At 39.3% G+C, this 144,179-nt stretch overlaps 5 protein-coding genes across 32 annotated transcripts in view; 2 read left to right on the plus strand and 3 right to left on the minus strand.

The window, feature by feature from the left end:
- The window catches only part of LOC148374134 (uncharacterized), a 17,237-nt gene extending 12,596 nt beyond the window's left edge, over positions 1-4,641 (minus strand). Inside the window, exons 1-11 of the mRNA XM_088320737.1 lie at positions 4,611-4,641; positions 3,139-3,177; positions 2,700-3,068; positions 2,490-2,621; positions 2,276-2,422; positions 2,079-2,204; positions 850-993; positions 624-770; positions 415-561; positions 290-327; positions 135-215 (exon numbers count right to left, since the gene is read on the minus strand). Of these exons, the coding sequence (XP_088176863.1) occupies positions 135-215; positions 290-327; positions 415-561; positions 624-770; positions 850-993; positions 2,079-2,204; positions 2,276-2,422; positions 2,490-2,621; positions 2,700-3,068; positions 3,139-3,177; positions 4,611-4,641 (1,401 nt within the window). The remainder of the gene's footprint in view (positions 1-134; positions 216-289; positions 328-414; positions 562-623; positions 771-849; positions 994-2,078; positions 2,205-2,275; positions 2,423-2,489; positions 2,622-2,699; positions 3,069-3,138; positions 3,178-4,610) is intronic.
- A 2,194-nt stretch (positions 4,642-6,835) lies between these two features.
- Positions 6,836-26,210, plus strand: gtf2f1 (general transcription factor IIF, polypeptide 1). Of its 12 annotated transcripts, none has more exons than XR_015850145.1 (16): positions 6,836-7,022; positions 7,141-7,288; positions 7,404-7,467; positions 8,255-8,499; positions 9,940-9,997; positions 10,137-10,336; positions 12,148-12,279; positions 13,255-13,378; positions 13,463-13,614; positions 13,842-13,944; positions 14,039-14,115; positions 14,258-14,366; positions 14,433-14,493; positions 15,224-15,569; positions 18,372-18,416; positions 18,523-18,569. XR_015850145.1 is itself a non-coding variant. In XM_088333016.1 (15 exons), the coding sequence occupies exons 3-15, from the start codon at positions 18,405-18,407 to the stop codon at positions 25,907-25,909; spliced, it is 1,596 nt and encodes a 531-aa protein (XP_088189142.1). In that variant the 5' UTR covers positions 15,395-15,569; positions 16,301-16,347; positions 18,372-18,404; the 3' UTR covers positions 25,910-26,210. The 12 variants fall into 12 exon arrangements, 8 of the variants coding, with proteins under 8 accessions (XP_088189142.1, XP_088189090.1, XP_088189109.1 ...); XR_015850143.1 differs by having other exon boundaries at positions 6,836-6,987; positions 7,093-7,288; XR_015850150.1 differs by having other exon boundaries at positions 6,836-6,987.
- A 2,324-nt stretch (positions 26,211-28,534) lies between these two features.
- Positions 28,535-31,782, minus strand: alkbh7 (alkB homolog 7, RNA demethylase). Its single transcript, XM_088354475.1, has 4 exons — positions 31,415-31,782; positions 29,439-29,612; positions 29,233-29,357; positions 28,535-29,167 (listed from the first exon to the last, which is right to left on the minus strand). Exons 1-4 carry the CDS (start codon positions 31,685-31,687, stop codon positions 29,047-29,049), a joined length of 693 nt encoding a protein of 230 aa, XP_088210601.1. The 5' UTR covers positions 31,688-31,782; the 3' UTR covers positions 28,535-29,046.
- Positions 31,783-40,308: 8,526 nt separating this feature from the next.
- Positions 40,309-118,802, plus strand: cacna1aa (calcium voltage-gated channel subunit alpha1 Aa). 17 transcript variants are annotated; one of them, XM_088333057.1, is made up of 50 exons: positions 40,310-40,877; positions 41,331-41,874; positions 60,687-60,793; positions 60,877-61,016; positions 64,736-64,827; positions 65,169-65,321; positions 65,503-65,690; positions 67,292-67,395; positions 67,496-67,611; positions 68,254-68,298; positions 68,677-68,760; positions 69,894-70,100; positions 70,588-70,700; positions 70,813-70,925; positions 71,026-71,157; positions 71,271-71,343; positions 72,914-73,031; positions 73,942-74,009; positions 74,124-74,230; positions 76,441-76,491; positions 77,000-77,168; positions 77,533-78,134; positions 78,326-78,660; positions 78,743-78,878; positions 79,201-79,330; positions 79,605-79,664; positions 79,746-79,852; positions 84,248-84,347; positions 84,454-84,614; positions 84,777-84,917; positions 84,999-85,200; positions 85,266-85,430; positions 85,608-85,718; positions 87,513-87,596; positions 89,964-90,080; positions 90,234-90,299; positions 91,231-91,328; positions 91,399-91,549; positions 91,643-91,770; positions 93,976-94,072; positions 98,632-98,746; positions 99,663-99,770; positions 100,676-100,779; positions 102,092-102,207; positions 102,282-102,402; positions 103,715-103,828; positions 104,812-104,850; positions 108,837-109,053; positions 110,105-110,352; positions 113,679-118,802. In XM_088333057.1, the coding sequence occupies exons 2-50, from the start codon at positions 41,526-41,528 to the stop codon at positions 114,429-114,431; spliced, it is 7,455 nt and encodes a 2,484-aa protein (XP_088189183.1). In that variant the 5' UTR covers positions 40,310-40,877; positions 41,331-41,525; the 3' UTR covers positions 114,432-118,802. The 17 variants fall into 17 exon arrangements, with proteins under 17 accessions (XP_088189191.1, XP_088189193.1, XP_088189183.1 ...); XM_088333065.1 differs by lacking the exon at positions 93,976-94,072 and adding an exon at positions 95,381-95,477 and having other exon boundaries at positions 40,309-41,874; XM_088333067.1 differs by lacking the exon at positions 93,976-94,072 and adding an exon at positions 95,381-95,477 and having other exon boundaries at positions 40,309-41,874; positions 100,679-100,779.
- Positions 118,803-123,985: 5,183 nt separating this feature from the next.
- Positions 123,986-144,179, minus strand: part of nacc1a (nucleus accumbens associated 1, BEN and BTB (POZ) domain containing a) — a 23,133-nt gene continuing 2,939 nt past the window's right edge. Inside the window, exons 2-8 of the mRNA XM_088333081.1 lie at positions 139,314-139,469; positions 137,623-137,892; positions 134,352-134,973; positions 134,118-134,288; positions 133,228-133,333; positions 133,036-133,133; positions 123,986-132,418 (exon numbers count right to left, since the gene is read on the minus strand). Of these exons, the coding sequence (XP_088189207.1) occupies positions 132,108-132,418; positions 133,036-133,133; positions 133,228-133,333; positions 134,118-134,288; positions 134,352-134,973; positions 137,623-137,892; positions 139,314-139,439 (1,704 nt within the window). The 5' untranslated portion in view covers positions 139,440-139,469 and the 3' untranslated portion in view covers positions 123,986-132,107. The remainder of the gene's footprint in view (positions 132,419-133,035; positions 133,134-133,227; positions 133,334-134,117; positions 134,289-134,351; positions 134,974-137,622; positions 137,893-139,313; positions 139,470-144,179) is intronic.

Consider the following 144,179-nt stretch of genomic DNA (forward strand, 5'->3'; position numbering starts at 1 on the left):
TCTAGTGAATTGTGGCGGTTTTCTGGAGTTTTTTGTTTGTTTTTTTGGGGGGCAGTCCGTCACCAAGTTTAATAAACCTCCAAAAAGATGACGACTCATTTCATAGTAATTGTAAAGATGCAAAAAACACTTACCGGTATTGGTAAAATGATATTTGTGTTGTTTAAGAGTTGTTGGTCCATGTCGTCGAGAAACGCTCTCTCTTTTGTCTGACCCTGCAGCAAACACAAGCATCTCATACAGAATATATGACCTACCCGTATTCAGAATATGTTTTAATCTCACTTACCTTTCGAGGTGTTATCTCATTTAGAATATCCTTTAGACCTGTGAAATCATATACAGTAAATCACTGGAATTCCAATCCTTTGACGCACATGTCATCATGAGACCGTAATGTCATTTTAAACATACTTCTGCAGAAGGAGACTCCAACTATCCATATAATCCCAGTTGAAGGGTAAAAGCTGTCAGGACAGGAACAATAGAATGTGCCCGGTGCATTACTACACAAAGTCTGTTTACCGCATATGTCAGTCATTTCTCTGCATTCGTCTATATCTATTCAAAGAAACAGGATTATTAGGTGTTTGCCAAGCACGGGCACATTTAACAAGTACTACCTGTGCAAGGATTGGCATTGCTGGCGATCACATCCGGGCTGTTCAGCCTGTAACCATGAAAACAGGTGCAAACATATGAGCCCACTGAGTTTGTGCAGTTAGCATCCGGACCGCAGATTGTGGCCTCTTCCTCACACTCGTCAAGATCTGCCATGCAGAAGTCAAAGTAAGATATGTTCCCAAATTGAAAATGTGAAATTGTGGATCCCACTTGCAATGAGTTTACCAATACAGATGTTCTTTTCACTTGGTGGCTGCACCTCTTCTGTTGCAGAGAAGCCCACTTGACACACGCAGGTATAGAGGCCAGGTGTGTTGATACATTCAGAATTCGGACCACAGAGTGCAGAGTCCAAGCATTCATCAATATCTGACAATTAATTAGGAATAAAAATAAACTGTGAGGAAGGAATAGTCTATTGCCACTCAATAGACCTTAAAACATTTTTCTATGTATTAGTTTTATTTTGTTTTGAATGTTGGACACCTGCAAAGAAGATGGCACAGGATGACAGTTTGTTATTTTGACTATTATACCTCAGTGTTGTCAATTGTTTTAACTAAGATGCGAATTTTACATCGTTGTCTACCCTTTAAAGTAGATCTGCTTTTGTAACCTATGAGATTTAATAACAAATATTTGGCTCAGATAAAGGCTTTTAGAATAGGTTGAAATTAATTTTGTGCGGTTTGGGTTAGTCTCCCTGCAAGTTCAAAATCCAATTATTCTTCTTTCCCTATTTTGAATGTCTTCTAAACTTATTTTATCACTCTGAGAAAAATGAAATGTTGAATTACTACTGCTATGGGTGTCTAAAATTTACAATTGCATACTACAGTATATTGTAGTATTACAGGGATAATTTACTGTTTATCATTAAAGTATTGTTATTATTACTATTGTGACTATTTGTATCTTTGTTTTGTATCATTACCATATTATGTCAAATTATGATTAAAATACCTTCAAGTTAATTGTATTTATCTATTTTTACATGTGATGCAGAAAAAATATAAACATGTTATCTAACAGTCCTTTAAAATATAGCAGTATATGGTTGTTTTTGCTCATTTTTGTCTAAAATGTGAAAAAATAATAGCTAATAGATGTAAATATAAATGTAAATGGTCTGCATTTATATAGCGCTTTTCAAGTCAATGAGACCTCCCAACGCGCTTTACAATGTGCGCCACACTATTTCCTTTTACACACTAACTGATAACAGTTTCAGCCATGCAAGGCAACGACCTGCTATCGGGGGCATTAGGGATTCAGTGTCTTGCCCAAGAACACTTCTACATATAACACGGAGGAGCCAGGAATCGCTAACCAGTGGGTCAAACATCATTTTAATCGGTTACCCATGCTAAATATATTTGGAGCTAAAAAAGGCAGTCTGACAAGGAGAAAAATTGTGAATATAAAACTAAATGGGGAAATGAATACAATTTTACCTTGGCAAATAGGAGTGGCATTTCTTATATCTTGGTAACCTTCGTTGCATTGACATTGAAAAGTTCCTGCCTCATTCGAACATGTCCCATCAGCACCACAAACGTCTTCAAGACACTCATCAATATCTTGCAGAGAGGGAGGAGACCATGGAGCACTTCTCACCGGAGTATGTCAATAAATCATTTGCAATTTTTACCTATACACGCATTTTGTATTCCAGGTGGTTGGTTTGGATTTGTCCCATTGTAACCATCTTGGCAGGTACAAGTGTATGATCCAATTGTGTTATTACAATCAGCATTATATCCACAAACACTTAGACTCGCTGCGCACTCATCAATATCTGTTCAAAGATATATATACACATCCCATGTATATGTGAACACAAATTTTACCAGTGAAGAACTTACCAGTGCATCCATAGGAATCGCCTGTGGGCAGATGGCTGGGCGGTATTTCATACCCTCTTACACAAATGCATCCTCCATTACTGTTGCAGTTGGAAAGTGGTCCACAAGAATTGTTTCTACAAATGGTATGGTCTGGAAATACAAATATGCAAAGGCTCAGATTAACCCAATTTCCAAAATAATGAACTCATTCCTACTTTACTGTCTTACAAGTTGTATAGCCTGACGGGTAGAGTGCGTGACTGGTTGGCCTATATATGTAGAATTCTCCTGGACAGAGTATCACCTCTATTACAATGCTATGAGTCTCACACCCTCTTTCATTAACGTATGCGGATCCCGTGGATGCCGTTGCGGATTCCTCGGACGGATATGTAAAGGGGAAATGGATAGTGCTTTGGAAGCCACCTGCATGTCCTGTGATGCAGTAATCTGTTATTCTGTCACCACCGATCCCAGTAAAGCGTGACCACTGACTAGTAAGGTGACCATCATCAAATGAGTAGCCACTGAAGGAAGTAGACACGAAGGCGAAGTTGCGAGATGGTTCCGTAATGTTGATGTAGCTATCACATGAACCTGTGAAAGAACGTAAGACATTAAGATGGCAACGTTTATTGTGGAAAATGCAACATGTTTTTTGACCTACCAGGAGGGAAAACACAATGTCCAAGGACAAAGTACGATCCTTGGAGAAAGAAAAACTGATTATTTAAGAGCTTTGGTGTCATAAGAAGAACAAAAAACATTTCTTTATAAATGCTCAATGAACAAAAACATTGATGTCTAATTTTAAACACATTAAAATCCAAATGTGGTAGACCACCTTAGTTCTCCATACTTGCTGCTGTTTAGTTCATACTGTTTGTAGTTTTACAGAGTAATATGATTATAAGAAAGTTATTTTGTATTTTTAGATTTGTTTCTTCAAATCTAAAAGGTTTTCAATTTTGCACTTCAAAACACAAATTATTTTTTTCTCATTTCAATTTATTTTGATGATTTAATCACCAAGACCAGGAATGGTCTTGGGTGGTAGGGCGCTTGCTCAAGGTTTGGAATTGGGGGGTTTGGTCACCTAATGACTCCCAACACAGCAGTTCGGTCTAAAATGGCGGCGCCCTGTTTGGCTGCGGCTGCATCGGCTCGCTACAGTTTAACGGTACGGGTCAGGTGTATCGACATTTCGTTCTGTGTGCATTGTTAAAAAAAATGACAATAAAAAATTAAATTCTATTCCCAAAAAAAAATTCTATTTGTTTACTCCCAACACCAGAGGTCTCAAAGTCAAATGGATTGAAGGGCTGAATAAAATGTTAAGCTCCAAGCCGAGGCTGAAATGTTGATACCAATTAAAATGTGTGTGTATATATATATATATATATATATATATATATATATATATATATATATATATATATATATATACCTGTAGTCTAGTGAGCCTGAGTGAACCTGCTAAAAAGCAAACAAACGTATACCAATATGATCAGATAAATGAAGTAGTAATTTTCAATATTTATCAGGCACAAAAGACCAGTTCCCTTTAAAAGTGGGCTAAAATCACTTCTAAGAAAAAAAAATAATAGCAATTTTCTATCATTCACCAAATAACAATAAAATAAAGTACAAAGAGACACAACAACCACACGACGATTCCTGGTGTATGAAACAATAATAAGATCTTCTCAGGAGATGAAGAAAACCTTCTCAAGGGGCCACATTTGTCCCGCGGGCCTTGACTTTGACGTTTATGCCCAACCCTCTTTTAAGGCATCAATATTATATTAAATGTAAGTGAATACAATATTTTTAAATGTATGTCAAATTGTATTAAACTACTTGATTTGAATTTGAATTGATTCAATAAATCGTTACCAAGCTCAAATTGTGTTTTCTGTTTGTGGATACTTAAGTTTTTTAACACAAACTGACTGAAATGATCCTATTTTTAAACTTTTTGTCCTCCGTTTTCATAGCAAAACCCTCACAAATGTCATAAAACAGTGCAGCGTGCTGCCTTCATTCACTTTGGGTGCCCTTAAGCAATATGCGAATAAAACGATATGTAAACCGGAACAAATATTAGTAACATCAGCAATTGCACCTTAATGAACTCACCTAAGAGACACATCAAAGTGAGGTTTTTCATGATGATCGAAAGGTTTCGGACAGCTCTGAAGCTCAAAAGTGCAAGATATATTATCTTAGCTGTCAACGGCTGTGTTCTCGGTATCTTGTCCTGATGCAAAAAGCAATGCAAATAACTGCTTGTGATTCAAGACAGAGAAGTAAGAGGCAAAAGAAGTATTGGTTTTGGTCATGATTGAGGTTTATTTCTATTCAGTTTAATTTGGGAGGGTCAAAAAGTCAAAATTCAGGGAGGTAGGATGGCAAAGCGGCAGTGTCATAATATTTTTAAAGAAATTAACTATTTTAAAAAAAAGAGGTGGCTAGATTTCAAGTGGGAATCTGAAACAAAAGAGAAAAACAAACACATGCAAACTCCTGGGACATTGAGGAATACCTGAATGAGACACGGACAGCTTGAAGGAGCCGGTTGACACATGACAAAAGACATATTGTAAATTTCAACTTTGGCAGACTTTGACCAATTCTTAAACTTGGCCCCGAGAAGTTTCATTTGACAGGAAATGGTTGCTTCTTATCTGTACACGAGGGAAAAGATCTCTGCGATGTTTTTGTCAATAGAAAACCTTATTTCTTGTAAATAAAAATAAGTGAATAGAGACTTTAATTTTGAATGGCAAAAAATAGTTTTTAGTTGCTGTTTGTCGTAGATAATAATAATAATAATAATAATAATTTCCTTTGTATTGTCATTCTTTGTAAGAACGAAATGTCGATACACCTGACCCGTTGTAGCGAGCCGATGCAGCCGCAGCCAACAGAGGGCGCCGCCATTTTACCAATGTTATAAGTCTTAGGTATGACTCGGCCGAGGCGCGAACCAGCGACCTCCCAGTCTCAAAGCGGGCGCCCTACCATCTAGGCATAAATGCATCTGTATAAGCTCATTTCTAATACGCTGTCCTCATTCAGTTAACATAAGAATAAATAATCATTCAAATCCTGCATTGGATTTGTGTAGTTTTAATTAAGTGCAGGCTGATCGGTCCAAATATTGATATTATCGATACTGAGCAATTACTTGGATGGGATTGATACTTGTGTCTTAAGACCGATACTGTCTTTCCATTTTGTGTTGTAAGATAGTATGCATTGTTACTTACAAATCGAGTCTAATTGTGTTATCTCGGGAGGTAAGGCACTTGACTTGGGATCAAGAGGTCGCAGGTTTGAATCCTGTGTTATATGTCGAAGTGACACTGAATCCCTAATGCTCCCGACAGCAGGTAGCATTAGGGATTCAGTACATTGTAAAGCGCTTTGGGTGCTCTTCATGGACTTGAAAAGAGCTATATAAATGCAGACCATTTGCATTACAACCTTTGTTTTTCAAGCTGTTGTGCAATGGAACATATTTCAGTTGGCCTGATGACTTCTTATGCAAAATTTGTAATTTCATTACATTGCTGCTTTGTTTTTTTTTGGTTTGTGCCCCTTAATTATTTCTCTAAAACACTTGTTGTTGTAAATGTACTTTATTTTTTAAACAGTTAAAATGTTTTCACATTTTGTTGTGTACAGTATTTGCACATTCTGATGTTTCATTTTTTTTTTTAAAAAGCATGTAATACATTTGTCATGTTGACATGTTATATTTGTATTTTTGTTCCTTTGAGGCTTTTTTTAAGGTCCGACTCTTTTGACTTTTGTTCTGAAACAGTTGTAATAAAGATAGGTATCTTTTCCATACTGTTAAAGTTTGCCTTATAGTCATTTATAAAAGATTTAACAAATTTGTTGTCTGCAGTATTTGTGCTGTGTTTGTGGTAAATATAAACTAGCGCATTCATTCATCATTACAATTCCAAGGCATTGGTATCAGAACGCAATTGATGGATTCTACACTGCATTTACGTGGATCGGATCGATACCAAAATTACAAGTATTGTCCACCCCTAGTTTTATTCAGTGTTGTGCTAAAATTTACAGGATCAAGTAAAATAAGTAGTTAGTAGTGATCCTGTATAGATAATTACATGCATTTAAATTAAATTCCAAAAACTGCATTCACACGTGATGCATTGCAAGCATAGTTAGATCATTTGCCCTTTTTTGCACAGGAGAATGTTTTGCAGCCTAGTGATGAATCATTCCCACTGATGCTAATGATGTAATAGCTCTTATGTCTTACAAATAATACGATGTCATCAATGACTATATAGGTATTACCACACTGAAAGGATGGTGTATTTTTTTCAAATGCAGTCAGGGTCCCTAACATGTCTTGACAATTGCTCACATGAAGGTGACTGTGCATGCAACCATGATTTACAGAGATTTTTCTCAGCGACATGACTGCTGCGCATATGAAGGCACATGACAGCAAATGAATGACACTATCTAGGAGGTGATCTTGCCCTTTCATGATGAAGGCTCTGATTTGTAAGGTTCAGATTGATGGAAGTGAATGATTCAATTCTTTGGTGTTCGTTTGTTTTGGATCAATTTTTAGGATTGTAGAAGAAAGAAAATTAACCAATGTTTATCTTGGTTAACATAGTTGTCAACCAAGTTGATCTGGCTGCCTCAAAGGAGGAAACCAAATCATGGCGGAATCGTTTGCTGGCATGGGGAACCATAAAGCGACTTTTTCAACTTGTAAAACCAAATAACAAATGTTTCCCTCCCTCTAAAATTCAGCCCCCTAGGTAAGCATAAAACAACTAATGTTTTCTTATTTGTTTACTTATTTATCGAATTACAAACATGCATTTGAATCCCATGGTAAAAAATGCACGTCTTTTGCTCGAATTGCTCCCACAGTTCCAACGGCTCAGAGTTCGAATGTTGTGACTGCAAAAAGTTTTGGTGGTGGGTGTTTTGCAGGGTAAGTGACAAAACGCGCACGGTGCAAAAAGCAAATTTTGGACCAATGGTCAACAAACCGTGTTCGGTTCCAAATATATACTTAAAGTGAGCCAAATTGCTTTATCGAGCTTGTTGTTAATTTTTTTCTAATTTTAGAGCACTTTTCTTAATATGTGCAAAATTACCTTATAGCTGAAAATGAATACTTAGGCTTGGTTTAAAAGTTATTTCCCTATTTTATTTGAGGATCCAGAAAAGATAGATAGATAGATAGATAGATAGATAGATAGATAGATAGATAGATAGATAGATAGATAGATAGATAGATAGATAGATAGATAGATAGATAGATAGATAGATAGATAGATAGATAGATAGATAGATAGATAGATAGATAGATAGATAGATAGATAGATAGATAGATAGATAGATACTTTGTTCATCCCCGAAGGGAAATTCACATTTCCAGCAGCATCCCTGAGCTGAGAACAATCGAGAACAATCGAAAATAACACGGGAGCTGCTGGAGTGGCTGCCATTCGTGACGGCGCCGGAAGAAACGATTCAATTTGAATCATGTACAAACAAACAAACAATTGAATCATGTACAAACAAACAAACAAACAAAATATTTATGTTTCAATAAGTGGATACACTACAATGAGAAAAAAATATGACTAAAATGAGCTAAATAGTGCGCCAATAGGCTAAGAATTTCTTTTTCCAACATTTACTCAATGCTAAATTGTTCTTCACTTATTATACTAACTAATGTGATCTGATAATATCTTTTATTGTTCCAAAAGCGATGCAGTGTTTTTCCTGAAAAACGAAACCCTGAACAACAAATTACCTCCAGCACTGCCCCAGCCATGGCCAAAGTGTGTCCAAGCCTGCACGTAAAAAAGAAAGTACGCCGGGTGTCTTTTATAGAAGACAATCAAACCACAATTACCAAATGTCAGGCAGAGCTGACTGGGAAGGAGGCCACTTTCAGCCCAAAAGAGAATGCAGACATTTTTCAAAACTTTATAAATGAAGAAAAAGACAGGTGAGTTACACGTACCATGTCAAACACCCAGAATTGTGTAAGAATGTTCCATAATCAAACAAGTAACTATGGTTTGATTCTTAAAATGTACCATGATATTATGCCAAAGCTCTAGTTTAGTAGGAGCAGTGTGGTTTTCTTACAGGCTGTGGAACAATGGTCCAGTTCTAGACCCTCTGCAGAGTCCTTGAGGGTGCATTGGAGTTTGCTCATCCAGTCTACATGTGTTTTGTGGGCTTGGAGAAGGCATTTGTGTTATTCGGGAGCCCTGTGGGGGGTGCTTCGGAAGTATGGTGTACGGGATAGTTTAATCTGGCTGTACTGTCCATGTATGACCGGTGCCGGAGTTTGGTCAACAGTAAGTCAAATTTGTTTACAGTGGAGTTGGATTGCAACAAGGCTGGCCTTTGTTCCTGATTGTTTCATAGTTTGTATGGACATCATTTCTAGGTTCAGCCTAGGCATTGAAGGGGTCTGGTTTGGGGGGCTCAGCATTTTATATTTAATTTTGCATATGAGGTGGTCCTGTTAGCTTCCTCAGTCTATCCTTTTAAGGTTTCACTGGAACAGTTCACAAGTGAGTATGAAACGGCCGGGATTGAAATCATCACCATGGTTCTCAGTCAGAAAAGGGTGGCATGCCATTTCAAGGGTCTTGCCGTAAGTAGGTCCAGGGGTCTTGTTCACAAGCGAGGGTAGGATGGAACGGGAGATCAACAGATTGATAGGTACAGCGTCTGTCGTCATGCGGACCGTGTACCGTTCTGCCGCGGTGAAGAAGGAGCTAAGCCAAAAGGCAAAACTGTGCATTTACCGGTCGATCTACATTCCTACCCTCACCTATGGTCACAAATTGTGGGTCGTGACAGAAAAAACAAAATCCTGGATACAAGTGGCTTAAAGGACTTTCCTCCGCTCGGTTGCTATGCTCTACCTTAGAGAAATCTCGGTCATCCGTCCCATTCTTCTCACTTTCCCTCTCTAGTCACTTGTTTTTGCGCGTGCAAGTGTAATGTGTCCAAATTCTCTCAAGACCAGGGGAGAAGTGATCGAGGGTCTGTGTAGAGCCACTTTTCCTCCGCAATGAGAGAAGCCATCTGAGGTGGCTCAGGCATCTAATAAGGATGCTTCTTGGACGCCTCCCCTGGAATGTGGCTGAGGATGGGGAATTCTTGGCTTCCCTGCTGAGGCTGCTGCCCCTTGCGACCCCCGATCCTGGATACGCTGAAGATAAAAGATGGATGGATATGCAACATTTGTTCGCATATTTTTGAAAAATCTGGATATTTTCAAAGATTTAGAATTATAAGTTCACGAGTCGACGTTGATAATACTGTACTGTACCTTTGAAGCATACAACATATGCTAGATAAGGTGTGTCAAAGAAAAATATCTTTTGAATATGGAATAACATTAACAAAATCTCTTCATGTTCAACAGGAATATCATTCAAACCGATATTGCTCCGAAAAAAGGCAGGTTTTGGTGGTGGCGGAAGGTGAGTATAACCCTTAATGCAGCGCTTCATGCTGCATCTGTACAAAAACCTTTTACGTGTAAACAGCATGGCACCAACCACCAAGCTAGGTGGTAGATTGACCTTGCACGAACTTATTAAGGCTTATTTTGAATGACAGAATCATCAAGTGGCGCCCAATCCTATGGAACAGTGCCATGGCAAGCAGAGCAGCAATTCTTCTCACCAGGATAAAGGTGTGGTGTTGGGGGGCCTTGCGGATCTCAAACCCTTTTGGGAGATGAGAAACAACAGATGCAATAAGACAGAGGGCACATCCATAAGGTCAACTTTAAGACTTCAACAGTTAAAATTACGTGGGTGAGTCATAAAATCTGTCCACACCAAATCAATTTAGCCTGAGGTTTTTGTTTTGTTTTGTGGTAAATTGTCAAACTGCAGTTATCTAGTCCAGTGATTTTCAACCACTGTGCCACGACACACAAGTGTGCAGTGAGAGATCGTCAGGTGTGCCTTGAGAAATTATCTAATTGTCACTTTTCAAAATTCAAATTCAAATTATATAAAACATTTATGAATCATTTTCTGCAAATATTGTCATTGTCAAGTGTCTGTGCTGTAAAAACTGGGGGCATTATAAATTATATTGTAATTAAACATAATGTTCAGTGTCATTTTATAACATTTTTGGTAAGTGGTGTGTCGCAAATTTTTTCCAATGTAAAAAACATGCCCTGGCTCAAAAAAGGTTGAAAAACACTGATCTAGTCCATCTGGGGTCCATTTCACTAAGTAGGTTCAACAACTGTTGAATATACACATGATGGATGGAAGGAAGGCAGGCAGGCAGGCAGGCAGGCAGGCAGGCAGGCAGGCGGGCGGGCGGGCGGGCGGGCGGGCAGGCGGGAAGGAAGGAAGGAAGGAAGGAAGGAAGGAAGGAAGGAAGGAAGGAAGGAAGGAAGGAAGGAAATAAGGAAGGGAGGAAGGAAGGAACGAACAAAGGAACGAACAAAGGAACGATCGAAGGACTAATGCACACCAAACATCATGCTGAAAAGATTGTCAATCATGATAGTCTTCCCCTGCTAATCACTTGTAGTACATTAAATTTGTAAGAAAATGTTTTTGCTATTATTGATGGCACTTCCCAGCACACAGGAACTTGCCACACTTGCACATGTCTCATCTAACCCGTGCACAGGGTTGGGTAGGGTAACTTTAACTTGATTACTTTCAATTACTTTTGGATTACTCCAATTCCAAATATGCCAATAAAAGACAAAAGAAACTAAATATGAATAAAATGATGACTCACAACACGTGATAAGCTTTCTCTACTGGCTTTGATCTCTTTGATCTCCGGCAAAACTAACATAAAATGCGACAGAAACAAAATGAAAATAAATCCAAACAGCTTGCCAACATCATTTTTGCCATTCCATATATCCCAAGCCTGCACAAAATTTTGTAATTTTATTCATATTTATTTTCTTTTGTCTTTTATTAGCATATTTGGTATTGGAGTAATCCAAAAGTAATTGAAAGTAATCAAGTTAAAGTGACCCTACCCAACCCTGCCCGTGCACCCATTTGGTGGTAATGAAAAATGTAAGAAAAGATTGTGAAACCATCACAACGCGCTCAAAGCACCTACTACCTACTTGTTTTTTTTAAATAAAAGAAAGGAAAAATATATGCCGCACCAAAAAAATCTCACCAGCTGACTGCATGATTGAGGAAATCAAATCTCCTGTGTGGGTGGATGGGGCAGAGACAGAGTAAAGCTTGAGTTTCAGTGATGGAAAACCTTATACCTAGCGGTTTAGTTTCAAAGACCCTGTTACTGGCTTACTAAAGTTGAGATCTCAGGTGACCTCTCTTTGTGAAAGTTATAGTTTCCAGTCCATTTGTTAAAACATTGACTTTCATGTTGTTTTTCGAATGTCTACATTTAGCCGGTTTTAGATTTGTGTTGACCCAGTATAATTTTAGCCAGGATGCCATGACTGATATGCAAGTCATTAAGGACTTTATTCTAGTGTGTATTGTTATGTTGCAGCTTGTTGAATGTATGCCAATCGTTGGTGCTTACATTCAAATGAATGGGACCTCCCAAGAAATTGAATGGAGAGAAAAAGAGTGGATTAATTTTGCCTTCTTTTGCTCATCAGGCTTCCCAACCCAGCACAGATCTGCTACATGAACGCCAGCCTGCAAAGCCTTCTTACCCTGAAAGATTTTGTTGAAGACATCAAATTTCAGAAGCCAGTCTGGAGTTTAAGTCCTGAGGCTGCACTAATAAGGTGATGTTCTGAACTGGTCTCAATCAAGGACCGCCCTGAATTACAAGCAGCAACCCAAATAAAAAATACAATCCACTTCTTAAATGTATTGAATGAAAAGATTTTGCAGTTCCAACCAAAGATACCAGAATATATTCAAGTTTAAAAAAACAATATATAACATAATCAGCGAAACCAAAAACAACTTCGAGAAATAGTATTACTTTCAAAGGGACAGTGTGTCTTATTTGGTGACTCCTAATGGTTAGACAAATCATTAAAAAAACATTCCTAATTTAAAATAAAAAGCAAAGGTACATTTAAAACATACATTTTTAAGATACTCACAGATTGACAAAATATGTATTTATTTGACATAACTTGTGCCTCACCATAATTGTCAGCCATCTTGCTGCTAAGGGTTCCCAAACACAACAGAAAGCTCGAGAAAGGCTTGGCAAAAAAATGAAAAGAACAATGCTGCTGTTTGGTTACTTTTGAGTCTCCGGAATTTGTATTTTTAGCACTCGTTTATGGTTGCACTACACAATACAGCGACCTATAGCGGTCAAATCATTGACATTATATCTTTAAATTCTCAATGTCTATTTACATTTTTAATTAGCTGTATTGTTAATGAAATTCTAAACGCTTCACTTCAGTAGCTTTGTCTTCAATATAACGATATCCATATCTCATACTTCCCAATGTATCTGCATTTTGCCATGCTAAACAGATGCAAACAAAATTTGACAGTCTTTTTCTTTGGTGTGAAATGGAGGGTGTCAACTCGCATTCGCTGTGCATTATTGCCATCTACTGTTGAGAAGTGTAAGTGACCCCAAGTTTTCCCCCCTTTTTTTAGCAATATTTTGCCAAGACAAAGGCCAGCAATACACAAAAATTGGGACCTACCTTTTGAGAAACAATGCTTAAAAGCATTTGTCTATTTACTTATAGCACTCTATTAATGCACACTGATTGTTTATTTCACAGATCCTTCATGGAAATCAGCGCATGTCACACTTCGAGTAATATTGATCATAAAATTAGTACCCTTTATTCGTTCAAAAACATTGTCTCCCTCATGGCACCAGAGTTTAAGGACCTCCGCCAAAAAGTAAAAACATTTATAGTTTTGACACCATTTGTACTTGGATTTTTTTTCTCCTTTTTTTAGACATACATCTGTGCATGTTTACAGGACGCCCACGAGTTTCTGACTTCGGTACTGGATCAAATAAGAAACCTAAATGCTGTACAGCAGAAGTTTGCCAGAAAAATAGGAGAAGCCTACAACTGTCCTGTAGAAGATCACTTTGTATTCAAGATGCAGAATATCAGGATGTGTTTGAGGTACAACTACAAAACCAAAGGTTTCTCCCCATTCCTTAACATCCTCTGAAGTGTCATCTTTGGAAGAAATCTTGGACTATTACTGTATGTTCTCTCCTCTACCACGGCTTGATACCAATGAATCAATGAACAAAGCGAGTTGACGTCAATCACCTTTGGACTAAGCTAGATATGAAATTTTCGAATGACCTCTTCTGATATTCGATTCTGTTGTTATTGCACTTTAGGTGTAGCATGCAAGTTACTAAAGAGGAGGACTTTACAAACCTGTCTCTTGACCTGCTACCCGGTTCTGGAACAGTTGAGCAAATGCTTCAAAATTATCTCCAGGTAACCCAACACATAAAACACTATGCAAGACATCCACTGGCCACCCAAATCCAATTAGGGAGTGAGAAAAGGCTGTTCTCTGGTTTTTGTGCAGAAAACACAGGTGGAGTTTAAATGTGAGTGTAGTTCCAACACATCATGGCAGAACTCGTCTTTTATTACCCTGCCAAGGTACATCACACGTTATTGACCCACAAAATATATTTGTTTCTGACACAGATTGACACATTAGGCCATTTATTTTAATGTCAGATATATTTAAAAGGCGTTTTCCTTTTCAATTTAACAAATCCCTTCCCTCTCTCATCTGTAGAGTGCTGGTCTTGCACCTGAAGCGCTTTGTATTTTTTCCAGTACTTGGGTCAATAAAGCTCCGTCGGCCCATTTCTCTTTCCAAAGAACTTGTGCTTCCATCAAAACAGGTAATATAAGATAAATACAACCTGGTAGATAATAAACGTTTTAGTAACATGGTTGGTTGTTTTCAGGGTGGGGGATACTACAGTTTGGTCAGCATCATCAGTCATGAGGGGTTTACAACAAGCAGTGGTAAGGCCGTCAGTTTAAAATAGATTTTTTAAATTCTTACCAATCCAGTGAAGTTATCTTTTAAAGTTTACTTTGCGAAACAAACAGTTTTCACATGTGAGGAGTCCAATTTATTGATGAATAATGATGCAAATAATGGACTGTTTGTGTTTATGGGTCCAATATTTTACAGTAAAGATGCTTTCAGCATAACAATTTTGGACCCATATATCAAAATTGAAACCCTGAGACTGTGTTTGTGGAGTTTTTGCATTTAAATATATGCGGCCTCAAGACAAAATCTACCATTTGATTCATAATGTTGTCACCAAAAAAACAACGTATAAGCTATGTCGCTAATGTTGTGCTTCTTACATCTAAAGTACAGAACCTTGATACTTAGATCCGCAGCGCCAAAAATTGTTTTTCAAAATAAGTTTTTTTTTCTTTCTTTTTTTAAATGATTTTACGTGTTAGCACTCAGGGACAATGCTTCTGAAAATGTTTTTATGCGTACGGGACTGAATGAGTTAAGTAAGCAGCACAGCCAATAGAAATACGATAACAATGTTTTTTTTGGGGAAACAAATAATACAATTTCATGGAAAGAACAATGATTGGATAGTGCAACCATAGTCACATAGCCCTGCACTTTAATCTCTTAATTACCTGTCTGTATATTCGGTATGTTGAAAACAATAACTGACATGTATTAGCCAGGTGGAAGTTGCTAATATTTTATTCTTTTTAGGGCACTATATCACTGATGGTGTGGATCCATTTGTAGAGGAGGAACACATGAATGATCGCTGGATCACCTACAATGATCTAGATGTTCAGGAAACAAGTTGTGCCTCTGTATGTGACAAGCGTCAAACCACTGCATATGTCCTCTTTTATAGAAGGCATGAGTAGAAGGACCTTCAACTTGACACCGGGGTGGTGTCTCTCATTCCATGGGCCTAGGACAAGTATCCAAAGATTGGATAACTTGCCAAAATGTCGCTGACTTCTGCTCATTAATGAGCCTTGTAATGAGAGGTTGTACAAGCAGTGAGTTCTCAGAGCTTTCCTCCAAGCCTTACATCATTCGTGAAGTAAGTCAAAACATAATCCTGTATATATTTACAAGGGACATTTTGGCCTATTTAAATATGTATGGAAAAAAATCTTATCCGGATCACGTCATGGTAGAGAGATAGAGATCCACACTTAGGAACCACTTACAAGTACTAGTTTCCTACACACAGTTTTCTAAGACGGACCAAAGAGTGTGCGCCCGCTTTACCGGTAAATACTGTATGAGTCCTGCAGACAATAGAATTGTCTTTGACCATGCAAAGTTGATGTATGTATTTTCTTATTTTAATTTCCTCCTAAATGCAACATAAGTTTGCATATTTGGGACCAAATTTATGTTGAATGAAACTTGACTGCAAAGTGTCGATCGATAAGAATTTATATCTGATGTCGATGTAAACTGTAACCATAAATTCTTAGTGGTTATTGAATTTTATTACGGAATGTAATCAGAAGACACACTATTTTCATAGTAACGTTGACGATGACCAGCTCTATATTGCTGTGTCCCCTGTTGACACAATTCCTTTAGATACCCTTTTAAAATGCATTTTAAATATTAAATCATTAACGGCAGAGAACTTATTACAGCTCAACCAGGACAAAACAAAGGTATTAGTCACTAGTCCTGGAAGTCAGAAAGAAACATTTTACCAAAATTACAAGATTTTAGACCTTCAGATTGCTTAAAAAAGTGTGGCTGTTATTTTCGACACTAAGCTCAAATTTTTTTATTTTTTTTTTTTAGACATTAAAGCCAACGTTTGTCCATCTTTCTCCCTGGCAAACACGGAGGTGATGATGCATGCTTTTATATCTTCCCATTTATATTATTGTAATGTCATGCTCTCCAGCCTTTAAGAAGGACCCTTGCCAGCCTGCAGCTGCTACAAATTACAGCAGCACGTGTCCTTACATGGGCCGGGGGAATCACATTCCACCGGTTTTAAAATTGCTGCCATGGCTCCCTGTGTATTTCAGGGTTTATTTTAGAGTGTTTTTACTAGTTTTTAAATGGATTAATTTTTCTTGGCCATCCGATCTGTCTGATTTGCTTTTATTATATCAGCCCTTGCGGTCCCTGAGGTCTTCTGGCAGCAATTGATTTAACCTTTCCTAGGTGAAGACCAAAACATGGTGAAGGAGCATTCAGCCACTTTGGTCCTTATCTATGGAACAGTCTTCAGGAGGACATCAAGTCAAGTCATGTTTATTTGTATAGTCCTTATTAACAAAGAGTCTCAAATGGCTGCACAGAACACAGATTATTGCAAACCCTAGACTGTTATTACACCATCCCCTGATCTAAAACCTACATGAGGGCAAGGAAATACATGAACAGATTTTAATTCTACAGTGGGACCTCGGTTATCGTGGTTAATGGGGACCAAAACCACCCGCGATAAGTAAAAATCCGCGAATTAGCGGCGCACCTTTAAAAAAATATATATATTTTTTTACTATTGTTATTTTTTAGACCCGGTTAATGGGGACCAAAACCACCCGCGAAAAGTGAAAATCCTCGAAGTAGCGACGCCCCTTCAAAAATGCTTAATTTTTTTTTTTTTTTTTTTTTTTTTTTTTTTTTTTTTTTTTTTTTTTTAGGCCCGCGAAGCTCTGAATCCACGAACGTCGAAGCGCAAAGTAGCAAGGTCCTACTGTATTAGTTTAATTACTGTAATAGCTTAAAACTAATTATCAATAGTTGAATTGATTTTTTTTTCCATAAAGAACATGAAATTGAATTTATTCATATGAATTTCTAAATTATCACATTTGTTACTGTGTTAGTTCCATGTTAAATATTAAATATTGAAAATCACAACGACTCAAAACTAGTAAGCTAATTTCAGAACAGGTCCTTGAGCACCTCAACTGTCAGGATCCAGAATTTTTTTGCCCAGCTTTTTATAAGGTTTTAAGTACCCGTAGGAACGAGATGGCAGAGAAAAATGTCTGTTCTCACTACGTGGGGCTCATGTTCTGTAAACTAAATGAAACTTTCTCATCCAATAATGAGTGACTAAGAGTTGTTAAACAATACAGACTTTCCCTTTAATTATGGTGAAATTATTTATAAATTCCCTCCTTTGTAATTTTGGCTTAAAGTTTGCAAAAACAACTCAAAAAATGTGCCTTTAATAAGCACATATTGGACAGCGGCTTCTGTTCCATACCTTTTTGAAGTATTCACTCAGTTTTGCAGTAACTTTCAAGCTGACATGGCTTGGTGTGTGATGGATTAGCATATCAGCCTCACAGCTTAAACGTCTCGTTAACGAGGTACCCCTCCCTTCCTTTGTGCTCGAGTTGGTTTTCTCCGAGCACTCCAGGTCCATGGTACCAAAACATGTATAGCAGGTACATTGGCGAATCAAAATTATCCCCATGACCTTCAAGCTAGAAAATTGTTTAATTCATTTTTAGTTGGAAGTCGGGAATTGCAATTCGACCGTTGGGTTTTTACGTGTATTGAGAATTAATAATGAGCTTAACACCGGTGCTGTGGAATGCTCTTCCCCCTGAGATCCGATCTGCAACCTCAGTGGAAATGTTTAAATCTAAACTTAAAACTCACTTCTACTCCATAGCATATGAATAACCTACTCTTCTCGTCGGCTGAAAAATAGTCTGTGTAATATAGTGTAATAATCTGTGAAGCCCTTTGAGACTCTTCGTGATTTAGGGCTATACAAATAAAAATGACTTGATTTGACTTGACTTAACACACTGTTGAAGAGACACTGTAATTATTTACACAATTGACAACAACAAAATTTGCAATAGTTGCATTACTAACCACGCTTCTCTTTTTCTAGTATACCTTGAAGTTGAAGTCAGACTCACAAATCATGGCATCACTGGTAGGTCACTGTTATTCTTATGATACTTTATGATATTATTTCAATTGTTAATTGTTTTATACAGATCATGCTCAACATCTCACCTGTGGGCTTGTTTGTGTTTCAGGCAAGCAGCAGTTCTGCAGGCACTGAATACATCGTGCGAGTCCCTAAGTAATAAGCGATGCAGCATTTGCAAGTCTTGCATATCAAATGCTTTTCTTTGGTCTTGCTCAAATGGTAGTATTCTAAAAACAGTGATGCAATGACATTTGCCAATTAAGCATAAAAATAAATAGACTACGTCATTGTTTCTTCTTTATGAATTTTTGTACTTTGATGCAAAAAGAAGAAAAAAAGAAATTTAATAGATATTTTGAAGTCTTGTTAACGTCAATTGTAATTATGTTTTCCCCACCAACATTTGTTTGATTATTGAGTCTTACTTTGGAGTTTCATAGATTGAATGTATTAAAAAAGTTGATATTTTACCCTCATCTAGAAATACAAGCAAGAAATACAACATAATGGCTTTTAACGCTGGAGATAAAGTCAACTGCTCAACATGGACACAGGTAAGTTCAGTTAGTGTTTTCCTACAATTACATATTAATAAATGGTGGTCATGACTGTTTGTAGTGGCAACTCTTTTTTTGATCAGACATCTGAAACTCTTTTTTTTTTTTTTTTTCTCTCTCTCTTTTCCCAGGCTCGCATGGAACGAGATATGAGTGCCCGTAAGATATATGGTGAAGAAGAGACACCAGAGGGTGCAGCTGGCAGCGAGTTTGGCAAAAAGCAACGAGAGGAGGCGCGACGAAAGAAGTATGGCATTGTAACCCGCGAGTTCAAAGTAGAGGACCAGCCTTGGATTTTAAAAGTCAATGGCAAAGCTGGGAAAAGGTTTGATGAAAAATAATCATTTTTCATCATTTGTGTTCCCCTTTTTGTATTAACATTCCTATGTATAAACTACCGTCACTCTGGCTATAATACATCAGGTTCAAAGGTCTGAAAAAAGGGGGCATCACAGAAAATGCATCCTACTACATCTTCACCCAGTGTCCCGATGGAGCCTTTGAAGCCTTCCCTGTTCACGGCTGGTATAACTTTACTCCTGTGGCAAAACACAGAACTCTCACCGCAGAGGAGGCTGAAGAGGAGTGGGGCAGGTGAGAGTGAGTTTGTGTGACATAGGAACAAGAACCAGGGGTTAAGATTTGTCTCTCTAATTCTTATATCATGGTTGACCACAAAAATACTTAAGCAACCATAAATTTGCACTACATTTGCATTGTTAAGACTAATGAGACTAACAGTACCTCATCCCCCTGCCGCTAATGCCAATTTATTTACCTTCAATAGGCATTTACCTTCACCGGGTGAGGGTGAAAATGCTTAAAAATACAATTTTCATGACGTACACAGAAGAAACAAGGTAGTGAATCACTTCAGCATCATGCTTCAGAGACGTCTTCGCGAGCAAACCCAGGGTGACGAGGAAGAGGAGGAGAGTGAGAAATTGTCAAAAAAGAAGAAGGGCGGGGGACGAGGGGGCGACCTGCGTATCCACGATATGGAAGATGACTTGGAGATGAGCAGCGATGATAGCGACAACAGTATTGGAGAAGGTAAAGGAACAGCACGCTTACAGTTGGTTTCTCACGCAAATCTTGTCTCAAAGATGACATTTGTCTGGTCGCAAAGTTGCAGTGATAATGCCCTTGGTTGTAGATGGAGAAGGCAAGTCCAAATCAAAAACTGTAACAGGGAAAGGGAAACCAAAGAAGAAGAAGCGGAATGACAAAGACGCTTTGGAAGACAGCGATGATGGTGACTATGAGGGCCTTGAGGTGGATTACATGTCCGATGAAAGCAGGTGAGATTTGTTTTTTCCCTAATAAAAGTTTAGATAGATAGATAGATAGATAGATACTTTATTCATCCCCGAAGGGAAATTCACTTTTCCAGCAGCATCCCTAAGCTGAGAACAATCGAAAATAACAGAACAATCGAAAATAACACGGGAGCTGCTGGAGTGGCTGCCATTCGTGACGGCGCCGGAGAAACAATTCAATTTGAATCATGTACAAACAAACAAACAATTGAATCATGTACAAGAAACGATTCAATCTGAATCATGTACAAACAAACAAACAATTGAATCATGTACAACAAACAAACAAAATATTTATGTTTCAATAAGTGGAGTGTTAATAAAATGGGGGGAAAAGTTTAGGCTTTGTGCTTAATGTCTGACATATTTTTGACAGTCAGCCGTCCAACCTGTAAAGACTAAAACTAAAATACATCTCAACTTTGATCTTTAACTCAATCAATGAATTACTTCAGCCTTGCCCTCTTTTAATGTATGTTTTTGTATGTGAATCGTATGTGGTGGTTAAATCTAATTGACTGAGATTACAGATTTTATTGGAAATGCTCATATTTTTTTTGTGTTTTTCTTGGAGACCGCATCTACACTTGTGATTCATAAATTAGACTTGAGTCCAATGGGAAATCTATGCATCTTGGCTAGTGTGCCATCACTTGGGAGAAACCAAATATCCCATAGTCTTTAATGTTGTGTCCTTTAAGCAGTTCAGAGGAGGAACCTGAAAAGGGAAGACCCAGCAAAGGGGAAGAGGTCCCAAAAGGTAAGCCAGTTCATTGTGGTGCTTGTATGTTTGAAATCTGTAGTTTAGTAATGTCAAACAAATGGTCCATGGGCCGGACCTGGCCAATTAGATTATTAAATCTGGGCTGCCATGAATTTGAGTGTGTCAAAAAAAGCAAGTCTCTAGATCAGGGGTGTCAAACTCATTTTAACCCGGGGGCCACATGAAAGACCAAACATTCTTTTGGGGGCCGGACTAGTAGATTCGAGAGAATGAAAAAGAGAGAGGGTGGGACAAACAGAGAGAGAAAGAGAGAGAGAAAGAAAGAGAGAATGTGACAAACAAAAGAGATCAAAAGAGAACTAGTGAGAGAGGGCAAGGTAAAGAGAAAGAAAGAAATCCACAGAGAAATAGAAACCAAGAAGGAGAGAAAGACAGAAGGGGAAAGCAAGAGAGGGAGCGTGAGAGAAGAGTGAGACAAAATGAAAAAGGAAGAGAGAGCAAAATAAGGTGAAAATACAAAGAGAAAGACCAAAAGGAACAAAGAAACAGAAAAAGAGAGACAGAGTGAAAGAGAGGGATGGAAAGTGAGAGAAAATGGAGAAAGAGAGAGAGAGAGAGAGGGGTAAATACAAGTACAGTGTTTTTGATAGGCAGCTGGCTTTGGCAACATCAAGTGGACATATTTCAACATGCAGATCGTTTTTCTCTTGTGCTTCCCTTAGCATTGCCTCGCGGGCCGGATTCAATCCCTTAGCGGGCCTGACCCGGCCCACGGGCCGCCAGTTTGACACCCCTGCTCTAGATGATTTCTATCAAACTTTTTTTTTTTCAATAAATGAAAACCAAACCCTCTCTCCGGTCTATAGAAGGCAGTAAACGTGTTAAAGCGCTGAAGTCCAGCATGTGGACTGAACGAGTTAGTAACAGGAAGGAGACATTTGCAGCATTATGTGTCCATCTGAAAATATGACGCAAACTCTAAAGTTGCATACTCAGCAATTGGGTTTAGGTTCCGAGGGCGGGCGAATCGCGCTGGTACCAGCAGGGGACAATGTGCAGACAAAGGTGGGACATGGTTGCTGTCAGGGAAGAGATATGCTGAATCTGCGCCACGAGTTGCTGCCGCTGAGAGAAAGAAAAGCTGGGTGGAGAGACGAGGCGGGACACGACCCCTAGCCCCCTCCGAACCTTTCTGATATTGGGTGATCGAAAGCCCAACCCTTGCGCACGCGCCCCTCCGTTGCGCTCCGTGCGACGCACAAGTGGACACGGAGGATACAGTAGTACCTCTACTTACGAATGTCACTACATATGAAAGTTTTATGTTACGGAGTACCTAAACGGCAAATATTGCCTGTAGTTAGGAAGATTGCCTCTCGTTACAAAGTCAAAAATTCAGTACGCGCTGCTATTGGCCGCCCTGAGAGTTCCCTGAACAGAAAAAAACTGGCTATCACTTAAAATCTGCCTGGCAACCAGTGTGCATGCTCTTTGTCTCACCATACAGTTCAGAGTTCACTGAGGAGGAGGGTTTTTGGCAAGACGCAGCAATCATTCAATCAGCCCAAATTAAAGTCATTTTAGCAAAATTCCATGAATTTTCCGAATTTGTGGAAAGGAATTACCCAGAAAAAGCGTTGACGAATCGGGGTGTTGCTTCGTCTTAACTTGGGAGAAAAAAAAATTGTGCTCGTGTAAATCTCATCTATTCCGTTCCAATTCTGAAAAGAGAAGGGTTGAGTCTAGTGCACGCTTAGCTGACGTTTGGTTAATAGCTCAAATGGTTTGGTCCGGTATAGAAAGAGCATACTCCCCACTATAGTTCACAGTCAAGGTGTCACACTAACAGACCCCATTTTGGCTGTACGTCGCTAAGGAATCCTTTATATGTAAGTTAAACAATTTTGGTTCGCTGTTGAGACACTTAACGGAAAAAACCCACTGAAAAAAATTTAAAAAGACAGAAACGCCATCCAAGCACACAGCACTCTGGGTGAGCGGTAGGGGTGGGCTGAGGTATGCACTCTTGTCTGCTCAGCGCCATCTGCACCAAGGGTAAATAAGCCAGTGTCCTTGTTTGCAGTATTTTGTGACATTTTGAAAAAAAGCACTCTGCTTTCACCTTGTTTTGAAACTATTATTTATGAAAAAATTAAGGTAAAAATAAGCTTCAACAGTATTAAGTAACTGTGGGAGGGAGACACATTTAAAGTGGTATATTTGTTTATAGTGGGACCTCGCTACTTCGCGGTTCCACGTTCGCGGGTTCAGAGCTTCCCGGATCTAAAAGATAATAGTAATAAAATAAAATAATTAAAAAAAAAAAAAAATATATATATATATATATATATATATATATATATATTTCTTTTTTAAGCATTTTTGAAGGGGCGTTGCTACTTCGTAGTTCCACGTTCGCTGCTTCAAAGCTTTGCAGGTCTAAAAAAAAATAATAATAAAACAAACACGCTTTTTTTATAAGCATTTCTGAAGGGGCGTCGCTACTTCGCTGATTTTCACTTTTCCCTGGTGGTTTTGGTCCCCATTAACCGCGTTAACCGAGGGATTTTTGTATATTGGACATAGACTCTGGCATTATTCTTGTTTCATATATTTTTTCAATTGATGTTGCGTCTTACACAGTTAAGTAAAATGCGCTAAAAAACTAGATTTTGCCTATAGAGCAGGCTTGGTGGTTTTGCTAAATCGTGTCGTAAAATATATGGTATGGCTCTCTCCCCAAAAAAATTAAATATTTTGCTTTTATGGCTCTTGGGGTCAAAAAGGTTTCTGACCCCTGTTGTAGCCAATGCACTCCTAAACCCTTCAATTCATATTTCTTTTTATTTCAAACCAGTATGACAATAAGGCAAAATGTAATTTATAATTTTTAATTTATATCTTTATAGCTCCCACTTAAATTTGTATTAATAATAAATAATAATTAATAATAATAATAATTTCCTTTGTATTGTCATTCTTTGTAACAATGTACACAGAACGAAATGTCGATACACCTGACCCGTTGTAGCGAGCCGATGCAGCCGCAGCCAACAGAGGGCGCCGCCATTTTACCAATGTTATAAGTCTTAGGTATGACTCGGCCGAGGCGCGAACCAGCGACCTCCCAGTCTATTGCGTGGTGAGTTGTTTAAGCTTTAAAACTGTATCCACTCAACTGTTCAAAAACATGTAACACAATCAATACAATACAATTTTTTTTCCCTTTGTTTTTGAATAACGTTGTTGTGTTCAGAAAAGATCCTTCGTCATCCGTGATTATAATATGTAGGGTAGGTTGTTGATGTAGATAGATAGATAGATAGATAGATACTTTATTCATCCCCGAAGGGAAATTCACTTTTCCAGCAGCATCCCTAAGCTGAGAACAATCGAAAATAACTGAGAACAATCGAAAATAACACGGGAGCTGCTGGAGTGGCTGCCATTCGTGACGGCGCCGGAGAAACGATTCAATTTGAATCATGTACAAACAAGCAAACAATGGCTGAATGATGAAGCAAAATACTGAAAACAAAAGAGCTAAAGATTTGCAGTTGAGATTATTTAAATAATACGACCCACCTGAGAACAGAAAATCTGGATCAGGCCCACGAGTCACATCCCGGATGTAGTTCAAGTGACATGTGTTGAATTTCTTTTTTTTTCTTTTTTTTTACAGGAATCGATGAGGCCTCAGAAAGTGAAGAAGAGAGTGAAGAGGAGAAACAGAACGAGGAGGAAGGGAAGGAAGAGGAGGAAGAGGAAGAAGGGAAAAAGTCCCTATCACAGACAGAAAAGAAGAAGAAAAAGGGTATGCATAGCGGGGAAAACGCCACAAGGGTTGGTGGTTCGTCAAATTTAGTAATAAATGTATAATTCGCATGTCTCAACGAGATGCTACACTCCTGTACGTTTACTTAGAGATTCCAGTCCGATCTTTGTAAATTTCCAACACTTGTATATTGTTTCTGTATACTGTAGTTATTGTGCGTGGCTTCATGCATGTATCCAAATGTGTTTGACAGACAGCAGTGGGGAATCAGATAGCTCCGATGACAGTGACATCGAGGGAGAAACTGCCTCTGCTTTGTTCATGGTGGTTAGTGTGTGTGTGGACGGATAACTGAACATTCTTGCTTCACAGTATAGTTCATTGCGCTGTATGTGACTAAATCCTACAAAAATCAATTGTTTTCTCTCTTGTAGAAGAAGCGCACTCCTCCAAAACGTGCAGGTGGGCGTGGCTCGGCCGGAAGCTCGAGAACTGGCAGCCGCCCGGGAACGCCGTCCATAGACCCTGCTGCCACTTCTAACACACTGCGTGCTGCTGCAAGCAAACTAGAGCAAGGTGTGTACTTGCATGTTAGTGTCCTAAGCAATGACTTATGAGGCTTTCACCACTCTTTCCATCTTCTTTTCCAGAGTCGCACTTAATATATATCTAAATTTCACTCAATTTTACTATCCAACAGGTAAAAGACAGACACATGGTCCTGGGACAGACTCACCAGCTGCCAAAAGGCTAAAGATGGATCCCAGCAACCATAGCCCTGCTCCCTCTGGGAAGAGCACACCTCAGCCCCCTTCAGGAAAATCTACTCCTAGCTCCAGGTACTGTTATCTCGCATATTTTTAACGGGCTGCTGATAGGAGATGACATAAAATAATCTTTTCTGTCTCTTCAGTGATGTACAGCTAACAGAAGAAGCGGTTCGACGCTATCTGATAAGAAAACCGATGACCACTAAAGACCTGCTTAAGAAATTTCAGACTAAACGCACTGGCCTGAGCAGTGAGCAGACTGTCAACGTGCTAGCGCAGATTCTAAAGCGCCTCAACCCCGAGCGCAAAAATGTTAATGACAAAATGCATTTTTATCTTACGGAATAAAGATTGGGATAGGACTCTGGATGGCCAGTGAACGTTTTGAAGAAAAGAACTAGAGAAAACTGATGGGGTTTTTTAAAGGACATATGTGAGTGGAGAGGAGTGAAACACATTTTTAAGTCTCATTGTTATGATTTGACAGCCTATCTGAAACTTTACTCTTCTACTTGAAGTGTTTTTCTCCTGAACCTTTTAGATCTATAAAAAGAGGGATTATTGTGTTGAGGGGTACAAGAGCTTAAAGTGTACTGTGTACAACTAAGAATTAAGGTTAAAGATTTTGAAATAAAACATTGACATCACATTATGTTCTAGTATTGAATTTGTAAATGTGTCTACATTTTTAAAGCAAGATGAAATGTACCAATTTCGGATTTTTGATGACTATCTAGTTGATTCATTATTGTGTTACAAAGCTTGTTTTTTGGAGTCTCTTGAAAGTCATGATTTCATATTTAGGCATAGATCAGGGGTCTCTTACATGGTGCCCCCAACGTACAGCCTTCTTTTTTTTTAACTTTTTATTTCTCACACCAATTTTGACAAAGGTTTGATTCCACCATCTTACATCAACACAAAATATATACACTTGACACACTCATAAATAACAGAAGGAACAATAAAGAAGAAAAAATACTATTAATAGAAAAGAAGAATAAATGTTTATACAATACATCCATACAAAAAGAAATATATAAAAAAATAATAAATAAAAATATACACCCAAAAAAAAAAACATAATAAATAGGGGGAGGTGTTTAGACATCAAGTAAAATTTGTGTGATAGGCTTCCATCTTTTCTCGAATTGGTCAAGTTTCAGTTGAAGTCTTGCAGTGATTTTTTCCATAATGTACATTTGCTTTAATTTGTCTCTCCATTGTTTTATGTCAGGAGGTTGTGGTTTCAGCCAGGTCACTGTGATCATTTTCTTTGCTACCAGAAGCATTACCCTTAGTATATATTTCTGTTGACCAGATAGTAATTCTTCTGGCAAAATTCCTATTATGTAAGCCTTTGGGTCCAACAGCGTACAGCCTTCTAAGATCACATAACTTGCCCGTGGACAGGTTCTGAAAATAGCTTACCAGTGAAGGGTCATTGTGACTCGACTTCTAACAATTACATTCTGGTTATAACAAGACAATAGTATATATAAAATTGTTAGCCCCTTGTGCAAATCAGTAAGAAAACGTAGCTCTAACTGGTCTACAAGTGATCCCAAGAGCCAAGAAGAGATCTGCAGGTTTGAGAGCGTTGTCCATTCGGGCCCCGGTGCTGTGGAATGCTCTTCCGCCTGAGATTCGATCTGCAACCTCAGTGGAACTATGTAAATCTTGGTTTAACACACTTCCATCTATAGCATATGAATAACCTATATTTTATGTTGACAATATCGCTGTATTATTTGTTATTGCAACATCCATTGCAGCCTAGTCATCTTGGAAGGAGGATTACCTTATGTGTGGTCCCTTCTCAAGGTTTCTTCATTTTCCTCATGTTGAAGTTTTTGAGTTTTTCTTTGCCATCATGTAGGTTTTAGATCAGGGGATGGTGTAATAATAATCTGGTCTTTGCAGCCCTTGGAAGACTTTTTGTGATCAAGGGCTATACAAATAAACGACTCGACTTCTCAGTTTCAAAAAGGTTGTATTTTTTTTTGTATTTTATTATTATTCAGCCAGTATCAACATGATGTCTACCGGAAATCATTTTGTCACGCGAAGCTATCGACGTGACTCGTCGCCGGTTTTTTTTTTCTGCTGTGTTGGGAGTCATTAGGTGACCAAACCCCCCAATTCCAACCCTTAATGCCCAGCACCAAGCAGGGAGGCAATGGGTACCAATGTTGTAAGTCTTAGGTATGACTCGGCCGAGGCTTGAACCAGCGACCTCCCAGTCACGGAGCGGGCGCCCTACCATCTAGGCTACCGAGCTGCCCTATGGTGACCCTATACAAACAGTTGTAATATGCAATCAAACAATTCTAAACTCTTGACACACCTCATGGATTGCTGATCAGTACATCGAAAAACTTGACTTGGCTGGCTTTTAAATATCTGATGAGAATTGTAGTTTGGAACCACTAAATGTTCAGTTCCGTCACAGTAAGTGGGCTATTTTTATGTATTAGTTATTGATTCTGAAGATGTCTTCATTTCTTAAAACTATATACCAGTTGAAGGGACAGTGGGTATTCTTTGACCACTACATGATGTATTCTGTTGTGCAACCTCAAATGAGTGTTAAAAAAAAGACTTATATATATATATATATATATATATATATATATATATATATAAAATGTGGGTTTTTTTTTTGCACAGCTCTTCTCCAGAGAAATCTTTGAACAATCTTTAATTACACCAAAAACTAATACAAATGAAGATTAACTCAAATATGTATGTATTAAAATATAAGTAGGCAATAGTCAAATTGTAATGTGTCAACTCCCTCATTCAAATACTGTCAGAAATTATTTCATTGCAAATGTTTTTGCCCAAAGATGTCACTGCAAGGTAAAAATAGTAACATTGTACAGCAGTTCAATGAATTGAAAAATATTAAATGCAGAGATCAAACTATGCAAATACCTTTATGCTTAATAATAATATATAATTCCCAACCGATAGTTTAACATCAATTTTATTTTTGTATTTCTAAGGCATAATAGGTTCCATCATGCATTTTCCGATATACAAATATAAATATTTCATTTCATCTGGACTCAATCATCGAATACTTATTACGTCATAAATAAAATAGTATTTTTAAAAAAGTAATAAATTACACATTTCATTAAAAAAAATGTGGAAGTCTCCAATGTGTTACTGACATGACCAACAGTGATCTTCATGCTGACAGCCAAATTACAGCGAATCCCAACAATCAAATAGCACTTAATATACATTGCCATGATTGACCAGTACTACTTTCGATCGACATGCAGATCGCAATCAACGCGTCAAGAGAACCTCTGGTTAACACATTTGGTATGGTATCTGTCATGTACATATTGAGCATCGCGCTTAATTCTGGATGTGGGCTACTTTAAACAGTGATGCAGACAACCTATCAAGGCTTTATACAATATATTTGGTGCTCAGGTAGAACTCAAATCCCATCTGGGTTGAAGTTGATTTTAGGCTGGAAGGTTCCGACATATAACAGAGATGCGTCGCTGCCGAGGCACTCGCTTTCCGTTAAACAACGACTCTTCATCTTTTAAAATCTCATGAGTGAAGTTGTATCTTGCCCGGTCCCTAAAAATGAAATCAGAAAGTCATTAGTGCGAAAGTGTAGGAGTGTCACCAAATAATATACTAACCTTAGAATGTAGAGGGAGCGTCTGGGCAGCAGCAGGTCTATCCACTCACTGGGATCATTTTCTTGGACTAAGCGCATGACACTATCTGATAAGAGACTCAATCCAGTGATGGTGCTGCCACAGAACTGTTAACCACAACCCATAACAAAAAAAAAACGGCGATTAATGTCCTGTAGAGCTCTTTCTTTGTATTCACATTTAGATACCTTGACACTGTCAATGTGAGGTTTAATGTAGCCAGTTTTGTCCAAATCCAGGACATGGACAGGCCCAAGAAGTGAGCTTCCAGAGGCAAATGCTTCGGATCGGACACGGGTTAAGATGTTCTGGCATGCTGCTCCCCATGTCACACGTTCCGTTTCTCTGTAGCCATGAATAGCCTAAAGAGAAGGGCAAATAATGACTTGTTTGAGGCTGGCGTCATAATTTTTTGAAATGGATTCACATACCTGTCAACCTGTACGTTTTTGCCGTACAAAGTACGTTTATTTCGAGACGTGTACGACGTACAAGAAAGTCTGTATGAAAAAACGCAAAGCTGTCAATGATGGGTACCATCCGGTATACACCAACTATCACGAAACGGCAAATCAATCAGGTCAAACGAGTTCGCCGCAGTAGCCTCTATCTCCGTATCGTTTTTTTCTTTGCAAACCAAGCGAGCGGTTTGATGCTACTGTGCGCATGCGTCTGCCGCCTAGGGATTTCCCATCATGCATCATTCCAATCACACGTGAACAAAGCGGAAGCAGAGCAGTAGGCCTACATTACAACATATTTTGAATTTTCTTTGGACACAATCATCAAGTCGCAATGGCCGAACCTGAATTAAAACGCCGTAAGTCATTCTGATCTGAAAACAACAGGCGGGGTTGATCGAGTAAATTTGATTTACATGTGGTCTTAAAAAACATCGGATTTCATGCGCAGGGATCAGAATGGAGATTTTCATTTTCAGCTGAAATAGCCAGGGTCCAGGAATAAAGCAGGGCGGAGCCCCACCGACGCCCCCCCACGGCCGCCAGGGTGCGCCAGAGCAATAAAGGAAAGAGTGAGACAGTCGGATTTTGAATTTGTTTGCTACGCAAGAGAAAAAGTGAAAAAGTCGGAATGCCTTTGGGGTTCAAAAACAGCGGAAATCCGCGGATCCGCGGAAAATTCTGATCCCTGCATGCGGTGAAGTGTAGTGAAGGGAAGTCCGTCTCTTTTTAGAGAACCGGCTTTTTTAGCTCAACTCATTAAAGAGAGCCGGCTCTCAAACGGCTCACTTGCTTTGATGCGTTATATTACTAATTATTATGTTGTATAAAAAGGCTAAGAAAAAAAGGAAGTATAAAAGAAGAAAATGAAAGGTTTGTGGTTATCCCTTTAATCAGTATATTACCAACAATAATTTAATGCAGAAAATGAATTAATAATTTGAATAAGAAAATGTATTCATCTCATCTCATTAGCTGCACCGCTTATCCTCAGTATGGTCGCGGGGGTGCTGTAGCCCATCCCAGCAATCATCGGGCAGTGGGCAGGGGACACCCTGAAGTGGTTGCCAGCCAATCGCAGGGCACACTGGGACAGACAACTCGCTCGCTCATTCACACCTAGGGACAATTTGGACCTGAAACGCATGTCTTGGGAATGTGGGAGGAAACCGGAGTGCCCGGAAGAAACCCACACAAGCACAGGGAGAACATACAAACGCCGCACAGTAAGTCCGGTAGCTGGATTTGAACCCACACAGGAGGTTCCCAAGACCTTGGAACTGTTCCGCACACGCGCTAACCACTACTTCTACGGTGAACGTCCAAGCTACTTAATTTTTGAACCTTTTTTATAATAAACCTCTTTCATGTCGAACAACTAAGTATCTCACAACAAAATGTTAATTAACAATAAATGTGATATAACGAAACACATGTACAATATAACATGTTAAACTACATAAATAAACACGTTTGGGAAAAAAATATGGTGTAAGATTATTTTGTATTTTGTAAGGGAAAATACAACATTTTGTAAGGGCATGGAGCCCTGGAGGTTGACAGGTATGATAATGCATTGTTTGAGGCTAGTGTCATAATTTTTTGAAATGGATTCTACTGTTCTTTAAATTCACTTGTATTAATTCGCGTTCAGTTATCCTCTTAAATACTGAACATTTTGGTTGCAGTGGTATGTGACTTACATCGTCCCAATGATCAAATTCGTAACGTTTCTTCTTCAAAGTCGGTTCGAGTTCCCGCAGGAGGGCAAATTCGTCTTCCTCGGATATAAACGACGTCCTCACCTCCACCTGACTCCGGAGTCCCTGGACCAGAGCCCTGCTTGACCCGATTACCAGTGGTTCGTCCTGTTGAGCTTTCAAACTGCTCTCAGACAGAGAGTTGAAATATCGAACACGACCTGTGCAAAACGCTGTCGTGTGGATGCTTTTGACCACGTTTAGTAATAGTTTCATATTTCTGATAATTTAATACATATTTTTCAAATCTGTTTATTTAGGTACTTCGACTCGACTAGAACGCCATATTGGAAACGAAGTGCATTTTGGGTGGTGTTGTTAGGGGAAAATCGTGATGCGCCTGTTCTTCAAAATGGCCACTCGGGGTCAGTAACATTCCTCATTTTAAAGGCAAGACGCTTTTGTTTGTTTATTTATTTGTTAATTTGTTACTAAAAAGAAGGTACCAACATCCACACCATCTGTTCAGGTAAATGCCACCACAGTGAACATTAATCGACACTGTCAATGAGTACTCTCTTCTTTGTAAATACATATGTATAAACTTTAGCCGAAAGCGCCGCTCAAGGTGGGGTGCGTCCTTTAAACTCTCTTTAGAAAGTTGAAAGTAAAATATTTTTTCTATTGAGTTTGGGTTAATATTGTTGTGCAGAAGTCTGGGGCAATAATTACAAAAGTTCACTACAGCCCCTTTTTATCCTCCAAAATCGTGCAATTAGAACCATACACAGGCTATAATATCGAGATCGCACTAATATTTTATTCCTGCAGTCCAAATTATTAGAATTATATGATTTAGTAAAATTGTTCACTGCACAACTGCTATTTAAGGTCAACATAAACATAGTGCCAGAAACCATCCATAAATTATTCATTCGGAAAGATTGAAATTATAACTTAAGGGGCTGTAGTGAATTCATAAACAAAGGTGAGAACAGCCAGGAAAAGTATGTGTGTGTCTGTGTGTGGAGTCAAGCTTTGGAACAGTTTGCAAGACGAGATCAAACGATGTCCAACTATTCACTTGTTCAGGTTTAGATACAAAGAAACATTCCTGGCGGAATACAGAGATGAGGAGGGTGGGGTATGAGTGGTGCGGGAGATTGAGAATAGTGCGTCTAGTTAACTTTGTGTTATTGTTGCTATTCTTATATCATAACTGTTATTATTAATATCATTACAATTGTTGTTATATCATTGGTGTATTTGGTGGGAAAGATGAAGGGGTAGGGAATATAAGCTTTTGCTTCTTATTATCCCTTTTCAAACATACTATGTAACATTATTTAGTTGTTGAGTTATTGTTTTTGTTCGGTTTTTATTTTGATGTTCGAATAAAGTTTTCATTCATTCATTCATTCATTGTCCAACTGGTTTTAAAGAGCCTTTATATATATATTTTTTTCTACTGGGCCTATCTGCTATTATCTTACTTTTACCAACGCTGTTCTGGGACCTACATCACATTAGGTAGGAAGGAAGGGAGCGGTGGGTTGGTGGGGGGGATCATTTGTGGGGGTTGAGAATGACCCTATGCTTGTTTTTTGCTATTGTAACACAAAACAATAAAAGTTATGAAAGGTTTGTTTCAAATACTGTTCAATTGCCAACCCAAACCCCCAAAAATATGAAGAAAAAAAGGTTAATTTGAGCTTGGTTAAGATATGCACATACTAATTGGAAAATGACTGAGGCTGCGATCATGACCTTAAGCAAAGAAATGGCGGCAGAAAGCAACATTTTTTTAAATTCTGGACAGCACCTTTAATGATCGCAATTCCCTAAACCTTAGAAACACAATGGGGCACCCACTGACTCACAGCAAGACGGACTAGGTAGAATAAAAACAAAGATGGCTTGTGTTAACAAGTTTATCTTAATTATCAAATCCTTCCAACAATTATCTGCACAGCTTATCCTCACGAGAGTCACGGGGGGTGCTGAAGCCCATCCCTGCTATCTCCAGGCCATGGGCAGGGTACACCCTCAACTGGTTGCTAGCCAGTCGGAGGGGACCCAGAGGCAGACAAGCATTCACACACTCATACCTAGGGACAATTTGGAGTCACCAATTGACCTGCCATGCATGTTTTCGAAATGTGGAAGGAAACTGGACATAAGCAACACAAGCATATCTTTTAGCATCTCTCTTAGTTCTTCTTCCACTTGCAGTAAATTTAATGTTGCTCATTAGATTAGATATTAGAGTTGAAATTGACAAAACGAGATCGGTCTAAAAAAAGGGATTTAAAAGTATGGATTTATCCCATACAAAAATTGTTGTACAGCCTACAAAATTTAAACAATCAAAAACGTATAAATACGAGGAACATCTACAACACCTATCAAAAAGTATGGAATCACAAGTCTTGTGCAAGCCCTCACTCTGATATTTTATTCCGTAGAAAAAACTCAGATAACGATCATGAGACAATCGTAAGATTATTCCAAAATGCAACATAATGACATCAAAGAAAGTAAGAATACTCATTGCAATGGTAAGTAAATGTTACTTTTATAGAGCAAGTGCAGTGAAATGAATATGGAATCACTCTATTCTGAGGAAAAATATATGGAAACATGAATGGAATGCTTTCACAGTTTTTGCTCTGTGGTATGATGCATTGTCATCTTGGAAAATGAGTTTATCATCCTCAAACATTTGTTTTAAATAAAGGAATAAGAAAGCTGTCCAAAACGTCAATGTAAACTTGTGCATTTATTGTAGATTTGACCAGAGCAATCTCTCCAGTGCCTTTGCTGGTCATGCAGCCCATATCATGAAGGACTGTGGGAATTTTGATGTTTTCTTTAGGCAGTCCTTTTTGTAAATATCACCGGAACAGCACCGAAGGTTCCAGTATCATCACCATGTCTAAAGCAGATTTTTGGCTCATCACTGAAAGTAACATTCATCCAGGCATCCACAGTCCATGATTGCCTCTCCTTAGTCATTGTGTTTTGTTCTTTTGAGTTTAAGCGTCAACGATGGTTTCCTTTTAGCTTCCATATTCTTATAGGCGATTTTGCACAGTTCTGCCACATATCTTGACTCCAACTATCCTTTTCATCTGTATTGTGCATTTTCTGTTTTTAAAACATATGGACTTTAGTTGTTTGTCTTGACGCCTACATGTCTACCTTGGCCTATCAGTACGCTTGACTTTAACGACCTTCCCATGCTGTTTGAACTTGGTCCAAATCTTCGATACAGCTGACTGAACAGGCCACATCTTTGGCAACCATATGATTAGAATTAGTTTGACGATCCTGTCTTTGATCTCAAGAGACATCTCACTTGTTGGAGCCATGATTCTTGCCTATGCACTTAGTCCAGGAACCCTCTAAGGCAGGGATCGGGAACCTTTTTGACTCAAAGAGCCATAAAAGCAAAAAATATTAATTTTATTTTGGGAAAGAGCCACACCATATATTATGAGACAAATTTACAAAATTGCTAAACCCGCACCCCAGACAAAAGCTTAGTCTTCAGCACATTTATTTTTGATGATTTGATAAAAAATATGAAAAGAGAATAATGCCAGAGCCCCTGTCCCAAAATCAACAAACATACCACTTTAAACTTGTCTCTTTCTTGCAATTACTCAAGATCGGTTAAACTCCTTTTGACCCTTTTTTTTCATACATATTGGTTTCAAAACCAGATGCAAGCAGTTATTGTGTAAAAACGTCACAACATTCTGCAAATAGGGAGCCTGATGAGCTCACTTTTGGCGCAGATGGCGTAGGGCGAGAGATGGGAGGGAGTGCTTGCGCTTTTTGCATGGCTCCACCCATCCCTCCCACTCACACAATCAAAAGACTAAGTTCTCTTCCGGTGTTTTGGCGTATTTACAGTGTGTTCTGTGGATTCATCATAAGGTATCTGAACACTGAACACAGATTATATAGTGAACTTTTATATAAAGGATTCTTTAGCGTTGTACAGCCAAAACGAGTTTTTTTTCCCACCTTTTTTGTGTGACACCTTGACTGTAAATTGTAGTGAAAAACGTGCCCTATATATACTGCGAAGTAACATCGTACACTTAGCTTTGGATTGGATTTGCGTGTATCTGAATAGGATGAACAACTCAAGTTTCGAACAAGAGGGAGATATTTTGCATGCAATCAAATTTGTCTCTGAGCCATAGATATTCATAGAAAGAGCCATATATGGCTCGCGAGCCATAGGTTCCCGACCCCTGCTCTAAGGTGTGATAACTGCACTGTTTTTAACTGCTGACTGACGGGCAGACTTAATCTAAGCCCAGTGCCCATTTAAGGAAAGACTGTTGATGCCACACTTTTTCTAGTGGTTGTATATTAATTTGGGAAACTTTTGAGCTGCCACCACTTTTTTTTTTCATTAGTACAATATTATTTACTATTATATAGTGGGTGTTTTCCAAAAAATTGTTATTCTTTGAGATGTATATAAAGAAGAAAGCAAAATCGAGTTTTTAAATCGAGGCTTAAGACACACTTCTATTCCAAAGCATATGATTGATGCCTACCTCATATTCTGTTTTGTCCTGTCTTTTTCCGACGCCTGCCTGGCTGATACGAAGGAGAAGGATGCTTTGGGATGGGTCAGCGGACCAGCGTCTGACCTGCAGCATGTCAACCCCTGCATTTACCAGCTGGCAGAGACGGGAGGCAGCGTCGTGGCCGTCATAGACTTTCTGGACTGGTTTGCAGGCTGGGGGCGTCCTTGATGTCATGCACTTTCCGGACATTTTCAACATCTTACCTAATGTTTACTATTATGTGTACAGTAATGCTAATTGTAATTCACCCTGGTCAATCCTGGAGGGGGGATTGCCACATGTGGGGTCCTTTCTCGGGGTTTCTCTTTTCTCCTCACGCTGGGGTTTTTGGGTTGTTGCTTGCTCGCATGCTGGTTTGAGATTGGGTAATTGTGTAATTTTGTAATTGTAATCTTGTGCAGTCCTTTGAGACATTTTTGTGATTAAGGGCTATATAAATAAATTTGACTTGACTTGACTTGACAAATGATTGAGGTAATATAAATTCAAAACTAATAATGTTGATGATAATAAGATTTATTCTTCCAAATCTAAATGAGAAATACAAATGCACGTGGATTATGTGAATAATGTCACAAATGTTCAATACGTGCACCGCCAGAGACACGGCATACGTCAAATTGGTAATCCAGTTCCTGCCAACACACTGAAGCATATTTTGGGTAACCGTCTCAGTGCTGTATTGATTCCCTATTGGACTTCTTTTATGTTTGCATATATATTTTTATTAAGGAGATCCAACAAAGTTATTAGTCATTATTTAATTTTCTAAAACACACAATTCTCATGATATGTTTACCATTTTTGTTAGATGGACCGGATTAAAAAGCCTGACCGGCCATGAGATGCCCTTGGACTGTAGTTTGCCCTTCCCCTTCCCCTGTATTAAATCATACATTATGCGTATTTATACAAGTCACATCTATGTTTAAATGCATCAATGAGTTTTATAAGGATGATTAGCACTTCCTTTGTGTGCCTGCTGGTGGTCTCGGTCAGTGAGCTTGTGAATTAAATGGTATACTCTTACTCCAAGACACGCGCACACGTGCAATTGATGCGATATCCACTTTATTGGCCAGTACCATGATGCAGCCCCCAGCACTATTCTTCTTCTTTTCACTTTATTACACCCTCGTCATGAAGAAAATCAAACGGATTGAGAATGTTGCCAATGGGGTGCAACAATGTGAAGCTGAACAAAACAATGACAAACGTCAAGTTTTGCAAAATATGGGGATGTAATGAAATGTGACGAGTGTTCATAGCAAGTTGTGTGTGTTTATTTAATGTTACTAAAAATAAAAACATCAATAAATCAACATATCCAAAAGGCAGGTTTTTTTTTGTTTTTCATTATCATTTTTTCCACTGTAACGTGTTGATTGAAAGGCAGTATCTACCCAACCTTCCTTTTTTGGGGGGATTTAGTTTTGCAATTATGGGAATTAATTTGGGAAGGTTTGATCTTAGTTTTACATTGGATTTGTTCGGTTCAGCAGGGGCGGAGTGCACTACAAGCATCCAGCCATTGAATTATTCAGTCTTATGAATCATTGAGTCACGACACTCCTTTTTCGGCCCTCTCCTCACATCTCCACTATCCACCATATTTGACATTGACCGAGAAATTATATCAAAAGTATTTGAAAGAGTGCATTATCCATCCATCCGTCTATCTGTCTATCCATCTATCTGTCTTACTCTGTCCGCATGCCCTTGTGGTGGGGTCATAGAGCCTCTTTCAGTCGGAAGCGTTGCTTAAATGGACACAAAGCTAAACGATCGCTTTGCTTTCTGGCGTATCAGATAGACGTTTAAGGTCGTGCTGTTATTGATTGTAGTCTGCACGAGGAAGGTTTCTTTCCTGACTGAATCCCAAGCAGAGGGTGAATAAATTCTCCTGGTCACCCTTAAATATGTATCGTCATTTCCCATTCAGAGAAAAAGCTATTTCTGGATTCAATCCATTTGGAAATATAATAGATATTAGATTTTTTAAAGTCTGTCCTCTAATATTGTGGGCTACAGTCTTTCGTGAGGCACTCAACCATGGATGTAACCAGCCTAGTATGTGTGGAACATTTCCCTGCAAGGCTTCACTGCTTTGTTGGGTTTCATTTTGCCAACACTACCCAACACCATGATTTTGTTATCATCAACAGATTTTGGTCTTTATTTTAGCTGCATTAAATGAAATGCAAAAACACACTTAACTTAGCCTAATTGTTGCGTGTCTGATGAATGAGTAAAAACTGGTCATGGTGCAGTAATAGTGTTTCCAACCACAAAGTGCAATGTGATGTTCACAAATGAGAAGTGACTCTCCCAAACAGTGTTGAATAATCCTAGACCACTTCAATTGAAATGAAAAACATTTTTAACCAACAAGACATGCTAGAGTGGTAAGATCGCCCCCAGACTCAATCAACACTGAGTCTTTTTCTCCACCGCAATCATACAAGAAATCCATAAATTGAACGAATAGCATTGAACTTTTTATTTCGAACATAATTCAAGAGAAAAAGAAAACAAAAAATAAAATAGCATTTATCCAAAATGAACATGATTGATAAGCTTGATTAGAGTTGTACACTAAACTCCCCTGTACACATGTGCATTATAAAACCTTTTGGGCCAGTGAGGGGCATTTGCCACTGATATGTGACAATGCAAATAGAAACCCTCACAATTGAGCAATTGAGCTCACATTTATGGACCTTGAGTGTGAAGAGGGTGTAGGTTTGGCCACCTGACAAGCTGTTTTGGGTGCACCATACCTCTGAAAGTCTGCCGGCTTAGGTTACCAAATGGAGTCTTGATAATAACATAAAGGGAAATACTGTAAATTTCTGACTACAAGCCTTTACTTTTTTCCTACATTTTAAACACTGTGGCTTTAAATATGGTTCGGCTTGTCCTTTTTTTCTTGAGGAAGATGGTCCCAAAGGTGTTGGGCCTTCCCCGCGGATCTCCCCAGCTGCAGCACCAATTGGGGCCCTGCGTCAACGTGGCTGCGCTCCCTGCCCTGACCGGTGGTGGGTCTCCGGCTGCTCACCTTGGCTGGCTTAGAACTGAGGCGGACCAGAAAAAAATCCTCAACTGTAAGATCTTTCTGTGTAGATTCTTAAGAACACGGCGAGCATACACATACACATATAAAGCACCAAAGTGATGTCTGAAAACACTTTTTCAAAAGAAATTTGTCGATTTCTTTGCTCGTCACCTTGCATGGCTGCATGGCCGCTATTGGTATGTGAGTGTGTGTGTGAATGGGTAAGTGTGAAGCACATTGTAAAGCGCTTTGGGAGGTCTTCATTGACTTGAAAAGTGCTATATAAATGCATACCATTTACCATTTTGCTATTATTATTCATATAAAATATAACAGGAGCGAAAACAGGAGGTTTGACAGTATGTACTTTGATCAATATTTACAACATATTCACGATAGTTTGCACCCACAAATCAAGTCCTCAATTTCTACATACGAATTGAATAGCGGCATGTACAAAGAAGAAAATTAAGATTAGTTCCTGATTTTGAAAATGGCGCTTTTAATCGGGTGTGCTCTATAGTCCATAATTCACGGTAAGTAGATATGTGTTCTTAGCTTTTACAGGGCGTTACTTATTTATAATTCTACAGTTCCTTTCTTTTTCTAATTACTGGCACATATGCAATTCACAAAATAAACTGACTGAACAGATTTAACCACTGAAGCCTTTTGCAAAAAAAAAAAAAAAGTTGAGACATTTTATCTCAGGAGGAAAAAATTGCATATAATCGAGTACTTTGAGGAGGAGGCGCTAAAGTTGTGCATGAGCTGAGTATGTAACGGCAATAGTCCATTTTGCAAACGCCACTGTTTATGAGCGAGGGAGGAGAGGAAAGGTGGACAACTTGGGGAAGGTGGGGGTAGAGTATGAAGCGCTCTCCCCCTCCATTAATTTCCAAATGTCTGTTTCTAAGAATAGCCTCCCTCCTTTTCCTCCTTTCATTTCGTACACACAGACGCCTCGCATGCGCGCGCGCGTGCACGTATTGCTGGCGTGTTTGCAGGTGCGCACGTGTACGCGCCGCATGTAACCAACACCCCTTTCCTATGCGCATGCATTTGCCAATTTCTTTGCGCATCCGTATGAAATTTTGGAATGATCGATTGTATGTCTATTTCTATACTCAATTATTTTGGCTGGCATGAGTCAGTGGGAGAAGCGCAAAGCAATAATCGGCTGCCGACGGCATACGTGTGCAAGGTGCTTGCGTCATAATGTTTGTGCGGATCCAGCGCCCCTTCAGCGGCACGCACATAGGGCGTGTGGCTGTGTAGTTTAGACACATGCTCCGCTTTTATCATTTATTTTTTCATTATTTTCTCGATCCATCAATCCATCCCCCTTTCCCCGAGCCTCTCCTTCCTCTCCCCTTGGGACTGCTGGTGGCGGAACCCCCCGCCTCCTTACCACCACCTCCCCTATGCGCTCCAATGAGATCGGCAGGACGTTCTAGCAGGACGTCGAAGCGATCCAAGACAACGGAGGTTTGACTTGCTCGGGACACAGAAAGAGACGTTGTTCACGAGAGGCTGTAAAACGGTGTGGAAGAGAACGTCCCACGCTTGCCTTTTGCACTGTGTCCTCTCCATCCTTGGATGGCTAGCCAGGTGTTGAAAGACGGGAGGAAGATGCTGTTCGCCTTTCTCATCTTCACTACGACGGCATGGACATTTTAAAGCAACATGGGAGTTTCCGTCTCTTCTTTTTTTGCACGGCGTATTGTTTTTTTTATAAACCAATTACCCTCTACCCCGCACCCCATTTGCGTTCGAGGCTTGTCAGATCCTCCACTTTAAGGTAAAATTAACAGTGGCACACGGCCACGTTATTGCAACACTACCAAATATTGCGGATGTCTTAGAAATAAATAAATAAACCATGCTTGCTTTTCATTTTCAATGTTTTTTAGTGAACCCAGTTTTTATAAGGATCAAATTTGCATCATTTGACCAATAATCTTTGGGCCCTTTTTTTAAGATCAGATTCCGTTAATGTTAATTCATTAGGTCGGCGTCCTTTTACAGATGTCTGGACTGTCATGCCATGTTGTCATGACAGGGAATAACTAAATCCTACGCTGCCTCTGAAGCGTTTTTATCCAGCTTGTATGTTGAGCCATGATTCATGATGAATAAGTACCCATGATTAGCAGTGGGGTTTCGTCTTCTGTTTTCGGACCGATCCAAGACAACCATAGGATTTGAGACGCCCTTTAGTGTGAACCATTCGAATCCCTCTCACCCCGTATAGGCCCCTGGTGCAGAAAGACAAGGAGGGTGGCTTCTACTTGGGGCCACCAGGCTACTTTGGAGCAGAAGAACCTTGACCCGTTTAAATATAGGAGATGTTCTGATCCAGATGGGATGTAATGTGTGGCTGTGCAGCTGAGCACCGGTCTCCTTCTCCACTGCTTCGTCAAGATTGGCTGCTTCTGGTTTCCAGAGAATGGCGCGATTTGGAGACGAAGTACCAGCCAGGTACGGTGGAGGGCCTGGTGGGGGGGGGGCAGGCAGTCGTGGTGGAGGCAGACAAGGAGGACCACACGGACATGGGCACGGGCATGGACACGGACACGCACACGGGCATGCCCACGGGCATGGAATCGGCCACGGTCCACCCGGAGGGCCAGGAGCCCAAAGAATGTACAAGCAATCCATGGCGCAGAGGGCTCGGACTATGGCCCTATACAACCCAATACCAGTACGCCAGAACTGCTTTACTGTCAATCGCTCCTTGTTTATTTTCAGTGAAGACAACTTTGTGAGAAAATACGCCAAAAAGATCACCGAATGGCCATATCCTTTGCCTACAATGTTGAGCATTCCCACCGGATACTAAGGTAGGATGAATATATGAATGACGAAGGAACGCTTGTCCATGTGACTTAAAGAGGACTTATAATTTACAGTTAATGAAATGGTGGCGGTAGATACTGCAGCACCCTTTTATGAGCAGTAGATGAGCATCAATCATGTCAGTTTGTAATTTCACGTCACATTATGTAGGACCTTGATATATTTGATCGCTGAATGCACTTCACATGTGTGCCTGTGTGTGTGTAATTGTATTGTGATGTAGATAGGAGCGGTGTGGGTGGTATCTAGGGGGCGCTGCTGGTTGCTGATGTCAGCAAGTACAGATTTGGAGAAAGAGATGGCAGAGGAGGGGAATGGAGGGAGAATCCAGGAGAGAGGAAAACAAGTATTATTGTTTGGGTGTTTGTAGTATTTAACACTTTCCAGAGACAAAACTCAGCCCACATTCATATTGTTTTCAGAGACATCTTGCAGTTATGAGACCGAAAATCAGGTGGATTAACGAGCAATAAGAATTCAACATGCATGTGTTGCAGGCAAATATTATGAAAGCTAGTCTGTTGCAATTTGCAGATGTTTTTCTAATTTTAGCACATAAGAGCATTGGGCCTTGTTTGAATCGTCCAGACACAGGTTTGTCATCATGTTTTTTTTGTCATGCAACAAACCCTCAAATACCTCTGCATGAATATGCCTCCATTTTCCTCTTTACTGTATGTGTGCAATGGTCAATCTTTCAGATTTGTGCACATTTGCCCATTCCATAGGAATGATGGTATTTCTCAATTTCGCCACCAAGTTATGTGTGATGTTTATCTGAATCTACATGAAAAAACTGTGCTTTGTGTTTTTTATTAATAGGGTTGCAAATTGGAGTAATGATTGTAGTGATCACTACTGATGCTTGAGCTGTGACATAACTACACACACTAATTGGGCTCCTTGGTTGAAAGGCAGAAGCTACTTATGATTATGACTCATATTCTTTTTAGTAAATGGCATAGCTGTTTACAATGGCTCTAAAGGTGGTCCAATTTTTATTTTACATAACACACCAACATTCATTTGTCTATGTTAAAAGCTTACTGAGAATGTAATCCATAATGCAGTGTTATTTCAATGTTTATCTGTTTAATGTTTAAACTGACAGAACTATTAAGCACACTAGAGACATTAGAGACAAGAGAACTAACTATGGTTAGTTAATTATATGTACTTAAGAATACCAGCTGTCTATATTGTCAAAGATTAATATATATTGTTACCAATTATATGACAATATAAGACTTCTCTAATAAGGTATAAGGGTAACCCATGTACTTTTAGCCATTGAAATATCCTATTTGAGTGTTGCACAAAAAAAAATTTTTTTTTGTATTTTCACAACTAAAAGACGCACATAAAAGTATTAGATTTTCTTTAAAATGTGTTGTGCCCTTTTTTGCGGTATGCCCTGTGCGTGTGTTGTTGTAAGGCGGACATAGTTGAGGACACCATAAAAACGTTAAAAGGGGTAATGTGGCCGTTGATTGTAAATGAAATAACTTATTTGGGTGATAGGGAGTACATGGTGGTTTATTCCACGCTTCTCCATCACTGTCGATCTGGGACTACGTATGCCCATCTCAAGCTCTGCGTACACCTGGCGCAATCTGCGGATCCAGTTACTAATGATCATCATTTTGCTTTTTGCGTTTGGTTCCACATTCCTAAAGGCATGGTCACACAGCCTTTCACGGGCGTATCGCAGCTGAATCACGGCTAGAAGTTTCTGCCCGTGAAGCAGACGCGGGGGGAAATGTTCAAAATTGTCTAAACCCGCCGTTTACCCGTGGTATGCCCGCGAAACAGACGCCGGCGACTGTTCTGCGTCCTTATCGCGGGTAACCGCGGCTGCATCGCGTTTGACCGTGCTTACATTATTACACACGCTAATGCACATGATAACACCGCGATACAGGCACAGAACAAACATGCTATGACCGTGCTCCACCCGCGATTACCCGCTAAAATTTTGCGTCCTACCCGCGTGTAACCACGCCTTGGCCGCGGCCATAGCACGTCGTTCCGCGTCTGTACCTCGTCATTACCTCGTGTGTACCACGTGTGCCGCCCGCGGTTACCCGTGGTCTAAAGTTTTGAGCAGCGCAAAACTTTTTCGCGTGGCCAACCGCGTGTGAATTTCTTACCGCGTGTAAAGCACTGCTGTATCTCGTCTGTATGGCAATCTCAAAGCGTCCAACAGCGTCTGCTTCACGGGCAGAAATTTCTGGCCGTGATTCAGCCTCGATACGCCCGTGAAAGGCTGTGTGACCATGCCTTAAGCACGATACGTCAATCGGGGCAGTAATTTTTGCCGCTATCTTTCGCATTGGCATTCTGTCTTCTTTTAATGTGCATTACTTCTTTTGTATGTCAAAATTCTCCTTATTCACATAAAACTTTGGTACGGTGATCCCAAGCATATAATAAATTTAACTTAAATCATCTCTGAAAATGGCATCTAATACACTGGGACACTGCCGTTTGCCAATAGCGCTGATTGCTGGCAGAATCTCACTAATGGCGCCTCATCTGGTTGGGGCTTCACAGCCAATGCGAGAGAATTGAAGAACAGGTAATCGAAAGTTTGCAAATTGGAGGAAGTTTATAAACAAACTCTGACAAGTTTTATACGTCTTTTACTTTGTAATCAACCCTTACATAAACCACAACCAAACTCAGTTTTGCTACCGCTGTATTTTTAAAAACACACACTTGCATGCTTGTCTTGTGCCCAAAAATTACCCAATCGAGAGCACCCGCGCTTTATCGTGTGGCTGTGCCTCCAGTAGTATTAAATTCTGAAAAAGAACCAGCTATGCAGACCGCGCCCTTTCACACGTTGCGCCCTATGGTCGTGAAAATACGCTACTTAGAGAAGAACCAACTGTGTTTTGTCCAAGCTCCATTTTCAAATACGCACAATTGTATTCTTGTGTGTGTGTGTGTGTGTGTGTGCGTGCGTGTGAGTTCGTGTGCACGTGTGTGGTTGCGTGTGTGTGTGTGTTGTAAGCCGGTTGTAGCGGTGGACACCATGAGACTGTTGTAGGAGGAAGTTTGGGCACCGTATATTCAATCCGCACCCTATTTTCAGGTGTGCCTTAGGTGGTTGTTAAATACAGCAATGGCACACATAACTGAGACAACGCCTTTTAGTACAGTGTGCCTTTTGGTCATGAAAATTCGGCACATATATTTGTTTCATGCGTCTTTATTTTTTCCTGCCCCACTGCAACCCAATGTTTCCCTCCACACTAAAGCCCAAATGGGGCCTCTCTTTTTTAGAGATTGATTAAGCTTTTTTGTGTGTCACGTGCTCTTACTCTAAAAAAACAGTGACAGACTTGGAATAAGAAAAGACTTTGACTTTTTATCAACACAGTAAATTGTGTAACCAGTAGAGTGTATGTCTAAAATCAGTTACTAAAAACAAAATCTTGAAATTCACAAGAAATGTTTAATAAACTTTTGTTGCCATGTTTATTCAGTTAAACTTGGTACTGACCGGGTTAGGTTTTAATATAAACCCTGACAAGCTACCTCTATGTATGTAAAAACCTAGAGTTAGCACACTCTTTGGTTTGTGTTACCTAAATTGATACCCTCAAGGTAGTCTTTCACTATATTTGTCCATTGGAGGGAAACTAATCATGGTAGTGTCTGAAAAGATGGTGACTGTTTCTTATCAGTTTGTCCAAAGTATCTGGATATCATGCGTATGTTTCATAATGTAGTGGGATTTCAACAGCTCACCTTGTGACTTTTATAACCTTATTGAATTTTGTATGTAATGTGTAATATCAGCAAGAGGATTGCTTTGAATTTTTGGCCCCAAAGATTATTTCAGCCAAAACAAAAGTACATTTTTGGTGTTGGACTAGCGAAAAAATAAAACCAAAAACCATGCATTTCGAAAGAAGAGAAAAGAGCTGCTCATTTTTTAATTTGCACATGAGAAGAATGGAGATGGCGAATGCTGTGAAAAAGGGAGGTCCACCAAGCCTATACCAAACAGACTTTTTCTTCAAAGTTTGTTTTTCTTGTGCTTACACGTATTAGGTAGCTGGTAGCCATTGTTTGGCTAATGTTTACATGATACTCTACAGAGTTAAATTACTACAGTTCAGTACTTTTAATTAGGAAACACATACTGTACTCTGTGTTTGACATTAGGTTCGCTCGTCCCCAAAGTCGATTGGTTGGCCCTAGTATACATGCAATGCAAGTTTCATCTACTTGTATCCAGCCATCCATCCATTATCTGTACCACTTATCCTCCGTGGGGTCGCGGTGGTGCTGGAGCCCATCCAAGCTATCTTCGGGCAGTGGGCAAGGGACACCCTGTACTGGTTGCCAGCCAGTCGCAGGACACACAGAGACAGACAACCATTTACTCGCTCATTCACACCGGCCAATTAACCTGACATGCACGTTTTTGGAATGTGGGAGGAAACCGGAGTGCCCGGAGGAAACCAACACAGGCACGGGGAGGCTGCGGTAGCTGGACTCGAACCCTCAACCTCTGCACTGTGGGGCTGTGCGCTAACCACCCAGCTGCAGTGATGCCCATTTTCTTTATTATTATTAATATTATTATTTGACTCTGGCAAATATTTGAGTGTGACTTGTTGTTGCACTGCCTGACTACCGCATATTTATTACAAGTTCCCTCCTGTTTTCTTGTCACTACATATTGTCTTGTTGATTACAGGCTAAAAAGACATACCGTATTTTCCGCACTATGGGGCGCACCGGGTTATAGGGCGCACCCCCAAAAAATAGTTTTTGGTCCTATATCTTCCATAGATAAGGCGCACCGGATTATAATGCGCTACAATGGGAACGTCGACAAAACAGCCAGATGATTCAGTCAAACTGATTACCCCCTTAACATTCCCAAAGCTTGCAAAGAAGCAAATACGTGTCGTAGACACGTGCGGTTGCGGTGTCCGTACGATGTCACTCAAATACATCATTTCAAATATCATTCGGAAGGTTAAAGTCTTGGGATTCAAGAAATGCCAACCATTCCTTAGTTTCTATTTTCTTTTTTCGCTCGCAACTTTACTGTGCATATGACAATAAACACTTGGAATTGAGTTTAATTCACTCAACTCATCACAGCAACATCAAGATCGTTCTAAAACAAGATACCGGGAAAATATAAAGCCGCATAGCTCACCTAAGTTCTCACGTTCAATAATGATACGCAACCATGGTCTTCTTACAACCGTGAATGAAGTAAATCCAGGAGAGTAAAATATTTACAAATACAGACTAATGAAACATGTTTCTTTATGGCGTAGTTTAGCAAGGTTGCTATTCAGTCATCTTTTTCGGCCAATTGCAGGGTTTGTTTCGGCCCTCTAGCCTATCCGAGGCTCCGAATAACTTCAGCCAATAGCGATCGATTTAACGGATGATTGACACATCTTTTTCGGCCAATTGCAGGGTTTGTTTTGGCCCTCTAGCCAATCCGAGGCTCCGAATAACTTCAGCCAATAGCGATCGATTCAAATGATGATTGACACATTGGTTAGCCAACGAAACGGCGGTATATAAATCCCAGCATACACCGCGGACTACTCCACGTTCGGGGGGGAAATCGAGTCGGCGGCTGTTGCGTAAGTTGCGAGACCTTGCGATTTAATATTGAGCCATATATAAGGCGCACTGTATTATAAGGCGCATGGTCAGCTTTTGAAAAAAATTAAGACTTTTAGGTGCGCCTTATAGTGCGGCAAATACGGTACTAAAAAATATTAAAAACAAGAGAGGGAAGGTGACACATCAGTGCAGCAAGCATTTTCCTCAAAGCACTAGAGTGGAATAAACTTACTTGTGTTATTTGCATCTTAGATCCCTCAGCAGTTTTACTTCATCTGTTGTGTAGCACGTGTGCTATTAGACAGAGGGAAGAAAAATACTGATCTGGTTCTAGTGGTAAAGTTAATAGAGAAAAAAAACCCCAGAGCCAAAATTAATTTGAACAATAGCTGACAATATTGATGAACATTGGACAAGAAGATAGACACAATTTAACATGAATTACAGTAGAAGGGCACCCTTACTTGGTTTAAAGTGTTAAATGAGAAATTCTAAGTCTAGTTAATCTTGGTTTAATAACTCTGTTACTATTTCTGTTTCAGTTTAATGACCAGTGATCTACTTTAATTTCGGTTGATAAATTTATTCATAGTCGCAACATTTATGCAACCTAAATTTATTTCCGTTTTAGGATTTAATGTCACACAATAATTCACCTAAAAATTCAATGAGAATTGAAAAAAATTACAAGAGGGTTCATTAAATAAGTAAGGAAAACACAAATTTTCTCCAGTTTAAGGGAATCCCTAATCCATGAATAGGTGCTACAAAGCAGTGGGGGTTTTTTAAAACATTTTTTAAGCCAAGGCAAATTCCTTTCATTGAAAAAAATCCCACGATACACCACCTGTCAGTGTCGTTGCATCTCCGGTAAAAGTAAATCTAAATGAAAGATAGCTTTTGCTAGACCGCATAGGCACATAAATAGGATAATTTCTCGCGGCACACCTGGAAATATCTCGCATGCTAGTTTTGTTTTTTTCACAAACCTTTGTTGAGCAGGGAATCACAAATTGTTGACTTCTGATTTAAATAATTTATTTCATCAGATAATTTTGTTATGTGATCAAATATTTACCATGATGTGTTTCCTAAATTTTAATATTGTATTTAAATGTAAACTTACTTTTTTATTGATATATTTAAAACTTTTTTAATGGGGGATATAGATGCACTTTGTGGTTATTTTAAAAGCACTTAACTCCTTTTAGGTTTGATTTATGACAATTTAATAAAAGTATTTAAAATCAGCAGCTAGTAATATGCCAATCAGTTACTTACCATTTTGTTTCATGCCTTTTAAATAAGTCAGTGCAAAATAATTTTTTTAAAATTACTAATATTATTAGTTTTGTAATTTGTTTTAGTGTTTTGGTTTTTAAGCGTTTGATCTTTTCAGTTTTTTGTTTCGGCCCTAAATGTATATTTCAATGGCATCCTTAATCAGCATTACTCCTTTTATTATGAGAGAATAATGTCTGGGTCATTTCAAATGCCATTTACCGCAGCTCTCTAGACGCATGTTTGTGGTGATTCGTGAGGTATCCGTGTGATTAAATGTATGGTAGGAAAATATGTCTTGATGCAGTAGGCATCCACCATGTGTCTCAGTAGACCCATTGACAGCCATTATTTATTGTGAACTGACTTCAGACATTAGGGAGTGGTACACAAGTAACAACATGCTCACGTCCTAATTTAGACAGACATTTTTATGGCTGTTTAATCACATTTGGCATACTTAGCGGATGCAATTTATTATCATTTAAAAGAGAAAAAGACTGAAGTCTTTGTTCTTAGAGAGCCCCACTGTGCAAAAATGTTTTTAAATACATTAGCGCCTTGAGTCATGAGTGATGCAATTGATAACTACTAACTAACCCAGTACATTTATTGGTCATTACAATGAAAAGTAGACTCACCTCTATAACCCATGAGGGCCTTCCTGAAATAAAGCGTCACAACAATTGTTGATAAGCAAACAAGACAACTTAAATGTAATAAATCTTACTAATTTCACTCGTTCTCTAAACCTTTTGTCTAAATTATGACTTTCTGACGCTTTGCACTTTAAATTGAAACGCTCACTTCATAACAAATTACCCATAGAATGAAGGAACAGATATGCATTCCCTTTACAAAATGTACCTATATTTTTGTTAATATCTCATCTCATCTCATTAGCCGTACCGCTTATCCTCATTAGGGTCGCGAGGGGGCTGGAGCCCATCCCAGCCATCTCCGGGCAGTGGGCAGGGGACACCCTGAACTGGTTGCCAGCCAATCACAGGGCACACAGGGACAAACAACTCATTCGCTCATTCACACCTAGGGACAATTTGGACCGGCCAATTCACCTGAAATGCATGTTTTTGGAACGTGGGAAGAAACCGGAGCGCTCATTAATGTTTACACTGTCTCGTTGACAAGTTTGGGTTGAATGTAATATTGTGTCATCGATAGGTTATCACTCACTTTTTGATGTAGTGTATAATATTAATGTATCTCTGTCATCCAGACCTAAATATGTATTTATTATTATTTACATACACATAAAGGCCATAAACCCTAACTCAGCCCCAGCAGTCGAGGATCAATGGATCCTTTTGTAAATTTTGACTCTTGACAAAACTCGAGTGAGTGAAGAGTATCTTGTTTGTTTGAGGGGAGTCAATTAAACTGATATGCTATCCAAAAACAGGAAACAGATTGCCATCATTGTTACCATTAAGAAATATGGCTGTGACGAACTAGGAGTCATGCATCTTCACAATCTTTGTTCTAGTCATCAAGGTACACATCAAGGTCTGTTCAAGAGCAACCATATATAAAATAATTTGAAGTTTACTGCTTGAAAATGTTGTTGTTCGGATTAACAAATGAACTGTGGATGGAAAATGTATTTAGTTTCTGCTCTCTTCATATTATCAATGTAGCAACTTAGATGCACACTCATACATATCCACTGATGTGCATGCACTGTAAACCATATGGTGCTGAGTGTGCTTTCCATTTAAGTGTTTTCCTCACAGCTGTTGTAAATGGAGAGGAAGTCAATATGCTCAAGTCTTCTGTAGCAACCCTGATCCCCATATAAATGTTAAATTGGAGAGAGAAGGTGTTTAATTTGACGATTTTACAAATGAAAGGTTTCTATTTCTTTTTTAACACAGTTAGCCTCATGGTTTTGTTGTTGAAAGTAAAACGTGCATCCAGTCTTTATACCTTTGATGTCAGAGATATCAAACATGTTGCTGGGAAAAGTCTGACAGTAGAACAAAATCCAACCCTAAATAAGAGGCAAATGAGGCATGATTGTTTTGAGGTGCACTTAGAGACAGTCATGTGTGTTCACGTTGTAATTTAAATTATTTATATTTTTTTCTGCATCTTGCAACCATCAGTTGATAGCTTCTGAAAACGGAACGTCTTTCTTTCTTGGGGAACAGGTAAATAATCTCACTTTTTTTACATTTAAGTTTGTTATTTTTTCTTGTGGCTGTTTCATAACCGAACAAAACTGAATTTATTAGCGGAAATTGTAGCTGTTTGTTAAACGCTTTGCAAATGTCCTTGATTATAGTGATGCCTCGTGACCAAAAGTGGTCTGCCTGAGTGGAGCCCACATTTTGTGCAGGACCAGTGTGCAACTTCGTAAACGGTATGGTCCAGCAGCTGGTTTGAATGAAATTCATGTTTTCTGTAGCCGAATAAAGGATGAAGAATGCTTTTTTTTTTTTTTTTTTTACAATTTTGTTTGTTTGCTCCTTTCCTATTACATACAAGGAAATCTGGCCCCAGCTGATTGAAATTTTGTATTCTGCTGCTTGGAGTGGTCAGTGGCCGGGATCTGCAGTACCCAATTTGGCTACAAGGGGTTGTTAGATACCCCACAAATGCAGACCACACGAAAGCAGGTCTGTATTGATTTTGGCGTTTATTGAGGGGTGCCTTGACACAGAACCTAGCAAAGGACTCTCGTTGTAAAGTACAATTTTCACGAAAATCGGTTTAGAAGAGACACACAACTTGGAATTTATAAACTAGTTCAGATAGATTAAATTTAGATTGTATCCTATTTAACAGCAGAGGATAGCTGGCGATCCCACCATCTTTATTGTAAACAGACAATTGGCTTCTGTTAGACGGAGCACACACAGAATATAAAGGGAAAAAACAGTTACTCAATCAAGACTCTAGACTGTACTTTAGTCTTCTTACACTTACCTACTTTACGCTGAGCTCTCTCCCTGCAATACATTTTCAACCACTTTCATTAATGACAGAAGAAGAAATCAGACCTTTATCACAGTCCCTTTTGAGTTTATTGCATGAAGGGCCGTGTCTGTTTCGAACTGAGGATTCTCAATCTGGTGGCTGTTTATTGCCACAAAACAAAATTCTGATCACAAACGTAGCACTCTAATATTGATTTAAACACGGTGCCTAACAGATGGGATCCAATCAAAGTGGCATACATATATATCTCAAAGCAGTATGCACGTTAATATTGTTGTTGTCACTAAACAGTAGACTAGCATTTTCAGAGCGAAGGCCATGCATGATTTTATATAAGACCAACAGAACCTTAAAATCACAACGTAAGCTATCAGGGAGCCAATGCAGGTTAGCTAAAATCGGGGTAATGTGATCAAACTTTCTTGTCTTAGTTAAAAGCCTTGCTGCAGCATTTTGTACCAGCAGCAGGCTCTTGATTTTGGACTTCGGAAGACCGGAGAGTAGTACATTACAGTAATAATAGTCTGAAAAATAGTCTGTATAATAACCTGTGCAGCCCTTTGAGACTCTTTGTGATTAAGGGCGATACAAATAAAAATGACTTGACTTGGATTGATGTGTTTCTAAATAAAATATAGATTTGGTAAAAATGATTCAACTAGGATGCACACCACATATGTTACCAGCCAAGTAAATATTTTATCTTTGGTCACATAAAACTAGTACAAACCAAATGTGTACCTAAAATTACTGCAGGACATTAACATTCCAACACATGTGATGAAATATTTTACTACTGCCCCATTTATGTGTAAATGTCAATTATGTCACCAGACCACTTCTCCATTCAAGTCCTATGCATTTTGGGTGTTTTATTTGTTAATTTAATTGTCAGCCTGCCATCAAATTAACCAGATAAAAAAAATATTTATAAAGAAAAATGACAATGTAAGATGATAAAGAAGGCAGATATATAATGCTATCAAAACATAGATATAGTAGATCCATTTTATGTTATTCTGGTCTGTGTTGCTGATGATTTAGACCAGGCACCATGCTGCCGAGTATTGCATATACCGACATAAAATAAATAAGGAATGGGAACATCAATTAAAAATGTTGTAGAGTTATAGGTACGTTAAAAACAGTCTGTCTGCTTGTAAATCATCAAATGCAACGGGTATTCAAACAAATCATGTTTAGCACAGGTAGGCATTTTTCAATTTTGACAGATACTGTACACCATTTGGTTGATTGTTAATGGTTGTTTGACAGTATTACAAATCTAAGTAGGTTTGGAAATAAATTACCGGGTCAGTACTGGCATTCTTTCAAATATCCTTCACGTTTTATGTCACAAACTTTATCCCCCCTCATAGCACTCTGAGCCAAACATTTGGTTCTCTGAAATGGCTTCAATTAGAATACATATCATTCTTTTTTTTTCAGGATGTGGGAATAGCCAGAGTTTTCTGTAAATTTATACTTGCCATTTCCATTACAATTATAAATTTACAGAACACAGGTCTAAATCCTAATCCTGTTTTGTAATGGAAAAAGTATGCTTCCATATAGTGACAAACATCTTTACTTAGAATGTGAAAAGCTTCTAAAAGTGTTATCAAAAATACAATTAATTGAGTTACCAGTTTCATTGTATGGGTCTGGTGTGCCCTCCTCCACGGGTTCGGGTTGGGATTGGGACAGGTGTTTTCAATCACCATACACCTGTCCCAAATTACCCCAAGCCTTCATTCGGGATTTTGGTCATTTCTATGTTCCACATCCATTTTTCCATCATCAAGATAACCATCCATACCACCATCACTTTTTGTCTAGATTATCCTGATTTTTGCGGTTTGGTGTTAGTTTTTAGGTTCAGATGGTAAATGGTAAATGGTCTGCATTTATATATAGCGCTTTTCAAGTCAATGAAGACTTCCCAAAGCGCTTTACAATGTGCTTCACACTTACCCATTCACACACACTAACACACACACTCACACACACACACTCACACACCAATAGCGGCCGTGCAGCCATGCAAGGCGCCAACCTGCTTATTGGGGGCATTAGGGATTTAGTGTCTTGCCCAAGGACACTTTGACTTATAACACAGAGGAGCCGGGAATCGAACCTGCGATCTCTTAATCCCAAGACGAGCGCTCTACCTCCTGAGCTAATGCCACCCCAGTTTTATTATTGTTTTTGACCATTTGTTTGTTATTTGTTGATGATTTTATATTAAATTCTATCATTTTTGAGCACCTTCCCATGTTTCCTGTTTCCTACGTTTGGGTCCACCACAATTTTTGACATAATGACCCACGAAAGGAACCAGCGGGAAGTACACCCTGCCCCGGCTGCGAGTCGAGCCCCAGGTGTGAGGAGAGTCCCTGGGGCTTCGGTTCCCTGCTCTAACTGTGAAGAATGTCCCTTGTCACTTCGGCTCCCTGCCCAGCTGCGGGGAGGGTCCCCTGATGTGAGGAGAGTTCCCTGGCCGCTTCAGGTCCCTGTTTCAGCAAGGAACTTAAGCAGTACTGTTGCTGTAACCACTGTAATTTTGGGTGGGGGGGGTGGGGGCGTCATCCGGTAAGAGGGAGGTTATGTTGACGTCTGGTTCACCCTCTTCCACCAGAGGGCACCTAATGGGTTTGGAATCGAGACAGGTCCAATCACCACACTCCTGTCCCTAATTACCTCAAACCTTCATAACGACATTTTGGACAGCACACATTGTTGGGTCATTTTCATTTCTCGCATCCATTTTTCCATCATCAAGATGACCATCCCTACCACCATCATCTTTTTCTACTTTCATCCCTATTTGTTAGGTTTGTTTTTTTGTTTTCCTGTTCAGACAATTTTATTGTTGTTTTTGAGCATTTGTTTGTGACTTTGGTAATGATTTTTTTTTATTTGTTCATTTTTGAGCACCTTTCCATGCTGTCTGCTTTAGTTCCACCGCAACTCATCACATTCATGTGAAAACAATACCAATCTTTCAGTACCAAAGAAGAAACGTGTAAAACACTATCATTGTTATCAATTGTGCTAAATCCTGAAACAGGGCTGAGTTTTTTGTTTCATGAGCAGTTATTTCTGGACCATACATTTTACTCCCTTAGACCCTTTAAGACCTAAGGTTTGGTTGTCTCCTTTTTGCCACTGTCTACCTGCAACCTTTTATTCTCGGGTTAGCGTGATCCGTCATCCAGTCTCCCCTGTCAGAGCTGTCCTTCTCACAGGGTATGTTTGCATGCAGGGAACAGTCTGTTTTGGAACAGAAGTCAGAATTTTACAACCAATTCTTATCAATTATTCCCTTGACTGGTTAAAAATAAACATCCCCTTACACATGTTTAGCAAGTAATCTGATCAGAGCTGGCGAAGTAAGAGTGACGTCATTATGCAAATAGACATATTTTCCACGTTTAACTTTTGACATCAAAGAGAAGATGATTTTATTCGCGCGAATCACCAAAATCAACAAAGTACTATGCGTGTTTTTTGCACTCTCTGAAAGTGTGCTCCATTGCTGCATCTTGTGTGTTCACAAGTTATGCCCGTAAATTGCTCACTAGAAGCATGGAATTACACTATATATGTATGGAAACAACCGTCGGGACAGAAAATAAAAGGGAAATCTCCCAGAGAAATCAACAAATACAAATAAGGCTTGTTTAGTGGGTTCACCAGAGTTGGCATTTATCATTCGTCTCTGAACTAGGAGTCCACAGTTTTTGAGCAGCACCAACAAAAACAATAAGTTTCTTGGATGGAGATACTATACGTGCACAGTAATGCACAAAAGTAAACAGATCTAGTGAATGGGTATACATTTACGATTAATGCGGAAATAAAAGGACTAAAGCAACTATTTACTTCAGACCACTCGCGGTCGGAATAAATCCATAATCTGACAGGAAGCCGGGGGTTTGACTATGCTAATTTAAGCAATATGGAGGTGTTTTTGATCTTGGCAGCTTCGAGTCGTGTTTGGTTTAGTGTATGCACAACTGTACTAGCGTGTGAGCAATCTGTGCATGGATGTGTGTTTGCCTTCAAGGTTCAAAATGTGAGACTCATAGCTTTTGAGTCTCTGGTAATAAATGTGTGAATTGATCCATAGAATTAAGTCCCTTAAGGCACTAGGTCCTACACTCAAAGTATCTCATTGAATCTCAAATATCACATATTGAATGGTGAAATGTTGTCATTTTTATTTCAGAGATCTTGGAAATAATAAGCTCAAGGTTCAAACACTGTTTATTGTTTCTTTCTTAACTTATTCACTGCTAGAGTAGTTAGAATGAATATTTGACATAGTTATCCGTCTATCCCAGCTTAACCTCTTTAGCCATGTATGTCAGTAAATTATTTTTAAAAAATTCAAACTTATAGTCTAAGAACAATAAGAACATTCAAACTACAGGTCGATAATCATGTCTTAGATTCTCTTTTTGTCACCTTCTGTGTTTTTGTCTTTCACTCGCTTTGTTTGTAACTCTAGTCAGAAATATAACATAAAATGACATCACCAATTACAGAAAATATACCATCATTACAGACCTAAATAGTATGCTAGATATCCATCCAAAAATGTAAATACTGTAAAAAAGACAAAAGAAACCCTGTCAAAAATGATCCACCGATACCATCAGAAACAGTGTTATATCTATGAAATATTTGCTGTTCTGTTTATCTGAAGCTAAAAGCCTATTTCCAATTAAGTTGAACTTGTTATAGACCACAATAAAACATTAAAAAAAAAAAACCTTTAAAGTTATTGATCTGTTCTTGTTATTTTATACCCTATGCCAATTTATAGACTGCAGCCAGTGTTTTTGAAGATGGTAGGGCGTTTAGTGACGTGAGATAGAGCTATTTTGGGGGTTGAGATACGTGACGAGAGAAAACAAAATAGAGGCAGATTGTGTGTGATGGATTTATTTTCTTATCCCGGTTTTCTTTGGTCATGTGAAATGACTGATACAAAAGATAAATGTGCTCTCTTTCTTTCTGCATGTATATGGTGCTGGCATACACATTTATAGAATGGCAAAACAAAAGTACTTATTAAATACACCTGACAAAACCAGCCCACACTGTCAGTTACCATTATCACATAGAAAATAAGAAAAGAAACAATCTAGACTTGGAGTCTGCACACAGCTCACTCATACAAGCATCAGCATCTTGTGAAAGTGGCAATTCAGCTGTTTAGGGTGGTGAAAGCGGGTGGCAGAGGCAGGGCTGAGGCAGGCGCAATATTGCAGTATAGAATAGAAAGTATGAGATCGCCTGTCAGGACTAAAACTCTAAGTCGTTTGAAATCCTTCTGAGAGAAGACAAATAGGGGTAAACTGGCCTTCTGGCTTAACAATTTGTAGAGAACTGCAGTCAAGCATTGTACTACAAATGTAACCTTATCGTTCCTTTTTAGGGGAAAATATGCTTTGGTTGGTCTCAGACTACATTATAGAGGTAACATTTATATTCTATTTTTTGAGAGACGTCTCCCGAAGTCCGCACTTGCAAGGCAAGCATTTCGACTCCGGCTCCATTCTGTTCCCGAACTTTCCTGTATCCTGTATCCGGTATTGATTCAGTCTGTCCCGTATCCTGTATCCTGTATCGATCCCTGATCCAAGCCCCGTCATCCTGTATCCGATATCGATCCTGTCTGCGCATGACTGCCCCACATCCGTAAAAAAAGCTTGGTGTGAAAACATTACGCGTTTGGGTCCACCGTCTGTTCGGGTTCTGATACCTTCAGTCGAAAAAATTACATTTTGAAAGAAATATACCAAAATCCGAACAGAATATGTTCAAGATTTTACCAACACCACTATATAGAAATTATTTTCCCCCCATTTTATTAACACTCCACTTATTGAAACATGAATATTTTGTTTGTTTGTTTGTTTGTACATGATTCAATTGTTTGTTTGTTTGTACATGATTCAAATTGAATCTTTTCTTCCGGCGCCGTCACGAATGGCAGCCACTCCAGCAGCTCCCGTGTTATTTTCGATTGTTCTCAGCTCAGGGATGCTGCTGGAAATGTGAATTTCCCTTCGGGGATGAACAAAGTATCTATCTATCTATCTATCTATCTATCTATCTATCTAAAAATAACCATTTTCATAATGTGTTAGGGTCTGGTGTGCCTCCTACCACCAGGGGGCCCAAGTGGGGTTTGCACTGGCCACGGGTGTGTGCAATCACCACACACCTGTGCCCAATTATCCTGAACCCTTTATAAGGACATTTTGAACAACAAAAGTTGTCAGGTGATTTTCATTCCAGGACCCTTGCCTGTCAGTACAAGCCTCCCCCAGATGGGTCCATCATCTACACCGTGCAGTAAAACCTTAACATAATTATTAGTATTGCTAACCTTACATTTTTCACCAAATATTGAATTTCGGTGCTACTGCAAAAACATCAAGCGAGCAGAACAAAACACAGTACAATTAAGTGATTAAGAAATGTATTTTGTATATGTGTAAATAGAAGTTGCATGTTTACAGTCAAATTAATACTCCTGTGAGATTAATGACTTTCAACACATTGCTGCCTGAATAATACAGTCCAAGCATAAAAAATGGACAAGGCAGTTTGTGTAAGAACACAGAACGACTACTATAATTTTGAGTTAAATTTGAAGACTCGCGCCATCCCAAATGGTAGCAGCTGGTCTGCCCTTCATTGGCAAACACATGTTGGGTTGTGTGGTCAAGTGGAATCAGTGCATGTGTGCTTTGTTTGCGTGCAAGTAAGCGTGCTTGGATGGCCATTTAAGCTTGAAGGAGAGGTGTTAAACAGGGGCAGCAATGTCAAGGTTAGTAAAGGGTAGATCATTAGGTATACGTTCATTACCTCTTCCATTACATGTTGGTGCAATTTTCATTGACTTGATACCCCTGCAAAAATTGGACATTGTTCCAAATTTGTTCCATGTTAACCATTTTTTTTTACCTTGACCAAATTTAAAAAAGTTAAAAAAAAAATAAAAAAATAAAAAAAACAGCAACAGATGTACACGCATCCATACCTATGCAGATGTCGAAGGCACTCAATTCCATATAATGTGAAATCACAAGTGAGCCTCACATAACACTATAGAACAATCTGATCTTTAATATCAGCCTAAATGTAAGCATGTCTTGGCCTTTAAAATATTGCACTTCACTCTTAGAAACTTGCAGTTCATAGCAAAGTTGTAAAATATGGCTTCAAACCAACCTCTTAATCATAGAGGAAAAAAATCTGAAAAATATACACCTCAATAATAAAGGTGACCTGAGCAACACAGCTCACCTGTAGGTATTAAGACCACACAAAATATACAAAGATGAACAATTGCATCGGTGTCAACCACCGGCCAGTTTTGTAAAAAGGTGAGCCAGTTTCTATATAACGGTGATTTAATTTTTTTTCGACAGCAGATTGGCCGAGCTTGAATGGATTTTGCTTCCCAACTCCACAAAAACAACAATTATCAAAGCACTCTTTGTACTGAAGACTACCCTCCTTTATACATATTGTGAAGAAAGAAATTGCACTTGACTTTACCTTGAAATATACTATACACTGTAGAGTGTAGACTTTATTGTAAATGTATTGTGGGACATCATGATTGTTTTTCTAGAACAACCAGGACATTTTTGTTCAGGAAATTTCAGTTGTGCCCTTGTATGCGTTTGTTGTAGCATATGCTCTTGCGACGTTGCAGACATGTGTGAAGTGTGTCTAAAAATGGAGTTGTGCAGTGATTACACACAGTATGGTAGCACAGTGTCATATGCAGTACAATGTATCGGTTCCCTCCCACTCTCCTGCGTGTACCCCCTCCCCTTTCACAGTCTTTATGTGTGTTCTGCCACTAACCTACTTTCCACACCGCTCAGGAGAAAAAATACCGCAATACACTCACACCCCTCTCTGTCTTGCGTTATGCCACATTTGAGCGCTCTTTTTCTCTTTTTACCCTCCCTCCTATTCCTCCTTCCTCCTCTTTCATCCCTCCTTCATCCCTTTCAATTACGTCTGAGCCCACGGGTCATTTTTTCCCCATTCTTTCCCTTTGCTATCCACGAATGCCACTAACCCTTCCCACCCAACCCTTATTGCCCGGTGCCGCTCTCTTTCTGCCTCTCTGCAATTGCTGATGCGACATCTATTCCTAGCCTCTCTTTTTCTTTTTGGATAGAAAGGGAATGAAAGATGCAGTGATTGATGGTGTGATAGAAAAGAATGGAGTGATGCAAAAAATATTGACTGGGGAAAAAGCAAGGTAATTTATTTGTTGATTTTGAGAAGAGGGAGGATCAACTTGATAAAATATATTTTGGGGGAAAGAATCAACATGGTTAGATGTGTCACTACACACATTTATTGGGCTTGCTCGAACCGCTCATGGCAAGAGATTCCTATGACCTGCTCCATTGTAGTGGAGATGTTTCCTCAACTGCAAGCAGTCATGAAACATTTTGGGGTACATTTTGGGGAAGGAAAACAGGAAAACAAAAAGGTTGAAAAAGAGCATCCATTTTTCCTCTTCTTTTTTTTTTTTTTGCTTTTGACTCATTGCTATAAATAGTCGTGAGAAAGATGTAGGAACCAATATATTATTGAAGGTTTATTGCATAGCGAGTCATTTATTCATGTGCGGGTTTTTGTGCAAGCGTGTGTAAATGTGGGTTTATCAGTTTGCTTGTGTGGAAATGCCAAATATTTATTTTTCCTCCTTAAGTCAACTACAATTAAAGCAATAATACATACACTCACACAACAACTTAACACTTTTGTCTGTACACATTGCCAAATGTTCATTACCACCAGGTACCACCAAGATAAACAAAAAATGATTTCATTCCTTGACTCACTTTCCTCACTCCATTTGAATGGATGATTCTTGCCACCATCATTGCCAACTGCATCGTCCTAGCGCTGGAGCAACATTTACCTGACGGTGACAAGACGCCTCTGTCAGAACGCTTGGTACGGCCAAACAAAAGTCTTTTTTTTTTTAACTGAATAGTCAAATTTCATGCCCTAACCTCATTAGTCTGTCTTATTCTCAGGATGCTACAGAGATGTATTTCATTGGGATATTTTGTTTTGAGTCTGGTATCAAGATCCTGGCTCTGGGGTTTGCCTTCCACAAAAACTCGTACTTGAGAAATGGCTGGAATGTCATGGACTTTGTGGTGGTGCTCACAGGGTAAGTGACAAGCAAATACACATCACAAAGTGTCGAAATAGATTAAACACACTTTATGAGCACAATGTTTTCCAAACATGAGGTTAGGATCTTTTCAGGCAATGTGCTGTGTGTGTGTGTGTGTGTGTGTGTGTGTGTGTGTGTGTGTGTGTGTGTGTGTGTGTGTGTGTGTGTGTGTGTGTGTGTGTGTGTGCGTGCGTGCGTGTGAGTTTGTGCCCTTTCCTCTAATAAACGGCCCCATCCTGAGCAAGGCAGCAGTAAGATCACACAGCAGATCCACAGGCCGCCAGCAGCCTGGGTAGCGAACAAATGCCACTATAATAATGTGCAGCACACGGACCGGGTATGCAGGGAGCATGCTCAGAAAAAAAAGACACCGTAGACAGAATTAGGTGAGGGAGGTTTGCTAGAAGCAAAACACACAGGACTCGAATCACACACAAGTCTGCCAACAATATCATATTGTGGACTGACCAAAGCTATTGATATGCTTCTTTTTTTTGTTAAATCCTGTCTTTTGGGGTTTCAGCCCAACACTAGAGATACACAGATATTTAATTAATCTTTTGATTCCTTTTAAGACAAATACGGGTGAAGTTCCCACATACATAAACACTCGGGTTTTTCTCTCCAAAAAAGGGGACAAACCGCTTTGAACATGAAAGGCACTTGGCCTTTCTGCTCACCTTGAGGCAGTACCTTTGATAACAGACTGACCCATGATCACAGGGAAACAAGTGCATTTCCAATTCAAAACTTCCTTTCCATTTCTGAGCACCTCTTGTGGACTTGCGGTCGCTTTTTTCCACAGATAATCAAAGACAAAAACAAATTTAGCATGACTGTGAATGGACTGTCTGTTTATTCTACAACCTCATTGGGTGGTTGTTCAATAGGTGTACAACCTTGTTTCCTTGCTCAAATATGTGTGTTGTGTGTTTTTCTTCTGTGTGTCAATGTCCATACTCTAGTAAATTGCCTGAGTGATTTGGACCTGGGAATAACGTAGCTGTTTTTTATGCCCACTATTGATTATTAGTCCAATTACGCTTACTTTACAAGCATTCTCCCAGTACATCTTTGCAACCTCCAGCCCATTTTAAGAACAACAGATAAATAAAGTGCTTGAAAAAATGCATCTCAAATTACTTTGCAATAAAAAAATAATAGCAATAATAATAATATATAAGCACTTTCCTATAAGAAGAATTAGTGGACTGAAGAAACTATCACTCATTCTCATTAATTTTAGGACATATGAGATAGCATTTTGGATAATGGGCTCCATAAAAAGAGCAAAAAGATGAATGGTATGTGTATACAGTGGGCCTAATGGACACAACTATTTAGCCTCGATTTGCTGAAGTCAGCAGAAACACAGGTGGCAAGTGGGCATACAAGATCATGTTTTTGAAATGTGTTAAATTCCCACGAGAAGGAGCAATAGTAACGTTACCCATAATAATGAGCAGAAATGATTGGATTGCTTGTACCTGTCTGTGTTTGAAGATGAGTCTACAGTATCACCTACATTATCATTGGATGTCTTCTATTTCTTCTCATGAGTGACCTACTCTCCAGAGAACATTTGGGAAAATGATTGACTGTCAAAACGTTTGATTTCCTGCCGGCATCTGTTTGTTATATGTAATTTTGTGCGTGTGTGTGTGTGTTCTGCAGCTCTATGGTAAGTATAAATACATAGTTGCGCAGAAAATATAAATGGGGGAAAACACCCCCTCCCTTGGCACTGTTACCAAGGTGATGCAGAGATTCTATCAATGAGCCAAGGTTACTGTTGCCATGGAAACACTTATGAATGAGAAAGGGTAAAGTAACTGTGGAGACACCGTGAATGAGGAATTGCCCCATCCACCCGGCAATGTTTGAATTAACCAGCAAGCTTTTAAATAGTGATATGCTTGTGAATTTAAAAAACAATTTTTAAATTAAAAATAATTAGCAGAGGGAGTGCTAACTACTTCAGACTAACTTGTGCAATTTCTGTATTTCTGATCTCAGAGGCAATTATGCTTTTGTGAATTTATAGTCCACCATTTTCAATTGTCACAAGGTGTTAAATTACGATATGTCATTGCAAGCAAGACTGCTGCTCCCCTTCTACTTCCACGCATTGAACCCACTGGGCAGATGTGCTAAACATATACAGTATGTACAGACCTATGCATATGGGTATAATGAAATTATCATTATTTGGAAAATATTATTAATGAATAGGAATTCCTGTGGAGATAGGAGCAAGATATGATGGAACACTAAATCGTCTGATTAAAAAATGTATCAGTGGATTTTTAAATCAGTAATATATTGATGAAAGCCACATATACATTGTAATCAAAAATGACATTGATATAAAATCGACCTTATAGTGTGGGTTTTTCAACTGCACCTGCCCCAACATGTTGCTGGGACTGTCAGAAATAGAGATGCAATCAAATTTTATATGAACTTTGAAAAGTTCAAAATCAGGTTTTTTCAAGGAACCTTCAAGGTATAAGCCCTTTCAGGGATGATAATGCATTTGATGTTCAATCAGAGTACACATAGCCATCCATCCATTATTTGCGCCACTCATCCTCAGTAGGGTCTCTGGGGAGCTGGAGCCCACCCCAGCTGACTTCGGGCAGTGGGCAGGGAACATCCTGAACTGGGTGCCAGCCAATCGAGGGGCACACAGAGACAAACAACTCACTAGCTCATTCACACCTAGGGACAATTTCGACCGGCCAATTAACTTGGACTTCATGTTTTTGGAATGATGGAGGAAACCTGAGTGCCTGGAGGAAACCCATGCAAGCACAGGAAGAACATGCAAACTCCACACAGGAAGGCTGGTAGCTGGATTTGAACCCATGATTATAGAACTGTGCCGTGGACGCACCAACCACTTAGCTGACCTTAACCCTAACCTTAACCCTCTTAGTTTTATTTTACTTTATTATATTATTTTTTTAGCAACATGGTAAGTTTTAAAAGCTGCAGGGATTTAGGCTCTGCTGTGTCACTGAAACAGAGGAGAGTTCTGATGTGTCAGTGTGACCGAATGACAAAAGAAGGAGCGAGAAGGAGACGTGAGAAGCTGGGATGATTCACTCTGTGCGTCAGACAAGGGACTGACTGCAAGTCTGGCAGCACAGAGGCACATTTTTAGACTCTCCAAACATACACAAACACCCACACTATTGTGTTTACCTTTCTTGATCCCCCTTCCTTCAAGTGCAATATAAATTGCTCCGTTTTCATGAAATGCTTTGATAGCGTTAAGAATAAAAACATGACGGAAATATAAAAGTGAAGTCAGCTTCTTACATTCCTCCCCTTTGCTTAGTCGTCCCACTCACATCCTCATCTGTCTAGCATCCTCCTTTTTTAATTGATAGTTCTTCCATCACGCTGATAAACTATCCCTTTTTACTTACTTTTTACTACTTACTATTCGCCATGATCAGCCCCGCTTCTGCTAGTTTTGCATTACGTCTGTCCTGAGTTTTGTCTGTTGTTTTTAATGGATCTGTTGTGATTCTAATATTTTAGTCATCTGTAATAAATTTATTCATCTAGATTTGTAAAGTAAAGCCATTTTAGTGTAAAAGTACTTTTGTGAGTATGTAATGTGTTCAAGATGTTCATGGAAAAAAAAGGACTTGGTCCAATATTTAATATTTGCATTTTTCTTATTTTTGCCCTATCCACCATAGGATCCTATCAACAGTAGGCTCAGACTTTGACCTGCGGACGCTAAGAGCTGTCCGAGTTTTGAGGCCCCTCAAACTGGTCTCTGGTATTCCCAGTGAGTATAGCACTTCAATGAAAATTGTGTTGCTTTTAATTATGTTACAGTGCATTTTGGTAAATCCAAAATTATTCTTAAGTTCTAGTGGAGATTTATAACTACCTCAGAAAAGTGTTTGCTATATGTTATGCAACCTTTATAGCAGTGTTTTTATTTTGTGTGTGTTTTGCGTTATTTTTATTCATATTTTTTTCTAATTAATGTATTCTTCTATGTATGTTGTAGATAATAAAGTACAATCATTTTATCAATATTTTTTTCCTATACCTTTTTTTTATTTTCCCCTTTGTATAATTTTGGCACGTGTGGTAATAATATGCATCCACTTTGCCTTTCAGGCTTACAGGTGGTGCTCAAATCCATCATGAAGGCCATGATTCCTCTGCTTCAAATTGGCCTCCTCCTTTTCTTTGCCATACTCATGTTCGCCATCATTGGTCTGGAGTTTTATATGGGCAAATTCCACACAACCTGCTTTGACAATCACACAGGTACATTGAATAGGTGATGGATATTGTAAAAAAAATCTTGCCTAATTCATTCATCAGATAGCTCTGGTGTTTTTTCTTTAAAAATTATTTATTCCCTGAACCATTGAAAAAAATATACAGTATTTCCATTTTAATGTTGTTAGCCAGTGTGTCTCAACCTTTTTTCCCAATACAAATCCAGGAGAAATCAGAGAAGAGTTTCCATGTGGAATAGAACCTCCGTCGCGATTGTGTCCAGAAGGTACCACGTGTCGAAAATACTGGCTAGGTCCAAACTACGGCATCACACAGTTTGACAACATTCTATTTGCCATCCTCACCGTCTTCCAATGTATCACAATGGAAGGCTGGACTGAACTGCTTTACTATGTAAGTACTGATAACGTCTTTCAATGACAAATTTGCCAACCTTATCACTGTAAAATTCTCATTTGTTTCAGCATAGTACTTCACTGTGTTTTGTTAGTGTTGCTAAGTTTAGATGATTCTTCACAAACACCTTTCCTATGTAGGAAACAAACAGATAACCCATATTGTGGCGCTATAATACAATTTGAATTCAAGTTGTTTTGTTCTATTCTTGTAAAATATTTGTACTTGCGGTAAAAGTTAGGGATTGCATAAGACTTTCACACGGATTTCCATCATGATCACCATAGCCTAAGCTTTACACGCTTGCTTTCAACAGTGCTTGTCACAAGATGGGCTGCATCAGTGCAGCAGGTCATCTGCAGTTGAATATCAAAATGACAATATGTGTTTAGCTATTCTGCAAAAGTAGCTTACATACATTACGATTTTGTTTTGGTGTTTTCTTTTATGTTTACAATGTTAAAGTTTTGAAAAAGCAAAATAAGTGCACGTTTGTTTGATTTAAATTGTGAATGACAAGAAATGTAATGTTTTCTCTCTTCCCAAATAATATTTGGTCAACTCTTTAAACTGTACTGGTCCAGCATCAATTGTCGCCATGTGTTACAATAAACCTTCAAAAGTATGCAGTAATTCAGGCTTTTACAGAGTTTTATTAAATGCGTTGTAGCATTATCCCTACTCTTTACTGACATAAATCTAGTTCTAAATTGGATTGCTGAAGAGATATGTTTTCTGATAACTGAGAAATGTATCTTCAGCTTTTGTCATCACATATCCACTCCACTCTTTGGTCTGACATAACTCCTCCTGTCCCTCTTTCCCACTGCTGCTTTATATTTAAAAGGGACTGTTCAAGCTGGAGTTATTCTTGAAGCTGCTGGAGAGAGAAGTAATAAAAGTTTAATGGTAGAAAAAAAGGGTTTGCGGTACATTGGGCAAACAGCAGCCATGCCAGTCTCCAAGTTGCACAAGAAAGGATCAGAGGAGGCAAGGCAGTCGCAAGAAGCCATAGTGGGGTAGAAGGGAGCAAAACTAGGGATGGGGTTGGTAAAGAGGATCTGGATCAGTCAGAGTAACAAGGCTTATAAATGATGGCAATGTCATAAGGAAGCAATGAAGGACCTCAAGTAGGAATTATTTAAGAAAATAATGGATGACTGAGCAGGAAACCGGCGGACAGCGGGGAAAACAAAACTGGCAGAATGATTTACTAATTTGCTAACGAAGCCATTTCAAATGAATGAGCAACATCATTTTGTGTTGTTACTGTTTGATTTTTTGTTCTTTCATTTTCAAGCGAACATTTTGGGCTACTTTATCAATTCATCAATAAACTAGAATGATATTGTCAATTCTTACAATGTGAAAGCAAATTCATTTATTCTGTCCCACCTTAGATTGCTCCATCGGACATGGCCCACCCTCAAAACAATTGCTGCGGAAATTAGTTTGTAATCTTCTAAAAAGCAGTTAGGAGTACATTATATTTGAAATAATTTTCTATTACAGGATATAAGAAAGCAGCAACACTGCAACTGGTGGAAGGTCAAAAACCACTGTTGATTAAGCGTGCACGTATGTGTTTCTGTTTCCAGAGCAACGATGCCTCAGGGAGCGCATGGAATTGGATGTATTTCATCCCCCTTATTATCATTGGCTCCTTCTTCATGCTCAACCTGGTGTTGGGTGTGTTGTCAGGGTAAGGGTCCTCAAAGCAAATGTGTTATGCTTCTGTGAGGGGGGTCAAATTCACCAGTGAAGCACTTTAAAATATATTATTTGTCTCCATCACCTCACAGGGAGTTTGCCAAAGAAAGGGAGCGAGTGGAAAACAGAAGTGAGTTCCTGAAGTTGAGAAGGCAGCAGCAAATTGAAAGGGAACTCAATGGTTACTTGGAGTGGATCTGCAAAGCAGGTAACTAGATCATAGTTATTCATATACTAACATAGGCCAAAGTCTTCACATATTAAATCATACTTAACATTCTTTTTCAAACATGTGAAAACCCACTCGAGTATTTTTTTCCAAAGAATTGCTTCTACTTGGAATTAATAATAAATTGAATATGACCTATGTTCTCACAAATTCTGTGCGTATTATTTATTTCATTTATTTTTTCACCATCTATACTATAGACTCTATAGCATCTTGTTGTAATTGTTACCTGAAGTTAACTTTCACCCGTTGTCTTGTTACTGCAAAGCATGTGGCAAGATCTGTCGGACATATGAATAGAAAGATGAATGAGGGTTGTGCAGTGCAAACTGAGGCCATGGCTATGATGTTTTAGAATAGACAATCTAGATCAAAATAATTTGAGTTAAAAATAGAGAAAGGGGTGAACACAAAGGTACAGGCTAAGGTATAGTATTTGCACTGGCAATTCAATAGACTCATTTAATTATTGAAAGCTCTCAAGAAACATCTAATTTGTTATTAATACAACTGTACTTTTGACTATTCCTTCATTCCTACAGTGAATGTGAAAATAAATGATTTGGCTTGTGTAACATTAATGAATCAGATGTGCCTAATCCTGTTTTGTTGTTTTTACAGAAGAGGTTCTGTTGGCTGATGATGAAAATGAGAATGATTATGATGGTAGGAATAATTTTTACTGTTCCTGTACGATATATTTTATTGAAATCGCTAATCTGAACAACCAATGATTTATTGAAGATACCTTGATATCAAATTAAATATATGATATGATTTTATTGTTCTAAAAAGCATAGTTTTGTCTGCACAACGAAATGTCATTTCTTTAAAATGTCACCCAAAAATGTTCTTTGGAAATAATATGACTAAATTAAAAATTTCATATAAAATAAAAAATTGAACTATTTTTTTTTCATTGTATAAGATAACTTTGCAATTTTGTTTTGTTTGTTTATCGTAACCCCGCATTAAAATTGTTTTATTTTATATTAAGCAGTCCGCGCAGTTCATTAAATACTATACTGCTGCTTTCTGTTCCAGGGTCTCGTAGGAGAGCCACAAAGAACCACAAGAGCAAAGCCGAGCTTCTAAATCCAGAAGAGGCTGAGGGAGATCTCGCAGTCGGTGAGACAACACACGCGCGCACACACACACACACACACACACACACACACACACACACACACACACACACACACACACACACACACACACACACGGGGCATATCACAGTTACAGAACATACAGATGCTATCTTGCATATCTGCATTACCTGGCCTTTCTCTTCTTGTTCCTTTTTCATTCTCGTCTTCCTGATATGAATCCTTCCTATCATGTACCGGTTTTCTCACAACCCAAACAACACCCCGTCCCAAAGGCATGTTGTTCGGGCATTTAAAGCTTATTTACCCTCCTCAGAACATCTTAGGCTATTTTTCATTTTCACTGGCTTCCATCACAAAAATGACATGTTCAATGTTATCAAAATTATATGTTTTGAATATGTATAAGTCATCATGGAATTGAATTAAATGCCAGTAGCAATAATGATTTTAATAATTATCATCAACCCATATATACTGTATCAAGAATAAATATAAAAATAACAAAATATATATTTGTAACTACGCCTTCATACATTATCTTGATCTATCGTACAAAAATGTAGGCTGCAGATTAAAGAAAATATTTATCTCCATGAATTCTTGGACTATGTTGAAATCATGTGTAAAATGGGGGAATAATTTCAGCAAATGAGGGTTGTTCAGTGAAGTTGTTTCAGAATTTACATTTATTGGTGCGCATTATCAGATGCTTTACCACCCAACAAGTCCCCAATGAGAAGACATAATTGACAAATGCACTCGTCAGTGGCATATCTACGTTTGTAGACATGTTTAATCATTTTAGCATACTTAACCCACAATTATCACGATTAAGTAAAAATAAATAGGATGATAGTAATAAAAGAAAAAAAATCTTATTTCTTGAAAATAAATTACCAACTTCAAATTCATACATTTACAAAAAATAACTAGTCTGTGTTTCTACTTAGAACAAATCACACATCAGACATGATTTACACTATATTTAAACAGACTACTTTTGTTTTTGACACTTCATGCATATCTGGAAATTATGATTTATTTCAAAATTGAATGATTTCCAGATCTCTCACACCTTGTCAACAGCTGACCTGCAACATAAATAAGCAGGTGACATTGAGGCTAACACTGGTGTGTTGCTGTCCCTCTTAGGTTCCCCCTTTGCTCGTGCCAGTTTAAAAAGCTCCAAGCTAGAAGTGTCCTCCTTCAAGAGGAAGGAAAGGCGGTTGCGCTTCTTCATCCGACACATAGTAAAATCTCAGGCCTTCTACTGGACTGTATTGTGTCTGGTAGGCCTGAACACGCTCTGTGTGGCAGTTGTGCACTACGACCAGCCGGAACCACTCTCAGATTTTTTAAGTAAGTTGAGCAGATGAACACGTGTTTGCCTGTGCATTTGTGTGTGTATTTACATTAAGATCAGTCCTAAGTATTTGTATTACGTATTTCAAGTTAATTTTAATGGTGACAGGGATGACAAAATTCAAATTCGAATTCAAAGTGTTTATTGTCATATGCACAGTAAAGAACCACAATTCCCTGCACAATAAAATTCTTACTTTGCTGTCCACACAGTTGCCAGTGTAATAAAACTAAAATATTATATACATGCATACATAAAAGAATATTACGAATATTAAAAAGATAAAAAAATACAAGATTGACTCAATATGAGTTAAGGCAATATGATAAAACACAGTTCAAAGTGACTGTAGTGCAAGAATATTCCAAGTATAGTTCAGTTAAAAAAACAGAGGAAAATCATCTTTGTAGCAGAATAGATTGTATACGCTCATCTACTCTGTGGCGATTATGACTTATTTTAATCGCCTTTTTTTCCTGATAGATTACGCAGAATTTATTTTCCTGGGAATATTCTTGACAGAGATGTTTGTCAAGATGTATGGTCTGGGAAAGCAAGCATACCTCAACTCCTCTTTCAACTGCTTTGACTGCATTGTGAGTACCCCTGAGACTAGAGACAACCTGCCAATGTCAGACTAAAACAATTATAAATACCATTTAGTTCTGTAATATGATGAATGAGTTGTGTATACTTGGTTTGCAAAAGGTGATCTGTGGCAGCATATTTGAAGTGCTCTGGTCTTTCATCCAACCGGGCACGTCATTTGGCATCAGTGTTTTACGAGCTCTCAGGTTATTGAGGATCTTCAAGGTCACAAAGTGAGTGTCTTATATTGAACAGCTCTGCTCATTCATGTTTTGAATGGCAGTTTGAAAGCGGTGGGCATGGTTTGAAAACACATAACCCTGCCTTTTCCAGGTATTGGGCATCTTTACGGAACCTTGTTGTGTCTTTGCTCAACTCCATGAAGTCCATTATCAGTTTGCTTTTCCTACTTTTCCTCTTCATTGTCGTCTTTGCCCTGCTGGGAATGCAGCTCTTCGGCGGACAGTCAGTAGTATTGCTGTTGATTTATATTTTATACATTATGGTGCTTACATTTAAATGTTGTCAAATATCCAACTCAATTTCATCTCTCTCCCATTCACCCTTTTCCCTGTTAGGTTTAATTTTGAAAATGGCACACCTTCAACAAACTTTGATACCTTCCCGGCAGCAATAATGACAGTGTTTCAGGTAAGCGGAAGTGACAGTGAGACCGGAGTAAAAGGCAGAATTAAAGGCTAGCATAGATCAAAACTAGAGAAGGAAAACATTCGAGTAGGTAAAGACCAATGCTCACTATATCTATTAATAAATTATGTTTTTGTTTTGTTTTTTAAAGATCCCTGTTATTATTATCTTTAGAGTGAGGGTCTCAAACGTGTGCCCCGCAGGCCAGTTGCGGGCCCCGGGATGATAGTTTGAGGCCCTCTCCTTGATATGAATTGTTATAGTAAGTGTAGCCCATTGTTATGGATTGATATATTTATTGTCATATTATTCTTTATTTATTTATTTTCTAATCTTATTTTCTGAAGAAAATTTACTTGATCATGTACATATTTGCTTAGTTATTGTTTTGTGTGTTAATTGCTGACTTATTTATTTTCTTACTAACTCTAATACCGAATGTTTTTATAACTTATTTTGCGTAGGAAAACAGTCCCCAAAATAGTAGTTATTGTACAAAAATGAATACATTTTTGAAGTTTAGTGTATTTTTATTTCTTAAATGAATACTTGGCCTGTAAAGGTTTATGCTCTTTAATTTCAATGCATTGTAGAGTATTTATTTACGGTATATAATAATGATAAGAATATAAAGGTTTGTACTTTACGGATTTCACCTATCATGGGTTCATTTTGGAACTTAACCCCCGCAACAAATGAGGGATCACTTTATTTTCAAACAGTGGAATAACTTTATCAGATTTTCTTTTGAAAATCCTAATTTGGCCATACCTCACCCAGACTTTAGCTTCGGGGTCCTAACGTAAAGTAAGTTTGAGGCCTCTGCTTTAGAGTATGTTGATAGTCAATCACAACATGTGAGTGAACCTCCCTTTAAGTAGAACACTTTTATTGAATTAAGAAAAACGTCGTTTTTTTGTAAATTACTCAAAACCCTTACACTAGTGTGCCATGTAACCTTGTCGTGGGTGGCCCAGGAAATTGTCCGAAAACTAGAAAAATATTATACATTATAAAGATTTGCAATCATCTATATTACTTCTGGGACAGACACTAGTGATAAATCATTTTTGTAACTAATTTTGTTTGAACATTTCTATCAGAGTTTATGCTGATAAAAAAGTCCCGTGCCATACAATTTTGCTCATTTTCAGAAAAAGGTAAAAATATACTGTTTATTTTCTATAATTCATTATCCAACCACTTATCCTCACTGGGGTCGCGGGGGTGCTGGATACAATCCCAGCTGAAATCAGGCAGTGGGCAAGTGACACCCTGACTGCCTGTCAGTTGCATGGCACTAGTCATTTTAGATTTCATGTAGAGGTGATACTGTCTCGACAGTTTAAACCTTAAAACATGAATGTATTCATAGATTTTAAAATGTATACTGATATTTAAATGTAATCACTTAAAATGATTAAATTTTTGTCAATTAAAAAATGAAATATGAGCAGTGTGCCTTGATATTGGTTCGATCCAAAAAATAGACCTTGGCTCAAAAAAGGTTGGGATACACTGTGTCGCTTGTATATAGCCTTAACAAACTAATGTCATGCGTGCTTGTGTCTAGATTCTAACAGGTGAAGACTGGAACATGGTGATGTACGACGGCATTAAGTCTCAGGGCGGAGTCAACAAAGGAATGGCATTCTCCGTCTTCTTCATCGTGCTCACACTTTTTGGCAACTGTATCCTCTGCTTGAAATCAAAAATATAAACTAACATATAAATGTCATGCATGTGTGACAGTAGCATAGACGGCGTTTTTTGAAAGAAGTCTTGTTAATTTTGAATACCTTTTATATTGAATTGCCTTGAGGATTTAGAGTTAAAGAACATCTGTCGAAAGGAACTAAAATTAAAACCAATTTTCTGTACCATAAGGCACACCTGACCATAGGGCGCAGCCCCAAAGAAAGGTCTTTTGTCATATATTTTTCAAACATAAAGCGCATGGAATTAAAACTACAGTAAAAGCTAGGGTAGCTTGAAAAATGAAAACATACAAATTAAAAAAATCATATAATAAAAATCAATATCATATCTGGTTTCACAACTAAAATAACTTTTAGCAACAATTGATTAGCATGTGAACCACAGGAAGGCACTCCATAACCACTCTATATGTTTCTCAATGGCAGAACAGATACCATATGCAGTATAATTTAACAATTCAACAATAGTACATATTTTTTTAACAAAACATTATCATAAACAAAAATCTTCATTCAAGTAATCACAATTATTGTCCAAAGCACCGTCAAGTTCTACGCTTTTCTTTTGTTTCCTTCAACAAACATTTAACATGTGTGGCACAAGAAGGCCCTTGATGGCCATGCCATTAGTTTCTCAAAGGCAAAACGGGTTACCATACACAGTATCATTTAAACGTAATTATGCATTTCCAATTGTATCCACTTTTTACGGTATATAATGCGGACCGGATTATAAGGCATACTTTCAAACTTCTAGACAATTTGTTTTTTTTTTGGTGCACCTTATAGTCCAAACAATACAGTATTTTTTTCCTGTGAGTTTGACTTATTTTTGCACTAGGCAAACACCTACGCTGGGGATTTCCTGTAACTCTTTGTTCAGATACTCTGCTGAATGTCTTCTTGGCTATCGCTGTGGATAATTTGGCCAATGCACAAGAGCTAACCAAGGTGCAATCCAGCTCAATGCCACCTCATCATGACAAAACTGTTTTCCTTTTTGTTCTTCCCTACTATTTCCCTGATTGACATCTATTTCCTTCTCTTCTGTCTCCTCCTTGGCAGGATGAGCAAGAAGAGGAGGAGGCTGCGAGTCAGAAGATTGCATTGCAGAAAGCTAAGGAGGTGGCGGAGGTCAGCCCCCTGTCAGCAGCCAACCTGTCCATAGCAGCGTGAGTGTTATATCCCTTTATGGTCGTGCTTTAGGTTCTTAACTTTTTCTAGCAGGCATGTATTAACACATCTACACGAAACGACACATTCTACTGTATATTAGACGTAATCTAAATGATAAACTGCATATGAGGAAATATATTATTTTATAAATATTTTTAAGCTTTAAAGGGCTCACCTTTGCTGAATGTATTGTACCATTGCCACTTGATACTGTTAGATCTGGTATTGCAGGATTTGTTGTTCTTGATAAACCTCACAGACAACTATGAATGCTACCTGTAACACGTATGAGCCAAGGATAAATTAGCAATTGACAAACCATGTTATTTTTAACTCTAAAATCTCATCAACTGATTGTATTGCTACCATTTTTTGGGGATAAAGATGTGCTTAAGTTTTTCGTCATAGTCACATAACCTGCCCCATAACGGCCAATATTGCTTTATGATTGGTCAGAACCATCGATGGTTTAATATTTCTAAATACAATATTTACGAATATAAATGGTTTGTATTTTGGGGTGACTGCAAAATAACTGTCCGATTATTTCGGTTCTAACAACTTGTCTAATATGATTGGTGTCCATTTAGTTGGTCTCTTTAATCTAATATACTATTAACAATAAAAAATGAGTGATTGCAAATAGAAACATTTCTTTTAACTATATTTTACCTTTTTCAAAGAGTTTTTCTGTTCTCGTGTGACATTGAAATATACATAATACACATCAATACCAATATAAGTATGTATTTCTTAATGTTTAATATCAGTAGGGGAACACAGTATAAATACATAGAATATATGGTGACCATTACTGAGTTTATGATCCAGACTCTGCCTTCTTTCTATAACTTTCTTTAACCAAATCATTATGAATATCTATTAAAAAAACACAATTGCTTTTATGGGTCACGTGTCCTCATATCATATCACGGTGTGTATTATCATTATATATGTTGCACGAGTGTCTGCTTTCCATTACTTTTATCTACATGACAATAACGATTAATTTTACATTGACATTCAGTTGAGTGTATGTGTGCGAATGATGGATTTATGCAATTAGAATAAAGGTTAAAGTAACAAATATATATTTAAATCATTTTCACATATACGGTTTCATTTTTAAAAACCCTTGGTAAATGTTATTTTAATAATTCAAATATATATTTTTTCAGTTTAAATTATAGTTACCTTTTGTTTTACAGTTTTTCGGAATTCGGTATGTATAGTCGCTAACAAAACATAAATTAAGTAAAAAAACAATAGCTTGTCTTATGTTAGATTAAAACGGGAGAAGATAAAACCCCAACCCTTCCCGCCAATGTCCCTTTGAGTAAACAACTCACGCTCTCATGAAAATTGTGTAAAACCCATAACAGGGCACAAGACAACCTTGTGGGAGAAAAACGTCAAAAACAGACTCATTCAAAATAACAGGTCCGCTCCACAATATCCTGCCATCAAGTCTTTGATTTTTTTCCCATTATTTCCAGTTTGCCCCTTTTTTAAATAAGACACATAGCAGATATGAATGATCAATTAAATTATGTAAATCTATTTAAAAGACTTGGGTGAATGACAGAATGTTTGAGTTTGCTTAAAGGTGGGGTGCGTCGTTTTAGTTGTACTTAAAAAGTTGAAAGTTTTTTTTTTTCTCGATCGGGTATGTTTTAACAATGCCCAACTGAGTTCAAAGAGTCTTCATATATTTTTTCCCATCTCGCTTATCTGCTTTTATCTTACTTTTTCCCACAGTGTTTTGAACACGGAGCACATTAAGCTGGAGGAATGTAGGCAGGGGAGGATAGTCACTTCGTGCGTGGGCTTGCGGTTTCCTTTATTGTAAGATGAAAATGGTGATAGTAAGAAAGCACTGTTTCAAACACAGTCCGAATTCCAACCCAAACCCCCAAAATGCTAAAATACGAGTTTATTCATGCGCATTTAAGAATTCCACATATTTGCACATGCAACAAAAGGAGCTTGACAGAGGCTACAATATTGATTTCAGCCTGAAGATAGCATCAGCAAGTAGAATATTTTGAAGATACGGACACCACCTTTAAGATGTTTCCATATACATAACAGGATGCATTCCAAAATGTGATGTGCTTTTTTGCTAATACTTACTGAGTTGGATCACTTTTGGAATGAAATCCTTTTTTAGTGTGTCATCTCACTCACTAACTGTTTCCCTCCTCAGCAACAAAGTACACAGTGATTGTCACAACGCTACTGACCCCTTTCTGGACTGGTATTTATTTATTTTATTTTTTATTTTTTTCTTCATCACTGTAACTTCTGATAAGTGTACTTATAACCATCTTTCGTCTCTGGCCCATTTTGATTTTCCTCATCCTTTTCTGAACCCTAACCGTTCTCACCAACTACTACTTTTTCAAAATCACTTTGTGTTACTGCTCCTCACAGTAGTGATAGCTGTATAATGATGACAACAATGATGTTACATGGCAATGTTTGGAGAGAAGGTGGTCTGTTTTTTCAGTTGAGTGTACATTCAATCATTGCTAGTGTTACATATTTTTTACAAATTCCTATTTTTCCTCTTGTTTGTCCTACATGCCTTCCAAAATCTCTGCAAATTGATCTGTGTGGACACTTAACCCAGTTGTCTTCACGAGCAATTTAAAGTGTTGTAATTAGGTTCCCCGTCACCCCCACTTCTTTGAGTGTGTTTTTTTCTCAAATGACTTAAACCACAATCATCACACTGATTTGCACGACTGTGTGTTTTTATATAGCAAGGAGCAGCAGAAGAACCACAATAAGGGGCTCAATAAATCTGTGTGGGAACAGCGCACAAAGGAGCTGAGAAAGCAAACTCTGGCATCCAGCCGAGAAGCCCTCTATAACGAGCTGGACCCTGAAGACCGCTGGAAGGCAAGGACAGGGAGGGAGGAACACAACAATGTAAAGGACAAGGCAAAAAACGCCTTTAGGCTTGTGGTATCAGTGTACACAAGTGTTGGCTTTTTCAATGTTATGTTAAAAGCACATATTACTGTATGCTATGTGGTGGAATCTCTCGTCACAAACAGTGACACTGATTGACAGTTGATGTGCGTTACAGCAAACCATATGAATCTAAATAGTGAGAATTTATTCCAGGTCAAGTTTGAAGAAAAATTATCCCTAAATTTCTTTTGAAAATTTAATTGTTGACAACTTCTGAGATATTCAAACTTAAGAGGTTCTTCTACATACTCACCAGAAATATCCACTTTTACAGTTTTTAACCAATTCAGGAGTAAGCATTGTAACCTTTCGTGCTCAGGTTGACTACTCCCGCCACTCCAGACCAGACATGAAAACTCACCTGGATCGACCTTTGGTGGTTGACCCCTTGGAGAACCGAAACAACAACACCAACAAGAACACCGACAACAATCCCGACCTCTGCTTTAGTCAGCAGCATCCTGCCGAAGACCTACACGGGCAAACTCACGACCCGGAGCTCAGAGGTCAAGAGGGTTCTGTCAAAGCTCCCCTAGCGCGAGGCGAGTCAACTGAGAGCAGGCGTAGCCGAAAGGGAACGCACCACCATCGAACCTCCCATGCGCGACTGGATACAACTGTGATTCCTGGTCGGAGCTTTGAGGAAAAGCAAACGAAGCGCCATCATCATAATCGTGGCGGATGTCGGGGAACGTGGCAGTCTGAACACAGGAAACCTCGATTACACCGCAAGAATGACGATGATGGCAGTCGAGAAGGAAGTGGAAAAGCGGGGAGACGGAAGAATAAAGGGCTTGATGAAGGTGGCGAGGGAGAACAAAAAGAAGCAGCTGGTGATGGAAGTGAGAGGAGACCGAGAAGGAGTCGTCATAGCAACCAAATGGAAGGAGAGGGGAAGAAGATGTGCCACAATCGAAAGAAGTAAGTAAAATACAGTGCACACTTTATGAATGGACTCATCCTAATATCAAGTCACTGCATCAAAATAACTTCCTTTTGGAGTCTTGGAAAGATGTTAAACTAAGTGAAAAGCAAGGCTGCTGGAATAACTCTTAATTGATCAAATCATTTTCCCTCGTAATTTCAGTGTGTCTTTACATACATACCTACAGGGATGGCAGTATTTTCTCCACAACAAGGCCTGTCCAAAAGAGGCTGTCCAAGCAGGACAGTGAAGATATGGATAACCTCATGAATACCAAACTGATTTCTGGCTCCAGCCCCCCCACAGAGCAGCACTGGAATGCAGTCGCCAACCGCACCATGGCCTCTGACTTTGATTCTACTCTTCATCTTGTGAACAGTGGCACTCAAGGAAGTTTAGTTATACTGGACAACCACGGGAATGTCGGACATCGACGGGCCAACAGTATCATCAGACAATCCCGCATCGACCATACGGTCGTTGATATGCCGATTTTTCCATCTGCTAATGCCATTCTGCAGGGTAAAATCAGCACCAAATATGTGACGTCTATGATCATCTTGCCTTTGAGTAAAATTTGTTTTGTATCTTTTTTTAAACTCAGTCAATAAAAATGCCAACACAGAGCCCTTACCAGCGAAAGAAGACAAGGATGATGATGATGATGAAAAAGGAGGTGAAGGGGGACCGCGGCCCATGCCTCCCTTCACCTCAATGTTTATACTGACCACCACTAACCCGTAAGTGGGACATTTTGTTGAATTAGTTGATGAGTTACAATGTGGCTCCACAATAATGTCTCAACCTTTAATTATTACTATTTACATACAATGTCGTGTAAAAATTAGGGTGATATACTGTACGACTGAATTGAATTGTAAATTTAGGTTTAGGGTGAAAGGAGCAAATCTACTTGTCTATGTTTGATCATCAGATTAAGATTTGAATATCAGGGGACAGCGGATCAAGCAATTCCAGAACCAAAGCTATTATATGGTCTTAACACATAGAGAGGATAAGTAGTCTAACAATGAAAAGAAAATCTTATCTGTGTATGTGCAGGTTTCGCCGTGCCTGTCACTACATCTGCACTCTGCGATACTTTGAGATGTGTATTCTGCTGGTAATCGCCATGAGTAGCATTGCCCTTGCTGCAGAAGACCCCGTCTGGCCGGATTCCACTCGCAACAATGTAAGGAGATAATCTAATCCCGCCTGGGAAAAAATATTTGAAATTAGTTTACCTCTTTTTTTCTGATTCAAATTTGTGAAATGGACCTTCCCATGGCACTCATGTTTTCTCTCAGTCAATCGCATTTCTATTCGGCGTAGACATTCAACCAGCTACCAAAAAACATTTAAGTTAAGAAAATAAATTTGCGTATAAATCCCACTCAGCAGTAGTAATTCCAGTAACTTGTTTTCCAAAACATTTTGTCAAACATCTAAGTGCTGTCCTTGTGTAGGTCCTGCGCTACTTTGACTATGTCTTCACTGGAGTGTTCACTTTTGAGATGCTAATTAAGGTAATTGGAATGTCTTCAGGCTTCTTTTTTATTCCAGCACGGCCAGAAAACTCAAATGTCTCAACTTGTTGGCTTTACTAGATGGTGGACCTGGGGCTGGTCTTGCACCAAGGCTCTTATTTCCGTGACTTGTGGAACATCCTTGACTTTATTGTGGTCAGTGGTGCATTGGTGGCCTTTGCCTTCACGTAAGTGCCCATCATGCTTACTTGTCCTCTTTTATCTTATACTTGCAACCTATCTATTTAGAAAAAAATCACCTTTAGTTTGAGCTAGAAGCGTATGTATTTTTGTCTCGGTAGATGTCCTGCTCTCACACTCTAGTTTTCATCCTTCTCCACTATACCTAATATTGGCTTTACAGTTGACCTTTCACTCTCCTCCCCCATCTTGTCATTTGTAAACATGTTTGAACAGTATTTCCTTCTTGTCTATTAATGCAGAAGCAAAGGCCACACTCCTAACAGTAATTCTCGAATGTCCCTGACCATTCCAGGGTTAAATTTCCAAGACAGAGCAAATTGTGCCAAAATTACTTTTATATTGATTTGACACAGTGATATTCCGTAAGTTAAAAGATTTTTTTTTTATTTATGTTCATCTTCAATTTGATTTTAATTGAATTTTATTACATGGATGAATAAAATGTATTTTTAAAACGATCATCTTTAAGCTGTTTGTAGAGTTCTGGGCAAAATCAAATTAGCCGGCATATGTTTATTCCCACTTAAACAGTTTTGTTCTTAATGCATGTATCGGCAATTATTGCATTTGCTTAAGAATTAGGTGTGACTCAAAACATGTTTAACTTTATTTTATTACAGATCTAAATTGAATATTTAAGACAACACAAGGTTTTGGATATTTGCAGTCATTATGATGAAACTAGCAAAACAAACAAAGTGTTTCTCAAATTGAAATTCATCAGCTTCAGCTATAAGTCTAACATTTTTGAGATGGTACCTTGATAAATCAGTGAAAACCCTGCTTATCGTTTTGTTGTTTATCATAGTCATAGACTTTATGGCATTGTGAAGATGAAATTTTGCTTGTTCTAGCTTCTGGCTCACAAAAGATCCTTTTTTTCCTGCTGGTCTGTTTCATCACTAGGATTATTATGTTGCTCATTTTGATCCCTGTTAAACAAACTTGTGACCGTTTTCCATATTCTCAACACGTAAAACATTTTATTTTATAAGGACAATGTAGTTTTCCAAGAGGTTTAAATCTTTATAGGTATTGTAGTTTACATGGAGATTTTTAGAAAAAAATAATGCAAATTAAAAAGGTTGTTTTTTTATCATTAAGCGCATTGCCTTTTTTTATGTACATCCTGATAGTGCTTCAACTCAATAATCAGATATCAAACAGCACTCCAATAGGCTAGGCAATCTCATAGGAGAATCCAATGAGTCTGTCTAAAGATTCCGAGTGTTTTGGGCTTGATCTTGAATCGACAAGGATTCAGAAGGAAATATGTTTGTTAAATAAGAGACAATGTGATATTAAACAAAAGACACAATCCCTACCCAAGGATAAACATAATACTGAATGCAACACAACAAAAGAAAGGAAAAACAGAATCTATATGGCTGGAAAATTACCATGGCACACAAACAACGTAAAATAAAAAAAATAAAAAATAAAAAGTAAAACTGAAAATGTGCAACAAAGAACACAAATGTAGTTAATTAACAGAAAAAACTGAGGGCAAAAACATTCACCACATTAGATTATCAGGGAATAAATCAGGAAATTTTACACAAGCAATGAAAGTTGTCTTACAGCATCGTTCTTGCAACTGCCCATAAAATGTCACAGATTATAAATGAGAGAAAGGTGCGCTGCCAAAACACAACCCACCCCAGCTTGCCAGCTGCAAGTATAGAAAAGCTTTCAAGACATACATTCGTGCTGTATTAAAAGCAATTAAATGGTTTCCTTTTCAAAATGTATTCATATTATTCTGATATTTGATTTTGATTTGCAACCATCAAAATCTGCTGGGAGCATCAACTATGACTTTTGGGTAGTATTCCCCCCTTCCCATCATAAATACAATACAGATAATTGACGATGAATAAAAAAACATATATGTATATTTGCATGTACACACAAGCTCTTGGCAGTGAAATATAGTTAAGAGAGATGAAGATCATTGGTGTCATTTTGAGTGTTACAGGCCTCACTTTTTCTTTGCTCTCTCCCTCTCTATTTGTCATCCGGCCTCTCACCTTGATTCCCATTCTGGTTCTTCCTCCCACCCTTGTCTTTCCGTCTCACTCCTTGCCGTCTTCTCAATATTTCACTCTTTTCTTATCTCTTCGTTTGGACCACCACCAACAGCGGCGGAGGGTAAAGTTGTCTTTTTTCTCTTCTCTCCAGAACACTATCTCTCTACTTTCTCACTGTTTGTCCTATGGACACACATGACACCTGTCACCACTCCATCTTTCTTTCATAGCAGTGACTTGTCTGCCCTTATTCACCCTTGGAAGATCTCCGAAAAAGATCTGAAAGAACTACTTTTTGACTTGTTTTGTTCTCAACTGGAATGATTGCAGATATTGATGGGGGTTGACCTACAATTTTACATACATTGAGTTGAATGGAAGTTTAACAACACTGCAAAAATAATATAACTAATAATATACTGTAAGAGGTGCATGGTTTGGCCTTTTACATACTAAAACCCACCAGAGCACAGAATACCTACACCCAATTCTCAGTATACAGTGGACTACTGCTGTGAATACATGTATTCACAGTTCCCCATTAGTAAGTATGTGAGGCTCCACTTAGCAGCATGCACAAATTTACATAGTCACATACACGTGCGCTCCGTCCCCTGAGGCATGACAATTTGATATATCTAAGATGTATACAATAATGTTAAAAACGTACAGTATACTAATACCAAATGAAACGTTGACACCATGCTAAGTTTCCCTGGTATTTCCTTGTTTTTTTTCTCAGATTTTGATCTATATTTTTTATGGAAATAGTGCCTTGTTTCTTTGTTCTGTGGTTGGGTTGTTTTCTCTCTGTCTCTTGTCCTCACTCCTAATTTGTATTCCAAAAAAGGCATAGCTCAATGTGCTTTAAAATACAAAATAAGTATATTATGCAAAGATCCTTCATAAAATAATCTTGATTCTGATAAGACTACAACCAACGGCAACCGTGTCGGTGGTTGTTTGTTGTTTGTCTAGAATTTGGAATATCAGAATTTTAGGAGACAGTTTTTGGTGTGTGTTTTTAGAGAGCGTTTGGGGGTGTCATGGAACTGATTATTTAGAACTTGCAATTTTTCTGTATTCCCAAAATGCATACCTCAATGTGCTTCAAAATATAAATTAAGCATATCATGTTTAGATGCTTACTAAAAAAACGTTGATGCCAATTAGACGACAACAAGCAACAATCATGGCCGTTGTTTTTTGCTGTTTGTCTAGAATTGGGAATCTCTTAATTGTAGGAGACCGTTTTTTGTGTGTGTTTTGGGAGAGAGTTTGGGAGGGTCATGGGATTGATTAATTAGAACTTCAAAATATATCGAAATGAAGATGACTAAATCTCCTCTGCAAACGTATTTGTTGAGAGAAAAGTTAAGGATCATTTACAGTTTGACATATTGTACCCCAGTGGTGTCCAAACTCTTAATTTCCCTTCGGGGATGAATAAAGTATCTATCTATCTATCTATCTCTATCAATCTGCAGTGGCGTGCAGCATGCACTCAAAATCTACAAATATACAAATAAACTCTTGATATAAATGATGAAGAACTCTAATACACATGAGCAAAGAATATTAAAAGCCCTCACCTTTAAATACTGCTCTCTGTCAAGGGCTTATTTGCGACCATTGATGATTGTCAAGTGTTTGGTAGATTCACTCTAACTTGCCTTTTCGTTTTAAATGTAAAGATGCTCAACAACGGATGTGGTCTAGGACCCCAAAATGTTTATATATCTTGAACTATTTTCCTTATCACCTCTGACATGAAAATGTTTATTTTACGATTTTAGCAAAACACAGGAGCAATTATATTGTATTCCCTGATTTAAGTCTTTCTATTAATTTAAATAAAATATTTTCAAGGCAATCCTTGCATCCTTACGCAGAAATAGTTTGGACGCCCTTGGTGTATGTAAGCCATGATCTATTGCATCATGAAGCGCAAGGTTTCAATGCAGCATGTATTCACCATTCTTCTTGCCTAAATAACCTATTGTGATTCACTTTAAACAGCATTGAAATACATTGCAGACTTTTTTAAGACTTATAGCAGTAGCATGTATTGTAGTTCTACAATACCTACTTAGGTGAAGCATGTAGATGATCCAATGTTTAGAAATAAGGCTTTACACTTCTAAATAGGCCCAAGTGTAAACGTATAGCAACACTGCATGGGTTGCTATGTATTTCACATGAAGCAGTTACTCATTCTGAGTTAACTAGGACACAAATAATCTGAAATTGTGTCTGCCTGCTGCTGTTTTGGGATTTGCCTAATAAATAAAATGCACCTACTGACTCTTGGATTTTTTTTTTTACATATGATTTTATTTGCATGCATAGGGGCAGCAGCAAAGGAAAAGATATCAGCACAATCAAATCTCTGAGGGTTCTGAGAGTGCTAAGGCCACTTAAGACCATAAAGCGTCTTCCTAAACTCAAGGTATGGTTTTAGCTGCCAAAACATTCCATCTTTCCGTTTCCATTTGTCTTATTTGTCGACCAATGACTTTAATGTGATATTCTCTCTTCCAACTGCACTTTCATAGGCTGTGTTTGACTGCGTGGTGAACTCTTTGAAGAATGTCCTCAACATTCTTATTGTGTACATGCTCTTCATGTTCATATTTGCTGTAGTGGCGGTACAACTCTTCAAGGGGCGTTTCTTTCACTGCAGCGATGAGTCCAAAGAGTTTGAGCGTGACTGCAGGTCAGAGAATTGTTATTTTGGTCTATATGACTTATTCTGTTTGGAGCCCTGTGCATTTCAAAGATAAATAAAGTAATAAAAATATGACCTGTCAATCACATACCAAGTTATAACAATTGAGTTAACGCTGTTTTTTTTTTTTTTTTTTTTTTGTACCTACAGAGGTGAGTTTTTGGTATATGGGCGCGATAACGAAGTGAAGGCACAGAAGCGAGAGTGGAAGAAGTATGACTTTCACTATGACAACGTGGCTTGGGCCCTGCTCACACTCTTCACCGTATCAACTGGAGAAGGGTGGCCAGAGTAAGTAGACACTTTGGTTGACATGCACATTTTACTACAAACTACAACATCCAATCTCTCTGACCTTTTTGTTTTTGGTAGGGTACTGAAACATTCTGTGGATGCCACTTACGAGAACCAAGGCCCCAGTCCGGGGTACCGGATGGAAATGTCCATCTTTTACGTGGTGTATTTTGTAGTGTTCCCTTTTTTCTTTGTCAATATCTTCGTGGCTCTTATCATCATCACGTTCCAGGAGCAAGGTGACAAAATGATGGAAGATTATAGTTTAGAAAAGAATGAGGTAAGTAGTGACACCAGAAAAGTAATTGTTGTGGAAAACTTACTTTTTGTATTTAATGTTTGCAGAGAGCTTGTATTGATTTTGCCATCAACGCTAAGCCTTTGACTCGCCATATGCCCAAGAACAAGCTCAGCTTTCAGTACCGCATGTGGGAGTTTGTGGTGTCGCCACCATTTGAGTACACTATCATGGCAATGATTGCACTCAACACAATAGTCCTTATGATGAAGGTACTGACACAGTACTATGTTCTTGTTGCAATTGCAATACATTATTTTTTTCTTATCTCTTGCCCCTATCTCTTGACAAAAAAGTATTTTTAAATGCATTGTATCCGACACTTGGGACGACGCTGTTATTGTGTGGCTACTGTATGAATGCTGGTGTATTTTTATCATTTTCTTTAGTATGACGAAGCTCCGGAAGCCTACGAAGCCGTGTTAGCCAACCTCAACATAGTGTTTACCTCTCTGTTCTCCATGGAGTGTGTACTCAAGATTATTGCCTTTGGTGCACTGGTGAGCTTTTGTTTATTTTTTTCTGGTTTATGTGTATGCATGACATTTCCCTGCGAGTATTATTTTTGTGTAACTTTCTTTTTTGTCCGCCAGTTAGTGTTTCACGTTACCATCAATTTACTAAGATTGAATTCAAATTTAAATTTACTCTCTTTGCTTACATGTTATTTGCATCGTATTTGACTATGTGAAAAAGACACGGTGGGGCACAGTGAAACAATGTGAGGAAAAGCATGGATGCTCGTTATCACTAAATGGAATCACAACCCACCATCAAAGGGTGCTATGTCAACACAGAACATGCAGTAGGCCCTACACACAGTGGCTAACCCTTATAAGCCCACCCAACCTTTCCTACAGTCAACATCTACATTGGCTCCTCAGAAAGCCAGCCACGCCATCTTTTGTCAGGCCCATAAATAATAAAGAATGAATGCTACAAAGCTAAAAGACATGAGAATCAAACTAAAAGACGAACCTTGAAAAACATTAAACAAAAGCAGACATTTTACAGCAGACTTAGAATGCAGTAATATAATGGGAGCTTAAACTACAGTTTTAAAAGAGTAAAAGCAATAATTTGGAAAATAAACTGAAAAGGTCTATCTTGGGCCTAAAAGATTATAAGTCCTTTGTTGTTTTCTGCCTGGCTATTTTATTCAACACAAGCAGAATTTCATTCAATCCAATTATGAAATGAAGTAAAGAGTACAGTAAACCAGGCCCATTTGAACCAATTTCACAGTTATATAAAAGGGTTCTGTGGGCATTTTTGCCTCGGTGCAACTAATTGTAAAAAAAACATAATCGGAGACTGTATGTAGACATGATGTCAGGAAAGGACCCGCTCATTTCCAATATATGGGGCAAGCGTCAGCAGAGATTTTGCATTTTGTTAAAACAATACTACGGCAGAAGGTTTGGATTGAACTCACAAATTTACCTTGTATGAGCCCTTTCCGTTACTTGCATGATAAGTGTTTACGGGAACGACGGGCCAAGAAGATGCTTTTAAAATAATGCCTGCTACCAGCTGCAAAAGACAATAAGAAGGTGGAGTGGGGGAGACTAATAGTTTAGGGTATAAATATTAAGGAGACATAGTGGCGATAATTAGAGGCATTAGGGTGAATGACAGATATGTGTTATAAAGAGGAGCATGGATTATGAAAGCGGGAGAAGATTACGTGAGTGGGGATTTAAATCTCAGAGAATGGAGCCTAAAACACACATTGCGCAGGCCTCCAGACAAATAATATTGAGGGTGAGTGTGTCTCAAGGTGGTTTATTTTGATAGCCTGCTCACTGCTTATGCGGCCCTTCGCTGCTCTAATGCATAGTTTGGCTGCAGGCATCTTGTGGGAGAGTGAGGGAAGGAGTCTCCACTCAGCTCAAATGCGTGTGTGGGAATTCTGAATTTAAGAAGGATTAATGTCCACAATGATGTGTGTATGGGCTTCATTAATTGGAAGCTGTAAAGTAAGGTACTTTTTCAAAAGTTTTATAATTCAAATGACTTAACGTCTGTGCTTTCAAGTGTACGGTAATTTGGTAAAGAACAATTTCTTGCGGTTTAACAGCTAGAATACATCTCATGCATCATCACTGATGGCCCATTTGTCTCACGTCTCTCTCTCCACCTGCCTCTTTCTATGTCCCCTCTCTCACGCTCATTTTGAACTATATTGTTTTACTCTTTCCTCTTAACACCTTTACATTGTAATTCAATTACATTTAACAGTAAAACTCAAACCTATTTTCTTTCTATTCCTCTCTTGTCAATCCCACACACAGAATTATTTCAAAGATGCCTGGAACATTTTTGACTGTGTGACTGTTCTAGGCAGCATCACAGATATTCTCGTTACTGAACTTGGGGTAAGTAGTCCATTCTGACACATTAAGAGACTTATCATCAATTTTAGCCGATATTTTGCATGCATCTGGTTATTTGCATTTCTGTCATATTGGCTATTAACAGTTGACAGAAGATGCAAGGAGGCGGGTTGTTCAGCCATGCACAAAAATGTGTCTAGAAAGTCTTATATAATAGAACCACTTGATAGAACTTGGGAAGACCACACTACTATAAATGTGGTACTGACAGCAGGATTGAATAAATGCTGATGCTGCAGGCTGCTGGCAGTTTTTTCCAGTATTGAAGCCAATCAAATAGTAAAGTGAAAGTCAGACAGACCCGCATTACTTTCCTCTCTCAGTGACAATGTTGGACCACTCACAAATAAGCGATATGTTTACTGTTGGGTTTTACTTTACTAAATTCATCACTCTGTGGGGTAGGTGCATGGTAGAATGTTTTAACGTAATTGGCTTCAACGGAATGAGTTAGACCCTTAATTGACTTTTTGCACAGTAAAAACATATGTAGCTATGTAACTTTTGTTTTAGATAGAAAACTTGTCTTCGTCCAACTGCAAATAGTCCGATTGTAAAAGTTGTGTTAAAAGGAAACAAGTATGGCACCTCATTGATTGTGGTATTGGAAATTAATGAAATCATCTTTTATCTAATTTCAAAAGTTAATGGTGTAAACGACGTCTGTTTCCCTGGTGACATCACCTGCTGTTTGCAAACGCCATGTCTACAGGGTAGTTAGCTTTCTATCAGTTATGTAAACAATTCATTCGGATTGGTCCAAAAATGTTAATTCTGATCCCCATTGGACTATTCCCTGCATGTAAATGTCAAAGTCAAGGCCACAGGCACCATGTTTGTTATTTAAAAAAATATATATTTTATTTAGTGTGTATGAACAGCGGGGAAAAAAGTATTGCTTGAAAATACTGCTCATCTTTATAATATGTGTTAAAAAAGCTTAATTAACAACATAGAGTGGGATAGATTAACTTATTTTAAAATTGACAACATCGTGTACAAATACTATCGAGTTCTTCTCGAACATGCTGTTGGTGTACTGATTGATTTTTGTTTCTTGTTTTTATCTTTTTGTTTTACATGCTTTCATTAAATCTTCCTCAAACTTAATGGCGATCTGCTGTAATCTGCTTCGTCCCGCCCCCTACTGTCCCACACCCCTACCCAACTTCTGACAATCTACTTCCTGTGATACCATCCAATCAAAATGCACTATGAATCCTCTGTGTCCACCCATGATAACTGGCTCTGGTTGTGTCTTCAAAAACAACCAAAAATCTCCAAATATGCTGCTATAAACCATGTGTCTGAAACATCTACGTGTAGATGGTTTGTAATATTTTGGTTGATCTTTTTTTCTGCATCTGCTTCAATCGCATGTTTTGCATGTAATAACAATAATATTTTATTCAATCTATAGAAAACCTTAAATTGACTTATTTGTATTCCTCTACCACTCACTGTCCTCAATTTCTTTACTATCCCATTCTCACTGTATATCCTTTACAAAGAACAGATTTTGTAAAGGACTTAAATGTTTCAACCTAAATAGATCATCAGATCTATCACAGGGGATGAATCTTTTTTCATAGACAGTGATTGGTAGGGTTTCTCTGGAACGGAAAGTCCCTGAAAGTAAGGCAAAGAGAAACCCAATTGGCCATAAAGCCCTTCGCATGTATTCAGCAGCACCCTTCTCTTCTTCTATACCCTCCGCAAATGTGGATAGTACCTGCATGCCTGTCTATTTTGAGGACTTTAGATCCAATCGTTGACCTTTGTTCTTTACCATTTGAAATGGTAGAAGTGCTAGGTCTTTTTTGTATTGAGTTATTTCTTAAAACTTACACCTAAACCGCCCTCTTTCTCATTTTGAAGTCAATGATTATGATGCTTCGATGTCTTGTATGAGAAACATCTGCATGCTTTTGACTTGCTCCATTGTTTTGAAATGCCGTTTACCTTGAGAGAACTAGTGCATTTGATTGTTTTCCCAAGCAAAACTTGCGTCCCTGCACTTTGAACTTTCCGTATTCACCAGTTCGACCATATTGATTATGAAAGATAATTTGGATGGAAGGATGTCACTTTGCCTCTTATCTTCTTGTCTTGTATGGTTTGTATTATGAAACGCTTGTTGGAGCCTTGCTGCGTATGGTTTGCTTTATTTTTGACTTGAGTTTGATTCCTTCTTTTACTTATACCTGGTCAACCCCTCCCCCTCTTCTTTTATGCCTCCCCAACTTTTCACCTGTCAAAACTGTTTTTTGCTCTTTTTATCGTTATACTAACCAATTCTAATTTTATTGTGTACCCTCTCTCCTTGGTTGTGGTGCTACTCTGCTGTAGAATAACTTCATCAACTTAAGTTTCCTGAGGCTGTTCAGGGCAGCTCGTCTCATCAAGCTGCTGAGGCAGGGGGAAACCATTCGCATATTGCTCTGGACCTTTGTTCAGTCCTTTAAGGTTTGTCCTTAATTATACATCATATCTTAGATGCCATGTGCAGGCCTGTAAAACAATCCTGAAAATTCACAGATGAACTATTAATTTTCAAATGTCTCTTAGCTTTTGCTTTATGTTGAAATTCTTCAGTAATGTTTTTTCTTCTGTACTCAGGCTCTACCTTATGTTTGCCTTCTAATTGCCATGCTGTTTTTCATCTATGCCATCATCGGGATGCAGGTTTGTGGAAGTCAAACCTAAACCATAACCAGGAACATTCATACCATTGATCTTAAGGCTGATTGGCATTAAAATATATAGATGTGTTTTTTCTCTGCCATTTGAAACCAGGTCTCAAAGGCAAATATGTGTATTTGTTGTGTTGGATCCATACCTGTTTGAGTAGTTAAGCCTGCTACCTAGTGTTAATTTAATCCAGATATTTTTAACTTATTCTCAATTTTAGTCCAAATTTAACAGTACTTTTTTTTGTCAACCTAATGCTATTTTCTATTTATTCAAGTTCCGGTAAACTAAATTCAAAGGACTTGGTGTCTTTTTTTATCCATGTAGACATACTTTTGTCAACACGACTTAACAAACGTTGACTAGTTTAGTGAGAACAATCATTTTAAAGTTTTTGATTATTTTACAGCCTATAATGCTAAACATTTCCATCTGGTTATTTTGTTCTTTTTTTCTTGTTTTTCTTTTCTTTGACAAAAAACAATGTTAGTGAAAACATTGAAAATTTTGAAGACAAGATTTGATTAAAAAAATCTAATGTTGTAAATGTTCGCTTATTTCAGTCCTTCTTTTGCTTATTAAAGGATTTATTTGGGTAATTTTGTGTAGATTTTGTAATGTGAAAAATGTGTGTTAAAGAAAATATTTTTGTTATGTTTGTTTAAACCTCATTATTTCTCAAATGTCAAATTCCCCAGGAATATATAACTAAATCCTAGTGTGGAACGATTAATATACATTGACACCCACATCAAAGTCTACTCTTGCATGCAATGTATATTAAAAAAAAGAAAACTGTTTTAGTCATGTGATCTTTTGTCCCCAATCACCAAGAAGCTCAAATCAACCGGCCCTAATATTTACATTTTTAAATATTGGTTCTGTACACATATCGGCAGTGGTCTGAGTGCAATGTGGTTTGCAGCTTTTTGGAAATATTGCAATTGAGGAAGACGGGGAGGGTGCCATCGACCAACACAATAACTTCAGGACCTTCGTTCAAGCTCTCATGCTGCTCTTCAGGTTGGATTGTGTGTAAAAGATTGAAGTGTTTTTGTTCAAATGTTTGATATTATTGTTGTTTTTCATTCAGGAGTGCTACTGGAGAAGCATGGCATGAGATCATGCTGTCATGTCTTGGGGGTAAAGAATGTGACGAATTGTCAGGAAATACAGAACCTGAGTGTGGAAGCCAAGTGGCTTATCTTTACTTTGTTTCTTTTATATTCTTCTGCTCATTCTTGGTGAGTTCCCTGCTCAAGTAAGGTCCAATAAAATCCTAAATCCCGTCGTCTGTTGGGTTATTTCTTTTTGAGCATGACTGTGTCTGTTTGCAGATGCTGAATCTTTTTGTGGCTGTCATCATGGACAACTTTGAGTATTTGACCAGAGACTCTTCCATACTTGGACCTCACCACTTGGATGAGTATGTCAGGATATGGGCCGAGTATGATCCTGCTGCTTGGTAAGTGGAGTTGCACATGCATTAATGTTCACCAGTATCAATATTTGCAAAGTACTATGCACCTAACTTTAGTTGTACACCTTAGTATTTCCCACCGATGCTTGCCTTGTAGAATTGTTTAGTAATTTATCTATTCAATGGCCCATGTTTTTCTTTTTTCTTATTCTCTTTACAAAAGCTCACACGGGTCAGACAATGTCAGGAAACGGCTAGTTTTTACTAGCATAGAATAGTATACTGGTTACGTCACAAGTTGTTAACAAGAAGGAATTTTATTTATTTGCAATTTGCTTTATATCTTGATGTATTTGAGATGGTTTTACAGCAGTAGTAGTAGTAATGAATAAATGACCATGTTGGCTTTAAATTATTTGTTTTTCATTATTTTTACATATTTGTTTATGTTGCATACTTTGTAACTCTTCTTAAGTGATAGTGAGCTCTCGATACTGAAGGGTCTGGAATACTTTCGTTAACGGCACTGAAATGTTTAACTGCCAACTGAATTGCTTTTTATCTGCAATTTGAAATGCAAGGGAGCCCACTGTTTTCTAATGTTCTGCAAAATGGGTTTTGACGTATGTGAGAATAACCAAAATTGACATCTGGTTATCTTACTCCAGCAACTACTTCCATATGCCCGTGTGCCTCCTTTCCTTATATGCAAGTTGTCCATCAAAAACCCTCCAACCCAACTTTGAATCCTATTCCTGGAATCTGAATAAGGCCAAAAACTTACTGTGGCAAAGTCTACAATTATTTACAAGGACTCCATTGTCTTTAGTCTACAGTGCAAGCAACAACTGTAGACATGCTAAGTTTAGTGGCATCTGTATTCCAGTATGTGTTTGCTTGTTTCTTATGTTGTCCTGTAGACTGAACATATGTATGTACTAAAGCATGAGAGATAACTTGAAACATAAGAGAAGAAAATAAGGGTATACTGTATAAATAGATCATTTAAAAGATATATAAGTAAAAAAACAGCGCAGCAGTTACATAACTGTACCCACAAAACACAGAAAATCCAGTCAGGGAGTGAGGCTAAATTAGAGCACCTCACTGTCTGTAAGTGTGCTAACATCATAAAAAGAAACTATAATTACGAGAAGGGAAAATAGTTTAACGTTCTGAGGTCATGGGTTCAAATTCCAGCTACCAGCCTTCCTGTGCGAGTTTGCATGTTCTACCCGTGCTTGCATGGGTTTTTTTCGGGCACTCCGGTTTCCTCCCACATTCCAAAAACATGGATGTCAGGTTAATTGGCTGGTCCAAATTGTCATTAGGTGTGGATGAGCAAGTAAGTTGTCTGTTTATGTGTGCCCTGCGATTGGCTGGCAACAAGTTCAGGGTGTCCACTGCCCAAAGATAGCTGGGATGGGTTCCAGCACCCCCGCAATCCCATTGATGATAAGGAGTGCTGATATTGGATGGATTAATATTATACCACAGTTGTGTGGGGTGTGTCTAATTTAGAAAACATTTATTTATCATTTGTAGTTGTTTAATTGCAGTAAGGATCATACAATACCTTTAACACAACTCTTAAACCATTGCTCCAGACTAAATACAGAATGTATTGATGGATTTACAATAACTGCTTACTCTTTTGTATCGGTTTAGTCTGTCCCTAAATGCCTCCTTTGCATATAAGCAGCAAGCTTAGCTCAATTATACTAAGACAAATTGATTATGCAGCAGTTATTGTGCCTGTCTGACCCGTAACAGACTTTCTTAATATCACCATTTGATGTTCGCAGAAAACCGTTGCGATACATTAACAATTGGTCCTTGGTTAAACCTGTATTTAAGAGGGAGGTGTTAACTACGACATATGCTGCCATTACGTGGTGTGTAGTTAGCCACATGTGCAAGTGCAATCAGTTTGCAATAGCTCAATTAATCCATTAGTGCAAATGTCATTAGTATAAGAGTAGTTTTAGGCTATTATGCTCTTTGGAAGTCCTAAGGACCACATTCAACAGTGTTTAGCATGCAGTACTGTGCAGTTTTTGGTGTGATTTTAAAGTGAATGGTTTTTTTGATTAGGCACAGTATTTTTTAGAGTTATCATAGTGGAAAGCATGTTAAAATACTGTGATGATGTGTTTTTCTTCCCAATGTTTTCTCTTCTTTATAAATGTTGGTTGGTGTTTGTTTTCCTCTGTGTGAGCTTCTCCTAACTCCCCTGTATTCTTCTTGCAGCGGGCGCATTCATTATAAGGACATGTACAGTTTATTACGAGTTATCGACCCGCCTCTTGGCTTAGGCAAGAAATGTCCTCATAGGGTGGCCTGCAAGGTTTGACTTTCACTCAAAAAAATTATCAAGCACTCTTGCTAGCCACAGCATCCAGGAATGGAGTGAATGCTGCTTTATTGTTTTTGATTTGAAGGGTTCCTTTTTTTCCATTTATATATCTACTTTCCCGCCATTATCAACTTGCGTTCTGAAATGCAGAGAGAATGTGCGGGACACTCAAAGATGCATGGGAAATGCTCAAAGTGTAATATAATCTCAAAAAAGAAAAAGGAGGATGTTGTATGGGTTCAAATGCAATGTTCCCTTGCTGTGTCGCAATTATGTTTTGGAAGATTTTATTTTGTAACATGTGTAAGGCGTTTTTTAATTAAAAAAGATTACTTATTCTACATAGTTGGGAGCTAAAATTGTAAAAGTCAAATTTATTTTGTGAAATAAGTGTTTAATGTGGATAGGTTCTAAATATTTTTACTAAGGTTGGAGTTGCCTGAAAAATTTAACTGATAAAAATAGCTTTGAAATGTCACCCTCTTTTTGGCCGAAATTGAGCTATTGACTTGAGGACTGTGACTGTATTTCCAGCGAAAAGTAAGGGAACACTGTATCATAAAATTGATCCTTTTTTGTAGAATGTTTTGTTACGTTTATTTTTAGGATAACAGCAACCTACAGTGCCTCACTGTAGTGTTGCATTGTTCTTGTTTTTGAGGGGGTTTCAGGAAAGACAGAAAACTGCATTGACACCCCACCCTCCTCCTTCCCTACTCCCCTCTTCCCTAATTGAGCAGAAGTGGCTTGGTGCCGGCTGTAAAGCTCTGCCATGCTCTTGACTGTGCAAACATAGACGGACAACACACAGACACATGCTCACCAACACGCTTTTATTAGGAAATTGTTACCAATATTACATACTGTGGTCACAAAATTACAACTGCTAGTCCTAGTTCTTTAATTTCTTTCGGATCAATTTAATTTAGGAGAAAGCTCGGTCAATTCGAGCAATCTGGTTTTAACTAAACCTGAATCTTCCCAAACTCTTACAAAAAGACCTCACATGTACACAAAAACATTGATAGAAAAGGAGGCAGAATGACTTTTTTGATGACTTCAATAATCTGTAAGTGATGTGTTTAACTAAGTAAGACAGCTATTCAAGGCCACTATGTTGTCAAATCAGCCAAATAACCTTGTCTTTTTTCTGTTGTTAGGGGGTATTTCTCTCCCCTTCACACATGGCTAATTTTATCCCCATATCTAAACACCCGTCCCTCTGTCTTTTTCTTTTTGCTTCCCTCCATCTCTTCTATCTCTCGGTTAATGTGTTGGTGGCACTGGCTGGCTGTGCAGTGGCAGGATCAGTTGCAGGCAAATGTATGACATGCTCAGGCACATGTGTCCTCCACTAGGCCTTGGGAAAAGGTGTCCTGCACGGGTGGCCTACAAGGTTAGAGAGGACCCCACCCTAAGTCTCCAAGGGGGGATAAAGGGTTGTGGGCAAGGGTGGGCTTTTAGAAAGTGCTAGTAAGATGTCAACATGGTGTAATATTTACTGGTGTTGTTTGTTTGGTTCTATTTATATTTTTTTTATGTTTTGTGAAAAGTGGGGGCGGGCTGGTCATTGTTGTGGTTGTTGTGTGGCAGTGTGGGAATTTGGGGCGAAGTACGGGGACAAATAGCGTGAGGTGAGATGAGACGAGGGATGCTTTTCCACAGGAAGGAACGAAAGGAGGGACCTTCTCAGCTCTTTTGCACCACATATGTTTGCCAGCCAGGCTGACTTGCTGAGCTTACGATGCAACCGTTGGTAACTGTGCACAGGCAGCCTAATGTAGGCAAAGATTTTCCAATGCTCATCCCACCCGTCATTCTTCCCACAGAGCCACAATCCACATACACAAAGAAGTGCATGTGCAGCAGTGCTTGGAAAGTCCACCAGACTTCTGTCCTCGTTCCTTCCTGTGGATGGGGCAAATGCATATTCACACGTGCACACAAATGCAGAAAATGAGGACACATGCACCCACACAGAGGCAGTCTGTGTTCTTTGCTATGGTAGAGAGAGCAGAGGGGCTTGTGTCAGTGATGTGTTTTCCTCCGAGAGCCTTTGGTTGCCATACAGAAGCCGTTCTTTTTCTGTCACCCTTCATGTAGCAGCGCCGAGCCCCCGAGCTGCTTTTTTTTCTATCTGCAAGTCCAATCTTCTCTTTGTCCTTTGGTTCTGTCGTCAATGCAGTTCTATTCTGTTTCCAGCCCCCCTCTCCTCCTCCTTCTGCTCCTACACATCTCTGCATCCCCCCAGCACTCAATCTTCACCTGCCCTCTGCATGGCCCATCGGCACTACTGCCGTTTGCATGAACGCGCCATTCTACATAATTTTCACACATTAGCATAGAAATGTACTCAAAAATATCTTGATTAATGTCACATTCAAACACTGTGACCAAAAGTAGGAGATCACTCCATTGCTAGCAAATATTGCTTTAACTTAAACTTGACAGCATCAATTTTGAATTTCTGTTTGAATCGTCTCCTTGTGTACTGAATAACAAATCTAAACCAGTGGCAGTGGAATTAACAATGTCAGGGTAATTGGCTGAAATGTGACAATCGCATATTGAGACTACTGCAACTGTGTAAAAAGCCATTCCATATGATGAGGTTTATAAAAGCTGCGATGTGAAATTTAAAGTCAAGATCCTGTAACACTAGATTTGATATTAGTGGTTAAAAGCAATCAACCAGTGGCGCAATTTAAACCATGTTCATGCAGTTACCTATTTTTCAAGTCCATTTCTGCTCTCCCCACTGCTATGCCTTCCAAATGATCTATTTAAAGCCTCCTCCCTGAAATGCACCTCAGACCTTTCCCTGTTTAATAGTACTAAATAGAATTGCATGCACATCATGTGCCATCTGAGTTTCATTTCATAACCAGAGCATGAGCCAAATATAAACACCTATGACCCAGTTCCACCCCCAGAACAATGATCCATCTTAGACGGCTCCACGTCATTTCTTAGTATAGACAAGAGACAACAGGGTCTTCAGGCAGGAGTGCTTTCTGACCGACAACGCCACGGGTGCTGTTTCTTTTGCTTTCGTTGTCCCTTATCAGTTCTACTTACTTTTTCTACTTACGCTAATGCTGCAGAAACTATTTTTGTTTTATTTCATCTCCATCATACTCTATCTTTCAGCAGCTGCTTTTGACTGTTGCATCGTCTCCCCTTATTGACATTTACACCTTTGCTTTTTGGAAAGATTTCCTTCATTTTTTGTTGTTGTCTTTTCCACAGAATGCTGCTCTCTCTCACCTATTAACCTTCAAAGTCTGTGCTCATTACGATATCAAAGTTTTAGCAATCAAGCTAGTAGCAAACTTCTCTACACAACTTAATAGCAAGAAGATTATACCAATGCACAAACTCATTTCAATGTTCCCTCACATGTGATGCTTTTCATGTTTGGCTGTGCGGCTTCTTTTCAGTGAGGCATATCGTATATGCATTGCATGTTTGCATGGGGGTAGGGAAGTTTGGTTAACAGGGAGTTGACATTTTAACAATATAGTTGTGCCAGACCAAAGGCAACGCTGGGGGTGCATGGTTTGCCGCATGTCTTTGTGGACTCTGTCTTCGTGTCGCAAAGAAAAAGGCTCTATTTTCGTAGCCTGTGCGCTTGACGGATAAAGGATTTGTCTCAATTTTCAAAAGGACATAACACAAATTTTGCTGTCTTTCTTGCCAATTTAGAGGTTTTCTACTTCCAAGAAAATCTTTAAAATACAGTTCAGGCATTCCAGTACATTGATATTCATTCATTGTAGGTCAGGTAAGATTTATTTTGAAGTAAAGCCTCAGTCTGTAGGCCAAATTTTGGCAGGTCATTGCGAATTTATAAGAATATTTCATCTTGTATTAATTGGGAATGAGACTGGGCACTTTTGGAGACCACAATAATGGCAACATTTCTGTTATAATTTATCACAAAATGGGGCCCAATTATACTAGCTGCTCTTTGCAATTGACCCCATCGATGGAAATAACAAGGGGCAAAAACACTCCACCCATGTTAGACTGCCAATTCCGCTAAACAAGACCAGGAACGAAAAAAGGGCCCAATGTAATTGTGTGAATGTTTACTAATTTTTCGCATAATGTTATAAGCAAACAAGGCCTTTGATGAAAAGAACCAATAAGAATAAAACCAAAGAGCATTTCCCTTTCCACCAGATGTCTGATGCTTATTTTGGGCTTATTGGTTCAAGACAGGTCTCTGTTGTGAATCTCCAATCCCTATTTAAGGAGCTGTGTGTTACAAAAGTCACTGTCTTCTTAACACTAATGGTTCACACCACCTCTAAGATAATTGGGTTTGTACAAATTGTGTATAAAGCCTGAGAACATATTACAACGTAATGGCTCCATTTGACAACATCAAATTTCCCATATTTTGGTAAAAATGAATAACAAATGCTTTACACAGCTCCTACAGCTATCCTCCCTCGAACCCCAAACACTCTCCACCTTGTTGCTTGGAGGTTCCACAAACATTTCCAACTGTTTTTGTCCCTCAACTTGACTGATCATCCCTGCAGAGACTTCTACGCATGGATCTGCCTGTGGCTGACGACAACACAGTCCACTTTAATTCCACCCTCATGGCTTTGATCCGAACGGCACTGGACATCAAGATCGCCAAGATCTCTGAAGGTGCAAAATCTCTCTTGACTGCCAGATATGTTTTACCCGAAAGGACACTTTCAAACTTATATTTATGGTATCAAATAAAGTATTATGAAATTCTTGGATATTAGAATTAGACAATTTAGATATCAGGATACCACGAACAGAATGTAATAGTTTTGATTATTGATTGTTTTATTTACTGTCGTTGGTTTAAGGTGTTTTGGGTTGATAATACCTATTTTTTGGTGACTATTTCTGTAGTCTGTAAAGATGATTTTAAGACTTACTAAATTGTGTTGACTTCGGTTTAGGCCTGAGCAATTATCATAATTAGAAGAATTCAGTTTGCCTGTTTGTGGAATAGAAGGTAGGAATTTAATTTGAAGCTGATTTAGTTACTGATTAGTTAATTGTGGCATTTAGGCAGGCTAGTCCCAAACTATGGTTCGATATGTTGTTGTTTTTTTTGTTTGTTTGTTTTTCAGCTGTAAATATTAACTTTACAATTATTTTTTTAAAACCATCTCAAAATATTGTACTTTATGACGATATGGCTCACTGTAAAAGTGCAGTCTCATTTATGATCGCCATTGCTGTATTTACTAGAAACCTAGGGCTCACCTGATAATAGGGCACAGGCTTTAGATAAAATCCGCACCCTGGGCGGTCACCCTAACCCAAGGCCACCAAGCTGGTATATATGGGTGAGGTTTATTATTTCAAATTAATTAAAATCTTAATGTCCAGATTGATAAAGTCAACATTTTGTTTTTCAGCTTTGTCGCTTAACCGCAAGTTATTTTAATCACATACATAACTTATAACCACATATTTATCTTTTTCCCAAAACTTATAAACATGATTGTATTTGTATATGTAGATTTGTCGCTATATATCACTTTATCCTCATTCTTTGTGTACATGTGCATGTTTGTGCCAGGTGGTATTGACAAGCACCAGATGGATGCAGAGCTGAGGAAAGAGATGATGGCAATCTGGCCGAATCTCTCCCAGAAGCATCTGGACTTGCTGGTGACTCCCCACAAGTGTAAGTTACAGTGTACATGGGCGTGCCACGTGGCCTGTCTGCAGCAGCCCGCATCACCCACTTCTCCGGCGATGTTTCTCTTCCACGCCACCTGAGGATTGCTTCTTTCTGCCAGTTTCTCTCTTCACTGCTACACCCTCTGATACAGCTGACACTGAACATTGACAGAACCTGCGCACACTCATAATAATAGAACCTACAATCAGAGGGTGTCACTCTATAGAGTATCTCTATAGATGTCTTTTCACTGCAGGGCCAATCCCAGTTGTGTATAGATAACCTTGTGTTTCCCTTAAATGTATACTAAGAAGTATGTCCTGGGTATTTGCTTATTGTATGTTATCAGTACATAGTGACTCCTTGAGATACAAGAAATATGTTTATAGGTTAAACATGTTTAACACCGGTGAGGGTTGAAATAAGAGTTTAGTTGAAGGGTGAGTTGCACGTGAAGTTATGTTTATATGAACACCAATGGTAGAGCAACATATACAGAATAGGAAAACGGTAGAACCAATAAACGCTTAGGGTCTGCAAAAATTGACTAATGACTGACTGTAGACAGATTTCAGATTGTTAGGAAGTATGAATGTGGTGTTGAAATGATTTAATCTTTTGCAGTAGCTCTAGAATACCCAAAAAGAAAAATCCAAGGCTTACTTATAACAGTCAAGTGCTTCTTATCCTATTTTTATTGCATATCACAAGGGTCTAATGTTACTTCTACTGTAACAAAAATCTCCCTGTGAAAAGACACTTCGCTCAATGTCTGTGTATTTGTGACGTGTGTAAAGTGGAGTTGTTGTGTTTTTTGGTGTGCACGCCTCACCCTTCTTTACCATTTCTGGCGCTCAGGGTCCATACCAAAGGGTCTAATCTTGCAGGATAACTTGTCATTCTCTCAGCAGCGACAGACCTGACAGTTGGCAAAATATATGCTGCCATGATGATCATGGAGTACTACCGGCAGAGCAAGAGCAAGCGCTCACAGGCACTTCGGGATGAGCAGGTAATGCATGACTGTTGCGAGGGCTAAAGTGTGCCCGCAAGAAAAGAATTGAATGTGTGCATGATCACAGGCACATTTAGACTGGGTCTACAGTATGTGCTGATATGTGTTTCAAATAATGGAAGAGTAAATACAAAATGAAGTCATTTTGTTATAATTAACAGTCAGATTTTTTTATATTTACATGTAAACATCACCATAATAGATTTAAAATAACCAAGGAGGAAATGACCCTATTGAAAATGGTGAAGGCTGTGCGGCACATCACCATGGATTAAACACAACAACTGGCCGGGTTGTTGACAGACTGAAAATACAACTGTCAAGACATTTGAGTTTAACTTAGAGTGAATGTATTCAATTACTTTGGGTCTTTTGAAAATATAGTATGGACGGACTCAAAACTCCATGTAAAACTCTGATTGTTTCAAACTCAAAGTCGGGAGTTAAAGTAGGCTACATTTTGTTTATCTTAGTTAAAATCTATTGTGGTGGTATTAAAGGCCAAAATATAAAAACTCTCCCTAGTGGTAGAAATGGCAATGCTGCTATCTGCTGCTTAAAAGATGTCCCCTCGCAAGCATCAGCTGTCCTCTTTTAATGACGTTTTTTTTGTGGTTCAGCAACGTTGAGTTTGGTTTTTGTGGCTCAGCGAGTCTTTCTGATTTTACACAAAAGTTCTGTAGACATATTTGGTTATTCATATATTCAACAGTGTGATTCAAAAGTCTAATTTCTTGGTCCGTTCGCAAACAAGTGATGGGTCTTTTTCAAGGCATAATTTGAAGCCCTCTAAAGGGTTCTTTTGACAATTTTGTCTTTTTTTTCTTTTTATACTCAGCATACTGTACTTCCTCACTCCAAATGAAACGTCCCACCATTTGCATGTTTTTATTGATACAGGCCTGCTTTGTACTTTAAATATTCTGATTGTACCATTTCATGTTTTGATATATTTCTATTCATATAACGTCCAAACATCTCCCCGTTACCCTGCACTTTTCGCTTCCCTCTTGGCTTCCGTCAATTACTCCAGTTCGACCTTTCCCTTGCTGCTTTGACTCGTTCCTGACGCACTGCCTTGGTATATCAAGTGTCACCTTAAACTGAAAAATTGGAGGCCACCTGTTACTTGTGTTTATTTAGTGTTCTGACTGAGTTACCTGGTGTCATGGACCCAGTGACGGGTGTGCCTGGATTCCAGCTGCCCCCCACTCCCATCCTTCTGGTTCTGCTTTGCTCATTTCCATGCCCCATTTCCCTGTCGGTCTGCCTGATAGCTGGCGATGGCCATGTCGTATATATTACACAGAATCGAACGCCATTACTGTTTCAGCGCGTGGAGCCATCTTCCCCCACCCAGGACGGGGGTCCCGTGCTCAACAATGCCCTCCCACCACCTGAAACAAAAGAGACAATGAGTAGCCTGTAAGTCTGACTGTGTGTGAACAAAGTCGAATGTGTGTTCTGGGTTTTTATGGCTGTGTATATCGGTGTGACAGGCCAGTGGAAGGGGGAGTCCCGGAGAGCCACTCATGGGTCACGGCGCGTGCTCAGGAAATGTCTCAGAAGGTCGGAAGCTGGAGCCCCGAAGATGGCCTGGGTAGCATGACCACCTCTCAGGTAGAATGCTAACATATACTTACAAGTGCTAATGTACGTACAGTACAGTCCATCAAACATCGAAAATCTCAGCTCATGCCACAAGTCTCTGGTGTCCAGTCATTTGTTTTACCACCACTATCACAAGAAATCCCAGAGTACGGTCCTGTTGTATTCCTACTGAGGAATTGGCACATTTGTCCCAAACTGCTGCTGCCAAGCTTCGCCATTTTTTCACTCATGTGCATCTATGAAACAATTATTCCTTTGCCATCTATGAAATAACATAAACACAAACATACATGTCTTACTGCCTTCGATCCTTCAGTCATATGCCCCTGTAATTTTGGAAATCAATAATGTGGGCTTCCCCAATAATGGGATTTGGTGCAGCTTCCTGTCAACAGGTTTTGATTTCGAAAGGGTACAAGAGAGGGTATAATCTAGGTTAGCTTTTGACATCCATTTTTTTTAATTTAAATTTTAAAAATGAAACAAAGTGTTCAATGCTGTTACAATGTACCTAATGTTAGAATGTTGTATATAGGCTAAACACAAGCTTTCAGATTTACAAAGTTTGTAGAAAATGAACTAAGAAGCAATCAGATGGATTCTCCATCAAATGGATTTTGTTGTATAATTAATTTTCCACGGATAATGTTAATCAGAATGCCCCATTTAGATACTGTAAGTGTAGAAACATAAAACTTATTGTGAAGAGAAAACATTTGGTGAGTTGACTTTATACAATTCCAGTGTGTTTGCCAATGAAATATGAGAGTCGCACCATATTAGACATAAAGGTCCTGCAAAGTGTTCAATATATAAAGATTTGCCAATACTTTCTTATCATTATACATCATGTTTTCAAAATGGTATCTTAATAAGACAACAACAAAAAATCTGAAACTTGGCTGTTCTCCCTCGTGTCAAGATGAAAATGTAGGTTGCTCTCAAGGACCATGTAAATGGTTCTTTCACAAAAATTGTTATTTGGAAGACTTGTTTGAACAATTTTGGAAACTTTTGACCCACATTCCAGTGTTGGACATCTTAAGTTAGGATTTTTTTTAAGCTTGGGTTTCTCGTATAATTGTGTCTAATGAAGCTCCTTTTATGTATGGTCAAAACTAAAATTACATGCTGATCTGTAAGTGGGAACTACCTGGTCATTGTACTCTGATCCTGTCATCGACGACTTTGCTGTGTAAGACCTTTGGTTCTCTGCCTCTGTGGATAACAACGCCCCAGACCTCCACCAGTCCCTGCCCGAGCCACCCCGATGTCTTGGCAGCCAATCACAACATCTCCTGCTCTCCTGCTCTGTTTGCAGACGGTAGAGATGAGAGAGATGGGGCAGGATGGTTACTCGGATACTGAGCACTTTCCACCAATGGAAGGCCACGGCAGGGCCGCTTCCATGCCCCGCCTACCAGGCGACAACCAAGTGAGCAGCATTGTCACCCGTCCAACCCCTCCACCCCCCTTCTTCATTTTGTGTCCTATCACTCAAGTCTTTGCTAAACAATTCATTGCTGTGGTTCACGGCTGAGCCTGACCCTCTTCCAATATCAGAACAAACAAGACCTAGCTAGCTTTATCTAGATTAAGTATCGAACACGTTTATTTCTGGCTCTGCAGAACGACAGCAAGGCAAAGTCTCACTTATCGCTCTCTTCTTACCATGCTGGCGTCCTTCCTTTCTCCCATGTCTTGCATGTGATCGTTTCTCTCTCCATGTGACACCCTCAACCATTTTGTGCTGTTTCTCACTGGTGAGTGCTCTGGTTTGGCAATGCACAAAACTTGTCAGACACACATTGTGCGCCAATGCATAGTCTGGGCCCTGACTTGATAATGTTGTTACCACAGCTCTTGTAGACGTCGAGCTCTGTTTTTCTCACTTCCTGCTGAATGGAGGGCGTACCTTTGATGAATTATGACGGGTTTACCTCACCCTTGCCTAGTGTGTGTGTGTGTGTGTGTGTGTGTGTGTGTGTGTGTGTGTGTGTGTGTGTGTGTGTGTGTGTGTGTGTGTGTGTGTGTGTGTGTGTGTGTGTGTGTGTGTGTGTGTGTGTGTGTGTTAAACAGATTGCTTTTTTTTTGTTTTACTATTTTGCCGATTGTGCTTCATTTCGACTGTTAATTAATCACTGTTTTGACGTCTTTCACCTGCTCTGCGTGGTAAGTGTTTCTCCTCCTTTACTGCTGCTCCAGTGTATGCCTGGACTTTCTGTGTCTCTTTGAGATGCAGCTCCAACTACACGACCGTCCCTCGATCTTTTCTCTCCATCATTGTGAACATATACATCTTTATTGTTTTCCCCAGTCTTCCGTATTCCTCCGTTGTTTTAGGTCCGCTTCATTTGTGGCTTGGCTGTGTGTGTGTGTGTGTTTGTGTGCGTGCGTGTTTTTTTTGTGCTCACACAGAAGCGGAGAAAAGGGAAGCACCGTGGCAGTCACCTCAGTGTATGTATCCTGTCTTCCCAGTCTCGTTGTTCCGGATCTTTTCATCTCCTCTCTATTACTCTGCCTTGGCTTTAAAACCCATTCCCACCCAGAATTGCATTTTGCTTCAATTTAAAGCGGGAGGAACTTGTTTTTATATTTTTTTTTTTTTTACTGTAAAATGTACATGATTTGCCACCAACTGCAGTGGTACAATCGTAAAAGGATTGCGTATAACACTAGTTACCATTTTCATCTGATCTTCCTAAATTTAATGTATACTTGCTTTCATCATGCTACACTGGGGCTGAGCGATGCAGGCAAAACATAAAATTTGGATGTTATTGATCTATCTAGACGACTACGTTTTTCGATTGATTCAAACAAAAAACCTCTCCCAACAAACATATTTTTTAAAGACGGATATATTGATTAAATAATACATCATGTGCAAAATGCTCGTAAAAAAAAAAAAAAAAATACTTTCAATCGGCTTTAACTTGAAGGCAGTGTTGGACGTGCCCCACTCCCAAATGCGGCACCTACCATTCCCTACTGGTGACACACAACCAAATATGCGCATATTAACTGTGATGACAGTATTTTATTTAACAGCTGTAAATTTAGCTTAGATGTGATCCAATACAGATTTAACACACACACACACACACACACACACACATATATATATATATATATATATATATATATATATATATTAATAGGGAAAAATCTCTATGTGAAGAAATTCGGAATTCTCGTACTTGCTTGACTTACTTGCACCATACCTATATTATCCAAAAAAATGCTGCTGGCTGATCGAGCGCTGTATTTGGCAATTTGAATGATACAAGATTATTCAGCCTTTAGACATTGAATTAGTAAGGGAATAAAGCATCAATGCACCTTGTAGTAACCATAATAGAGTTCCCAAAAGTTATTAGGAAAGCGTTACACGACTCGTTATCGAAAAAAGTAATTGTGTTTTGAGAACACTGCGTAAGGGTAAAACTCTGGTAATGCTAAAAGCAGCTACTCATAGATAGTTACTTAACTCGTTGGGAACTATTGTTTCAGATTCAGCATCAGCTGAGACTCATTTAAATGAAAATTTTCCATTCAGAACTTTGATTTTACAAATCAGCACATTTGCAAATTCATTGCATACCCTTCTTCAAAGCCTAATGAGGAAGAGCACCGCTTTGTGTGTGTATGGGGGTGGGTGGTGTTGTCCATGCAATTGCGACAGGGCAAGCTTTATTCCAAATTTCACAAATGTCATCTTCTTTAGCATGAACTCCTCTGGGGACACTTTCCCGAGTGATGCTAGCATCTTGAGCTACTTGGCTGGCTGGAGATTTGTAGCACGGTGCTTCTTGTATTAACACTTACTAACCAATGGTTTTCTATTCGTCTCATTCTGCTTCTGTTTGTTTTCTCTTTATCTCTACTACCATGCCGGTGTGCCTGACATGATTGTTTTCTTGATTTTATGTCTCCATTCGTTACTGCCAACTGGCATGCTATTTGTATGGACTGAAGGCGAGTGTGTTCATGAGAGCATGCTGTGTGTGGGATGAGAAGAGATGCAAAAAGAATGATGTGAGTGGAAATGGTAGAGATTATTAATGCTGCTATTGCTGGGAAATCAAACCTTAGGTTCTTTACATATGTACACTATATGGACAGCCTTCACCTTGAATACTAATTCATTCATTTGGATAGCTGATACTTTTAAGGAAGTCCCCCCTTTTTTCCTCTAAGAACCCAATGCCATCTACAAAACGTAAAATCTATTCAAAATCCGAGATAAAGGGATTTTTGTGACAAGTTTACTGTTATGGAATAAAGCAATAGTATTTATACTGTATAAAATACTTGTTAACTTATACATTTTCACATACGTTTTTTGATCATTTAAAATTGTATGCTGTATAACATTTTTTACGTGGAAAAATCTTTTCAAAATTAAAATAAAATAAAAACTCCCTTTTTTGGTTTGACTAATCTCTTTTTGCCCATTTTAGCTCTAAATTAGATCGTGTCAGTCAGTGGTAGCAGATGACAATCGACATAGATTGCTAATATTGTTGCGGTACCCTAGCAAATGTAATCTTTAATCAAGCATCTATTTTTTGAGCGTATTGCTCTGCCTTTCTCACCACAGTATAATGCAGATAGTGAGTGAGTTTTCAGCCATATGAGAAAAGCACATACCGAGTAGATGAAGTGCGAACTGGCACTCTGACATCTTTAATAAAATTGGGATAGTTTCTGTTACAGAGGAAAACGACCTCTAGATTAAATAAAGGCTGCAAAGGCCTGCACTGATACGTATAATAAACAACACTAATTTTACTGCAAGAACTAAAAATATGCTGAAGGAATGACGTTGTTTATTAGGTGAATAATATAAATTTGTTCACACTACATTTTATTATAATGTTGTCTGTCTTGCTGTGAGTAAATAGGTGCTGTATTGTGTTTGTAAGGTTTTATATCACTTAATAAGGGAAATTGCAATCAGTAATAATGGGAGTATTTGGCTGAAGTTAACAGATATTGTATAATACCATTGGTGTATACTCCACTGTAACCAAACATTTAAAAGTGAAATTTAATTTGACTGAAATCTACTATTGTGATGAGAAAGTAGAGCAGTCATATAAAGGTTTTTATTTCCAGGTCTCCCAATACTTTTGTCCATATAGTGTACATCACATTATACATTTAACATTGTTGGCAACCGATGCCCCATCGACTGTAGGCCACTGTCTTGATCCACTAGTCGGGAGCACAGGCACGCGTATACATGCCTGCATGGCTGCATCAAAGCACGGGGAAGGAAAACTGGGATTTCATGCAGTCTGGAATGTGCTTTGTTCTGCGGGGGTTATGGGAAATAACATTGGATTTTCTTTGTATTTTTCAATATTTGTCAAACTACTATATTTTCCGAGACTATAAGGCACAACTAAAAAAAAACGAATTGTCCAGACGTTTGAAAGTGCGATTAAAAATGGAAATGCATTCAGAATACATAGGTGTGCCTAAGCAATGATTGATCAATCAATAATCCTCATTGGCCCAAATTGCAATACATTACGTTGCATGCAACGAGCTGTGGCGTGAGGGCGCCAACTCTCTACCACAATATCTTAAGTGGTACAGATGACATATAAAAACGCATTCGACCTTACAGTATTTCATTGTGACATTATTTTGGTTCATAGTGTCAAAAACACTTATTTGCACAGTGCATTCTGATAAGTGAAACGGTATCTCCACTTCTTCACCTGTGCATCAATAATGTTGTGAAAGATAGGAACAGAAAACAAAAAATCTATCAACAGAATACTCTAAAAGCTTTTTTAAATATGTAGACATATTTAACCAAGTCATTGACACACAGTTGAAGAAGTGTAGGGACTGTTCAAACTATCAGAATGCACTATGTAATTCAGTGCTTCTGGCACCGTGAGCAAAAATAGGCTGATAATGAGATAAACTGTAACGTTTTTTCATATGTCATTTGGTCTAGTGAAAAAGTATCTGCCCCTTCGCCGTCGCAATCCGTGTTCGATTTCTCATTGCAAAAAAAATGTATGCGATTTTAATCAGCAATCCAATGAACGATTTATTGTATATCGTTGCACTATTATATGCTGTAAGTATATAAAGACGGTAGCTCTTACTGTAGACTCAATTTCATGCACATTATGGTCAGGTGCACTCTATGTATAAAAAAAGACGAATTTTTCGAGGTGCGTTTTATAATACGGTATGCCTTGTAGTGTGAAAAATATGGTACTTCTTTTGAAGCTTCTTACTTTGTTACTAAGTGTATTACTATGCCTTTTGAAATGATGCAAGCGCAAAGTTGCTGTAAGTCTTGTATTAAATTGGAAAATATATTGTAATCAAACCATGCAAACATGTACACTTAAGCGGGTGACACCACTTAATCTGAATCTCCCAGCACATGTCCTTCCTCATTTCTCTGGCAGACCATCAGCGACAACAGCCCCATGAAGCGCTCGGCCTCGGCCTTAGGTCACAGCAGGTCAGGACGTGGCAGCAGAGACAAAGGAGGCCAAGATGTCTACAACATGGAGAATGTTATACCCGAGGAAGGTCGGGCTTCCCGGCATGGCCACAGAAGAAAAGAGCGCAGTCATCGGGCCTCTGAGAGGTCCCTGAGTCACTACACGGATGTGGACGCAGGTTGGAGGCTTAAAAAAAACACACCCATACTCAGTAAAGTCATTTTTGGATAGGTTGACCTTAAACCCTAAAATAATAGCAGCAGCCGTTATTCTTTTGGCATGTAGGCGTGTCACTGTATTGTGTAGTGCTACCATAAACGACTTCTAAGAAGGAAGAATACACACTGCTGAGTTTCAAATAAACAAATTACAACTTTTTTTTCATTTCTTTGCCAAGCCATTTGCAAGCTTTTTGTTGTTTTCCAGTACTTTAGCAGCGAGATAGCCAGCAATTATGGTGAGGCTCACGTTATATCAAAAGATTTCTTGACTTATGAGCATATTAACCTTCATGGCATGATTTTTTAGTGACAAAGCGTGTGTCAGTGTACATTATTTTTTACTTCAACTTAAAGTTCGATAACTTAGCCAATTTATAAATATTTTCAAGCGCTCCAAATGTTGGTTGGCATCAGACTTATCCATACACATATAGTTTTTCATTTATTTATTCCCCCCCCTGCCCTTGGGTAGTACATCTCCTAAAAGTGCCAAAAAAGAAACCTAACTGAACCGTATATAACTACACATAAAATCCTGAGGTGAATATTTCACATGGCATAGTTAGAGCTTCATATTTGTCAAAAAGTGGTGTTTTTTTTTTTTAATACATGCCAATATTTTTGACAATAACAGTTTCCCTAAAAACAACACTGTACGTTATTTGGACGTGACCCTTAAGTGTGAAAACTCAGTCACCTATGAATATTTTTTTACTTTCAACCAATCAAAATGTTTGTTGGCATCAGACCGATCTATACGTTTATAGATTTGAGGTCATTTATTTACTTACCCTCTAAACTTGAAGACGGACATCATTGCAGCAAACATCGGACGACCCAGTTCCTTGTCCCACAGGCTCTTTGTTAGTTAGTTTAATGTTATCTTCATTGAAAAATACGGTGTGTTTTGTTCAAATATAAAGATATTTCTGAGTGGCCCCAAACATTTGAAAAGTTGTATATTACCATGATTTTGTACAAATTTTATATTATCTGCTTTTGGCGCAGACACCCAGTCAGGTGACCCCATGTCCAGAGACAGGGATCGGGACAGAGATCGAGGCCGGTCCAAAGATCGCAAGCACCATCACCATCATCACCACCATCACGGTTCCATAGACAAAGAACGTTACGGCGCAGAGCGTGGCAGCGACTACGGCCGCAAGCATTCCCGTGACCGAGAGCCCGAACGGGAATGGGACCCACGGTGGTCACGATCTCCCAGTGAGGGTCGTGACTGCCTCACCCACAGACAGGTGCGCCTTTCTGTAATTCATCGTCAATTTGGTTTATTTGGAGTTCCTCTTACAAAGCTAAGTGAGGGTGAAATGTTGTAAACTATTACCCTCTTGGTTTTAAATTTACTTTGATTGGCAAATCAAATGACTGGCTAATGTTTTTTGATCCTGGAATTCGCCATAAATATGCTACATAAATTGCTCAGAAATGCAAACTAAAATATTCGAACATACTGTTAACCGAGTAATCCTGTTACATAAATCAAAAAGGGTTATCTCCCTTTTGAACAAAAGCTTGATGTGCAAGTATTGACAAACACGTGAGATGAGTCAGCTATAATTTCTGTGAAGGACTCAACAAATATGCATACACATTGTTGCTTATTTTTGTCTTATCCAATTTTATCTTCCTGCCCCCACACCACTCCATTCCAACATCAGTTTTTTTTTTTGGAACATAAATCAATGTTAATGATGTCAGCACTGCAACCCCCTTTGCATCGAGTTTTGTTTAACAAAGCGTGAAGAACAATGTACTGTACTTCCTATATCACGCTTTACTTTTTGCGGTTTTGTTACTTTGTGGACTTGTGTGCATTTTAATTGGCTAAACAGTCACTCCATCTCTTTTGTACCTGTGTTTATAACAATATGGTTTAATATGTACACGTCGTTCAACACCTTGCCACATTTACTCTACGTTCGTGCAAATTCTCGTGCAAATTCTCGTGCAATTACGTGTTTCGTGATTCTCAGCGAGTAGCTCAAGAAAGGGACCTTTTCATGAGCTGTTAAATTACATTCTCTGTTGAAGGCTGACGTGTAGGACCAATGTATTGGCTGTGAATTTCCCCTATTTCTCTTGAGACTCATGTCCTTGCATGAGTGTATTAGGATCTTTTAGCCAACAGGAAAAAAGAGCGAGAACCACTGCCTATCACTATGCTCCTCTCGGGAAAAAAATGTTTATGGTCTATAGAGCTTTTCAAGTCAATGATGACCTCCCAAAGCGCTTTACAATGTGCTTCACATTTTTCCCTTTTACACACTAACAAACCGATAGTAGCATCAGCCATGCAAGGCAAACTACCTGCTATCAGGGGCATTAGGGATTCAGTGTCTTGCCAAAGGACACTTCGACATATAACACGGAGGAGCCGGGAATCGAACCTGCGACCTTTTGGTCCCAAGACGAGCGCGCGACCTCTTCAAAAACACACCTGCACCGCAAACTTCAGAGCGAGAAATGTTGCAGAGCAGAATCAGGACGCAACTGTTTAGAAGTTATTTGTAAAAAAAAAAAAAAAAAACGTTTATGAAGTACATGACTTGATTTGCTGTTTAAAATTTCCTTTTCACGTTAACAAATTTTACGCCACAATTTTGTTTCCCAATAACAACTACATGATGGCGATTTAAATGATCAGAAGAAACAAAGCGAAGAGTGTTCTGAAATTATCTTTATCGCTGTTCTGAATCAATAGTGCAATATAGCAGCAAGATTATTTTTGAAATTAGAAATTGCCAGTATAGAGGTTATTTGTAAAAAAGAAAAAATGTTCATAAAGAACAGTACTTTCATTTGTTTAACAAACGATTGAGCCTGTTAATAGGGGTTGTTACTTGATAACCTAATAAATACCGTAAATTCCAGAAAACAGAGTTTACCAAAATAAAAGCAGTATGCACAAATTTAAGAAATAAACTAAACTGTGTTTTTGTACAAGCTGCACTGGATTTCAAGCCGCAAGCTTAAACAGCCATGAAAATTAACTCATTCACATTAATTTCTTACATTTAAAAAAAATCAGCAGGTAAATGTCTAGTACAGAAAGTAACACATTGTGCCATTATGAAAACACTTGTTTGAAGACTCTACCCACAGCTGTCAATCTAAGTTATCGAGCACAGCAGTCCCTGGTCCACATCAGCTCTAAGCCAGCTGCTAGGCACCAGCCGAGGCGGACTGCGGGGCATTTTGACACGATGTCCGACGGGCACTGCAGTTTGGGATATATGCAGTCACCGCCGACACCCTCATCTGCCTCTCGAAAAAAGATAAAAGAATAGGCCGCGTTGTTTTATAAACCGAAGTGTTTAAAACATAGAAAAAAGCAGCGGATTGTAATCTGGAATTTACAGAAAATGAACAATTTGTGGACTTTGCCCAAGGGGGTTATTTTTGAAACGCTACACCCGCGAAAAGAGAGGGATTACTGTGTTTAGAAAATCAGAGTTTTTACATTTCTATTTTTGTGGCAAGGGTAACTGAAGGACACCTAGACATCCAGTTATCCAGACTTTTACTGTATGCACTAGATCAGTGGTCGGCAACCTCCTGGCAGCAGACCAGTACCGGGGGCCGTGGCTCGTTTGGTATGAGGCTGCACAGAAAGAAAAAAGTGCCTTTTCTTTGACTTGAACCAAACATATTTTTTTTTCAACCCCCAAAAAAATGAACGTTTGGCTGAGCATTACAGCGAGGTTTTACATCACCATAATTGAGCAATGGTTGATCAGTCGACAAATATCACTGACCTAATTTGCCTGGAATTGGATGCAGAGGGAATCGAACCTAGATCACGGCAATGAGAACACTCAAACCTAGCCACAAGCTCACTTGGATTGTAGGTGTCAAAGCAAAAGGCATTAGCTTTTACCTCATCATCACCACACACGGTGCCACATTGTAGAATATTGTTTTGGGTGAAAACATTTTCATAATGCTCCATTATAATGAAATCATGTATCATCAACGGTAATGATTACTATGTAATGGAGCATTATGGGAAAGAGTTCAGCCCAAACAACATTCTACGCTGTGGCACCTTGAGCAGAAATAGTGTGAGGATGAGATATAATCCAATGGTATCTAGATCGCCAGTGGCCTAAAATTTGCACGGAGGATATTAGCCAATTGCTGTTGTTATTATTAGTAGTAGTATTGGTAGTAGTAGTTGAAGTAGTAGTACTATTATTATTGTTATCATTACTTATGTTAGTAATATGCCGAGAATATAGTTCAGAAAAGGTTGCCGAACGCTGGTCTATGTAACAAATGTAAAGTAACTGCATGTGTATGTACTGTATTTCTCTTGTACCTCTGGAAATGAACCCCTTTTCCTCCTTGTTTTCTCTCCCTTGCCTGGCATGTCTTTTTCGTCCCTCATCCCTGCACTGATTTTCTCTATGCTCACTTCACTTGTGCTTTTGTTGTAATTGTCATTTCGTGCTTCTCTTATAATATATCCATTTTGCTCTTCGTCCTTCATCCTTGGCTCTGTGTTCTGTCGTTGAATTTGTGGTTCGTTCTTTTTATTTGCCTTATTTCAATTTTTGTGTAGGGCAGTAGTTCGGTCAGCGGAAGCCCCGTTCCGTCGACATCCGGGACGAGCACCCCGCGTCGAGGCCGCCGTCAGTTACCTCAGACTCCCGCCACACCCCGCCCCCACGTGACCTACTCCCCAGTAGTCCGTAAGGGAGTGCCCTTACAAGCTGTGCAGGGCCGGGCCCCAGGGTCCCGCCGTTTATCTCCCGACGGCCCCCAGGGTCCGGGACCTCTTGCCGTCATCCCGCCAGCCCATCACGGCGTACCCCGCCAGGGCCATCACCCCCCGCTTCGCTGGGCGGATGCAGACGGAGGATCCATAGAAGGGGACGGCTGTTTCCACAACCAGAACTTTGTGCCCCATCATGATCCACCTGTAAACGAGCCAGGCGGCAACCCCCACCCACATCCCTTGGCTGGTCACCCTCTCCCTCCTCCTCCACAACCCCAGATGCGCAATCTGCATCCCCTTCCCCCACCCCAGCCACACCCTGTAAACACCCCCCATCCACACCCTTTGCCGCCGCACCAGCAGCCGAACCGTACCTCGCCGAGGACTGTCCACCACGTGCCCCCTCCCGCCGGCACACAGCCCCCAGGTCCTCGTCGTCTACCCAACGGTTACCGCTCTGCGTCACCCTCAGCGCATCTTCACGGACCCCAACATAGCGGGCCCCACAAAGTCGTTCCCCCGGGAGGACAACTTAGAGGACCCCGCAAGGGTCTTCATGAACCCTACTGTGAGAGAGAGCAAGACGACTGGTGCTAGCCCCAGTGGACTGGGGAGCATTCGAACACACCCTTGGAATATCCTGGGCAGGCGTGACCAGGTTTGAGGATCAAGTCATGAAACAAAAATGGGAGAAAAAAAAGCAGAATGGGGTACCAAAAGTAAATTGGTATCATGTTCATCGCTTGACAAATGTCAAACTGAAGCTTTGAAGGGTGCAAACTAGAGAGGGGAGTTGAAATTCTGCCTCTGGTCAAGAGCTACAGCCACTTATAAGATGTCAAGAGTTGCGACTCAAAAAAGAAAAAAATACAAGGGTGGGGTAGATTTGTTTATTTTCTTGCTACCTCAAGCTAACGTGAACTTTAGCTTGAAAGGAAGTCGACCTTAAACCCGCCCTGGCCTTTGTTAAATATTGATGAGTTTTATCATCCGTTTTTAAATATGAACAAAAGCGATGAGGAGGCCAGCTGAGAGTGCGAGAGTCGGGGGCTGCTCGGGCACGCGGGGACCCCGAAGATGTTGAGGTCGCGACTTAGGCGAGGAAAGCATAACAAACAACGTGTTCCAGCACCAAAGCAGCTTTCTGCAGTGTTTTTTTTTCTTTTCTGTAATTGCAGCGGCTGCTTTTTCCGCGACTTCTTCTTCTTCAAATCACGCAAACTTGAATCTTTGGTTGCACCCCCACACAGCTTTTTTAAGACTTGTAAACCTTGTGTGATCTTGCATGGATGATGAAAAAAGAAGATATTTACTGGCATCAATGAGAATCAACAGTATGTAAGAGGGAAGGGCATTGTTCTTCTTGATGTAGCCTGCAGTTCTCTGCTCTTAGGGGGTAAAAAAAAAGACCTTTTGGTCCCTCTCTCTTTCCCCCCCCACTTTTTTACATGTGTCTCTTTATACCCTCATAATCACCTTAAAAGGTCATAGAGCGATGTCACATGTCATTGTAGGCAAGAAAAAAAGGACTTTTTTGTTGCTTGCGTGTCTAGGTAGTGTGCCAAATGCCTGTCACTCAAACAGATGCAAATGCACTTTTTCCTCTTAACTTTTTTAATAACGGTGATAAACTGGCAAGCAGGGTAAAGTGGACGTGGCACCGTTTGTCTTTATTGGAAACAAAGGTGGAGAATGGATAAAGTGTTTTCTTTGACCATAATACAGTGGCCAGCCGTGCGTTTTACACCTGGGTCTAAATCTAAATCAATACTGAATCAATAACTATTTTATAACTAAAAAATATTTACAGCAGTTACAGCTGTGACACGTAAAAAAGCATCGATAACCTAAAAAAATCGCAATATCATTTCGGAATTTTGTCACTTTTTACTCACCAAAAATCCTTTTTATTTGAGCACAAAATCCATCCTCCTTTCTTTCCCAAAGAGCTTTGTGAACCCTCTGATATTTCCCAAGGCCCTCTAGCAGGCCCCGGACCACCAGCTCGCGCTTTATCGTCACGTTCTTCAGGGCCTGCAGAACGGATTGTGAAGGCCCCTTGCTAGATTTTTGACCCTGAGAACAGGTATTGGCTGAAATGTGAATGGTTAAATGTTTAAATATGAACGCAAACAAGTAATTATGAGCAAAATACAATTAACACACAATTCAGATATTTTTGGGGCCAGCAGAGAATGCCATGCAGGACCTGACAGCCCACAAAAAACTCCAAACTAACATGAAGGCCCAGCAAGACCCTTTTTAAAGCAGCTGCACAGCATCATAAAAAAATGTAACCTTTTGCGCTCATTTGTTTCAATTTTATTTGATACTTTTTAACATGTTTTGTTGACTTCCCATCAGTTACAGGAACTTGAAACGTATCCCTGTTTAGTCACAGTTTATTATTCACATATATTGCTTCCTGGAAATGTTTGTGTGATCGGCTGCATAGAAAATTATTCGTACTACAAAGTGTGTACTGTGAGATATATTCAATTATGTAGGTAATAAAGATTAATGTATTGGTGAAAATATAACATTTTTAAAGCATTTACTATTACTTCCAACAGCGCTTCAAAGCCAGACACTCGTACACCGTCTTCACATTTCGCAATAATATCCTTTTTCGAGGCTGCACGGCTTCGCAGTGGTTAGCGCGCGTGCGGCACAGTTCTGAGGTCATGAGATGGAACCTCCTGTGTGGAGTTTCAATGTTCTCCCTGTGCTTGCGTGGGCTTCCTTCGGGCACTCTGTTTTCCTCCCAAATTCCAAAAAACATGCATGTCAGGTTAATTGGCCGGTCCAAATTGTCCCTAGGTGTGAATGAGCGAGCGAATTGTCTGTCCCTGTGTGCACTGCAACTGGCTGGCAACCAGTTCAGAGTGTCCCCTGCCCACTGCCCGAAGATAGCTGGGATGGGCTCCAGCACCCCCGCGACCTTACTGACGATAAGCGGTGCAGATAACGGATGGATGGATCCTTTTTCGACTCGATCGTCATTGTCACTGTGACGTTTCCTTCCTCTTAATACTCTTATCATTTTTCGGGCAGAAAAGTGAAAGAAAACCAACGAAATCACAATAAAATGAGATGTGGAAGAGTGTAATCCACTTTTAAGTAATATTTTGCAAAGGAAAAGGCACGCAATCCACCAATAACAGGTCAGCGGCCTACTTTTGGGTCCTGACCTACCAGTTGAGAAACACTGGTACAGAGAACCTGCTTGAAGTCGCACAGGCAAGTAAAAAAATGTGAGGTCTCTCGAGGTCCCTTTCATTTGCTAAGCAGATTTCCAAACTTTATTAGGGTCAAAGAAAACACCAACTCTTTGTGTGTATATATCGGATTTTTTTTCGATTTCTACATGTGCCTCCGACTAACATTTTTGTACTGCTACCAGAGTGTGTTATGTGACTTTGATTTTCCACTTTGACTGGAGGCTGATGACCACCGATTGCAAGGCAGGAAAAAAAAGAAAAAGAAAAAATGGAAACCTAACCTATCAGTGTCTTTCCAAACTCAGCGGAATGTCACAGACATGTTTCCCTCCCACATCACTTCGGAATGAGATTAGCACACAAGGTATGTAGCAAATACTCGTGCTGTGGCGTGTGCGTATTTGTGAGCGGGAGAAAACTGCAATTTGTTTTATGGGTTGAATACTTTGTCTCAAAAATGTGAGTGTATGTTTGTGCTATCGATGTTTGTGCGACACAACCCCTTCACATCTCACCTTAATTTGGGAGGATTTTTAAAGGGGGCGGGGAACATTTGAAAAAAACGGGATGAGGATAGTGCGTGCGTGCGTGCGTGCATGTGTGAACGATGAATAGAAACTGCAGAAAGTCACCATTCTTTTTCTTTGTTTCGGGTTTTTTGGTGCAATACTGCAGCAAAAGCCGTGCGAATTAACCAAGGGTGTTTAAAATGCAATGTAAAGTCGCAAGTGAGAAGAAAACAATGTTTTGTTTTGTTTTTCAAATAGAAACGTTTAAAAAAAGACAGTTAGTTTCAAAAGTATCTAGTTCAAGAACTGCATGTGCTATGTGCATGCCACACTGTGGGTTAACAGTCATCTTCAGGACACAAAAAGAAAAACACACTAACAAATTCATAGATATTGAGGAAAAAAAGATATATAAATAGATGTTTTTAAAAAACCAACATTTTTTTCTTCTATTTTTGAAAACAAAAAAATAATATAAAAAGGACCAAAAAAAGGGGATACAAACACAAAGGGATACTTGTGGTGAGAGTCTTTTTTCCCCCGTTTTGGGCTCAAGGCACAACACAATGTTGAATGTGAATATGGAAAACAAAAAAATGTAAAAAGAAAAAAAAACTCCAATGACAGTGACATGTTTTGTCAATTTTTGTGTGGAGAGAGGGGCACCTTGAGGGGCCGCGGGACCTCGGATCTCTCGCTCAATGTCCTTCTCGATTTTTCTCTCTTCCCTCTCCGACGCTGTCTCTTTCACACTCTTATCTCTTGTCTCACTCTTAATCTGTCTCACCACAATTTCTACCAGTGCATTTTGTAATTCTAAACTGAACTCTTCCGGAAGAATAAAATACAGAAAAAAGAGAATGCACATTGGGTTGTCTGAGAGTCATTTTTGGCTGACACCTTGTATGATTATTGTGGCAGTTTTGCTAATGTGGGAGGGAGGAAAGAAAAGAGGAAGAAATGAGAGGGAGAAAAAGAATAAAGAGGGGGGAAAGAGTAAGAAAGAATAAAGGAAGTGGGGAGAAAGAAAGAGTAAGAAATTCTTGTGTTTTTAGGCAGCGTTGGGCATTTTTGGGGAGAGTGACGGGCCGCATAGGATTCAGAAAAACGGGGAAAATAATTGATTCGTTTTTTTTTTTATGTCTGCCGATAGTCTCGAATCTGATACCTCGGCATTGCAAAAATTTTCTTATTTTTCTCATGTACATTAATGAATAAATTACAAGCAGATATCTACACTTACATGTCATATTTCATTTTATATTTGTGTATACATTGACCTTTTCATCAAATTCAGGGTTTCTACACTTGTTTCAAGGCCAAAGTCAAGCACTTTTTAAGGACTTCCTATTTCTCCAGTAACATTGAAAAAAGAAATCTGAGTGATGAGTAAAAATGACAGTAATATGTAGCTTACATTTTCCATTGCAGGAAGTTAGGACAATGTCATACAAGCTAATGCCAGCTGCCGTGAATCAAGGGGTAAGAAGAAATGAAATGGCAAAGCAAAGCCGGCAGAGACCAGTGTCTGTGTCATTTTTAAGGAAGACTTGTTGAGAAACATGGCCACAATTTCAAGTATTGACAAACATGTCACACAAAATTCAAGCACCTTTCAATCCTTGAATATACAGCATTAAAAGTGCAAGCATTTTTAAGGATTTTAGGCATGCACCCTGCAAAATGGTAATATACCAGACTATAAGGCACACCTTCAAAAATATACCTTTGTGAAATATAATTCATATATAAAGCACACCGGTCTATAAGGCCTATTAAAAAAATACTACAATACGCGTGAGGTTTGCATGAAAAAAAAATTAGAAAGCAAAAAAACGTTTTTCAAATAACACAAATCTCTACCTATTAAAATTAATAGATGCTTTGATAAATTGATATTGAATTTAGAAGAATTAAGTTGTCAAAACACATTGCTCATTTTAATTATCACATTTCCGGTATATAAGTGTCATGATTACCCAAGTGGAGTCACCTGGGGTAATCATGTGGCGCGCTGGAATGTGCTTCCTGATTGGTCAATGCTCCCCTTTTAAACGCGTTACGCGGAGAACTCCTTGTCGGAGGATTAACTTCTGTACCCCGTAAGACTCTCCCGATTACCTGCTTTCTTGTTTACCTGATTCTGCCTGCCTGCCTCCAATCCGACCTGCTTCCGTCTCAAGCTACGATCTCCTCTTCAGTCCCGGTAAACTCGACCTGCTTCCGTCCACGCTACGATCGTCTACGTCGTCCGAAGTTTCCCGCTAACCCTTGTGCTTACCCAAATAAAAGTATTGTACGAACGCTCTGGGGTCTCCTGCTCTGTTCTGGTAATCCTCGTGACAGAATCCTCCGACCAGAATGGACCCCGCGTTTGTACATCTGCCCCCTGACCGCTATAAAAGTCTGAATCAGCAGCGCGATTCCTGTTGTGCAGTTCGGCAAGTCATTTCCGACATGGCGAAATTGGCTAAGGCACCTCCGGCCGTATGACTGCGAACGACTCCCATGCCTGCCTGTTCGACTCCCAAGCCTGCCTGTTCGACTCCCAAGCCTGCCTGTTCGACTCCCAAGCCTGCCTGTTCGACTCCCAAGCCTGCCTGTTCGACTCCCAAGCCTGCCTGTTCGACTCCCAAGCCTGCCTGTTCGACTCCCAAGCCTGCCTGTTCGACTCCCAAGCCTGCCTGTTCGACTCCCAAGCCTGCCTGTTCGACCCCCCTGAGTCAGGACTCTTCTGAATCTGACCCCCCTGAGTCAGGACTCTTCTGAATCTGACCCCCCTGAGTCTGGACTCTTCTGAATCTGACCCCCCTGAGTCTGGACTCTTCTGAATCTGACCCCCCTGAGTCTGGACTCTTCTGAATCTGACCCCCCTGAGTCTGGACTCTTCTGAATCTGACCCCCCTGAGTCTGGACTCTTCTGAATCTGACCCCCCTGAGTCTGGACTCTTCTGAATCTGACCCCCCTGAGTCTGGACTCTTCTGAATCTGACCCCCCTGAGTCTGGACTCTTCTGAATCTGACCCCCCTGAGTCTGGACTCTTCTGAATCCGACCCCCCTGAGTCTGGACTCTTCTGATTCTGCCTGTCCTGTCTGATTCTGCCTGTCCTGATCTGCCTGTGTTTCCCTGTGACGTGTCTTGGGTTAAAATTATTTTTATTTTTTTTCCTGGGGAACTTCTGGAGCCGTTCCTTGAGGGGGGGGGTTCTGTCATGATTACCCAAGTGGAGTCACCTGGGGTAATCATGTGGCGCGCTGGAATGTGCTTCCTGATTGGTCAATGCTCCCCTTTTAAACGCGTTACGCGGAGAACTCCTTGTCGGAGGATTAACTTCTGTACCCCGTAAGACTCTCCCGATTACCTGCTTTCTTGTTTACCTGATTCTGCCTGCCTGCCTCCAATCCGACCTGCTTCCGTCTCAAGCTACGATCTCCTCTTCAGTCCCGGTAAACTCGACCTGCTTCCGTCCACGCTACGATCGTCTACGTCGTCCGAAGTTTCCCGCTAACCCTTGTGCTTACCCAAATAAAAGTATTGTACGAACGCTCTGGGGTCTCCTGCTCTGTTCTGGTAATCCTCGTGACATAAGGCGCACCAGATTATAAAACACACTTTTGAATTTCTGCCAAAGTTTGGATTAATGGGTGGACCTTATAGTCTAGAAAATACGGTAATATGTCCCTCCTTAAAGCCCTAGTGTGTCATATTTGACCCCTAAATGGCACTTTATTGTTTAATGCGAACGAAAACCAGTGCCATAGAGCACAACAGCAAGACAAACATGTCGGCAGAAGTGGGTAGTAATGAGTTACATTTATTCTATTACGTTTACTTGAGTAAATCTTGGGACATTTTGCACTTCAAGGGGTATTTTTAAATCACTATACTTTTTACTTGAGTATATTTGTAGAGAAAAAAAACACTTCTTACTTTGCTAGATTGAACCCGTTACTTAAATCCCCTCCACGTAAGTGTGCGTCTGTCTGTCACTGCTAAAACGCGTTTATTTTGTCAGAGACCTCCATATTGTTTCTTTAATTTAGATTTAAGCAGTGACCCTAAAAACCACTAAGTGGCACTGTTTTATTTTGAGCCAAACAGACTGCCAGAGAACACATACTTACAAGAAAGCCAAGGAAAGTCATCCTCAAGTGAAACTCCTCCAAAAAAATGTCAAAATGACAGCCTTTGTTGCCCCAGGGTTGGCAACACAAGCGACACTTGACAAGCGGGTGCTAAAGTTTGTGTGTGAGGCCAACTAACCACGTCCTGTGGTTAAGGAAACATCTTTTAAGGCTTTGATTGAAACCATGAAAGCTCACCCAGTAATGATGTGAAAAGAACACAGTACTTGAATTTAACTTGATAATTAACCTTTTTAAATGAAATGCAATTCATTGTCAATGGAATGGACTTGGATAATTTGTTCATCTGAATGATTGTTTTAAGAAAATCAATAAGACATTGCTTGTTACCCAGTACTCCAGTAGTTTTTTTTTCCATCAAGTACTTTTTTTTTCTTTTAATCAGGTAATTATTTGGATGACTACTAATTACTTCTACGTGAATCGTATTATTCAAAGGAACAGTACCTTTACTGGAGTAATATCTTTGGCTACTCTACCCACCTCTGGATGCCAGTGACCTTTAGGTAGGGATTCCAGTATGCAAGAGAAATACTAATTTGTTGACCCAAAAATTTACTTTGGTATTATAGTTCATGTATTTTTGCCTTGTATTCATGATTTTTTTACTGAATGTTTGTATTTGTACCACTAGGAGGCACTTAATATTACTCACTGTCCCTCGAAAGCATTTAATTTGACTAGCATTTACGAACTGCAATAGGCCTAGCTCAGAAGTGGGGGGTTGCATCAAACATATCTTAATTATCTAATAATTAAAAGGGCAAGCTATTTGCACGTTGTCCTTGAGCACAGCACACAGGAAGTGACACAAGGAGTTTCATTGTTCTAGCAAATTTACTGAAATTGCGTATATACTTGTAGAGGAAGCGACTGGATGACAAAAGAAATCAAAGCCTTCCCAATTTGCTGGCTAAGTGTGTGTGTGAGAGCGTGTGCCTGCACCGGAGAGCGAGAATAAGAGAGAGAAAACAAAGGCTTCCACATGACAGAGCGGAACACAAAAGCTTAGCAAGATGCAGGTGATAGCAGAGCAGGTGTCCAGTCACAATGCAGTACGATATACGCCATGATATGAATTGGCCAATCAGCATCACAGCTCTCAAGTCGAGGTGCTGGTCCCGACGCTTCCACTCCTCCCTCCCGTGCAGTAGAGCATGCAAGCCAATTACGCCGCGATGCAAGTTATTTCCTGAGAGCTTTTTCATGGGCGGAGGCTTTCTTTCGATATTTGGGGGGGGGGGGGTTCAAATTGAATGTCCAATCAGCTTGAATCTCGGTAACACGAAATGTTCCTCGTGGTGCAAGAAGCATCCGTTGTTTTTATTTGATCTTTATTGTTCAATGAATTTTCCTTTTTCTCGCCAAGGAGTGAACAAACCAGTGATAACTGAAGGGAAATGTAGCAAGGGGTCTTTGTATACGCCATGTTTTCCTCTAGAGTAAAAAAATCATCATTTAGGTTGTGTTGGTCCTTATTTTAACTGCAGTATCCACTGTCACAAGGCTGCATTCAGTGTTGGACACTTTAGCGACTGTAACCTTTAGAGTAACAAGTTACAATCTATTTACAAATGACCGAATATACGAAGACAATGAAGCAGACCATCTGAAACTGCCATGAAATAACACAGAAAAGATTTAGAAGGAAATATGTACAGACGCTGCCCTACTTGTGAACAGACGATCGTTCGTAAGTGGAATTTGTTTAGAATCTGCTTCAGTGCTTTATTTTGTATAGAACGTATGTTTAAGGTTTATATAAGTTAAGACTTGTATTAGTAACCTGAATTTGTTTGTACAAAAAAAAGCATTTATGAATATAATATGCTCTAGAGCTTACTTTTAAAAGATGGGATTCAACTGCATCAAGCTTCCATATTCCACTTTCATTTCAAATGAAACGGCTCACCTCTGTTTAACACTTTACACTAACCGTATTGAATGGATGCACGAGATATTAAACAATAAAAATGTCAAAGTTCTTAGCGCGCTGGAGATACAGTATAGAATGCTTACACACGAACTGGGAAGAGGACGCGGATTTCAGTAATGCCCTGTACTCATAAAAAGGGCCACACAATACAAAATCTAACGTAAAGCAATATCCGGATATTTTTCGACGTCCCGAAAAAAATGATCGTATCTGCCGGAATCGGTAAGTCAAATGGTCGTTAGCAGGGGAGTGTCTGTACACTGACCTGTGGAAATAGAGAACCTCTGATACAGACAGCGGTACAGCGTGTTAAAACAAGGAAATCTTGACAAGCAAAATTGTTACAAATGTTTTATTAAGATATTCTTGGACTCCATTCGGACAGGTCTTTATTTTACAGTTTGTTAATGTGCAATTACATTGGATAATGTTGGGTCACAGTTACAGGGCTTTCACAAAGTTATTGGCACTTGGAACACAGAAAGAAGAGTTGGAGCGGCGCTGCAGGATTCTACACGTGGTGAGGGTCCGTGGAACGAGCTGCGCCGTTTCCGGGTAAATACTGGATATACCTCATGCTATGTGGTGACAACAAACAATCCAACCTCTATGGGTGTCTATGCATTATATACAGAATTCACTATACATGTATATTTCATATTTATATGTGTGATACAAGGATCTCCATGCCATGCCACACCTCGTCCATTCAAGTGTGTAGCTCTACGTGTGTGAGAAGTGTAAACACCGTTTCCAGAAACAAAAATAATTGTCCTTCTCAAAACGTCTTAGTCAACGCACGGAAATGACGCAGGCTGTAAGGAAAGCTCGACTTTGAAAAAGGACACAAACGACCTTGCCCCAGTGAAAGGTGCCCTCTGCTGACGTGAAAATGAGCAAACGCTTCCTCCCTCGGAGGATGCTGCTGATTCACAGCTACTACTGCAGTGTGAGCAGTTGAGTCATTCGTGAAGAAGACAGAAATCTCAGAATCGGGTGCATCAGCGCAATGCTGATTTAAGACCTCGCTGGAAGTCACGAGTCCAAAATATACTTGCACATCTTTACTCATTGCTTGGAACTTTGCTGATCGCATGGAATTGATTGTTGATTGATTAGAAGGCGCTTTTTTTCAGGTGCATTTTTCTGGTCTAAAAACACGTACAATAACCAATGTCGTACAGTGTATACCAGTGGTGTCACACTCAAGGTCTGGAGGCCTAATCTGGCCTGCTGCATCATTTTAGGACTTTGGGTTTGCTGGTAAATACAATTTTACAGATTGTCTACATTTTCAGCAGGGGTCACCAACCTTTTTCAAGCTGAGAGCTACTTTTTGCTACCAATTAGCGCAATGGGCACGCAATTTGCTATTCATTTCTAAAATAGCAACTAAGTGGCATACTAAATTGCTAAAAAGGAGCTTGATAGAAAAGTAAACAGGTAAAACACTAAAAGGGAGCTAGATAACTAGCTAAAAGGGAAAAATTCAGACAAAATAGCCAAATGGAAAGCCGAAAGAAAATCTAGATAACTAGCTAGAAAAAAGGCCAAGATTTAGCTCAGTAACTAGCAAAAAAAGATACAATGTCAGCTGGATGGCATGCAAAAAATGTAAAAGCTAATTAGCTACAAATTTAGAAAGATGGACGCTACAAAGCCAAAAAACTAATCAGATAGCTAGCTAAAAAAAAAAAAATCGCTTTATAATACCTATAAATTGGAATTAGGTTAGTTGTATTCCCTGTAAAATAAATAAAAAGATGAATACATGAATAGATTATTACATTTTCTGAATGAATTGCTTAAAAACAATAATCCATACTTGAATAGGAAGGTAGTTATTTGAATTTGACATAAATTATTATGTTATTACTATGTTATTACCAGGTTAATTAAAATATAGGGTTGAATAGACTGATGCACTGATTAGCTATTTTCGGAACAGGTCTGCGGGCACTTCAACAGTTCTAACCCGCACCTCAACAGTTCTAACGGGCACAACATTGGAGACCCCTGATTTGAAGGAATGGAGATACAGATCCCCCTTTTAAAATGCCCTATTGAAGGCATTAACCTCCAAAAACCGGGCATCTACATGCGTGGACATCAAAAAAGAAGCTCTGGTCTTAGATTATGTCTAATCCCGCCAAAAATGAGTCATTAGGAAGGAAAAAAAAAACTCCATAAATCAAACGGTACTAGAGTATTGTAAATATTGAGTAAAGTATTGTTAAAGCTACCTTTTTTCTCATGTTATGTAAAATATGTTTGATTTTGGCTAAAACATGGACTCATTTCTCTTAAGGGAGGTCTGCATTTCTTCCAGACCTCACTGCAGTATTAAGACCTCGTTGTGGAAAAGAGCAGCTCGCCGTTTTCCTCAGTGTCACCGTGGAAAACAAACAAGAATAAGACGCACTGTATTTAAAATCGCAGCTTGTAGTCCGTAATCTCCGGTAGCGCCTTATCCGGAATCATCAACCATCAATTCCATAATATTCTACAGTCAATTACATTTTGAGTTTGTCAAATTTCCTCGAGGACATTAACAAAGATGTGTCGGGGTAAACAAACCCGACAAGAACACAAAGAGAAGTGAGCCAGCGCGCGTTCGAAAGCTCATCGCCTATCGTGCTTTTGTGGCGGACGAGATGCTCGGAAGCGCCACGGCAGCCTGCCAAAGATTCGACGGAGGTAAGTGGAGTGCTCGGATGAGGTTTTCTAGTTATTTACTGCGGATTCCCAAGGTACTGCATCTCAGCTTGCATGTTTTTGTTTAAAAAAAATCTCACGACACGCATTCTTGTGGTTTTTACAAGGCTGTGTGTTCGATTCAAATCCAAATGAGGTTAAGCCGGCTAGGAATGGAAACAAAAAAGGGTAAAACAACAACAACAGGCCCGGGCGATAACGATAATAATCGTCATATAATTTTTGAATGAAAAGAATGTTCGATACGAGTCGATAACGCCCCCGGTTTTTCCCGTCGTTAGAGTGGTGTAATTACGATGAGCTCTTTGAAAACAGAACTTTGAAATTCAAGCTTTTTTGAGGATTTCCAGCACCTGTACGAACCCTGTCTGACATTGGTTAAAGCAGCATCGGTATTTGTCAAAATTTGACTTGAAATGTGAAAGAAAATTATCGACATCGACGGATAAGAAATGTTTTATGGTGCTAACAATTTTTGTGTTATCGCCCAGGCCTACAAAACAGTCTAACTAGCCCGTGATTAACCACGCTCCACCCGAAAACGTGAGCAGAGGGAAGTCCGAATTCCGCCTAGACGGCAACGCAACGCTGGTCCATAAGGTGCACGAACAGCTGCTTCTTCTCGCTAAGGTGCCAAAACTCCCACCCGGCCTCGCATGAAAAGACCAGCTCGACTTAACAGTGTCAACTCACCCTTTCCCCGTCACACCTCGCGAATACACGCAAAAAAAAAAAAAACACAAAGTGGAGCAATATTGCTTCAGCCCTCCTCGTACCAAGCCAAATTCTGCTCATTGAGCTCTGCTGAAAAGGCACATTCCACTCATTTTACTTCCCCAACCCGTAACACGATTCAAATACAAAGTACAGTAGTCTTTTTGGGGACACTTCGACTTCCCCGCACCTCATTGTCAAAACAGTCGCTTCCTTCATTTTTTGCTTTTCGGCCGACCGACAGAAGACGGAACGCGTCAAAAAGCGGCAGTTCCACTGCCCGTTCCATCCTGAGGTGCCGCTCGATCACCGTACAGCGTTCTCGGCGCTTCTTTGGACTGCAAAGGAAGCGCGCCAGACTCAGGCCGCCGCCCAGGATTTATTTAAAGCAGGCCCTCCGCAGGCGGGGGGAGCACGTACAAATATAGCATCTCTTCTAAAAATAGGACCATCGTGATGACCAGAACGCTTTGTTTTTGTTTTTGCATAAAAACCATCCCGATCTCTCTCATCGCCATTCAAGCTCGCTAAATATATATATAAAGAAGGAAGTATTTATAGAACACTGCTCAGTCGAACTTAAAGATAAATTTGGTCAGAACCATCGCTTTGTGGTGAGGGCCGAGAAAATTTGATGAGTGCAAAATAAAATTCAAGAACGACATAGGTCCACACTACAGAGCTTAGTGCTCAATGTCAATTTTTTTACTCAAATCCAAAGTTTTTGTGAGATCGTTCACATTTCCGACTGAATGCGACTAGTATGCGATTTCTCGTGTGAACGCTACAAGTGTCCCGCACGCGCAGAAGAGAACACGTGACGTCACATGCAATGCACTCAGGTTTTGCGGAAGTACTCATGGATGTTAACAACAAAGCATATCAATTGTAAAGTTATTGCGCAGTACATGTACAACTTTTTCATTTCAAAAAGATTAAAAAAAGAGCCAGGATTTTGGCTATAGTGGTTTGACGAGTGCCAAAATTGTCTGCGTGGAGAAGAGTGCGAGTGCAGAGTCGCAGCCAGGACTGGTGGGATACTGATGTGAGCGGCTACACTGACTCACCCTTAATTCAGAATTTTCAGATGACCACGAGAACTTGTATGTGGATATGTGAGTGTTTGTCACAGCAAGAAAGAAATCTTTGGCAGCCCATATATGTGAGCGAACCTGCCGCCATGTGCCCATTTCTGCACAATACTTCAACTGTTCTGTGTAGCCAAGTCCACAGTCTGCTCCATGGTCCATGACTTCTGCAGAGCAGTTTGGCATATTCCCATGCCTGAATATATAAAATTTCCACAGGGATCGCCCATCGATGACGTGGATCGCATGAATGCGTCTCGACCGTTCACACGGCAGTCGTACTCCGAAAGTTCAGATATGTATCGGAATTAGGACGACATATGAAAGTGGACTGGAATCGGGATATGTGTCGTTCAGGCAGTTTAACAGATCGCAGACAGGTAGCGTTCATGCAATCTTCCTGCGGAATGAACGTAGCCTAAAAGTGTCCACAAATACTTTTTTTTTTTAACTCGCTTTCATTGTGAGTGAGTTTGCATTTACATTCGAGGTTTAATTAAAAAAAAATTTAATTTCATTTTTTTTTAGCTATCGCTGTTGACCGTATTTTCACAACGGTAGGGCACACCGTGTTAAAAGGTGCAGTCTCTGTAGCAGGTTGTATACACAGAGCACACCACTTGATGGCTGCTGTTGTGCCAAAAAAAATGCCACCCTTCCTGCATGAAATGTCTCCTCTCGTGCACACAAAATGCAATTGCTCCTTGCTTTACTGTTCCATTACATTCCCCTTGAAATGAAGTACAAAGACGTTTTAGTAATGTTTGCGCTAGGGGAGACATTTCATGCAGGGGGAGCATTATTTGGCAAGACACCGCCTGACAAAAAAAAAAATTAAACAAGCATACAAGTGTGCGTATTTAAAAATACAGCGGTACCATAAATAAATTTGGTTGTGGTTTATTTAAGGACGGATTACAAAGTAAAACGCATGGATAAAAACTTGTCAGGGTTTGTTTTTCAGCTTCCTCTCCTTGCAAACCTTTGATTCATTATTCTTCAATTCTCTGGGGACGCTCAGTTTCCATCTTCTTCCTTGTAACGTAGAAATCAACACACCATGGCGGATGGAAATCATTCCATGGAGGGAAAGTGAGGTTTTAGATTCAATTAATTTTGGGGGTACAACTTTGTTTAGCCTCTGGTAGCACATAAGTCAAATTGACGGATACGCTACAGTGTTAGCATCAATGAGTACTTCGGCAAACATTGCATTGCGCGTGACGTCCCGTTTCGTCTTCCGCGCTAGCAGGATACGGTGGAGTTCACACAAGACATGGCATAAAAGTAACAGGAGATCGCGTTCACTCGCATTTAGTTGAAAATGTGAATAATCTCACACAAACATTGGATTTTACCCCAAAATCGGAATTGAGCATTTAACTCTGCTGTGTGAACTTTTATGCCTTTTATACACGCCCACACTTCATCCTTTAGGGGTGACGCCCACAATTCACCCTCCCAGCCTCATCGTGTCCTCAGCTACGTCCACCGATTTACATCACACACAGGGCGCACTGCAGGATAGGGCGCGCCACAGAATCCGAAGAAAATCTGAGACTTATGTGCGCCTTATGTTCGTGAAAATAGGGTACATTCAATACATCTCAACTATGGAGAGCCTTTGGAGTGTTCATACCATAGACTTGCCAACTATGTACTCGTACGCTCTTTAACCTTCTTTAGACAGCTATTCAGCATAAATAGATTGGTGTTGAAAAAAAAACATTTTTTGCTTTTGTGTAAGAAACATGTCCTAGTGACATTGCTAATTATTTAATATCAAGAATACTGAGTACTTTTGAGCTTCTATCTCATGTCACTGAAGGTATCGGCTTTAGAAAATGCAACTGGTCAGGCATGAAAGTGGGTAAGGGCTTAAAAAGGTGAGAAAGTTGTGGAGTAAATACCACATTCATTTGGGTATTCATGCGGCCATGATTCAAATATTTTTGAGAACTACGAACACAGAACGAACATAACATATACGATGTATTTTTTTTTAAAGGTCTCTGGCACATGAATAAAAATATTGTGATAATGAGATCAAATTGTATGCACATTACACACTAAAAATCACTACTCCTGCCTATGCAAACTACACCAATAACTAGTGTCAAAGTTGGCTTACTCGTGTGTAAGAACTACATACAATTGCTAGTTGTGAAAACAACGAGTCTTAGTAGTAAAGCAGATGTACGCGTGCACTCGTTACTTTAATGCCATGACTTTAAATTGGGTTCATTTGGAAATATTTGGATTTTTAATATCCTTGATCTCCATGTTAGAGAGGATTGTAAAATGTACACGGTGGAGTTACTACCAACTTTGTCAAGATTGGTAAAAGGAGCTGGTACTTTTAAACGCTGCCCTTTTCTTTTAGTAACTTCCTTTTGTTTTAGAGCATCCAACACACAGGGACGTTGAGATATTGAGACCATATGTTCTTCTCATGTGCAATTATACATAAGTTCTGGCAAGATATTTAGTTCTTGATACATCCTGTCATTCGCGCTTTTCCTACCACCTTTTCTTGAGATCATATTACATTTGGACTCATCATAGAAAAAAAAGGATGACAGAGAAATAATTATCATTTTATGTAAAGCAAATTTTTGTATCCACAATACCAGTAATGTGAATGCACTTCTAAAAATGTTGTCAACAAATTAGTTTTTTATTCATATCTTTAAATAGGATAGACAATCACAATGTGCAAGTTATACATAATATACTTCAGAATGTCCCTCATGTACTCAAGTTAAACATCCATCCATATATCCATTATCTGCACCGCTTATCCTCAGAAGGGTTGCGGGGGTGCTGGAGCCCATCCAAGCTATCATCGGGCAGTGGGCAGGGGACACCCTGAACTGGTTGCCAGCCAATGGCAGGGCACACAGGGACACACAATTCGCTCGCTCATTTACACCTAGGGACAATTTTGACCGGCCAATTAACCTGACATGCACGTTTTTGGAATGTGGGAGGAATCGGAGTGCCCGGAGGAAACCCACGCAAGCACGGGTAGAACATGCAAACTCTACACAGGAAGGTTCCATCTCATGACCTCAAAACTGTGCCGCACATGCGCTGATCACTGCGCTGTCATGCTGCCCACGAGTTAAACATGTCTTAATTATTATTTTCATTTCATTTAATTTTGTACACATATCTTCAGTACTTTTGTTACCTTGAGAATTGTTACGTTTCTATTGCCTTTTGACTGAGGCCAATTTTGATTGTAATGATGCAATGTTCAATTTCTTAAAAAGCCTTCAAATAAATCAATTTCCTTGGGAAGGGGAGGGGTGAATCATGCCACGGTGTCACTGAAAAGTATATAGGTGGTGACCTATTCACTAATATCTTGTATGTGTAATATCTATTTGAGGGATTGCTCACTAGAACGTGGTTTACTATTTACGGATTTGCATTGTAGATTGTGTTCTGGATTCTGACTGGCTAAACAGTCACTCCTCTTCACTATTGGTCTACTGTACTTTTGTTTGTTTTTCATCACCATTTTACTTTGGTCACGGTGGCCGGTGATAATCTTCGCAATTTTTAACCGTCAGTTAAATGATGAGTTCATTTATTATTTGACGGTGCAGCAACGGCTAGCAGCAAAAAAAAAAAATCTATGGAATAAACTCTCCAAGGGCTTTCCATAATTATCTTACTTAGCTTCTGCTCTCAACTCTAGGCAGAAGCACGGGAATGTTTTTAAAATGCGACAAGGAATGTGCTTACACACCTTTCAAGGACAAGGAGAAACCCTCTTTCATACTTCTTCCCCTCTGGAAGCACCACTATACAGTCCAAAAAATGAAAAAAAAAGCAACTATGGTTTCAATCAATGTCCCGGTTACAGCCGTAATGGTGCGGTGCAGGGAGTCAGTCACGCGTGAGAATTATGAGACAAGCACAAGCGGAGGAACACTCAAAATAACGCCCCCACGTCCCCGCTCACGCCCGCCAGAGATTCACCTGACGAGCCGGCCGATTCGCCGCCGGCAGAGGCCGAAGTTTCCAGCGAGGCGGGGTCGAAGGTCTGCTCGGCCCCCAGAGCGTCATCCTCGGCTTTGACGCCATCCGACAGGAAGGACGAATACGCGTCGCTCTCGGCAATCAGCAACTTAAGCTTGGGGATCCAGCTCTTTCGCACGACTCGCCGCGCGTTGGTGCACATGTCAGCCGCGATGGCGTTCATCTCGCTTTCTTTGAAGCTGGTGGCAAAGTTCTGGCAGTAAACTGGGAGATAAAAGAAATGTTAGCGCGGACGCTTTTCTCCTTCAGTGTGAAGTAGGGCTGCAACAACTAGTCGACGTCGTCGACAAAAATCGAGAATAGAAATAGTCGAATTTTATTGTTGACTTTCGATTATCGACTATTATATTTGATCACATAAAGGAACGGTGACGTCAACATCAACTACTTCTGTTAGGGTTGACTACTGAATGTCCTTCCAAAAATGGTCATCATATTTATTCAATATACTAATGCGCCTCTTTGTTTGCACAGGAATAAAATAATTGTACTTGATTTAAATTTATCATTTGCCTGTGCCTAAAAATGGACCGAGCTTAAATTATGCATTTATGTCTCTTCTCACCAAGCACAGTGCCAAATTTGATTTAGATGGGGCATTTGTATTTAATTTATGTACCAACCTAGAGCATTATCAATAAAATAGGTATTTTTTGTTGTACCAATTTCTCATGTATCTATTGTCATATAACGTATGATCAAATCAACTAAATTTAAAAAAACAAAAACATTATCAGACTATTCGACTAATGAATAGTTGGGTGGCTAGTCGACAGTTAAAATGGCCATTAGTCGCGGCCCTTGTGTGAAGGTGCGCTTACATTTGACTGCGTGCAGCACTCTGTTGTCCAGCGGCTTGCGGCTCGGGTCGTTGGTGGACGAGCGGATGCCTGTGCCACAGCTGTTAGCTAGCGTATTCCTATGGAAATGAAGCACAGGAAAGTCAAAATTGAGGTCAAACAAGTCAAGCTTTTCTTTTGTTATCCGATTTGAGCGGGGCGTAGACGAGGAACCTGTCAAAGAAGGCAGCCAGCAGCCTCCGCAGGAGCACTTTGTGTCGGGTGCCGGCGCTCACGTGACAGTTCATAAGCTGTGCCCGAGAAATAAACACAGAGGTACCTGCGGCAAACACAGAGAAAGGTGCAACGATGTATGAGGTAAGACTCAAGCACGAAAATTTTATTAAATGAAGGAAGCTTGCTGAGTCAAGAGAGCTCAGAAAATTGTGAAAGACACTTTCCACCCCAGACAGATGACAAATAGATTAGCCACCAGTGTTAGCGGCAACTTCGGCAAAGCGAGAAGTTACAAAATACTAACAACCAAGATGTTTGGCACTAATGCTAACTCCACATCAGCAAAACTAGCAAAAAAAAAAAAATCCTGGTGGCCATTAAACCAAATACCTTACAGTACCTAGTCACTATCTTTACAAAAATAAATACATCCAAGTATCGCTCAGGCCTAGTCTGACCAATTTCATTGTCAAATTGACCCGATAAGCTTGTATTGAATTGTATGAGGCTTCAGTTAGCATGAAGGTTACTTTATTGAGGGTAGTTGGTTACAACTGATGTAATGGATGGCTTACTTTTTAATTCGACTACACTTTATGAGTTAAAAGTGCAGTCTGGAATATGGAATCTTTCTACTTGCTAAAGCCATCTTCTGCATTGCGTTATCATTGCAGCCTCAGTCAAGCACCTAATGTTGTGTGTGTGTAAGTATGTGCATTTCTAAAACACGCTCAAATAAACTTTTCATCTTTTTTGTGGTTTGGGTTTGCGCTAGGACTGTACTTGAAATAGACCTTTTCTTTACTTTTACAATGTACATGCTACACGGACAAAAACTCTGGTGAGGAGCATGAAGTCACTCTCCAACCCCCCGCTGAGATGCATACCTGAGACCAGCTCCAGTTTCTCAGCAGGATCTCCGTCCTCATACAGTTTGGGATGACAGCGGTTGCCGATCTGGGCGATGAGCTCTGCCGGCAGACAAGTGAGGTCTCGGCCACGCATACGACCCCGTGTTTCTGTGTGGTCCGGGAGAGCCTCCACCCGCTCGCCCGCAGCTGAGCAGACACACAATAGATGCTAAGCAGTGACCGCACCCATTATTTAAGTGAATCGGTTACCTGCCGCTCCCATGTTGAGCATGCTGTACATGGTGTACATGTTACAGATTTGCCTGTACTGCTCTTCGGCGCAATCTTCAGTGCCCTCTTCCTCCTCTTCATCATCGTGGTAGCTGATGGGCGAGTCACTGGCGTAAGTGCTCAGAGTGCCGGGGCTGGCGCCTTCCGACACGCCCACACCGGCGCTCCCGTTGGTGGCTACGTTACCGCCGAGCCCGCCACTCGCCACCATGCCAGCCAAGCCGGTCGCCGTGGCACCCATGCCCATGGTCAGTCCGAGCGGTACGGGGCTCTGAATGGTACTGCCACGCACAGAATCCTGGGAATAACGCGCCGCCTTCCGGGCTCCCCCGCCTGCCCCAGAACCGGTTCCCCCGCCGTCGCGGCTGCTGCCCCCCTCCCACAGGCGCTTGGCCACGGGAGCGCAGACCACCGAATGAGTGGTGGCTTCTGGCTGGCTCGGGGGCTGCTCCGTCTTCACGCGTGACAACAACGGAAGCGGCGTCAAGCAGGCGGCAGGCCGCGTGGGGCCGCTACCCGTCTGTGTTACGGGGCTCTGAGGCTCAGAAGGTGGCGCCTCTTCTGCGTTAAGACCCTGCGAGTCACAACTAGGGGAGGACACCTGAAAAGCAACAGACACGCAAATTTAGTCAGAGTCCAGAGGGGTCACATAGTACAAATTCTGTTCTGTTGCTATTTTTTATTTCATTGTAATGTTATTACCGTATTTTCCGCACTATAAGGCGCACCTAAAAGCCTTTTTTTTTTTTTTTTTTTTTCAAAAACTGACCATGCGCCTTATAATACAGTGCGCCTTAAATATGGATCAATATTGAGTCGCAAAGTCTTGCAACTAAGGCAAGCAGTTGCCGACTAGATTTTCCCCCGAAGGCGAAGTCGTCCGCGGTGTATGCTGGGATACATATGCCGGCGTTTCATTTCCCAGCCAATGTGTCAATCATCATTTGAATCCATCATTATTGGCTAAAGTTATTCGGAGGTAAAGGAGGCAGATCCTTTTTATCATTTACAGGCTCCGCATAGGCTAAAGGGGCAAAACAAAGCCTGCAATTGGCCGAAAAAGATGAATGTGAATAGCAAGTTTGGTTGTCTACGGCATAGATAAAAAATGTTTTACTATTCTGTATTTGTAAATATTTTACTCTCCTGGATTTACTACACTCACAGATATAAGAGGACCATGGTTGCACATTATTATTGAACGCAACGACTTCGGTGAGCTACTCCGGCTATATATTTTCCCAGTATCTTGTTTCAGAGTGATATCGATGTTTCTGTGATGGGTCTTTTTTAAATTAAACTCAATTCCAAGTGTTTATTGTCATATGCACAGTAAAGTTGCGAGCGAAAAAGAAAATAGAAACTAAGGAATGGTTGGCATTTCTTGAATCCCAAGACTTTAACCTTCCGAATGATATTTGGAACGATGCATTTGAGTGACATCGTACGGACACCGCATCCGCACGTGTCTACGACACTTATTTGCTTCTTTGCAAGCTTTGGGAATGTTAAGGGGGTAATAAGTTTGACTGAACTATCTGACTGTTTTGTTGACGTTCCCATTGTAGCGCCTTATAATCTGGTGCGCCTTATGTATGGAAGATATAGGACCAAAAACTATTATTTGGGGGTGCGCCCTATAACCCGGTTCGCCCTATAGTGCGGAAAATACGGTACTTTGCTGTAATTTATAGACCCCTCTCCGACCTACTTCATTAACAGATAAAAGTGCATTGTTGAACCAAAAGAGCAGGAGTAGGAGTACAAGTTTGTATAGAGCAAGGGATGATTTGTATGTAGAGTTGTGTTTTAGACTCACAATTAACAAAAACATGCCCAGCGGTTGTGTGTACGTGTGCAAAAATTGCAATTTTAAGGAGCACACATTTTACGCATTTCTCGGGGGAAACAGATCTTCTCAAAAGTACTGTAGGAGTCTTTGGCTTGACATTAGGAACGTCTGCCTTTGAGGGGGCCATTTCATATCTGGTAGGCTACCGTGGCTATCTGTTTTAGATTTACTTGAATGCTGAATACCTTAGTAAGTGCAAGTAGAATAAGTGCCGGGGAATTGGAAGTTTGCTACCAATGCCTACTATCGACTACGTTTTCTACTACTGGTGCTAGCTAGTAGATATTTTATATTAATAATATTAACGACGATAATACAAACATTATTTGTGTACTGTTTTTATAATATATATTAAGTAATAATAATAATAAATCATTATGTGTTAATAATGATTGTAGTTATTATCATTAATACCACAAACACTATGTATTTAAGGTGGATGCAAGCCAAGGAAAGTCAAGATTAACTTATGAGCGAACTAATCTACTGTAAATATGAACTGCTCATGTGAGCCACTCATTTTGTCCATTGAACTATCTATGAGTAGCGCCGATCAACAGGCCAGGATAATCTGATATTAATTCCGCTATTCTGCCTTAACAATGCGCACGCAGCTTGGCTACATCAAACTTGTTAACAAACACGCAAAAGGGGTATATTGGAATAGTGCTAAAATAGGCTCACTCAACCACAAAAATTACTTCAAAACAAGAGTAGTACGCACACACGTAAATAACCAATTCTAAAAAGGGGAATGTAAAGTCAATAATTTTAATAAATTCATGTAAAAGTTAGAAAACTAAATATTGATACATAACAATTTCCATGCAACCCCAAATTCAACCCAAGCATCCCCAAAAATTATAAAATTTTCAAACTCTTCCTGAATAAAGGTCAGGATCGGGTTGAATAAGATGAAAAGCGCTGAATAAATTAAAAAAACATTTTTTTTTAAAAAAGGCAGCGTAAGAAATGCTCCACTGCCTTAAAATGGTTTAGTCCATAGGATTCCTCGCACCGCTCTCAACCAGCCTCCCCACTCCTCTTTCGCTCAGTTTGTGTCACTTGCAGGATAGCGGCAGAGTCCGTGGAGGCACCGGTGTATTACTGTGTGAGTATGTTAAATCACATTAAGTGAAATAAAAAAATAAAAAAACGAACCAGCCAGATAACTCTGCGTGCTCAGCACTTCAAAAGCTCTGAACCTAAAATCGTCGCTGAACCCGTCACTGGTCAGCTATTTTTTTGAACCAGGCAAGGGCTACTGAGGGGCTCGTTTGAGTGCGTTTGGTGCTGTAAGTCGGTGACACATGATCGACACCAATAAAATCCTGAACCCGACCGGCAGCTGAACCATTTATCAGTATTTTAACCAAAGAGCAAGAAAAGGTTTTGGACCTTGAGGAAGAATTCAGTTCCTTTTTCCATGATCTGCTGGATCTGCAGGAAGCCGGCAGTATACATGAGAAGAAACTGGTCTCCCACGGTCATGCTGAGACGGCCCGTGTAGCAGAAGGCCAAAATCTGTTGGAAGCTCTGCGGCTGCACGGCCGGGGGAAGCTCCACCACCGTTGAGCCGGCCTCGCTGCCGCTGCCACTTCCGCAGCCGTTGTTGCTAAAAAGGTCTCGGAAATAAGAACTGCTTGCAGCCAACACGGCGCGGTGAGCCTGAGACAAAAGGAGGAGGCCATTTTGAATTAAAGATACAATAATCCCGTGAAGAAACTCAAAAATGTCAATGTTATGTTCTTTTTGATGTCATCCTTTTTTTGGTTGAAAATCAGTCATAGCTGATATAAAATAATGAGTGTTTCATTTCAGGTTATCACTATTACTCGTACAGTTATCCCTCGTTCTTTTGAGCAGGTTACGTTCCAAAAAGAACCTGTAATAAGCAAAATCCGTGAATTAGACTGGTAACCTTTTTTTTGGGACAATTATTATACAAATACGCGATCATACACTAAAACCAAAGAAGAATGCCTTCTATAGGCTCAAGCATTTCTGTAATAAAAGTAACAATTTTTATTTTTGTTATTTTTATTTTTTTTTACGAATAACTTCTGTTCGGTCAAGTAACAATGAGCTGGGATATTGTTTAGCCAATCAAATAGCAGATAACAATATACCGGGGATTGGCAACCCAAAACTTTGAAAAAGCCAAAGAGCCATTACAGATCCCAAAAACTATGTCTTAAGTCGCAAAAAAAATGTAAAGCCTTATAAAATCCTGTTTTAAAATGAAAAGGAGAGATTCATGCATAAAAGTTACTACCATATTTTCCGGACCAGAAATCATTTTTTTCTGTGGTGCGACTTATACTCCGGAACGACTTGTGTGTGAAAATATAAACACATTAATCTTTCCTTTCACATGCTATTTTCACACAAAACCTTATGTGAGAAATTGTTAACCTAGTATTATATCATTTCACATGTTATGTGAACATTAAACTGCGAGAGGGCCTCTGTTGATCATTTCAACATTGCCGGTAAATTATAAAAACTGAGAAGGGGCTAAATAAAAACGGCACCTAATAGAGAAGGATGTTCTGCAGATTACAGGATGCAAATAGTGAAATACGCAGCCGAAAATAATAAATGGGCAACAGAAAAAGTTTGGAGATAGCGAGAAGCGGAGGTGACGGTGAGTCTGACGTATGCGACGTTGAAGTGGAAAGAGGAAGCAGCACATGGTCTCTCTCTCCTGAGTTTGGGGAGTTGTTTAAGTGAATAAAAACTATTTATGTTGTCCTTTTGTGATTATATTTGCCTCCCGTATGCCAGATGTGTAGTAAAACGAAGCAGGAAGACAAGATTTAATTTAACATCAGGATTCAAATTTTTTGACAAACCATAGAAATCCGTTTAAATGGCTGGGGACAAAAGTTAACCCCGTGTGCACTGCATTTGGGACTAACCAGATTAAAAGGGACCAATTGCAATTTGATGTTGTCGTTTTTTTTTCAATTCAACTTTTTGTCAGGTATGCTAGCTCTAAACACGTCTGCCATATTTGAAGCTGCCAAGATTTAAAGAAATAAAAATACCGGTCATGTTGAAATAAAATGAAATCACAGCCCTCTTACCTTGAAGGCATGCCCCTTGACCACCACAGAGACATCACAATAGAGGCCCTGCAGACGCTGCTCGTTCAGACACTCTAAAACGTTGTTGCCAAAGTTTGGGATCGCCATCTGGAGCGTCTGGGCCATGGTGCGCCAATGCACACCAAAAAAAATACTCTGGTCAGGAAAAGACACAAAACAACACTTACAAATGTGTTTAAGTCAGGTGAAAGCATTTGTATTGTCCCGTTGTTGCAATTAACAGGGACTCACTGAACATTTTCCATGTGTTTGACATAAATCTTGACCGGGTCTTATTGAAGACGTTTCCGCTGCTCATTAAAATCCATATTCGCACAAGACTTTACTGATAATCTACATTCCATTTATCCTATACATCACTGTGGCCTCTCAGGAGCCGTCGCTGCTAGAGCTCAATGAAAGCTTGTTTTATGTTCAGTCTTCTATGAGCCATAAAATCCAGTGTCCTTAGATAACTGGGTCACGTACTGTTATTCTGTGTGCTCGGCTTTGACAAATAGCACATAGCATGATTCTATTCACTGTATGCCAAACATCCAAAGGCAAACAACATTTTGCATTGCAGCATTTCAAAAGCCACTGCAAGGCCAGCTAGCCTCTAGACATTTGCGTGGCAAAATACTTTCTTAATGCAGATGAACACCTTGCACCACTGCGTGATTCAATTGACAGATTGCCGTGGAAACATTTACTGTACACGTGGAATCTGCAATTAAATTAAACGCATTTAAAGTAAAATTTTGCAGTTCCAATACTAACCAGATTTAACAAAAGAAAAGTATATTACTTTTTCCACATAGGCCTAAAAACTGCATTTTGTATATCCTTGGGTTGTCTCTGTGTAATGTTAAAATTGATTTGATGATCTGAAACATTTAAAGGAGATAAATATGCACAAAAAACAGGAAGGGGGCAAAACCTTTTTCACAGTACTGTTGGTAAGCCTCATGTTAAGTAAAATACAGATTTCTTGACCTACAAGTATTTCTTAAAAATACACATTTATATGCTAGTTCATGTAATTTGGCCTATAATGCAAATAAATAGTTTATTTTCAATTACGTTGTTTTTTTTTTACCACTCAGATAGCCCCAGGAGTTCCTTTCAACATATTATGTCGTGATGGCTGATACAGTTGGTCATTCTGTTGCACTTTTTTCTCAATGAAAATATTTTTATTCTGTAAATTTAAAAAAAGAAAAGAAAAAAACCAACATGTACTCATACATTTTTTGAAAAAATATCTAAAAGAAGCAGAGTTGTGAGAAAAATATTTTAAAAAATATCATGTGAAACAGTTTTATCCAATTTAAATATACCGTATTTTCTGCACTATAAGGCGCACCTAAAAGTCTTAATTTTTTTCAAAAGCTGACCATGCGCCTTATAATACAGTGCGCCTTATATATGGCTCAATATTAAGTCGCAAGGTCTCGCAACTTACGCAACAGCCGCCGATTCGATTTTCCCCCGAACGTGGAGTAGTCCGCGGTGTATGCTGGGTTTTATTTACCGGCGTTTCATTGGCTAACCAATGTGTCAATCATCATTTGAATCGATCGCTATTGGCTTAAGTTATTTGGAGTCTCAGATAGGCTAGAGGGCCAAAACAAACCCTGCAATTGGCCGAAAAAGATGACTGTGAATAGCAAGCTTGCTAAACTACGCCATAAAGAAACATGTTTCATTAGTCTGTATTTGTAAATATTTTACTCTCCTGGATTTACTTCACTCACGGTTGTAAGAAGACCATGGTTGCATATCATTTTTGAACGTGAGAACTTAGGTGAGCTTTGCGGCTTTATATTTTCTCAGTATCTTGTTTAAGAACGATCTTGATGTTGCTGTGATGATTTGAGTGAATTAAACTCAATTCCAAGTGTTTATTGTCATATCCACAGTAAAGTTGCAAGCGAAAAAGAAAATAGAAACTAAGGAATGGTTGGCATTTCTTGAATACCAAGACTTTAACCTTCCGAATGATATTTGAAATGATGCATTTGGGTGACTTTCCTAAGTTATAATAATAATGCAACGAAGAATAGCGTATTGTAACAAATGCTAATAAATGCTGTAGATGGGACCTATGACTCCACATTTCACCCACCCTAGTTTTTGGGGGGCAAAGCAAAATGTTTGTAGGAAGTACCGTAACAAGACAAATGTAGTCACTCCACTGTTTCACCAAGTTTTTTTTACCAAAAAATGTTTCACTTTTAAAAATGCACCACTGTTTGGAATGCCGTGGTTACAGTATGCGACTCCACCAGCGATTATTATTGTGCATCATCGGCTTGGGAATGAAGTTGATGACTCCTTCAGGCGTCCATTTAGCTCAGGGGTGTCAAACTCATTTTAACTGGGGGGCCACACGATAGAACAAACATTCTGTCGGGGGCCGGACTAGTGGATGAAAGAGAAAGAAAAAGAAGGATAAAGAAATAAGAGAAAGAGGGAGGGAAAAGGAGAGAGGGCGGGACAAAGAAAGAAAAAGAGAGAGAGCGAGAGAGCGTGAGAAACAAAAGAGATAAAAAGTCTTGAGAGAGGGGAAAAAGAAAGGGAGAGGGAGAAAGAAATCCAAAGAGAAAATGAAAGACAGAAGGAGAGAAAAGAGAAAAGAAAGTGTGAAAGGTAGGGAGAGAGAAAGAGAAAAGAGAGAAAAGGAAAAAAGGAAGTTAGAGCAAAAGAAGTTAGAAAGACACAGAGAGAGAAAAAACAAAGAGCAACAAAGCAAGAGAAAAAGAGAGACACAGAGAGTGAAAGAGAGAGTGGGAGTAAAGGGGTAGAAAAGAAAGCGAGAGAGAGAGAGAGAGCGAGAGAGAGCAAGAGAGAGAGAGAGAGAGAGAGAAATACAAGTACAGTGTCTTTGTGAGAGGCACCTGGCTTTGGCAACATCAAGTTGACACGTTTCAACCTGCAGCTTGTTTTTCCTCTTGTGCTTCTCTTAGTGTTGTCTCGCGGGCCGGATTCAATCCCTTAGCGGGCCTGATCTGGCCCGCGGGCCGCCAGTTTGACACCTCTGATTTAGCTGATACCGTGAACGTGTCAGCTCTAAACATTATGCATCTATTGGGTTTACCACGCAATTTTGATCAATATTAAAAAAAAAATAATAATTTGTTCAAAAAAAGTTTATAGAAAAGGTCTGCAGTCTCATTGATGGTTTTTTATATTACTTGTTTAACTTACCTTTTAATTAAGGACACAGTCCAGGTCACCACTGCACCAGTTTCTCTCACACAAGTAACCGATTGTCATACCAAGTTAAAAATGACTAGATTACGTTGTCCCAGGTAATGTGTTCATGTATCACAAAAGCAATATCAAGATCAGATTAGCTCAAATAGTTTAAGATTCATGAACAACAACTAAAAAGAGAAAAATCGACTCAAGAAAAAAAGTTGTATAGTATTTTCTTCCAAAACACAAACTATTTTTACCAGCAAAGTATAAATAAGTTAAGAATTGCTCTGAGTCCCATTTATCGGTAAGCACGAAGCTAATAACATGGCTAGCAGTAGCAGTACGAAAACAATGTTAAAACATGAGTATAATTTAACAAAGTCGCATATTATTTTCTTCAAAACAAAAACACACAATACTCATATCGGTGCAGCGACTCAATGCTTTGAGCGAAGATACAAAATCTTTCTTTGTGGTAGTATCTGGGTTCCCACATGCCTGAGTGGAAACGACACCTAAACCTGGAGAACAGAACTTTACAGTGTGTGACTTCTGAAGCAAAATGTCCAGACCATGTCAGTGAACCTGGACTGATGGACCGCCAATATCACATAGTGTGTTTTGGTAGCCTTAACTGCTCATAGCAGCAAAACCGGAGACAAACATCGTGGCGACTTCTAGACAGGGATACCACGAACTAAAAGGAAGATACAAATTTCTCGACCAATGATTATTTTACTATAAAAAATAAACATTTGTATGATAGTTCCTGTATTTTTGCTTAGTTTTCAAATCAATGTTTTTTTTAAATAATTAATGAGGTTTTTTGTACAAGGCACTGAATATTACATACTGGCCCTATAAGAAGTTTGAATGGTGCATATAGTTCTACCATGTTCATAAAGGCTTTGTATCAGAAGTGAGTTTTTAGTTTTACACAAACAGCAAATTTGAATTCATTTTTTCATAAGGGAACAAATATTTTATTCTTTTGTAATGTCAGCATAAAAAAATTACCTCTGATCCAAATAATGTAAAAAAAAAAACTGAGGGGACCAAGTGTATTCGATCAACATTGGATTGTATCAGTCTTCAGGCTAACCCAAACCCATTTAAGCCTCGTTTCCACAGTACATATTTGGTGCCAAGCATCTTCACACACTTTGATCTTGCACAGCAAAACAGACACCCAAGAGAAAATTGCCGGGACCGTATATATATTATTTATTTTGGTTCTACAACTCTAGCATCAGATAAATGCAAACACGAGCAATGTGTTTGTACATTGTACGTTTGCTTGTTTCCATTAAACAAGTTTAGATATTTCTTAGAGAGAGGTGTACTGAAGCGAGCACTACTGCACAAGCGAAAGTAACGTGTTAATCACACGTTTATTCAGCTGAACTCTATCAAGCTGCTACTGGACTCCATCCTCCCCGAGAATGTTTGATGACACGAAAACATAATTTTACTAGGGAATGATAGCATGGTTTTTCATTGCAGTGCAATTGCTGAATACAAACTCAAATCCCCAACCTTGGTTTCATGTACCTAATATTAACCATCAAAACAGCCAAGAAAACGGCAGCGATGTCATGGAACGAAATGCAACACTAACTTCTTCCTTGGTAATCACAAGATAGCTCCAGATTACATACTTTA

Source organism: Urocampus carinirostris, chromosome 1, assembly GCF_059441175.1.
Source record: "Urocampus carinirostris isolate Australia breed hairy pipefish chromosome 1, RoL_Ucar_1.0, whole genome shotgun sequence".
In the NCBI taxonomy this organism is placed as follows: domain Eukaryota; kingdom Metazoa; phylum Chordata; class Actinopteri; order Syngnathiformes; family Syngnathidae; genus Urocampus; species Urocampus carinirostris.

Coding starts and splice junctions, on each gene's coding strand:
- alkbh7 (XM_088354475.1), bottom strand. CDS start 31,687: ATGAAACTATTACTAAACGTGGTCAAAAGCATCCACACGACAGCGTTT. Junction 29,613..31,414: donor AATTTGATCATTGGGACGAT/GTAAGTCACATA, acceptor CCTTCTCTTTAG/GCTATTCATGGCTACAGAGA. Junction 29,168..29,232: donor CGCTCCCTCTACATTCTAAG/GTTAGTATATTA, acceptor TTTCATTTTTAG/GGACCGGGCAAGATACAACT.
- cacna1aa (XM_088333065.1), top strand. CDS start 41,526: ATGGCGCGATTTGGAGACGAAGTACCAGCCAGGTACGGTGGAGGGCCT. Junction 74,010..74,123: donor ATGCACAAGAGCTAACCAAG/GTGCAATCCAGC, acceptor CCTCCTTGGCAG/GATGAGCAAGAAGAGGAGGA. Junction 90,081..90,233: donor CCTTTGTTCAGTCCTTTAAG/GTTTGTCCTTAA, acceptor TTCTGTACTCAG/GCTCTACCTTATGTTTGCCT.
- gtf2f1 (XM_088332964.1), top strand. CDS start 15,429: ATGGGCCTAGGACAAGTATCCAAAGATTGGATAACTTGCCAAAATGTC. Junction 20,027..20,129: donor CGACAACAGTATTGGAGAAG/GTAAAGGAACAG, acceptor CCTTGGTTGTAG/ATGGAGAAGGCAAGTCCAAA. Junction 25,119..25,225: donor CCTCTGCTTTGTTCATGGTG/GTTAGTGTGTGT, acceptor TCTCTCTTGTAG/AAGAAGCGCACTCCTCCAAA.